Consider the following 101303-nt stretch of genomic DNA (forward strand, 5'->3'; position numbering starts at 1 on the left):
GACTTTCACTCTTAATTCTTTCCTTTTTATTTCCTTTTTCTTTCTCTTTTTCTTGCTCGCCATTCGGTCTCGTTCTTTCTGGTTCTGTCTCGCTCTTTCTCCCTCTCTACCTCTCTCTTTACATCTCTCTTTTCTTCTCTTCCACTTTCTCGTTTCTCTCTCAATTTCGTACACATCGTTATATCTCTTTTTCTTTTTTTTTTTTGACTCTCTTTTTAATTCAATATATCTCTATCTTCCTTTCTTGCTAGCCCAATCTCGGATCAAGCTGAAATTTCGCACTATTATTTCTTGTATCTGACAACACGAGAATCAATTTTAAAAAATTAACCAATTAGTTAATTAACTATTGGTAATTAATTATTTCGTTTGGTATCTTGAACAAGGGACATATATAGATAGATAGATAAGGCAAAGAAATCCTACTTGACAGATGTGGTGGTATACGTTGAATAAGTCCCTTGAGGAATCTTGAGACTTGAGTGAACATTTTTATGCATTTAAAAAACGATCATGTCAACATTCACCAAGATACCCCCCCCCCTTTCTTTCCTCACCCTTTCTGAACTGGTCCAGACAAGTGATAGGATCATAGCGCATTAGGAAAGCTAAAAGCGAAACAAAACTATTGGTCAAAATATTTCTATCGCACAGATTTGTATGTCTAGGTCAATCATTGATAGAATTACACGACTGATCCAAACTAATTGATACAATTACACAACTGATCCAAACTAATTGATATAATTACACGACTGGTCCAAACTAATTGATATAATTACACAACTGATCCAAACTAATTGATATAATTACATGACTGATCCAAACTAATTGATATAATTACACGACTGATCCAAACTAATTGATATAATTACACAACTGATCCAAACTAATTGATATAATTACATGACTGATCCAAACTAATTGATATAATTACACGACTGATCCAAACTAATTGATATAATTACACGACTGATCCAAACTAATTGATATAATTACACGACTGATCCAAACTAATTGATATAATTACACAACTGATCCAAACTAATTGATATAATTACACGACTGATCCAAACTAATTGATATAATTACACGACTGATCCAAACTAATTGATACAATTACACGACTGATCCAAACTAATTGATACAATTACATGACTGATCCAAACTAATTGATACAATTACACGACTGATCCAAACTAATTGATACAATTACATGACTGATCCAAACTAATTGATACAATTACACGACTGATCCAAACTAATTGATACAATTACATGACTGATCCAAACTAATTGATACAATTACACGACTGGTCCAAACTAATTGATACAATTACACGACTGATCCAAACTAATTGATACAATTACACGACTGGTCCAAACTAATTGATACAATTACACGACTGATCCAAACTAATTGATACAATTACATGACTGATCCAAACTAATTGATATAATTACATGACTGATCCAAACTAATTGATACAATTACACAACTGATCCAAACTAATTGATACAATTACATGACTGATCCAAACTAATTGATATAATTACACGACTGATCCAAACTAATTGATACAATTACACGACTGATCCAAACTAATTGATACAATTACATGACTGATCCAAACTAATTGATACAATTACACGACTGATCCAAACTAATTGATACAATTACATGACTGATCCAAACTAATTGATACAATTACACGACTGGTCCAAACTAATTGATACAATTACACGACTGATCCAAACTAATTGATACAATTACACGACTGGTCCAAACTAATTGATACAATTACACGACTGATCCAAACTAATTGATACAATTACATGACTGATCCAAACTAATTGATATAATTACATGACTGATCCAAACTAATTGATACAATTACACAACTGATCCAAACTAATTGATACAATTACATGACTGATCCAAACTAATTGATATAATTACACGACTGATCCAAACTAATTGATACAATTACACGACTGGTCCAAACTAATTGATAGAATTACACAACTGATCCAAACTAATTGATATAATTACACAACTGATCCAAACTAATTGATATAATTACACAACTGATCCAAACTAATTGATATAATTACACGACTGATCCAAACTAATTGATATAATTACACGACTGATCCAAACTAATTGATACAATTACACAACTGATCCAAACTAATTGATACAATTACACAACTGATCCAAACTAATTGATATAATTACACGACTGATCCAAACTAATTGATACAATTACACGACTGATCCAAACTAATTGATAGAATTACACTTAATATAAGCTTTGTTTTTACAAAAGTTAATTTTTTTAAATGTTTATAACTCTGTCTCTTGTCCTCCCTCTCTCTCTCTATTTCCTTTAGTTCTGTTTTTTTTTCTTATCCATGAGTTTGATCTACAATTAGATGTCTTACGTAACCTTGACCTTCTATTTTCCGCAGTTCACAGCTCAGACTTTGCCTTACAGAGTAATTCTAGTCTATTTTAATTGGATGACAGTCTAATATGTTTACTATTATAATTATAAATAAATAAATAATATAATTTCAATTAGATGTCATTTCTAGTTTTCTAGGTTTAACCTGAAACTTGTTTTGGCATCTATCTATCTATTTATATATCTATCTATCAATCTATCCATCTATCTATCTGTCTATCTATCTATCTATCTATCTATCTATATATATATCTATCTATCTATCTATCTATCTATCTATCTATCTATCTATCTATCTATCTATCTATCTAAAATAATGAAGAATGTAGTAAGGAATGTGTGTTTGATGTAAAATAAAATGTTTAAATAATAGTGTTACAATTGAAGCAAGTCACTTTTAACAACAGCAAAAACAACAACAATAATAATTACAATAATAATAATAATAATTTTATAATTTAATAATAATTTACTTGCTAGTTTAATCATTGTTCCTAGTAATGCCGAAAAAACAGGCGACCTTGAGACAAAGTAGCTTACGTCACCACTAATCAGTGGTTACACTATTCAACTAGCGAGAGCTTACGTCACCAACTAATCAGTGGTTACACTATTCAACCAGCGAGAGCTTACGTCACCACTAATCAGTGGTTACACTATTCAACCCTAACCCTAACCCTAACCCTAACCCTAACACTATTCAACCAGCGAGAGCTTACGTCACCAACTAATCAGTGGTTACACTATTCAACCAGCGAGAGCTTACGTCACCAACTAATCAGTGGTTACACTATTCAACCAGCGAGAGCTTACGTCACCAACTAATCAGTGGTTACACTATTCAACCAGCGAGAGCTTACGTCACCACTAATCAGTGGTTACACTTTTCAACCAGCGAGAGCACATTTAGTCAAAACGGCCTTTACCTCGAGATGTTAACGTCCATTGCAGGTTACACACAAATTAGCGATGTCATGTAACATTCGTATATCCGTTGCAACCAGGTCGACTATATTAAGACTAGGTTGTAATTCTTAAATGTCTAGCCAGCAACTTATTATATTGTCAATTATTGTTATGTCAATTAGGATAACTTTGCCTGCAATATTTAAATGTGAGAATCATGCTTCTGGTCCACTTAGAACAGTCTAGACTCTAGACCTAAGCCTAGGGCCTAGACTTATTATATTAACATTAAAACATTTTTAACAGCCACTAGCTGGGAAGGGACTGTTTTCTGTGGAGAGAGCTTGTCGCCCTGTGCCCATTTTAATCATAATGATTAGTATAGATACATTAATAAGCAAAGATCTATCTTCCCATTCGAGGGTAGCTAAATTCATGTTTACCATTGTAGTGTTAACCAAGTAGTGTTTAACTTAGTTGTTTACCTTTGTAATGTGAATCCTGGTCATGTTTAGCCCAGTGGTCTTCGCCCTAATGAAGTTAACCCTAATAATGTTCACCTTTGTAATTGCAGTGTTTACCCTAGTTCTGTTTATTTTAGAAGAGTTTGACCCAAGTAGTGCTTATATTAGAGGCGTTTAACCATAGCTGTTTTTTTACTTACCGGTGTTTACCTTAGCGGTTTTTACCTTACTGCTTTAACCTTAGCGGTATTACCTTAGCGGTGTTTACTTCAACGGCGTTTACCATAGAGCTGATTACCTTAGTGGTGTTTACCTTATTGATGTCTACCATTGTACATTAAAAGTCTACCCAGACTGGCTAAGAAGCACAAAAACCTGTTCTAACACCCCCGTTCCCCTATTTAGACTCGCCTGGTCAATGCCATTGCTTTGAATAGACTCTTCAAAAACAGCTTTCCAACTGTGACAGTGTTTTCCTATTTCCATCTTCCATTCCTGTTACTAATGACTCTCTACGTCTTGTTATTCTGTTGGAAAAATGTGTTTGAGAAATGTTAGTGTTGAATTGAAAGTGATGGATTCTTCCCGCCCAGCAAGCACTCAATAGGTCACGTGGTGTGTATTTTAAAAAACCAAACGTGTAGGCGGGAAACAAAATATGAACAAAATTTGTAAAGTTTTTTGTTCATTTCTCTTTTCCTCTATCCCAATCTCTCTCTCTCTCTATCTCTCTCTCTCTCTTTCTCTCTCTCTCTCTCTCTCTCTCTCTCTCACATCTCCTCTCCCTCTCTCTCTGTCTCTGTCCCTCTAGACATACATAAAATGTTGCCATGACGCAGACCAAATAGGTCATTTAACAGTTTGATGAACTGAACATTTCGGTGGCTATATGCTCATGACGTTAAATGTCTGAATATCCGTTTTACTAGAACGTGATTGACACAAAGCGAAAGTACTTCTTCACTCTGCCTTTATCAAGCAAGCACAAGCACGTGTCACTTTAAACAAACTGTTGTGGGTAGGGATGAGGGAGGTTTACTGTACTACACATGAATGGTCGGTATCGCATGTGTGGTGACGTGCTCGTAAAGTGATCATGGAAACTAAATTACTACGTCAAACACTTAAGGACCTTATTAGAACTACACACATCCCATGGGCATGGAGAAAATATGGAAATTTTAAGTGGAATCAATTACAGGTGGTCCTTTTAGGCAATGAAGAAATGTGGGTGTAATTTAATATGCCCTTTTTTAAATTATAGCCTAAAAATAAATCTATCTATCTATCTATATCTATATGTATATCTATATCTGTATCTCTATCTATCTATCTATCTATCTATCTATCTATCTATCTATCTATCTATCTATCAATCTATCTATCTATCTATCTATCTATCTATCTATCTATCAATCTATCTATCTATCTATCTATCTATCTATCTATCTATCTATCTATCAATCTATCTATCTATCTATCTATCTATCTATCTATCTATCTATCTATCTATCTATCTATCTATCAATCTATCTATCTATCTATCTATCTATCTATCTATCTATCTATCTATCTATCTATCAATCTATCTATCTATCTATCTATCTATCTATCTATCAATCTATCTATCTATCTATCTATCTATCTATCTATCTATCTATCTATCAATCTATCTATCTATCTATCTATCTATCTATCTATCTATCTATCTATCTATCTATCTATCAATCTATCAATCTATCTATCTATCTATCTATCTATCTATCTATCTATCTATCTATCTATCTATCTATCTATCTATCTATCTATGACTATCTTCTTTTCTCTCAGTTTCTTTTTCTCCCTTTTTTCTTTCTCTCTCGCTCTCCTCAAACACACACATACACACACATATTTTCTTCTATATCTCTGTAGCTCTTTAGGTAAATTTTTCTGTTTACGAGGAATTCCAGCGATTCTGAGATGTCTTTGTGTCTGTATGTCTTAATCATATCAGTGCCCAAACAAAACTAAAACACAAAAAAACAAGGCTACAAATACAGTTTGTAGGGAAACACAAACTCATAATCGGTCCACTTAGGCAGGTAAAAATAGGAAAGTTTCAATATTTTCAGAAAGAATATCAGAAACTATGAATACAAACTATTACTAATTACATCTCACTTACTAAATAGTCTCCATTTTTTTCACTATTAATAATAAATAATTGTAAAAATGGTGTATTTTTATGAAAAAAATGCTTGCATAGTTGATTTTAAAAATTAAAATTTTCACTTTCAGAAAAGAAAAAAAAGTAGCCGTTGTATCAGAACTTTGAAAGGTCTAAAATATCATGATTTCGGATTTTCAATATCTTTTCTAGTTTACGAAATCTAAACGGGACAGAGGGACGGATGGACAGACAGACCACACAAAACTAATAGCGTCTATTCCCCTTTCGGGGGCGCTAATAATGATAAGGTTCCCTTAATGTGCCATCGTAAGTACTACACAAAGAGCAAGCAAACTTTTTTCTGACCTAATTAATAGTGAATGAAACTGGCATGTCTTGACCCAATTAATTCATGCAAAGTAAGGTATGAATATTTTAAACTGATCCGCTCAGTGGTGTAACATGTTTCTTCCATTAAATCACGCCTGGAAAGATAAAATAAACTAATAGATATCAGACGAACAATGGCAGATGCATGAAATAAGCGACGGAATAAAAATCAGAGCATTAGGACGCTCGTGTGAGAATTGAACCTGGGCTTTGTCTCGCCGCTGGGTGTTGAAGAGTCAAAGTTCGGTAGCTGTCTTTTGAAAGGTCACTGTGTCACTGCAACAATAGACTGCTGCGTCGGAGATCACAAATTCTACAAATCTCTACGTCTAGCGAGGTGTGTCTTTAGTTCTCTTTCTTCTCTATTTCTTTTAAATGTAAAAGTCATCTGTTTCTGTGGCCCACGGTTAACGAGGGTGTCATTTGGCCAGCACAACGACCATACGTCTTTACTTTTCCCCAACTAACTTCAGGTACCCATTAGAGCTGGGTGGACTCAGAGGCGCCCTTAAGATCCCAAAATTAAAAATCTACACCAGGATTCAAGCCCGGGAGCACTTAACACTCAGCAACCGCGCCTCCATTATTTCAATACTTTTTGTTGTTGTTTTGTTGTTGTTGTTGTTTTACATCATCAGCACCATGCCCCAGTAATCCTACATTGGGGTTGAATGCAAATTAAGCACTCTGAACTGATTTTTTACAAAGCTTATATAAACTCACTATGTCTGTCTGGCAAAAAATGTGTACACGTTTTGTCTTCCACACCTAATCTCGAATGAAGCTGAAACATTGCACAATTATTTCTTTTACATGTCAACACAATAATCAATTTTAAAAAAATTAACAAATTAGTTAATTAATTATTGTCTTTGGTATCTCAAACAAGGAAAAGAATTTGTACTTGACTGAAGTGGTGGTATAAGCTGAATTAGTCCCCTTTATAGGTCGTCGTCTGAGTGTTAGTGAACACAACACGAAAATCTGGACGAGACTATAGAAACAATAGAAAACTATACAATCGTCCATGTTCAAATGCTCTCCTCTAGCAGAGTGGTTACAGGAAAGGGGGGGGGGGTACCGTGTTTGCTTGAGAAGGCTTGAGAAGGCTTGAGAAGGCTTGAGAAGGCTTGAGCAGGCTTGAGAAGGCTTGAGAAGGCTTGAGAAGGCTTGAGAAGGCTTGAGCCATGAGTTCGAAATTTCAGGTCGTTCCACTTTTCTTTTTTTAATTTTATAAATACTTTTTTTATTGTTAGACTAGATCTCTTGCAAATTTAATTGTATGACTGACCCTAACTCATGGATACATATTTGCTTAATAAAAGCTTTTTTTTTTTTTAAATTTATGTTTTCTTGTTTTTCTCCTTTTTTATCTCCTTTCGCCTTCTCCAGATACTCCGCAGGATGATTCCTCTCTCGCCTTCTCCAGATACTCCGCAGGATGATTCCTCTCTCGCCTTCTCCAGATACTCCGCAGGATGATTCCTCTCTCGCCTTCTCCAGATACTCCGCAGGATGATTCCTCTCTCGCCTTCTCCAGATACTCCGCAGGATGATTCCTCTCTCGCCTTCTCCAGATACTCCGCAGGATGATTCCTCTCTCGCCTTCTCCAGATACTCCGCAGGATGATTCCTCTCTCGCCTTCTCCAGATACTCCGCAGGATGATTCCTCTCTCGCCCCCCCCTCACGTTACGACAGGGACAAAGAATATTAGTGAATCTTTTTTTTTTTAATTTCCTTTTTATTTCTCTCTAAGAATCCCTGAAGTTACAATAACAATCTATTTTGTGGAGAAAAATTCATTTTGTTAATGTCATTTCTCTTTTCATTGTTTTCTTTGCCAACCAAAACAAAAAAGATCTTCAAGAAAACAAAGTGGAAGTGTACTGGAGGAAGGGGAATTCTTTCTACCAATATCAAAAATGTCTAAGTAAACACTAAAACTGCCGCTGTGGAGTGTGGCTTCATGCTGCCGATCTAACGCAACACTTTCCCATCTCAGACTCACAATACAGAGACTTTTATTTGAGAAAAACTTTTTCTATATTTCCTTTGAAATATTTGAAGCTGAAACTTGAAACAATTAAAACAGCCACCAGCAACAACTGCATGGCCGCCAAACCTCAAACACAGAAGAGGAATGTGCTGATTATTTGGACCAGTAACACAGACTAAAAACGCAAAATACCTAAGTGTTAGAATAAATGAAAAACTGTCATGGAATCGCCATATTGATGAAACCATTAAAAATCAAACTGAGCATTAGGGTTTATTAAAAGAAATTTCTATAAATCAAATAAGAACATAAAACTAAAATGTTATTTAACCTTGGTTAGGCCAATAATAGAATATGCATACTCAGTTTGGGACCCATCAACTCAATAAAACATTAAGAGATTGGAACAGACACAAAATAGAGCAGTGAGATTCATAACAAACGAAAATTTCACATTTGACTAGAGTAACACCTTTAGTAAAATCACTAAATTTAGAAAGCCTTCGGGATAGAAGACTCAAAAGTAAAATAACAATTATACATTAAACACTGAACTTTAATCTTCAAATAGAAAAACAAAATCTAATAAAATACTCAGAAAGACACAATGATTAAGGTACATGTTCCAAATGCTAGGACAAATTTGTACAAATACTCCTTCTTCCCTAGTGCTATTAGAGCATGGAATGGTTTGCCTGAGCTAGCCAGGAAAACCAGTGACTTAGCAGAATTTTAGTCATTGGTCAACATGCATGACTAGATGCATGACGCGTAGGATGTAATCATCTTCTTTTTAAAGTAACGTCTGTATTACATAAGATAAGATAAGACTCCAATCAACAAAGATTTTAAACTTTGGAGCTGTAGCAAGAAGAGCTCACTGTCACGTGATAAAAGGCGCCGTTGATTGCCATTCACAACGAAAGATGTTTTCTTAGACCTTTGTTACAGAAAGAGTGTACTAGATATTCTAAGTTTTTCTAAATTCTAAATTTATTGTAGATTTATTTATATGTATTTATATTAGCAATTTATTATTTTAATTCATCTATATTGTAAATTTATTGAAATTAATGTATATTATAAATTTTTTAATGCAAAGCACAATGCCGTTCCGGTACCAAAATATTCATGCAATACAATTTCTGGACACGTCATTTCTCCCACACCCAGTCTCGGATTAAGTTCAAATTTGCATAATTATTGAAATGAAAAATTACTTATTTGTAAAATAGTGGTATCTGTTTTATATAGGAAAAGGAGCTTATTCCAATGCTATGGATATATAAGGCAGGGATTTATCATTTTAGAAACATTTTTTCTTATATTTCATCATCATCTTTCCTTTGCGTTCCTCATGGAACATAGGGTCCAGTAAAAGCACGCTACCCTCCACGGTCTCTTGCTAGTTTTTAATGGCTTCCCAGCTCATTCCGGTCCTCTCGGCTTTATCTAGTATACTACGTCGCCATGTTCTTTTTGGTCTTCCTTTACATCTTGTTCCCTGGAGGTTCCACTCTAAGACCTGTCTAGCTCTGTTGTTGGTATCTTTTCTAAGTGTGTGACTAATCCATCTCCACTTTCTTTCTTATATTTAGCTAATTTTAATTCATTTATATTGTCAATTTATTATCTTAATTCTTTCTTACTGTAAAAGTAAACCTTTGAAATTCGATGTAAAAGTAAACCTTTGAAATTCGATGTAATCATTCATTCAGCGATATCATTCTGTGATTACAATTATGCAACTTTCTAAAGGAAACAAAATTCACCGAATGACGTTTCATGGAAACGCGACTACGCTTGGACGTTGTGGATAATATAATCTACGTCAAAAGTGACTAATTTGTTATAATCCCATAACACCAGTAGTCAACTTAGAATCGACCTTTTTTATTTGTCTTCCAATGTGAAGGTCGCAAGACAAGAGCGTCAGACGTATACAGATAGATTTTTTTTTAAAACAATTGACACGGACAAGTTTTTGTGACCTGTTATGACATAACAGAAGAAGTGTAGAAGACAAGCGCTAGAATCACGTGACGCACATTTCACAGATACATGCCCAAACGATTCTATGTGTGTCATCAATAAGATATCATTGTTTTAAAATGTAAGTGTGACTGTAGCAATGTAGCTGCTCATATAATGTCGAACAAGAAAATCGATGGCTATGTTTAAATAGAGAGAAATCAATTATGGCCCAAGTCAGTTAGCTTCTAGGAATATAAACAATCATTTTTTTTTTCTTGAAATATTTCCAAGAGTGTCACCCAGATTTATAATAAAAGGTTATCTAGGAATTCATAGAATTCAATTATGTCGATGTCCACAGTTTGATGGTTCAACTGTTGAACTTTGACCCACAGAGTTTTGAATGTATGGAAAGTATATCTAATTATAAAGATATTATACTATAAACATAACGTTATTCAATTAAAATTAGATTACATTATAGCTTTTATAGAGCGAAACTTTCATGCTCAGAGCGCTATGGTCCAATCTCATTGGTTGACCAGTGGGGGAGGAGTATCTGGAGAAGGTTTTCCGTGCTGCCTGTAGGCGCTCAGCTCTGCTCGAGTCGGGTGTCCAACCTCGAGCCCCCTTCACATGTAGCCAAGCCAAGTTAGCCTCTGGAGCAAGCTTCCCACTGACCCAGTTTTAAGGATAGCACATATAGATGGCACGTAATGGCATGTACATCTGTATGTGTTCAACTATAAGAATACTTCATACAATTTAAAGGACATGTACATCTGTATGTGTTCAACTATAAGAATACTTCATACAATTTAAAGGACATGTACATCTGTATGTGTTCAACTATAAGAATACTTCATACAATTTAAAGGACATGTACATCTGTATGTGTTCAACTATAAGAATACTTCATACAATTTAAAGGACATGTACATCTGTATGTGTTCAACTATAAGAATACTTCATACAATTTAAAGGACATGTACATCTGTATGTGTTCAACTATAAGAATACTTCATACAATTTAAAGGACATGTACATCTGTATGTGTTCAACTATAAGAATACTTCATACAATTTAAAGGACACGTACATCTGTATGTGTTCAACTATAAGAATACTTCATACAATTTAAAGGACACGTACATCTGTATGTGTTCAACTATAAGAATACTTCATACAATTTAAAGGACACGTACATCTGTATGTGTTCAACTATAAGAATACTTCATACAATTTAAAGGACACGTACATCTGTATGTGTTCAACTATAAGAATACTTCATACAATTTAAAGGACACGTACATCTGTATGTGTTCAACTATAAGAATACTTCATACAATTTAAAGGACACGTACATCTGTATGTGTTCAACTATAAGAATACTTCATACAATTTAAAGGACACGTACATCTGTATGTGTTCAACTATAAGAATACTTCATACAATTTAAAGGACATGTACATCTGTATGTGTTCAACTATAAGAATACTTCATACAATTTAAAGGACATGTACATCTGTATGTGTTCAACTATAAGAATACTTCATACAATTTAAAGGACATGTACATTTGTATGTGTTCAACTATAAGAATACTTCATACAATTTAAAGGACATGTACATCTGTATGTGTTCAACTATAAGAATACTTCATACAATTTAAAGGACATGTACATCTGTATGTGTTCAACTATAAGAATACTTCATACAATTTAAAGGATAGTAATATAATTATAAGGCTTTTTATATCTAATTATTAGGTTATTACATCTAATTATAAACATATTCCATCTTTTTAAAAGAATACTACATCCATGGATAAGGATGTCCCATAAATATAAAAACATCACATCTTATTATAAGAATAAACACATTTTTATAAGGATATTACATCTGAGTATAATGATATTACATCTAAGTATAAGGATATTACATCTGAGTATAAGGATATTACATCTAAGTATAAGGATATTACATCTAAGTATAAGGATATTACATCTAGTATAAGGATATTACATCTGAATATAATGATATTACATCTAAGTATAAGGATATTACATCTGAGTATAAGGATTTTACATCTAAGTATAAGGATATTACATCTAAGTATAAGGATATTACATCTAGTATAAGGATATTACATCTGAGTATAAGGATATTACATCTAAGTATAAGGATATTACATCTAAGTATAAGGATATTACATCTAAGTATAAGGATATTACATCTAAGTATAAGGATATTACATCTGAGTATAAGGATATTACATCTGAGTATAAGGATATTACATCTAAGTATAAGGATATTACATCTGAGTATAAGGATATTACATCTAAGTATAAGGATATTACATCTAAGTATAAGGATATTACATCTAAGTATAAGGATATTACATCTAAGTATAAGGATATTACATCTAAGTATAAGGATATTACATCTGAGTATAAGGATATTACATCTGAGTATAAGGATATTACATCTAAGTATAAGGATATTACATCTAAGTATAAGGATATTACATCTAAGTATAAGGATATTACATCTAAGTATAAATAACGTGAAGAACTAAAACAAGCCAAATACATATTTGTTACATATGCATATATTAAGTGTAGTTGGATCAATTCGTTTGGATCAGCCTTGTGATACAATTTGAAATAGAATCTAGACTAACAATTATTAATTTGTGCGATTAGAAATATTTTTTTTACCAATTGTTTTTGTTTAGGGCAATTTCATGCTTTTAGCTTTCTCAATACGCTATGATCCTATCACTTGTCTGGACCAGTTGGGGAAATTGGAGGGGGGGGGGGGTGATAAAGTGAGTTGTATCTGGGGAATTGATTTTTAAATGAATTTATCAATAAAAAAAAAAGGTGAACGATCTGAACTCGTGGGGTTAAGCCTTCTCAGGCTTCTCAAGCCAACACCGTAACCACTCTGCTAGTGAAAAGCTAATGAACATGTATGGTTATCAATTGTCTCGACCTATTTCATGTTTGTATTCAATAAGCCTCCGACGACGACCTATAAAGGGAACTAATTCAGCTTATACTACAATTTTAGTTATGTAAAATGTATTTAACAAACAAAATAATTAATCACCATAGTTAGTGGATTAATCTGTTCATCTTTTTTATTGATTCTTGTGTTGTCAGGTAAAAGAAATAATTGTGCGAAATTTCATCTTGATCTGAGATTGGGTGTGGGAGAAATAACTTGTACAAACGTTTTACCAAACAGTCAGACAAACAGAGGGAGTTGATAGAAGCTTTGTAAATAAAATTTGACGCAGTGACTTCAAACAGTCCCTCCATTTATTTCCAATAACCTTGTCTATAGCTCCTCCTTCGTGATCGAAGATGAGCACAGTTCTCATATCCCATGCAAAGTCCAATCCTCACTTTAAATAGCCGGCCGCATACGTGGCAAGGTTTGGTCAGTTGGAGATAGAATTGCTTCTTCTCTCAGCTTTTTGTTGGTTCGGCGCTCTTTCACGATGGCCACTCTTCTTGCTTTCATATCTAGTGACTCCGTACCTTGGGCTCCTATATCATCTATCACAATGTTAATTTTTTTTTCTTTTATTGCATTGTAGTTATTTTATATTTTAGTATTAATCAGGTAAAAACAACAGGGGATTGCCAAATGTTAAGAAATTAAAATAGATGAAATAGATATTTAATTACTCAGTAAACTTTGAAACTGATATAAAAGTATTGTATTTGTTTCAAGTGCAAGGATACATGAATTACAAGGATACATTAAGTGTAAGGATATACTAAGTGTAAGGATATAGGCTACTAAGTGCAAGTATATACTAAGTGCAAGGATATACTAGGTGTAAGGATATACTAAGTGTAAGGATATAGGCTACTAAGTGCAAGTATATACTAAGTGCAAGGATATACTAGGTGTAAGGATATACTAAGTGTAAGGATATAGGCTACTAAGTGCAAGTATATACTAAGTGCAAGGATATACTAGGTGTAAGGATATACTAAGTGTAAGGATATACTAAGTGTAAGGATATACTAGGTGTAAGGATATACTAAGTGTAAGGATATAGGCTACTAAGTGCAAGTATATACTAAGTGCAAGGATATACTAGGTGTAAGGATATACTAAGTGTAAGGATATACTAGGTGTAAGGATATACTAAGTGTAAGGATATAGGCTACTAAGTGCAAGTATATACTAAGTGCAAGTATATACTAAGTGCAAGGATATACTAGGTGTAAGGATATACTAAGTGTAAGGATATAGGCTACTAAGTGCAAGTATATACTAAGTGCAAGGATATACTAAGTGCAAGTATATACTAAGTGTAAGGATATACTAAGTGCAAGTATATACTAAGTGTAAGGATATAGGCTACTAAGTGCAAGTATATACTAAGTGTAAGGATATACTAAGTGCAAGTATATACTAAGTGCAAGGATATACTAGGTGTAAGGATATACTAAGTGTAAGGATATAGGCTACTAAGTGCAAGTATATACTAAGTGCAAGGATATACTAGGTGTAAGGATATACTAAGTGTAAGGATATACTAGGTGTAAGGATATACTAAGTGTAAGGATATAGGCTACCAAGTGCAAGTATATACTAAGTGCAAGGATATACTAAGTGTAAGGATATACTAAGTGTAAGGATATACTAGGTGTAAGGATATAGGCTACCAAGTGCAAGTATATACTAAGTGCAAGGATATACTAAGTGTAAGGATATACTAAGTACAAGGATATATTAGCAGAGCATGTGGTCTAGTCTTTAGGACTCGAGGGTGTGATCAATGTGTTAGAGACATTTGAACGTCTTACCCAGTCTTGTTTTGATGACATCTTCTGTCATGCCAGCGTTGGTCACAGCAGTAGTTCAAAGTTTTAAAATATGTCTTAAGGGTTATTTCTGCGATCCCTGAGAGTCCGCTATATTTCGGTTGGCTTATCCAAAATCTCACTCGTATGTGCAGGGGAGAAGTGGAGTGAGGCGGGAGAACGTTCTTGAAACCACGGACATATCCAGACAGAGTCTTTGATTGCTCTAGACTTGCTGATAAAGCTGACTTCTCCACCATGCCACTAGACTAGCTGATAAAGCTGGTTTCTCCACCATGCCATTAGACTAACTCATAAAGCTGACCTCTCCACCATGCCACTAGACTAGCTGATAAAGCTGGTTTCTCCACCATGCCATTAGACTAACTCATAAAGCTGACTTCTCCACCATGCCATTAGACTAGCTGATAAAGACGGCCTCTCCACCATGTCACTAGACTCGCTGATAAAGCTGACCTCACCACCACGCACTATACTAGCTGATAAAGCTGACCTCACCACCACGCACTATACTAGCTGATAAAGCTGACCTCACCACCAAGCACTATACTAGCTGATAAAGCGGACCCTCCACAATGCCACTAGACTCGCTGATTAAGCTGACCTCTCCACCATGCCACTAGACTAGCTGATAAAGCTGACCTTTCCACCATGACACTAGACTCGTTGATAAAGCTGACCTCTCCACCATGCCACTAGACTAGTTGACCTCACCACCATGCCACTAGACTCGCTGATAAAGCTGACCTCACCACCATGCCACTAGAATAGTTGACCTCACCACCATGCCACTAGACTAGTTGACCTCACCACCATGCCACTAGACTAGTTGAACTCACCACCATGCCACTAGACTAGTTGAACTCACCACCATGCCACTAGACTAGTTGAACTCACCACCATGCCACTAGACTAGTTGACCTCACCACCATGCCACTAGACTAGTTGACCTCACCACCATGCCACTAGACTAGTTGACCTCACCACCATGCCACTAGACTAGTTGACCTCACCACCATGCCACTAGACTAGTTGACCTCACCACCATGCCACTAGACTAGTTGACCGCTTCACCAACAGACAAAACAGTTTAAGTTTGTTATCTCCTTCCCCCCCATGGTGTCGCCCCACGGCCCCAGTCAAATTAACATTTTAATTCCTATTTCAAGAACACTATTACACATCTACTTTTACGAAAGTGACTTGCGCAAGACATAAATAATACTGTACTTTAAATATGATGAAATAAAGGGCAACGTAGGACTTTACATTAGTGACAGCTGCCATGACATCTATGACAAAAATTAATTATGTGGCAAAGCATCTTAGTTTAAAATAGAACGAATCTGGCTGCAATTTAGTGAAAAAAAAAATTTTTTATTTAATACAAGTTTGTAAGAAAATACAAAGTAATTAAAAATTTAAAATAATCATAATTCTAATAGAAATTATTATAGTAAATAACTGTATCTCATAATTGACTTTTTTTTTCTTGTATTTCATTAGCGAATAATTAAATAGAATTGAAGTGAATTTTTAAAGTAGATCTGTTATATTTATCATCGGCTCAGCTTACGACTCTTGTGATTTCACATCCATTTAAGTTTCATATTGCCATAATTGTTTTGTTGTTTGTTTGTTTTTTTTTGTTGTTGTTGTTGTTTTTTTTTTTGGGGGGGGGGGGGTAGGTTCGTTTTATCAGTTTTAGCGTTTTATTAGTTTGCAGTCCTCAATATCTAAATGTATGCTGTGTTCGTGTCCTATTCCCTTTGCTATGCTAGTAATGCCCTTGCTGTGACTGTGGTTGATATTAAGAAGGTGTCAGATGGTTCCGCTGAGTTGACAACTACAAACAAGAACTCCTGTAAGTTTAATATTTAGATCTAGACACCTGGGGTGGTGAAAAAATGGCTAGTGTGACTACATTTGAAACGTACACATATATAAATTTAGTTAAAAAAATGATTTATTAAAACAAATACAAAAACTTTTCTTAGTATTTAACACACGCAAGCAGAAATAAGGGGGGAGGGGGGGGGGGGAGACCAATTCTAGTGGGTATATTTAACGATGGACAAGATTGATGGAGTTGTCTCAAATAGCATTTAGGAGCAGGCGCCAAAAAATAATCTAAGTACAGACAAACGGAAATTAATTGTAAAATTTGCCCGACCTCAGAATCCGTTGAGTTCTTAGACTTTGGCTTATGAAGAGCTATTGTTAATGACCCCAGATTTTATTTCAGAAATGGCTGAGATAGTGCGACCCCAGAAAGCATAACGTTTATGGAACTGTTCAGATTTGGCAGGCGAAATTATTCCATGTAAAATATTTATATGAATCACCATGGGCCAAGTAGAAAAAAAAATTAATTTTAAAATAACAGAAAATGTTCATGAAAAATGTAGTATTTTCAGAAACAAAAAAAAAAAGAAAATATATTTGATATATGCCAGACATGTAATAAAAAAGGAAAATATGAAAGAAAGAAAGAAAGAAAGAAAGAAATGTAGGCGAAAAGAATTGAGGATAACAGACAAGAGTTGATGAACTACAGGTTGCGTGTAGGCAGACATTCTTCAGGTCGTCAAGGACTGCCTGGTCTAAATCCTGGAATAAAAGGTAAAAAAAACACATTATTTGCTATGGTAACATGCAAGAGCGGACTGGCTTAGTCTGGCTATATGGGCATTTGGGCAAATGGGCTGATTGGAAGGGTCGCTTAGAATTGAAGTATGGCCCATAATACAGTAAAAGATTGTAGAATGTTTTCTTTACAAAAGGGACCCATGAATGATCATAAAATGTCACGAGCTCACAGTGTAATACTAGCTGAACACAGTTTCACGTTGAATTGAAATTCTTTTTTCCGACGAAAGTGTTTGTCCTGAGATTTAATTCTTGACATCAACTAAGCGATAAACATAGCAACATTAGTTGTCTTATTTCATACAAGTAAAGTTCCACTTTAAGACCTTCCGATGCATAGGGCAGATAATGTAGATGTCATCTGTTTCTGAGGCCGACAGTTAACGAAGGTGTCATGTGGCCAGCATAACGACCAACCGCCTTTACTTTTCCCCAACTACTGTAGGGAACCCATTAGAGTTGGCTGGTTTCAGGTACAAATCTTGGTTACACGGAAACGCGCAAGCGAAGAAGTCCAAACACCGAAATGTCCAAATTAAGGCCTGTATTTTAAATGACCACTAAATGTGTGTAAAAGTTAGCCATACAAGGATGTTTGTAAATGATTGTCCAGCGCTCATACTGCACGACCAGGAAGTCGCTTTGTCTTTTGGTTTTTTACAATGTTATTTTGACTAAATATGAAAATCTACTGTAATTAGAAAATCAGATTTGAAAAAGTTTAATAATAGGGATCATCTTGCTACACTGTGGAGTTTCTTGAGGAGCTTTTAGAATGTTGACCCTCTATTTTATGTATATTCACTACACTGAACGAATGTGTATGGAACATATTCAATAAACAAAGAAAACGTTCAAAATACTTTTTAAAAAGACACTACCTCCTTTATGCAACTTATTGTGCGATTGTTTTTCTCTTAAAAGTTAATGAATGTTAGATTTAAAAACATTTTTTGTACCCCGCCCCCTTCTCCCCGAGAAATAATCCAGGTTAACTGAGTGTATAGATGTAATACACCTTTTAATATTCCAATGATAAGCATTTAGATCTAGACTTAGAAGACGCAAAAGTTTCCTAAACATTAATTTATTAAACTCTTAAATCAATAAAGCCTTACATTCGGAACTTACCAAACGCGATAGTGCTTTCAAGAACGCGATAGCCCTTTCAAAGCCGATGTAGGATCTAGACCTAGATTTAGTCTATAGCCAAATTTACAGTTATTTATTTTTACTTTGAAAAATTATAACGGTCAAATTAGATTTTTCCCATGTGGCAAACTAGCTAGTAACTCTGTTAAATTTATAGGAAAATAGTTAGAGCCATTTTTGAGATCAGTTCTCCGCCCACCCTCCAAGAAGGAATGACTTGAACAGAGGTATGTCATAAATAGGATTTGTGAACAAAACAAACATTATTTCAAATTCTTGTTATAAACAAACAAAATGTGTCTCAATACAAAGTCAAGTAACTCTCAACAGGGGGGCGGGAAAACAAAATTATAATACGATTAGATTGGGTTAGGGGTTAGGGTTAGGGTTAGGGTTAGGGTTTTTTTGTTTTTTGTTTTTTAATGGATTAGAAGGGAGAATGTGGTCAGTTGTGCAGGCATAAGCCAAGGTTGTGTCATCAAATAGGAACAGAAAAAACAAAGAACATCTTTCAACCAAAGCTAATAGGAATTAATCTGAAATATTGACAAAATAAGATATATAAAATAGCTGCTCATCGCTTGTTTCCTATATCACAATAATAATTTACCAAACAAGAATTTTTTTAATGCTAATATCGATCTGTTTGTTTTCTTAAGTAGGACACCATAACATTATGTTGTTATTTCTCTCTCGCTGTTACGCTGACTCCAGGACTAATTAGCTGTTACGCTGACTCCAGGACTAATTAGCTGTTATGCTGACTCCATGACTAATAAAGTATGACACTGACTCCAGGATTATTTAGAGGTAATGATGTCACTAACAAAATGATTTCTATGTCACAAAATGTAAATGAACTGTAATTATTAATTTTATGTCACAAAAAATTGCAGAAATAAAAGTATTGCTTTCATGGAGAAAAAAAGTAGCAGTAGTGATTTCATTTACCAAAACGTGTATGATTTCATGTATTTGATTAATGAAATGAAGTGAATTCATGTGAACATAACTGAGGATACTAGAAATATTTATTTCATGTAAATAAATTAAAGGTAATGATTTCATGTAACAGAATAGTAGTAATTTGATGTAACAACATTAGAATTAGTGATTTCTTGAAACAAAACTATATATAATAATTTTATTTAACAGTAGTATAAGTAAACTAGTGATTTCATGTAACGGAAGTAAAAGTAGTGATTTTATATAACAGAAGTAAAAGTATTGATTTCATGTAACAGAAGTAAAAGTATTGATTTGATGTAACAGAAGTAAAAGTGATTTGATGTAACAGAAGTAAAAGTATTGATTTCATGTAACAGAAGTAAAAGTATTGATTTGATGTAACAGAAGTAAAAGTGATTTGATGTAACAGAAGTAAAAGTATTGATTTGATGTAACAGAAGTAAAAGTGATTTGATGTAACAGAAGTAAAAGTGATTTGATGTAACAGAAGTAAAAGTGATTGATTTGATGTAACAGAAGTAAAAGTGATTTGATGTAACAGAAGTAAAAGTGATTTGATGTAACAGAAGTCAAAGTGATTTGATGTAACAGAAGTCAGGGTTAGGGTTTCGATGAAATCAAAGCGGTAGAAACACGAATCCGTTTATTTCTGTCGTTCTGTTTCATGTTCTTCCTGTCACTCCCAATCCAAGTGCTCGCCACGTCTACGCCGTGCATAGAGACAGTTCTTCCTGTCACTCCCAATCCAGTCTATGGCAGTAATGTCCCATGCAACAATTATGAACCAAAATGGCATCAAATCGAACATTATAGCCTGCTCTTTGTTCTTACTTAGTCAGTCATCATCCTCAAACTCTATTTGATTGAGGGCTTGAGAGGCTGAAATCGTCTCTTGCAAAAGCCCAGGACAGAAACACTATTGTCTTACGCAGTGCATAAATGTCACCAAACAGGTTGAAAATTTTTGGTTTCCCAGACCTGTCGAGACGGAGATCAGCAAGGCTGGGGCAGTCAAACAGAATATGAGACACGGTTTCCTCTTCTTCCCCGCAGCGGGAGCACCGTGATTCAAAATTTGGCCATAGCCTTGAGAAATATGAGCCAACAGGACAGTTAGACTGGAAGAAATCGGCATCTCGATTAAACTCTACACACACACACACACACACACACAACCGCTTTCGCAATTTTCGCCCATTTTTATTACAAATACAACCTTTAACTTTTAAGCATGCTCCGATTGATTGACCCCCTCAGCACACACTTTTCAACTTTTGAATTCTGTATATAGCAACTTTGGTTAGTTTTTTGTTTGTTTTTTTGTTTGCATCATTTAGCCTTAAAGCAACCAATATACGGTTCAATTCAAACATTTCCTTAGACCATGAGTTTCAGGCCTAAAAGAAAAAATTGCCGTTATCCAAACATTTATTTTGGTTTTGTGTCCCTCAAAATACAAAGAATAATCTATTTAGTTTTGTGTCCCTCAAAATACAAAGAATGATCCATTTAGTTTTGTGTCCCTCAAAATACAAAGAATGATCCATTTAGTTTTGTGTCCCTCAAAGTAACAAGAAATGATCCATTTAGTTTTGTGTCCCTCAAAATACAAAGAATGATCCATTTAGTTTTGTGTCCCTCAAAATACAAAGAATGATGCATTTAGTTTTGTGTCCCTCAAAATACAAAGAATGATGCATTTAGTTTTGTGTCCCTCAAAATACAAAGAATGATCCATTTAGTTTTGTGTCCCTCAAAGTAACAAGAAATGATCCATTTGGTTTTATTAATTCTAATCGTTTAGTTGACCCCTTGTGAAGGTAGCGAAACGACATTGCTACAAAATAGTATTCCTTGCTCTCTCTCTCTCTCTTTCTCTCTCTCTCTCTCTCTCTTTCTCTCTCTCTCTCTCTCTCTCTCTGTTTCTCTCTCAAAAAAAAATAGACTCTACATCTGGATGGTTTGTGATGCTATTATTATTTGTGTTTTATCTTTTTTATTTCGTCACTGTCTTAAGTCTAAAGGGAAGTGGACGTGTTAAGGAGTGTGTGTTTGTGTGTGTTTCTATGGTGACGGTGAGAAGAATTTGCGATTGGTCGGTGACTATGCAGTGTAAATGATGCCAGCTAAGCGGCACTGTCGTGTGTGATGTCTTAGGTACGTCAGACGACTCCAGGATGACAGAGTTTTTCTAGTGAGTTTGACTTTTTATAGACCAATTTATATTCTGACTAAAGTCTACTACATTGATTTCATTTTATCTCAAGTTGAATTTGTTTCTATTGTAATAAAAGTTTTTATTGAGTTTGGTTCACAAAAGAAGTTTATTTAAGTTATTTCAAGTTGTTTTAAGTTTTAAGCGGTTTAGTTGTCTACCAGCAGTTCGGTGCTATAAGTCAATGACCATCGACAGCAATGAGTCAGTGTGTGTGTGTGTACGTTTATACATAGGGCTAGAGATTACTTGGGGAGAGTTTGAAAAGACACGCATAAGCAACTAAGAACACAATGTCAAATACATGCTGAATGATGGAGTCAATATCACTTTAATTGTACACAGTTGACCCCGTGTAATATATTACTTGATCTTTTCAAATGTTTATTGTAGTTTAAATCGGCACAAGGCTGGGTATTAGTGGGTGAGTTAAGAGAGACTGAGGTACTAAAGAGTGAGTGTGAGACAGTGAGGTTAAAGATTCTAAACAGGTACTAAAGAATGAGTAATTTGAGAGTGAGGTAGGCCTACAAGAGAGTTAGATATTAGACAGTAAGGTAGACCTACTATAGAGTTAGATATTAGACAGTAAGGTAGACCTACTATAGAGTTAGATATTAGACAGTAAGGTAGACCTACTATAGAGTTAGATATTAGACAGTAAGGTAGACCTACTATAGAGTTAGATATTAGACAGTAAGGTAGACCTACTATAGAGTTAGATATTAGACAGTAAGGTAGACCTACTATAGAGTTAGATATTAGACAGTAAGGTAGACCTACTATAGAGTAAGGTTTTAGAAAGTCAGTTACTAGAAAATGAGATACTAGGGAGTACGTTATTACGGTAATAAAGGGTGAGGTACTAAAGGGTGAGGTACTAAAGAGTGAGGTGTTAGAGAGTGAGGTACTAGAAAATGTGATACTAGGGTGTATGGTACTAAAGAGTGAGGTAAAAGAGGAGGGAGATACTAAGAATTATGGTACTAAAGGGTGAGGTACTAAAGAGTGAGGTAAAAGAGGAGGGAGATACTAAGAATTACGGTACTAAAGGGTGAGGTACTAAAGAGTGAGGTACTAAAGGGTGAGGTATTAGAGAGGTGGACAGCCTACTAAAGATCCAGGGCATTCAGCTCATAACAAAATGACTAAAAGACTAAGTTTAATAATAATATTATTATAAATGTTTTTCCGTAACTGGAGGGTAGAAGCCATAAGTCTGTTGACCGCTTCCTCTGCTCTAGTTGTCCTCTTGATACACACATCTCTATATCTAAGTCTAAGTCAAACACAGAAAAACTAGTTCTCATTTTGAAGTCTCATTATTTCACATTCTGCCAAAACGTCAACTTTCTGCACTGTCACCACTTGTCTCACCCGTGAGTTCAGTGCCAAGGTCAGATGACCTATGGACTCAGACCGCTCCATCCCCAGGTCCAGTAGTGACATCACGGTGGTGCTAAGCAGACGTTTGCTCCTGCGCCAGAGTTGCCGGCCCTCTCCAGTCATGTCGAGCTCGCGGCTTTTAGAATCTATCTAGTGTTTTATCAGTTGACAGGGGAAGACAACTTTGACTTCCGTATCTGCTGGGAACTCTCAGGTTCTTTGTAGTGTCATTCTAAGATTTGCAGCTTTTGGAGTAGACGGTAAGTGGCAATTTTTCCCTTGCCGGTGGTCATTCAACAGTCATTAAGAGCACTGATTATCTCTACAGCATTGATCGACACTATGTGTGTGTGCAGTGTGCTTAATGGTTTTATTTATTTTATTTATTTCACTATCTTTTTATGTTCAACTGTTTTATTTCTTTTTTTTTTCATTTTCCATATGTGGGAGTGATTGTTGTTTGTTTTGGTAGTAAAGTCGGTACAGTACCAACACGTTTGTTTTTTTTAAAAGACAACATTGTGTTAATGGTTCCTCTTTTTAGTTTATTACCCGGGACCCGAACAATTTAAATATTTTTAGTGCATTTGTTCATCTTTTATGAAAAATTCAAAGTGGTTGGGTGTGTTTAGTATTGGGATTGATTTTTTTATATTTATGGATTAAATGTTTAATTAAAAGCTTAAATCTTTCAGTGTATCGATTTTAAACTAATTTTAAAATATATTTCCTTTTTCTGTATTCAGTTTAAAATTAATTTTTTAAAAAATTCTTGAATAATTAATTTTATTTATTATAATTTTGTAGCCCATTCGCTTTCCTTTAAAATAAAATCAAATATGTTAGATTATTTAATAAAATAAATAAAAAAGTTATTTTAGTTTTAGTAACTCTACCCCTCTTGAAAATGTGTGTTCCTCTCCCGGTTAGATCCCTTTGTCATTTGAACTCTCCTGTTTATGTTTGTTATGCTACCGTAAGCTCCTCGAGCCTGCATTATGTTTGTTGTGCTACCGTAAGCTCCTCGAGCCTGCATTATGTTTGTTATGCTACCGTAAGCTCCTCGAGCCTGCATTATGTTTGTTGTGCTACCGTAAGCTCCTCGAGCCTGCATTATGTTTGTTGTGCTACCGTAAGCTCCTCGAGCCTGCATTATGCTTGTTATGCTACCGTAAGCTCCTCGAGCCTGCATTATGTTTGTTGTGCTACCGTAAGCTCCTCGAGCCTGCATTATGTTTGTTAACAGCGCTTTACAAATTAAGTATTTTTATGAACAGGTACAGTAGTCTCTTGACTTTCGCGGGTTCGACTTTCACTTACCACGGGTTTTAAAGAAATATTAATAGAAAAAATACCCAGAGATTTTTTTTTTGATTTTTTTTTAGTTTCCCCGCGGCCGCCCCCATGTGTGTCAGTATGTGTACATATTTTGGGGGAGCAATGAAAATGTCATCGAAGCGCCGATAGCAGTAAATAGTGTTTCCTAACGTGATACATGTATTTGTCTATTCTATACGAAGTACAAATGTTCAAGTGACATCAAGTTTTAACATGTTGGCTTTTATAATTATATTATATCATTAGTTACTATTTCGTATTTATTTTGCTAACGTATTATTATAGCTTATGATTATAAAGCTTTATAAAAGTTGTTCAGATTCAGATACACTGTAAATACACATTTTATACGTAAAGTAATATTCCCCTTTCAGACCTTGTGGTCTTGAGTGCAGATGATGTAAAGGTCATCTGTTTCTGTGGCCTACGGTTAACGGTTAACAGCACAACGACCAACCGCCTTTACTTTTCCCCAACTAATGTCAGGTACCAATTTAGAGCTGGGTGGACTCAGAGGCGTCCAAAGATCCCGAAATTAAAAATCCCAGTCCTCACCAGGATTCGAACTCTGAACCCCCACATTTTATAGACCTAGTATAGTTACCTGTGGCACTGTAAATACACATTTCATAGACCAGTATTTTTACCTGGGGCACTGTAAATACACATTTCATGGATCCAGTATTTTTACCTGGGGCACTGTAAATACACATTTCATGGATCCAGTATTTTTACCTGGGGCACTGTAAATACACATTTCATGGATCCAGTATTGTTACCTGTGGCACTGTAAATACACATTTCATGGATCCAGTATTGTTACCTGGGGCACTGTAAATACACATTTCATGGATCCAGTATTGTTACCTGTGGCACTGTAAATACACATTTCATAGACCAGTATTTTTACCTGGGGCACTGTAAATACACATTTCATAGACCAGTATTTTTACCTGGGGCACTGTAAATACACATTTCATGGATCCAGTATTGTTACTTGTGTCACTGTAAATAAGCATATCATAGACCCAGTATAGTTACCTGTGGCACTGTAAATACACATTTCATGGATCCAGTATTGTTACTTGTGTCACTGTAAATACACATTTCTAGACGCAGTATTGTTATTTGGGACAATGTGAACAGTTTTGGAGTACGAATGCTTCAGTCGAAAGCGTGTCCCAGCAAACTTGGGAAACAAAAGCCATACAAGTTTAAAAGGAGTGTGAAAAAAAAAAAAGTTTTTACAAAGCGTATATTAAATCACTCTGTCTGTCTGTCTGTCTGTCTGGGTGGATTATTTCACAAGTTTTTATCCTACTTCCATTCTCCGATCAAGTTGAAACTTTGGCCTAGAAAACACATGAATCAATCAAAAACTTTATCAATAGTATTAATAAATTACGTTTGTTTTTTATAGAAAAGGAAAACAAATCATGCAGTATTGAGATAAACTCATTAATTGAGCCGTTCTTTCCCCTGTATACGCTTTCTTTTTTTTTTGAAGTTTTTTTTTTTTGTTTGCTTGTTGTTTGTATATTGTAAAGCAAGAATGATCTAAAACTCTGTGGCTACTCGACAGGATAATGTAAACAACTAATGAAATGATAAACACGCACGCATGCTCTCGTTCTCTCTCTCTCTCTCTCTCTCTCTAAAATACTATGTCTCTCATTCTTTTTCTTCTCTCTCTTTGTTAGTTTTTTTCCTTTGTCTCTTTAGTTTTCTGTCTCTCTTTCTGTCGTCCTTTTCATTCTTTTTTTGTGTTTCTCTCTCTCTTGTGTTCTCTCTGTATTTCTCTCTCTCTCTCTCTCTCTCTCTCTTGTGTTCTCTCTGTATTTCTCTCTCTCTCTCTCTCTCTCGTTTTCTCTCTAATTCTCTCTTTCTCTCTTTCTCTCCTTCTTTCGCTCTCTCTCATTCAAAATTTGTTATTCTCTCTGTCTCTAGTTCTCTAATTCTTTTGTGCTCTCTTTCTCTCAGCCATTCTCTCCCTTTCATTCTCAAGTTCTCCCCCCCCCCCCGCCCCGAGCTCTATCTTCCCGTTCTCTGGTAGGAGAGAAGGTCTAAAGGCAACCCAAGACATCGTTTGGTAAGAATGGCATTACTAGTCAATACAATACAATCATCAAGCACTGGATAGACATTCTCTCCAAACAGAACATCATACTAATACAACCAGAATGAGAACAACTCAAATCCAAATTACAACAAACAAATAGGCATTGTTGTCGTCTGCTATATCTCTGACCTCATTCTTTAATTGCACCATCACGTTCATAAAAGCATTCGTGCCGTGTTGAACCATTAAACTAAATGAAATGTTCATCAGGAGTCCAACTTGGGTGTGCAGATCATTTGTTACTTCCCACATGAATTTGTAAAAAAAATCCCATTTACAGTTTGGCTCTAACGATTAAGACTCGTTTTCATTAGGCTTTGGTTAATAAAACTACAACAGTATTACATGAAAATGCAAGCACGATTTCGGGGACATTTTGTAAACTCCGAGAACATTTTAATCGTATAAATTTTTCCAGGTATTTGACCCCTCATCTGTTCACACATGGATTATATTCCAGTGTTTCTCAAATGTTTTGGGCAGGACATGGCCTACATTAATCCAATGTGCCAAAAACCCAAAATATCAAATAGCTCAAACGTTTACTAGTGACGCTCCAGGAGTCTGGAAGCTCCCCAAACCAAGTTCAATGTAGAGACTCCGGCGCCAAGCGTTTTTCTTGCATTTTGAGCTTCAAAAATTCCTTCTTTTTGTTTTAACTAAAGCACTTTTTCTCCAAGAGCGCAGGTCAACTAACGTTTAATTCAGAAGCGCTGGGTCTGGATGATACTGACGTGTGAGAGACAAGGAAATAGAGTTTAATAGAGCATGTACGTTTGTAAGAGCATCCAGGCCGTAGGGCCCGTTTGAGTCATGTAAGAGACGTCATCAGATCATACGTCATTGTCTTCTTGAAAAGAAAGTTTTCAATGGTTCTGGTGACAGAAACAATAGGAATTGTTCTACTTAGAAATTGAAACGACGTCGATTGAATAATTTAATGTTTTCAATATGCGTAATTATGTCTTTTTTACTTAAATTAATAACTTCAATGTAAATACTAAAGATTTTCTAGTCTTAAAAAAAAGTCTTCCCGATTAACTCTTTGTCTCCTGAATGACGATACCACCAGAATGTGGTAAATAATTACGGAGAGAAAGAGTTAAGTGTGTCCGTCACCCCAAACGTAAGGGCGCCATACATTGTTTGAGAAACGCTGCATTAAATAATTACAACTTTTCAAAAATGGTTCAACCAAATTAAACCATAATTACGATTCTTTTAAGGAGAAATTTATTTTAACATTTTTTCTTTATTCAATTTTTTTTTAGGCTAAAAGCGATGCTAAAATTATTTCAAAATGAGCAAAATGTTTTTATTGAATTTTTTTTCAAAGCTAACATTTTCGATGTCAATGCAAATATTGCTTTCGAAAAGACAACATCGGATTTTGGGTGTCTTGTTTTCTAAAGAAATAAAATGTAATCAAATGAAGGGAGGTTATTCCAGGCTCAATGACCTAATCTCATCAATTAGATTTCTTGCAGTTTTTTAGCAAGCATCTCATCATTTTAAAATCTCTCGGCTATCAAATTTGTTTTGACCTTATGACCTTCAATTTTTTTTTTTAATAATTTTAAGAAATTTTTGTTGCTGCCTTTAACAGACTGAAATTAATATGGGTTTTTATTAGCAGCACCAGATATTTGTTTTGTAATTCTGTCCGTCCGTCTGTCTGTCACGTTTAGAGCTAAAAAAAAAAGGTTCTATTTAAAAACCTGATGATTTAATCATATTCTTTAGATGCTAAAAGAAGGTGCAGAGGAAAATTTTGGTCTTTTGAAAACCAGCACTTTTGTTTTTAATATATAATATGCAAAAACCTTTTTTTTTTAATACATGTACACCATTTTTAAAACAAGACTAAAACATTGTATACAATCAATACCAGAAAGGAACACGCGAAGTCCACACCAATGCTTGGTTACAAAAAGCACAGGAAATTCAGATATTTGAAATTAAAGCGGTCTAGGAAAATGCAGCTCTTCAACGTGCCAAGCTAAATAAAGCAACTTGTATAACAGAGGAAGGGAAGAACAATTGAGGGGCGATAACTTGTCATTATTTTCATTTTTATCTCACTAGTCTCAATGTGGATTAATTAATTTCAATGTTTTCATAAGTGAAAGATATTTTTGTGTCTGATCATTCTACAAATCAAGTTAATTTAATTATAATATTCAAGTCTTAATTTCGAATCGTTTTTTGTGAGCTGTTTTTTATGGACCCTCATCGCACAATGTATAAAACAAATGGTCAAGAAACTAGAATCTTTATGTAACCAGGCCACAACTACCAGAGTGACAAGACCACATCTACCACGTGTCAATGCCACGCCTACCTCGTGACAAGACCGCACCTACCACGTGTCAATGCCACTCCTACCTCGTGATAAGACCACATCTACCACTTTACAAGACCACACCTACCACGTGTCAATGCCACTCCTTTCGTGACAAGACCACACCAACCACGTGACAAGACCACACCTACCACGTGACAAGGCCACGCCTACCACATGACATAGAATCTAAATTCACCCTTTTTTTGTCATGCTAAAACAACTACCAACCTACCTGTTACACTGGTTGTGTTGTTATCCCATTGTGATGACTGGATTTGATCAATCCTTTGTTCTACTCATGTGTAATAAAAGTTGTTTTTAAATAGATAAAACATAAGGACACTATCATTGAATTAACAGGACTACTTCAGATAAATGAACTATACAGCTGTATTGCAACAGATTCATTAGGATTACGTTTATTAGGATGAATGAATGAAAGCACCTTGAATCGTCTCCCATTTGAACTTAATTTTCAATCTCCGTGATCCCAAACAGTTCTACTGGTGTCCAGACGTCATTTATTTCATGAGCTATTTTTAAATGTACTGCGAACAGCTAAACAAAAAATCCGAGTAAATTACTTCAGACTAGAGACAATATGTCATAGACTACGTCTTCCACCCTCGTCTTCTTGACTTGTGATGCTGCCCTTGACATGAATGTCTTACTTAACAATGGAACCACAGGGGCCGCCCACGAGTTTACATAAAAACACAATCCTCTTTTTTTTTTACTTAAAATCTTATTCTTTGCTTAATTTGTTTTTTGTTTTTTTTTAAATAAGTGTAGATATTGTTTCAGGCAATTCTAGTTTGTTTGTTGTTTTATTTTAGGTTTTTGTGTTTTTATGTCAAGTGTGTGTGTGTGTTCGAATTGTTCTCGTGTTTTGTTTTGTTTCTTTTTTTTTTCTTTGTTTCTCTCTCTTTTAAATCAAGTTTTTTTTTCTTGTTCAATGTTTTGTTTCGTTTTGTATTGTTCCGTTTTTCTTTTACTTTCTTTTTGTTGGACTGGATGATTTCTGATAACGTGAATATTTGAATACCTTTAAAATTCTCCCTGAACAAACAAGAACACGAGAACAGAAGAACAAGAAAAGATCACACACACAAATGTAGCTCCGTCATAATGTTGGCATGACTGTTTCGTTTCCTCGTAATGGTTTTGCAGTCAGAGATCTATGACAAAAATTTAAGAATGTCTTCTGGGGGGGGGGGACGAGAAATTAACAGAAGGAAAGAGAGGCGACTGCCTAAGACAGTCTACGGTTTGAGCATTACATTCTAACTTCTTTTGTCAACTGGCCTAACCACAAAACTCCTTGAACTATGAAGAAAGAACGTAACATAAAACATTGTGCAAATATTCTTTTAAAAAATCAACTTCATATGAAGTGTAATTGTATCAATTAGTTTCGATTAGTCAAGTCATTAAATGGTCTATTGAGCACTTCTTGAAAATATTCTTTCCATCTTTCAAGTTGTTCATTTATTGAAGAAAGTAGTTTTCCGTATTTGTCTCGGACTGGAACATTGCAATTAGCCTTTTTGGTACTTAGAAGTTTGGTGATTTTGTATAGTTGTTTTATATCTCCTAAACCACGAAATCCACCAGATCTAAATGCAGGACCAACACTAGACATAAACATGGAAGAAATAACAAAAGAAGAAATAAGGAATGCACTCAAACAAATGAAGACAGGTAAAGCTGCTGGAATTGACAACATACCACCCGAAGTCCTAAAAGAAGGAGGAAGTGAAATAGTTGACCAAATGCACAAACTATTCAACAAAATTTGGTTAACAGAAACACCTCCGGGTGAGTGGAAAAAGGGCTTGCTAATAAAAATACCAAAGAGTGGAGATCTATCACAATGTGAGAAATGGCGAGGCATCACTTTGCTGTCAGTACCAAGCAAGATTTTTAGCAGAATCCTACTAAACAGAATAAAGGGAGCATGTGATGAACACCTAAGGGAAGAACAGGCCGGATTCAGAAAAGGGAGATCTTGTGCTGACCAAATAGCTACACTCAGGATAATTGTAGAACAATGTGTCGAATGGCAATCTCCTCTCTATGAAACTTTTGTCGACTTTGAAAAAGCTTTTGATAGTGTCGACAGAGAATCTATCTGGACTGTAATGAGACATTATGGGATCCCCAATAAAATAATAACCATAATCAAGAACCTTTATGATGGTTTCACCTGCCAAGTAACCCACTGTGGCAAGCTGTCAGAGGAATTTCCAGTCACAACAGGAGTCAAACAGGGATGTCTTCTTTCACCACTCCTGTTCCTTCTAGTACTGGATTGGGTCACAAAAGAAGCCTACTCTAACGCAGGGAAAGGAATCCAATGGACTCTCACACAAAAGCTGGAAGATCTGGAATTCGCTGATGACATAGCCCTATTATCACACAGACTACAGGATATGCAAGAAAAGGTCACAGCTTTAAGCGAAGTAGGAAAAAGAGTAGGCCTCAAAATAAACCACCAAAAAACTAAAGTACTTAAAGTAAACAATAAACAAAGTGGAGACATAGTATTGGATTCTCAGACAATAGACCAAGTAGAAAATTGTATATACCTTGGGAGTGTAGTCAGTATATCAGGTGGAACAGATGAAGACATTAAACGCCGTATAAATCTAGCACGGCAGAGATTTACAAAGCTAAAACCAACCTGGAAATCTCCTTACATCTCAAACAAGACTAAACTAAGAATCTTTAACTCTAATGTCAAGGCTGTCCTACTGTATGGTTCTGAAACATGGAGAACAACTGAAGCCACAACAAAAAAAATACAGACCTTCATCAACAGATGCCTGAGAAATATCCTAAAAATACACTGGCATGACAAAGTAGAAAACACCAAACTGTGGGAGATGAGTGGACAGAAAAACATAGAAGTGCAGATCTTAGAGAGGAAGTGGAGATGGATTGGTCACACCCTTAGAAAAGATACCAGCAACAGAGCTAGGCAGGCCTTAGAGTGGAACCCCCAGGGAACAAGACGCAGAGGAAGACCAAAAAGAACATGGCGACGCAGTGTACTTGAAGAAGCAGAGAAGACCGGGAAGAGCTGGGACACCATCAAAAAGCTAGCAAGAGACCTTGGAGAGTGGCGTGTTTTTGTCGAGGCCTTATGTTCCATGAGGAACTCAAAGGAGTGATGATGATGATGAAGTCATTAAATGTGAAATAGATCTAGACCAGCGATGTCCAAACTACGGCCCGCGGGCCAGATCCGGCCCGCGTCGTGATTCTATCCAGCCCGCCAAAGCATTGGAACGAAATGTAAAAAATTAGAATGTTGAAAAAATATTCTCTTTAGGTTTAGATTCTCACTCATTCTTTGACGAAATTTTTCTATTTCTTCTGACGAGTCCACTGACATAACTGATACTGCGCAACTCTTGGTATTTATTCATGGTACAAACAGAAATTCTGATATAACAGAAGAGTTAGCAGCTATGAGGAGCATGCATGGGACTACAACTGGAGAAGACATGTTCAAAGAAGTGTCAACCATCATAGAGGACCTTATTCTTCCTTGGAATAAATTAGTTGGAGTGACTACTGATGGCGCTAGAAATATGGTTGGATGTCACAGCGGATTGACAACAAGAGTTATTTTAAAAGTTGTTCAGTCAAATGGTACTAAACCCCTCTGGTTTCACTGCATCATTCACCAACAAAATCTCTGTGGAAAGGTTTTGAATCTGGACCATGTGATGATGATTGTGCTCAACACTTTAAATTTCATCGAATCACAGAGCGTGGAATCACAGAACTTTCAAAGATTTCTTACAGAAATAGAGTCCGAATATGAAGACGTTCTATTTCACATTGAAGCGCGCTGGTTAAGCCGAGGTAAAGAATTAAAACTTTTGTTTGATTTGAGACACGAAATTGAAATATTTATGACCAAAAAATCAAAACAAGTGCCACAACTGAACGACCCCTCATGGTTGTGGGATTTGGCTATTTTATGCGACATCACATCACATCTAAAGAACTCCAAACACCAAACTACAAGGGAAAGACAAATTGATTTTGCATGTGTGTGCAGACATATGTGCTTTCCAAACAAAATTGCAACTCTTCATTTAACAGGCGGAAAAGGTGCATCTTGTCCACTTTCCAACCTGTACCACTCTACAAAATGATAAGCAGCTAAATATGTCTTACCCTAAAGAAAGAATGATTTAACTTCTGAGGCTCTTGATGAATAATTTCAGTGAAAGTTTTGTGGATTTTCAGAATTTAAAAAAATGAAATCCGTCTTTTTGAAAATCCGATTGCTGCCGATGTGTCAAGTGCCCCAACAGATCTGCAACTGGAACTGATTGAATAACAAAGCCAGACATCCCTGCTTGACACATTTCAAGTGATGCAGACCATTGACTTCTACTCTATGTTACCTGCAGAAACTTTTCCAAATCTTCGAAAACAAGCGCTAAGGATGATCACAATGTTTACAAGCACTTATTTGTGTGAACAAACTTTTTTAATGATGATACGGGCGAAAACCATGTGACGTAATGGCCTCACGGATTAAAAATAGTTTATTGTATATTTAATTTTGTTTTCTTTTTGGTGATATGGCCCGCGACACGAATGCCGAAAATTAAAATGGCCCGCAGACCAAATAAGTTTGGGCATCATTGATCTAGACTAACAATAACAAATCTGTTCCATTAGAACTATTTTTACCTATTGTTTTTGTTTAGCGCGATATCATGCTTCTTTCTTAATGCGCCATGATCCTGTCACTTCTCTGAACCAATGGATGGGTGCTGGAGAAAGAAGGGGTATCTGAGTGAATGTTACCGTGATCGCTTTATACAAAAAAAACAACACTTTGATTGCAGTTGATATAACCAAAATAAAACGTTGTACGACTTGATGGCTCAAGCCCCTCAAGAAAATACAAAAATACACTAACCACCGTGCCAGCGAAGTGCTTATGAAAATAGAAGGTTTATATAATAAATTGTTAGTTTCAAACTTTTAAGCGGCGACCTTATTCTCTATACAAAGAATAAAGGGGACAAAATTCAACTTATACTACAACATTTGTTAAGAACGATTTCTTTCCTTTATTCGATACCAAATAAAATAATTAATTACCAATATTTAAATAACTAATCGGGTTTTTTTTTTTCTTGTTTTTTTTCAGGTACAAAAAAATAATACTACAAAATTTCTACTTTATCCGAGATTGGGTGTGGGAGAAATAACGTAAACAAACTTTTTAGCAGACAGACAGACAGACTTTTTAAGAAGATTTTTAATAAAATACAAGAACGTCTATCTATAAAAAAAAAAAAAACATGACAAGGAAATAAAAGCTCCTGCCTTTGAGCTTCTTCGGTTTGAGCATTACATACAAAAAATTTTTTTCAAAAAACAAAACTTCTTAAATAGGAAGATAGAACTTTAAAAATAGAATTCTAACTCTAAATCTACTTTGATTGGGTACTAGTTTCCACTATAAATCTATTCATACTTTGGAAATCGTATTTACATTGTTATCACCCTTCCCTTTCCTAGACCATGCCACTTAATAAAGTCCAAGCCATTAATAAATAAATGTTTGTTGAGCATTCATTCAGTTTGTTAAAGCAAGTCTGGCTATGAATGGCTCTTAGTCTCAGGCCTCGTTCGGACTGCAGCACTGCTCGGAGTCTCCTGTTAGTTGAATGTCTGGATGTAGGGGAAAAAAGATTTAACTAAGCGCTAAGTGAGGGGGAGCGCGAGGTATGTCTGTCAGCAGAGCTTTGAATACAAAAGTAATTATATAAGTGATAGCATGGGCGTAGCCAGGATTTTTTTTCGGGGAGGGTTTTGGGGGGGGGGTGAATCCCCCCCGACCCCCCCCCCCCCCCCCGCTAAAAACAAATTATATGTATTTATGTGTGTGTGTGTGTGTGTGTGTGTGTACATAATCTTTATTACATTCTGACCCTTCATTCTTTCGGAAGACGTTTATTGTGCCCTAGAATAGGTTCTTCCATGAGTTAGTGAAAAAATTGTAGATTCCCCGACATTACTAGCAAAGGGGGTCTGGGGGAGCGCTAGGAGCTCCCCTAGCGCGGGGCGAAGCCCTGCCGCCAAGCACTATTTCTGATATTGAAAACCAACAAAATGCATATTCTGAGGTATCTACAGTGCATTTTCCTGCTATTAAAAAGTTCTATTTCAAAAACCTAATGTGCTATTCTTACTGACTTAGACCCTCCATCGTCGTTCGGCTCATTTGCCATCAAGCTGTTTCCATAAAATTGTAGACTCCCCGCCATTACTAGCAAGGAGGTCTGAGCTCCCCAGCGCGGGGCGAAGCACTATTTCTGGTATTGAAAGCCAACAAAATGCATATTCTGAGGTATCTACACTGCTATTTCCTGCTATTAAAAAGTTTTATTTCAAAACCTAATGTGCTATTCTTACTGACTTAGACCCTCCCACGCCGTTCGGAGCATTTAACGTCAAGCTGTTTCCATAAAAATCTGTCACTGGTAATGTCTGAAGCCTCTTCCCACCTACCATGAGGACCTCCATGAATGAGTGGCGTCAAGTTGTACTAGGATATCATTGCAACTCTTCTTATGCGTAATTCATTTTGTCGGAGCACATGTCCCGCAAACCTCATGCGTCGTTCTCTCACAATCTTACTAAGGGGTCGACTCCCAGTTCGACATAGGATTTCCTTGATTTAGACCCTATCTCTATAACTAACTCCCCGCCATTAATAGCAAGGGGGTCTGGGGGAGCGCCAGGAGCTCCCCATCGCGGGGCGAAGCCCCGCCGCCAAGCACTATTTCTGGCATTGAAAGCCAACAAAATGCATATTCTGAGGTATCTACAGTCCATTTTAATGCTATTAAAAAGTTTTATTTCAAAAACCTAATTTGCTATTCTTACTGACTTAGACCCTCCCGCGCCGTTCGGAGCATTTGACGTCAAGCTGTTTTCATAAAAATCTGTCACTGGTAATGTCTGAAGCCTCTCCCACCTACCATGAGGACCTCCATGAATGAGTGGCGTCAAGTTGTACTAGGATATCATTGAAACTCTTCTTATGCGTAATTCATTTTGTCGGAGAACATGTCCCGCAAACCTCATGCGTCGTAATCTTACTAAGGGGTCGACTCCCAGTTCGGCATAGGATTTCCTTCATTTAGATCCGATCTCTATAACTGACTCCTGAAATCTTTCTTAGCCATCTTTGTTGAGCTATATTTAATGTTTTTCGATTTCGGTAGATGACTATTCACTGCAGTTTATTAATGGAGCCCTGCCACTGGTAAAAATGTGTAACCTCTCTTGAATACGCTCTTGGAATTAAGTGACTGTAGTTTGCTTTAGATTTTATATCGAAAAGAGAAGATTTATCGTCAAAATCTTCTGTTGGGGGTTTTCCACCTCAAAATGCTCTGTAGGGGGATCTTAGACTTAAAACCATCTGGAGGGGTTTTAAACTTTAAAAAAAAAGCCATCTGTGGAAGAAACTTAAAACCCCCGATTGGCTTGGCTACGCTCAAATAATTTTAGTGTGTAATTTGCTTTTTTTTTATATTGAAGATGTATTTTTAGCACCAAACTCCTCTGAATGGGGGTTTAAACTCAAAACCCCTTTCGGCAACGCTCATAGCATTTTGAGTGCGTAATTTGCTTTTTTTCTTACACTGAAGATGGCGGGGGGTTTAAACTCAAAACCCCTTTGACTACGCTCATAGATTTTAGAGTGAGTAATTTTCTTTTATTTATATTGAAGAGGTACTTTTTAGCTTCAAACTCCACTGGAGGGGAGTTTAAACTCAAAACCCCATAGACTACACTCATAATATTTTTAGTGTATAATTTGCTTTTTTTTATTATTAAAAAGAGGTATTTTTTACCTTCAAACTGAAGTGGGGTTTAAACTCAAAACTGAGTCAAAACCCATTTAGCTACGCTCATAACATTTTGAGTGCGTAATTAGCTCTTTTTATATTAAAGAGGGGGTTTATCGTAAATTTTAGACGGGGTTTTAAAATGAAAATCTCCCTTAACTGTGCTCTTGGAATTAGGGGATTTTCGTTTGCATTTTTGTTTTGTTTTATAGAAGAGGGGGAGTTAATTGCAAAAACCCCAGGTAGGGGGTTTAAAACTCAAAACCCCTAGTAGGGGTTTTTAAACTCGAACCGCTCTGGTAGGGGTTTTAAACTCGAACCCCCCTGGTAGGGGTTTTTAAACTCGAACCCCCCTGGTAGGGGTTTTTAAACTCGAACCCCCCTGGTAGGGGGTTTTAAACTCAAAACCCCTTTGGTTGTGCTAGGGCAAGTGATGGTTTAGTATTAAAATCTCACCTAAAATAAACAAAATCAAAGCAAAAAATCAGTCACTTAATTCCGACTCCCCCCCTCCAAGGGGGGGATTTCATTTCGGGGGGGGGGTTGAACCCCCAAGAACCCCCCCCCCCCCCTGGCTACGCCCATGAGTGATAGACTGCTTACAGACATCGAATTCTAATAACATAAATAATAGTATGATAGAATATAGACAAGTAAGTGTATTTATGTAGGATATTTTAACACACATCTACTTGATAGTTACCAAACATATTCGATAGTCATTTATTTTTTTATTTATTTTATTGCTAGTCTAAATTCATATGATATACTAGACAGATATTACCCGCTGCCCGCGGGTCTTAACGTGTGTATTGCTGATGTAGACACTGATATTGTGCATTAGAAACAATTAAAGAAAATAATAATGTTATAAGTAAAGCGAATGCATGAATTCATTAATAAAAAAAAATAGTATGAATGGAGCTAAAAATAGCTAATTGACCTATATTCAATTTTTTATGAAAACATTGGCGATCGAATGTAGATCTATGTAAAAATGCTTGAGAAAAACAAATTTGAATGTTAATTTAATTAAAAAATGAAATGAATGGACTATAATTAATATGTTCATGTGTTTAATTATAAAACTATCTTTGCGAAGAGAAGTTCTATCATCTTATAGTTGAAATAGAGTTTTAGACCTAGGAATAGAGAGATGTGTAACATTTCGCGTAACCTCTAATGAAAGAATGTTCGTCAGGAATTCTAAATTTGCAGATATAAGGAACGAATTTATGTAAAAATGCATTTGAAACACAAATTTGAAGGTTAATTTTATTAAATAATGAAATCAATAGACTATATTTCGTATTTTCATGTGTCAAAGTAAAAAAAAATATCTGCGCAAAGTGTAGTTTCTAAAATTAGATCTAGATCTAGATCCTTTCGATCTTTTCATGTAAATATGGTAAACATAGCCTAGATCGATGAAGTAATAATGCTTTCATAGAGTTGGAAAACATTTTTTTGAGGGTCTTAAGTTTGTTTTAGGGCTACAATACATACACTACGGTCTAAGTTAGTACCCAAGGAACATTTATGCTAAGTTTTATCAAGATTGGTCAAACGGTTTTGATTTCTATTTGTAACATACATACACACATACATATGCTTTACTTTCTACTTTATATAATAGATAGTTTAGTGGTATATTGCATACGTACTATAGTTTAGTAAAAAAAAATATGTGTCTGCCTGAAGTGCATATAAAATATAGTTTAGTAAAAATACATAAATGATTGTCTCTTTCCATAGGTGAGGATGAACTCACATTTAGAATAGTTCTCTTCTATCCAACTGTTCATGCTGCTTTACCACTGAAATTAGGCAGACACCTATGACCTTTGACTTTGTAGGTCATGTTTGACTGATTTCAGAAAGCGGAAGTACTGGGCTGGGTCTTTCTGTAGGCTCCTAAACGTTTTAAAACTTCAATATAAATGTGTGCACTTAATAACATCATTCTATGTCAAGGTGCATAATCATCATGGGCGTAGCCAGGGGGGGGTTTTGGGGTTCAAACCCCCCCCCCCGCCCGAAATGAAATCCCGGGGGGAACGGAATTTAGTGAATGATTTTTTGCTTTGATTTTGTTTATTTTAGGAGAGATTTTAATACTAAGCCATCAATTGCCCCAGCACAACCAATGGGGTTTTGAGTTTAAAACCCCTTACCAGGGGGTTTTGAGTTTAAAACCCCCTTCCAGGGGGTTTTGAGTTTAAAACCCCCTACTAGGGGGTTTGATTTTTAAACCCCCTACTTGGGGTTTTTGCAGTTAACCCCCCCCCCCCTCTTCTATAAAACAAAACAAAACAAAAATGCAAACGAAAATCTCCTAATTCCAAGAGCACAGTTAAGGGAGATTTTGATTTTAAAACCCCCTGCAAAATTTACGATAAACCCCCTCTTCAATATAAAAAAAAGTTAATTACGCACTCAAAATGTTATGAGCGTAGCTAAATGGGTTTTGACTTAGTTTTTAGTTTAAACCCCACTTCAGCGGGGTTTGAAGGTAAAAAATACCTCTTTAATAATAAAAACAAAGCAAATTATACACTCAAAATGTTTTGTGTGTAGTCAAATTGGTTTTGAGATTAAACTCCCTCCAGTGGAGTTTGAAGCTAAAAAGTACCTCTTCAATATAAATAAAAGCAAATTACTCACACTAAAATCTATGAACGCAGCCAAAGGGGTTTTGAGTTTAAACCCACCGCCAGGGGAGTTTGAGGCTAAAAAATACATCTTCAGTGTAAGAAAAAAAGCAAATTACGCACTCAAAATGGTATGAGCGTTGCCAAAAGGGGTTTTGAGTTTAAACCCCCATTCAGAGGGGTTTAATGCTAAAAATACCTCTTCAATATAAAAAAAAAAGCAAATTACACACTAAAATTATTTGAGCGTAGCCAATCCAATCGGGGGTTTTGAGTTTAAACCCCTCTTCTACAGATGGCGTTTGTTTAAAGTTTAAAATCCCTCCAGATGGTTTTGAGTTTAAGATCCCCCTACAGAGCATTTTGAGGTTGAAAACCCCCAACAGATGATTTTGACGATAAAACTTCTCTTTTGGATATAAAATCTAAAGCAAACTACAGTCACTTAATTCCAAGAGCGTATTTAAGAGTGGTTACACATTTTTACCAGTGGCAGGGCTCCATTAATAAACTGCAGTGAATAGTCATCTGCCGAAATTGAATAATACTAAAAGTACAGTGGCTCAACAAAGATGGCTAAGACAGATTTTAGAAGTCCGTTATAGAGATCGGGTTTAAATCAAGGAAATCCTATGCCGAACTGGGAGTCGACCCTTTAGTAATATTGTGAGAGAGCGACGCATGAGGTTTGCGGGACATGTTCTCCGACAAAATGGATTACGCATAAGAAGAGTTGCAATGATATCCTAGTTCAACTTGACGCCACTCATTCATTTAGGTTCTCATGGCAGGTGGGAAGAGGCTTTAGACATTACCAGTGACAGATTTTTATGGAAACAGCTTGACGTCAAATGCTCCGAACGGCGCGGTAGGGTCTAAGTCAGTAAGAATAGCACATTAGGTTTTTGAAATAAAACTTTTTAATAGCAGGAAAATACCTCAGAATATGCATTTTGTTGGCTTTCAATACCAGAAATAGTGCTTGGCGGCGGGGCTTCGCCCCGCGCTAGCGCTCCCCAGACCCCATTGCTAGTAATGGCAGGGAATCTACAATTTTATGGAAACAGCTTGACAGCAAATGCGCCAAACGGCGCGGGAGGGTCTAAGTCAGTAAGAATAGCACATTAGGTTTTTGAAATAAAACTTTTTAATAGCAGGAAAATGCACTGTAGATACCTCAGAATATGAATTTTGTTGGCTTTCAATATCAGAAATAGTGCTTGGCGGCGGGGCTTTGCCCCGCGCTGGGGGAGCTCCTAGCGCTCCCCCACACCCCCTTGCTAGTATTTGCAGGGAATCTACAATTTTTCCACTAACTCATGGAAGAACCTATTATAGGGCACAATAAACGTCTTCCGAAAGAATGAAGAGTCAGAATGCAATAAAGATTATGTACACACACACATAAATACATATAAAAAGAAACTTTCGCTGGGGGGTGGGGCGCAGGGGGGGGAGACAAAAATTCCCCCCCCCAACCCCCCCCTCCCCGAAAAAAAATCCTGGCTACGCCCATGATAATCATAGTGTAGAAAGAGTACTTATTACTATCATCTAATTTAGCTTTATTAATTTCCCTTATTAATATGCATATTTTGTTCAAAATGATCTATTTTTGAAATGTGGAGGCAACCTTTAAGATTGAAACCATTGCGGCTGCACATTCTTGAACGGTGCAGATTTAAACGGACAGTAGAATAAGACAACAAACATATTTTTGTGATGATTTTTCACGACATCTTAAATGTTTCAGTTCTACGTTCTATTCAGACTCGATTGGAATTTACCAGCATGATTATCGCTAGCACTAACCGCGTTTTTTAGACAGAATGGTTTAATTTTTTAGACCCAATAAGTTAAGTTTTTAGACAAAATGGGTTAATTTTTTAAATATAACAGGTTACTTTTTGAAACATAATGAAGTACTTTTTGATACATAGTGTGTTATTTTTTTGTTCCGCTACAGACAGAAGTATTTCTCGAAAACGTGAAGTCAAAAACACTGAAGAAAATGTTTGCAAACAACTTCAACACTTGACTTTTGTTTAGTTGTATGTGAGTTGATTTTTATCACGTTTAAATTTTGAATAAAGTTGATCTAATAGCTGTTGTTATCGGAACTAATTTTCACCAAGATATTAGTCTAGAAGTCATCATTCGTCCACTTTGGTTTTAATTAAAAACAACAAAACCCGATCGTGCTAAAAACTAAGCAGTCAAATAAGCTGTAGTGAAAACGGCGATGTAAGGCTATACTTGACCCCAGTGACAACCAATTGACTACCTGTCGTCTTCTTCCGGAGGAGATGACCACACTGGAAGGGAAGGGGGAAGCCAAACAGTTCGGTCAGTGAGAAGAGGAACGCTTGGTCAGTTTGATTACAGTGGTTCTTTTAGCATTTCCGTTTGGTGACTCAGGCCAGGAAGTGCCTCTGCGGAATGGGCCAAAAGCAATATTTTCTCTTGGGCAGGGCGTATTCATAAATGATGAGATTGCCTAACAACATTGCCACTACTCTCCACGCCTGTACACCATGACACTACTCTCCACGCCTGTACACCATGACACTACTCTTCACGCCTGTACACCTTGACACTACTCTCCACGCCTGTACACCATGACACTACTCTCCACGCCTGTACACCTTGACACTACTCTCCACGCCTGTACACCATGACACTACTCTCCACGCCTGTACACCTTGCCACTACTCTCCACGCCTGTACACCTTGACACTACTCTCCACGCTTGTACACCTTGACACTACTCTCCACGCCTGTACACCTTGACACTACTCTCCACGCCTGTACACCATGACACTACTCTCCACGCCTGTACACCATGACACTACTCTTCACGCCTGTACACCTTGACACTACTCTCCACGCCTGTACACCATGACACTACTCTTCACGCTTGTACACCTTGACACTACTCTCCACGCCTGTACACCTTGACACTACTCTCCACGCCTGTACACCATGACACTACTCTCCACGCCTGTACACCATGACACTACTCTTCACGCCTGTACACCTTGACACTACTCTCCACGCCTGTACACCATGACACTACTCTCCACGCCTGTACACCTTGACACTACTCTCCACGCCTGTACACCTTGACACTACTCTCCACGCCTGTACACCTTGACACTACTCTCCACGCCTGTACACCATGACACTGTTTTTACTTATTTTTGACCTGAGATTGGTTATTTGTTTCAACCATTTAGTGGAAAAATAACTGTTTGTCACATACTAAAGCTTTGCAGTGTCGTGTATCACTCTGACAACAGCGCGGCTTTTACTTTACGACTGCCACTATCGCTACTAATTGGATGAAGACGTACTGTTAGCGACAGCAGCAATACTTTGCTCGTTTTTGTAGGGAACAATTGATCGCATTGTTTCTTTGTACTTTTAAGTCTCCCCCCCCCCCGACACACCCACACACAAACATTGTGATGTTTGTAAGAAATATTCAAGAAAAACAAACTTGTAGATGTACTGCTTGTGTCAGGGAAAGCTGGACCAAGGGGGGTAAATCCTATTCGGGGTGAACTTTGCGTGTGTGTAAATATATAAGAGTGTATGTGTTTATTTTTGTATACTTATGTTACGCTTTGACCTACTTTCTTTTTCTTGGAAGCCGTCAGGAAAGTTTCACTTTTAACTAGTGTTGTTGTTATGTTTTCTATATTGTTATTGTTGTTGCAATTGTTGCGTTTGTTGCCTGGCGCCTCTAAACTTGGAATCTTCAGGCAGGTGGAGCACTTCAGCTTAGTAAAGCAATTTCATCGAAGATAAGGGTATTTTCATCTCAAACCTCTTTGGCATTGGGACTATCAACTACAGTATTATCTTCGGCAAGTTTCTGTAACTTAGTTGGTGCAACGCGTATTCAGAACATCCCTTTGGATCGCATCAGCAAAATAGAAAGATGTTTCGAGATGTCTTTATCTACTGCCAAGGAATGTGCACTAATGATGAAAGCTGAGCAAGAAAAGAGTCATGCTAATATCATCTATGATGTAGGAATGTAGTGGGGATCTCATGAACAGTCTTTCATTCTCTATTGACCTATTTGTTGAATGTCTCACGATATATGCCAACTTAGCTTTTTTTTTTTGAGACTTGAATAGAATGACCTGCATGTGTGGAGGACTCTTTGCCTTGTGTTAGCGGCAGTTAGCCTGTAGATTCAAAGAGGACGACATGCATGTTTGGATGACACCTTGCCTTACGTTAGCCTATAAATTTGAATAGGATGATCTGCATGCGTGCAGGACTCCTTGCTTTATGTTAGACTGTAGATTTGAATATAATGACCTGAATGTGTGCAGGACTCTTTTTGCCTTATGTTACTCTGTAGACTTGAATAGAATGGCCTGCATGTCCTGGAAGACTCTTTTTGCCTTATGAGCTTTAGCATCATCTCGTGATATAATCGATTTTATAATGTCTCATGAGGTGAAAAAAAAAGTGAAGGGAGAGACTTTTAGAGACAAAAAAAATGAGGAAGAATTTCCACAAAATGTTTGGCCCTTGAAGGAATGACTTTTGTTTTACTTTCCTACCCATTAGATGAATTATATTTCTTCCTTCAACTATTAATGCTGGTCCCTGGTGTCAGCAATGGAAATAACAGCAAGGGGAGGGAATGAGATCAAACCAGATTAACGTTTCTTTGTAATCCATTGTTTACTAAAGGATGACCCCTCTTTGATCTAGTCATTTGTCCACCTAATATTGACCAGTCGGTTTTTTACCGAATGGGTAATATTTCCTTGATGTGATCAACCACAGGTGGTATTTTTAGATCGGTCTATTCGCCTCGGGCTTGTGACATTTGTTTCGGAATTTTCAATGTAACTTTGAAAAAAAAAATATTAGCCCTGCAGCCGAGGGTCTTTTAAATGTCTCCAATATTTTAAGACGATTGCATTCTTCGCACTCCAAACAATCAGACATTAAAAGTCAGACATTACAAGAGTTGTCGGTCGAGAAAAAAAAAAATTTGACATTCCAGAGAACTGTGACTACTTACAATTGTTGATAGAGAGCATCAAATATCAAGAGACTCCCCATCCCCGAAGATGAATGAAGTAATATTCCAAATAGTCTTCTTCTAGGCCTCACTTCATCAGAAGATATAGGAAGCAAAGACGATTATAAATATTAGAGCAAATTCGCACAGATTAAGTAGTAATCTGACTTTAATCTCTATATATATAATTCTCTTCATGGCTCAAAGTTTGGACAAGAAATAAAGGAAATATCACTCTTTTATTTCTGCAATGCGGACTAGAGTTACCCTACGAAAAAAAAAAGAGGCGGTAGAACAAGTAGTATTCACCCGTCACAAAATAGCAGGTCCGGACTTAACCGATGTGACCAAGTCATGGAAAGATCAGTCTTTTTTATTTCTACCCCACGTAGTTTAAGCGGCGAAAAAAAAAGAGGGGGGGGGGGTAGGAAAACAAATAATCTACTCTGTCTTCACCCGTCACTAAATAGCAGGGCCGGACTCAACCGCTGTGGGGCCCTATGCGAAACGGATTTTGCGGGTCCAAATTAGGGTAAGGATAGGCCTACGGATAATAAGTGAAATTTCAGAGTTTGTATTATAAAATATATTTGTCTTTGCATTTTATTCATTCTTTACTACGTACAGAACTACTTTACGAGCCTTGCATGTAGTGAAGTCATACAGTATATCATAAAACTTTTATTTCCTACATAGATCACGCTCAATAGCAAGAATTACCAAATGTTTCAATCTATCTTCGAGAATTGTTGACCTCAAGTAATTCTTCATTAGTTTGAGACGCGAGAAGCTTCTTACACCAGATTACACAATTACGGGTAATGCATAATGCCGTTTTGGCGTTTTCCATATTGAATGACAACCCGAAATAACTATTTTCGTCTATATATTTCATGAGATTTGTATGAGTTTTCAAAAGATTTATTCATTGTATTGAATCTTACTTTAAAATTGGCCTGATAAAGTTACCCCCCCCCCTTTTTTATTATTTTAAACGAAAATCAAGACGCTGATTAAATTTTATCTTAAATGCACGACCACCTCCCCCCCCCCCCTCCCTCTGTGAACTAAGGCAGAACATCAAGGCCTGCTTGAAAATTTCAAAAACCAAAAAAAATTAATTATAAGATCCGCTGGCCACTCTTTGGACCCCACCTGACCTAATCTAGGGTTAGAATTTGCAGAACTGTAGTTTTAGCATATGTTTTGTTTATGGATTAGTTTGTCATATGTTTCGTTTGACTGTATATTGAAATATTCTAGAACCACATTTGTTGTTGTTTTTTTTTAATTGCTTCATATTTATTTTTAAATCGCAATGTCTGTGAAAAAAAAATCTACCAAAATCAATAATTATAAATAAAATTTTTACAAAAAATAATGGTTAATAGAAATGCGAACAAATCTATTGAGCCAGTGTATTGAGCCAGTGTATTGAGCCAGTGTATTGAGCCAGTGTATTGAGCCAGTATATTGAGCCAGTGTATTGAGCCAGTGTATTGAGCCAGTATATTGAGCCAGTGTATTGAGCCAGTGTATTGATCCAGTACATTGAGCCAGTGTATTGAGCCAGTATATTGAGCCAGTGTATTGAGCCAGTGTATTGAGCCAGTGTATTGAGCCAGTGTATTGAGCCAGTATATTGAGCCAGTGTATTGAGCCAGTGTATTGAGCCAGTGTATTGAGCCAGTATATTGAGCCAGTGTATTGAGCCAGTGTATTGAGCCAGTGTATTGAGCCAGTATATTCAAACATAGTCAACGTACTAAGAATATTTGTACAATTTCATTTTTTTTTAAGCTCAATCAAGTGGAAATCACATTTTACCCTCAAATTTGAACAATTCTCTACCAAAAGAACTGTATATTTACTCCATTTCCCCCATTTTTTTTTCGTTATTAGGTCTACCTGTTTAATGTCATGAATTTCTAAGATTTAATTCCTCGGCCAACACCAGTGTATACGCAAGGCACACTCGGCCTATACAGTCCACTTCTGTATGACCCTTGAATACTTCATAACGTTTGGTTGGATAAATTAAAAAGTTTGTGAACTACAATATAGATCCAGCCTCGTCTTGACATTACATATCCATAGGCTAGTGCGCTATATGCATTTTCTTGTATTTCTTTATTCTTTACAAATTTAAAGTTGAATTCGATACATATATAATAATGGCAATGCTTTCGATTCCTAAGATCAAGAATGAGTGCAGTGATTAACATGACTTCACAAAGCCAGTTCCGACCTGCATACTTTTCCTCAACACGTGCAGACAAAGCCTTTGTCCGCCGCCCATTTGTCTGTGTCGTATTTCCATCTTCTGCACCTGTCTTCATTAAGGGCTATTCTTTGTGTCTTAAATGTGGAACCTGCGCTCTCTGTGAGAACTCTCCAACATTAAGTGACGTAGATGTACAGAGGGGGGGGGGGGGGGAGAAGAAACAAAAAGTGGGGCGGGGATGTGACTCTAATTGATGCTCCATGAAAATATAAACAAATCTAAATTTCTCGTGTTTCCGGAGTTTTTGTTGTATTTGCATGTTTCCCACCTTCTCAGAGATACGCATCTTGGAACATAAACACGAACAAAAACAAACATATAAACACACAAATCAGCCGGAATCAATGGCGCTGTGAAATGCTTTTCATCACGGCATCTAATCTATCAATGTGACGCTTAAAATCTCTCGGTATTTAGTTGCAACGTTTAAAACTAACGACCCAGCAAATTGTAGATGCTATCAAATGGCGAGATTTGCATTTAAAGTTAAGATTTGAAAAAAAAGGGCTTTTGCTCATTGCACACATATCTTGCTTGTCTAGTTTGCGTTTCAGGTATTGAGCTTTTGTTCAGCTTGAAGAGCCCCCTAGCCAGGTCCACACTGTGCTTTATATTTTATTTGTAAATTATCTTAATCAAATGTATCTTTATGTTCTTAATTTCGGATTGTTCATGTTGGTGTTAAAATCTGGAATTGATTTAGATTTTAGATTTATTTTACTTTTATTTGATTTGATTTGATTTTGATTTGTTTTTTATGTGATTTTGATTTTGATTTGATTTGTTTGATTTGATTTTGATTAGATTCTATTTTGATTTGATTTTTCTATGTTTCGGACACTCCTTCAGAAATGAAGATAATTATGTCTGGCAAGGAATGGCAGTTGGCAGAGTTCAAACTCGGAACCATCGTGATGGCAATCCAACGCCTACCACATGACCGACAAGGGCCTACCACATGACCAACCAGCCACTGTATACTTTTATGGACTAACCAAGTGTGGAGTTCTCCCTTGTTATCATTAAAATAAAATGTGACTATTCTAATTTTTGTTTTAAATGTCGTCGTAACATTGCTGCGCGAATAATTTTTTTGTGGTGAAGAGAAATGTCACGTGGTCTCTAGTGAACGAAAGTTTGCCTGGTCTGATTATGTCATAATTGATGGTTAGTTGGCTGTGTACACACTGGAATACTCGCCTCCATGTGCCTTTTTTTTTTTGGGGGGGGGGATGGGGGGAAGGGGGTAATGAAATAACTGCAAGACTAGATGTTTGAACAGAATACAATTAGTTGGAAGACACCCACGCATGTCTGGGACTGTTTAAAAATACTTTTTAGATCTTTCTGCACTCGTCAGCACTATTTTAGTACACATACTTTATATAGTCCTACCAGTTGGGAAAATGAGGCACTGGATATCTATGGATAGCGACCATAAAGGAAGGGTCCCGGATTGCAGATGTCATACACAATAGCAGTGGAAAGAATGGTGAAAGTACTAAAGCCCCTGGTGATTACAGATGTCATGCACAATAGCAGTAGAAAGAAAGGTGAAAGTATCACAGCCCCTGGTGATTACAGATGTCATACACAATAGCAGTAGAAAGAAAGGTGACAGTACCACAGCCCCTGGTGATTACAGATGTCATACACAATAGCAGAAGAAAGAAAGGTGAAAGTACCACAGTGATAGATAGATAGATAGATAGATAGATAGATAGATAGATAGATAGATAGATAGATAGATAGATAGATATAGATAGATAGATAGATAGATAGATAGATAGATAGATAGATAGATAGATAGATAGATAGATAGATAGATAGATAGATAGATAGATAGATAGATAGATAGATAGATAGATAGATAGACAGGCAGAAAAACTGACAGGTAGATATTATTATTATCAATAATTATACAGGTTTTTAATTAAACATGAAGGAAAAAAATTCTTAAGCTGAAATATTTACAACAAAAGAAGAAAACCATAATGAGTTCATCTTAAGATAATTAGATTTTGTCAATGAATTCCAACTGGCCATTGGTTAAAATATATTATTTTTTGAGTCAATATCAAACTTTTTAAAGTGCGACGCTTCTTTGAAATATTTTATTTGAAAAAAAAAAAAAGTTATTTTAGTTCCCAAAAAAAATGGAGAAGAAAAAAAACAACTAATGAAGCCCTAATTTAAATTGGAGAACTTTTGTTATCAGATAAAAATATATTTTGGAAAAGAGTTTCCCTTAATAATTAGCGACTTTTTCAAAAGGTTGAAGATAGAGAGAGAGAGAGAGAGAGAGAGAGAAAAGTGAAGTCAAACATCCTCGATCACCACGAGTGAGCATGTTACTTCACTAGAGATCTGGGAAACCTTCTATCAACTCACTCTGTCTGGTAAAAAGTTTGTACACGTCATTTCTCCCACACCCAATCTCGGATCAAGCGGAAATATCGCACAATTATTTCTTGTACCTGACAACACGAGAATCAATTTTTACAAAATTAACCAATTATTACTAGTTCTATTGTTTTGTTATTGTTGTTAATGTTGTATTTTTTTTGTTTTTATTGGTAATATTATTGTTAATAGTGTTGTTGTTGTTGTTGTTACTGTTTTTAATGCAGCTATTATTATTATTCGATAATGTCGTTGTTGTTGTTACTGATCTTTTCTTGGCGTGTCCCTGTGGGATGAAAATTAATTTAAAATAATTGTGTTTTCGGTCTAATAAGCTTTCTAATGAAGTGATGTCTGTCTACATACTTCCAACAAAGAGATGGATAAAGACTTTTGCTTCGTACTGATCCAAATAAAAATGTCTCTATAGCATTCATGATGTGTATGTGATTCTCAATGAAGTTCAGACGCATGTTGTTAGATGTATCGTATGCCAGGCAGGCCGGTTATAATTTAAGTCCATTCAATCACATTGTTGTTTAATGACCATGTCAAAGCTTTTGAAACCTTTCAATAGAGCTCTGATCTGTGATACATCAGTCAAACATCATTCCAACAAAATTCTTTTGGGAGGTCAGTTCTGAAGACTTTTAAAACCTTTCAATAGAGCTCTGATCTGTGATACATCAGTCAAACATCATTCCAACAAAATTCTTTTGGGAGGTCAGTTCTGAATTCTTATGAAAGCACGGACTTTTGGAATAAATTATTGACTTGTTTATGACGCGCCATTTGGTGATGTATATGTTAAGCTCTAGTCACTCCAGATAGAGCTGGAAAGAAAACTAGCCTATATATTGTATGCGAAAATGTGTACTTTTAACATATAGTGAAGCACTAAATTATAATTATGCCAATATTAACCCTAATTATGACAAATACGTTCAGAGTGTCAATTTATTCGTATCCCTCTGTCTCTCTCTCTTTTCTCTCTCTTTTTTTCTGCCTCTCTCTCTACCTTTCTTTTTCTCTCTATCTCTGACTCGTTTTTCTTTCCCCTCTGTCTCTCCCCCGTCTCTCTCTCTCTCCCTTAACTTTCTCCCATCTCTCTCTTTCTATCTCTTGCTTTCCCTCTCTCCTTTATCTCTTCATTTTTCTCTCACTTTCTGTCTCTCTCTTTCTGTCTCTTTGTCTCTCTCTCTCTCTCTCTCTCTATATATATATATATATATATATATATATATATATATCATAGGCGTAGCCAGGATTTTTTTTCGGGGGGGGGGGGGTTTGGGGGGGGGGAGAAAAAAAATCCCCCAACCGCGAAAAAAAATTATATGTATTTATGTGTGTGTGTGTACATAATTTTTATTACATTCTTTCGGAAGACGTTTATTGTGACCTAGAATAGGTTCTTCCTTGAGTTAGTGGAAAACTTGTAGATTCCCCGCCGTTACTCGCAATGGGGTCTGGGGGAGCGCTAGGAGCTCCCCCATCGCGGGGCGAAGCCCCGCCGCCAAGCACTATTTCTGATATTGAAAATGCATATTCTGAGGTATCTACAGTGCATTTTCCTGCTATTAAAAAGTTCTATATCAAAAACCTAATGTGACTTACTGACTTAGACCCTCTCGCGCAGTTCGGCGCATTTGCTGTTAAGCTGCTTCCATAAAATTGTAGAATCCCAGCCATTAATAGCAAGGGGGTCTGGGGGGAGCGCTAGGAACTCCCCCAGCGCGGGGCGAAGCCCCGCCGCCAAGCACTATTTCTGGTATTGAAAGCCAACAAAATGCATATTCTGAGGTATCTACACTGCATTTTCCTGCTATTAAAAAGTTTTATTTCAAAAACCTAATGTGCTATTCTTACTGCGCCGTTCGGAGCATTTGACGTCAAGCTGTTTCCATAAAAATCTGTCACTGGTAATGTCTGAAGCCTCTTCCCACCTGCCATGAGGACTTCCATGAATGAGTGGCGTCAAGTTGTACTAGGATATCATTGCAACTCTTCTTATGCGTAATTTATTTTGTCGAAGAACATGTCCAGCAAACCTCATGCATCTCTCTTTTACAATCTTACTAATGGGTCGACTCCCAGTTCGGCATAGGATTTCCTTGATTTAGACCCGATCTCTATAACTGACTCCTAAAATCTGTCTTAGCCATCTTTGTTGAGCCACCTTTTGTGTTTTTTAATTTCGGCAGATGACTATTCACTGCAGTTTATTAATGGAGCCCTGCCACTGGTAAAAATGTGTAACCTCTCTTGAATACGCTCTTGGAATTAAGTGACTGTAGTTTGCTTTAGATTTTATATCGAAAAGAGAAGTTTTATCGTCAAAATCATCTGTTGGGGGTTTTCCACCTCAAAATGCTCTGTAGGGGGATCTTAAACTCAAAACCATCTGGAGGGGTTTTAAACTTTAAAAAAAAGCCATCTGTAGAAGAGGGGTTTAAACTCAAAACCCCCGATTATATTGGCTACGCTCAAATAATTTTAGTGTGTAATTTGCTTTTTTTTTTTTATATTGAAGAGGTATTTTTAGTATCAAACCCCTCTGAGTGGGGGTTTAAACTCAAAACCCCTTTTGGCAACGCTCATAGCATTTTGAGTCCGTAATTTTCTTTTTTTTCTTACACTGAAGATGTATTTTTTATCCTCAAACCCCCCTGGCGGGGGGTTTAAACTCAAAACCCCTTTGGCTACGCTCGTAGATTTTAGAGTGAGTAATTTGCTTTTATTTATATTGAAGAGGTACTTTTTAGCTTCTAACTCCACTGGAGGGGAGTTTAAACTCAAAACCCCTTTGACTACACTCACAACATTTTGAATGCATAATTTGCTTTGTTTTTATTATTAAAGAGGTATTTTTTACCTTCAAACCCCGCTGAAGTGGGGTTTAAACTTAAATCTGAGTCAAAACCCATTTAGCTACGCTCATAACATTTTGAGTGTGTAAATAGCTTTTTTTTATATTGAAGAGGGGGTTTATCGTAAATTTTAGAGGGGGGTTTAAAATCAAAATCTTCCTTAACTGTGCTCTTGGAATTAGTGGATTTTCGTTTGCATTTTTTTTGTTTTGTTTTATAGAAGAGGGGGAGTTAACTGCCAAAACCCCAGGTAGAGGGTTTAAAACTCAAAACCCCTGGTAGGGGGTTTTAAACTCAAAACCCCTGGTAGGGGTTTTTAAACTCGAACCCCTCTGGTAGGGGTTATAAACTCGAACCCCCTGGTAGGGGTTTTTAAACTCGAACCCCCCTGGTATGGGGTTTTAAACTCAGAACCCCCTGTTAGGGGGTTTTAAACTCAAAACCCCTTTGGTTGTGCTGGGGCAAGTGATGGTTTAGTATTAAAAACTCACCTAAAATAAACAAAATCAAAGCAAAAAATCAGTCATTAAATTCCGACTTCCCCCCTTCGGGGGGGGGGATTTCATTTCGGGGGGGTTTGAACCCCAAACCCCCCCCCTGGCTACGCCCATGATATATATATATCAATCAGCCTATATAGTCCAATGACTTCATTCAAGTAATAATTCTTTACGGAGAATGTACATAAGTATGGACATTGACAAGAGTGAGCTATTGTAGTTTTTAATTGTAAAAATTGTGTTCATGAAAAAACAGCATATGAAAAACAAAATGTCGACAATAAAATTTGTTTGTATTGCAAAAATGACTTTCATTTCAAACATTTGTTTTCTTGTTCAGTCAATAGAACTCTAGTATCTCATCATCAATACATATTGACAAAAAATGTTGTTTTTTTTTACCTTTGCCACTGCTGTAATCTTTCCTTTCCATATTGACTTCAATGAATGGTTTTAAATGTCATCTTTCAGTTGATACATGTCTACACTGTATCTGGTAATGTTTCTAGAAACATCTTTAAACTTGTTCATGAACACGAAGGAGACATTTGTTTTGTCTGGTGAACAACTTTTTGTTCTTTTTTATTGTCTGCGTCCAATCCGACTGTTTCCTCTCCTGGTTTCAATGAAGTCACAATGACCTCATGTCTTAAAGTTCAAGGCCAGGCTTTGTCTTCGAGAAGTACATTGGAGATTGATTGTGACACTGTTGATTCTATTAGACAATGGGTTTTAATTTGAGTATAATTTATAATTATAAGATCTGCTTTTAAGTTACTGTTTTGTCTCTTATGTAATGACGATGCATTAGATTAACAGCACAGTGTTCTAGATTTGGTCATTTGGAGCAATATAACAGCACAGTGTTCTAGACTTGGTCATTTGGAGCAATATAATAGCACAGTGTTCTAGACTTGGTCATTTGGAGCAATATAACAGCACAGTGTTCTAGACTTGGTCATTTGGAGCAATATAATAGCACAGTGTTCTAGACTTGGTCATTTGGAGCAATATAACAGCACAGTGTTCTAGACTTGGTCATTTGGAGCAATATAACAGCACAGTGTTCTAGACTTGGTCATTTGGAGCAATATAACAGCACAGTGTTCTAGACTTGGTCATTTGGAGCAATATAACAGCACAGTGTTCTAAACTTGGTCATTTGGAGCAATATAACAGCACAGTGTTCTAGACTTGGTCATTTGGAGCAATATAACAGCTCAGTTTAGGTATGTGTGTGTGTGTATTTATAGAATGCGTATTTATTTGTATTTTTCTAACTTGTTTATAGCTGTGAAATATAAATGTTATGGTTAGCTTTAAAACTGTCAGAAGGAGGTTGTCAGATGGAGCTTGTCAGTTTAAAACTAACATAATTTAACCTAAAAAAACGTCAATCTTGAGTCTCAAATAGACATTAAACATAAATCATTTCCTGTTGTCTGTAAAAACAATTTTCACAATTGTGAACATTTGCAGTAAAAGGACATTCCAAATGTCTTCAGTTGATTGTTTCTTTACTTGTTGCATGTATGCTATAAAAGCCAGAAACATTTGTGTTTTCATTAAGCTGGTTTGTTTTTATTTTGGTTCTATTTTAATGGTGTTAATCTAAAGGGAGAAAGTGGCGTCACATATAAAAGTTTGAGAACCACTACCAAAGAGGATGCTTTTAGAGATTCGTTCGTTTTCTATGCGCCAAACACAGAACTAAGCTTTCGCATGCGGCCCTTGTCTGTAGGGAACAGTAGTAGTAGTATCATTTATTATTATTATTATAATGTTTTTATCTATCGCATCTTTCATGCATGCAGCTAAGTGCGCTATGGTCCTCTTTTCTAAACCAGTGTGTGTGAGTGTGTGTGTGTGTGGGGGGGGGGTTACATGAGAGAAGGTTTCCGTGCTGCCTTTAGACGCTCAGCAAATACAACTCTGCTCGAGTCGGGACTCGAACTTGAGTCCCCTTGTTAGGTAGCCAAGCGGGCTAAGCCTCTCTGCCACACATACTGGGAAGACACAGTACAAGGTATCTCATTTTTGTTTAATCTCAGCACGTAGTTTTTAAGATACGACGGAGAGACGGAGTGAGGGCTCAAGTGGAGCCAGTTCAATGTATGCTCTAGATCTGTATATGTAGTTCTAGTAGTTCACGTCTGCTGGGTGTATCCCGCGACAGAGATTGTTGTACCCCAGTTTACTCAACTCTAGAGCTTGGTTCATATCTTTAGGAATGTACGATTTAGTGAAACTAACATTACAGTTGTTTAGATAACTTCTCAGTATGTTGAGGTCTCCAGCTAAAATGTTCTTAAACTCTAAACTTCTATGTCATTGAAAAAGGGAAAGTAAAAATTCAAGAAATATGTCGTGAGTGGGCGTAGAGTTTATTTGAATTTTTGTGTCCGGTTCAAACATTTAATCAGACTGAGTATTTTTTTTTTTTTGAAGCAATGACTTTTTTTTTTTTTTATTTTGTGTCTTTTTGTTGTTGTTTTCGTTTTGCCGGACCCAATAAAGAAAGCTATTAATTTTGTCTACTCTGTCAGTCTGTCTGTCACGTTTGGATCTCGAAAACTAGAAAGGGTTTTTAAAACCCAATATCGCCCTTGTCTGTACCTTGTGAGGTTTCAATGCCGGAAAACTGGGTACACCTAAATCAGATATATATCTGAGCATATTTTTCTTATTACCAGGTGTTATGGGATATGGTTTGTATACTATTATATGACGTTAACATCCAGTGAGTAAAAAATTTTACTTGGAAGTGGATGTTACTCCACAGTTCATGACAGCACTCACGGAATACTTCGACGAGAAAACTTTGTTACCGTCAAATAAAGCCAACTAATAGTCATAATAAAGCTTGTCTTCGAGTCCGTAGATTAATGAGGAATGCAGTACTTCCCGGTGGTCTAGGCTTTCTTTGTGCCGTCTACGTCTGCCCTCGGCAGTGGATTTACTTTTGGTCTTCAATTTGTATCCTACGGCTTTTGTGAGTGATCTCCCCAGCTGTCTCGTTTCGAAGTCGCCTGCAGCCAGTTGCTCTCTTCTATGTCATTAAAGCAAGTTAGCGCTTAAGCTGGTCTTTAAAGCGTTTCCGTGGGGAACCTCTGTTACTTCGACCACATTTCAGCTCACCAAAAAAAAGCCTACTTTTGGCATACGTTCGTCCCCCATACGGGATACGTGCCCTGCCCAGCATAACTGTTGAACTATAAGAAGTCCCTCTATAGGCTCCTACTGTCCATACCGGCATTGTAGTCTTGCCAGTGTATGTCCAAGATGGAGCTCGAACATCTTAGTTGCTTTCTGTATAGTAATCCTGTCTCAGATCCATAGTGTAGGGTTGAGAGAACAGCTGTTATTACAAATGCTACAAGTGCCATGTAGACCTGAAAAAAGAAACACCTCATTCCTATTTATTCGAGAACATTTTCTTTTGTAAAGCTACACCCAGTATGTTAATGTTGTGAAGGTCTAGTAGGCCAAGTATTGAGGTTTCTCTCCACTTTGTTGAGTGTCCTAGCTCTTCTCCTGGCCCCGTCTCTGTTGATATTGTGGAATCTTATAATGACCGATTATTTTCAATTAGTAGCATGAGATAGGTACGAAAGAGGTTGTCAGTTGGAGGCTGTCAGAAAGAGGTTGTCAGAAGGAGGTTTTCAGAAGGAGGTTGTCAGAAGGAGGTTGTCAGATGGAGGTTGTCAGAAGGAGGTTGTCAGATTGAGCTTGTCAGTTGAATGATGTCAGAAGGAGGTTGTCAGATGGAGCTTGTCAGTTGGCTGTTGTCAGAAGGAGGTTGTCAGATGGAGCTTGTCAGTTGGATGTTGTCAGAAAGAGGTTGTCAGAAGGAGGTTGTCAGATGGAGCTTGTCAGATGGAGCTTGTCAGTTGGCTGTTGTCAGAAGGAGGTTGTCAGATGGAGCTTGTCAGTTGGATGTTGTCAGAAGGAGGTTGTCAGAAGGAGGTTGTCAGATGGAGGTTGTCAGATGGAGCTTGTCAGTTGGCTGTTGTCAGAAGGAGGTTGTCAGATGGAGCTTGTCAAAAGGAGGTTGTCAGATGGAGGTTGTCAGAAGGAGGTTGTCAGAAGGAGGTTGTCAGATGGAGGTTGTCAGAAGGAGTTTGTTAGATGGAGGTTGTCAGAAGGAGGTTGTCAGAAGGAGGTTGTCAGATGGAGGTTGTCAGAAAGAGGTTGTCAGATGGAGGTTGTCAGATGGAGGTTGTCAGATGGAGCTTGTCAGTTGGATGTTGTCAGAAGGAGGTTGTCAGATGGAGCTTGTCAGTTGGATGTTGTCAGAAGGAGGTTGTCAGAAGGAGGTTGTCAGATGGAGGTTGTCAGATGGAGCTTGTCAGTTGGCTGTTGTCAGAAGGAGGTTGTCAGATGGAGCTTGTCAGTTGGATGTTGTCAGAAGGAGGTTGTCAGAAGGAGGTTGTCAGATGGAGGTTGTCAGTTGGAGGTTGTCAGAAGGAGGTTGTCAGATGGAGGTTGTCAGAAGGAGGTTGTCAGATGGAGGTTGTCAGAAGGAGGTTGTCAGATGGAGGTTGTCAGAAGGAGGTTGTCAGATGGAGGTTGTCTGAAGGAGGTTGTCAGATGGAGGTTGTCAGTTGGAGGTTGTCAGAAGGAAGTTGTTAGATGGAGGTAGTAATGAAGGCCACCAACTTAAACAGAAAAAAAAGGATAAATAACATTACTGAAGTAGAAATAACAAAGGTATGTGTCTCCAGCCCTAAGATTTCTATAGACATTAATTTGCTCCTACAAATAGCCTATAACAATACTCGTTATTAATTTGTTGCATTCCCATCCAATAAATAAAAAAACTACACTCAATTGGAACTTATCAAATCAACGGAATGTAACTCTTCAACAAACACACATCCAAAACAAACAAAACACACACACACAAAATACTGTTCTCCACTATCTCATTTCCTCTTCCAATACTGAGCAGGGACGATCATCGATCTCTTCCCAGCCGTAATGAGTGATGGCCCTTTAAGCATTTTAAACCGAAACTGCCCTGCTTTAGAATGCGTTAATGTGCAAACATTCACTGTGGAATTAGACAATTTTTTTAAATAAAAAAAATGTGTATTTAAGTTAAAGTTAATTAAATTTTTAAAAACAAAAAGTTCTAAGCTAAAATGAAAAAAAAAGGATTTAAAAAAAAAAAAGATCTAGACCTTTACTTTTTGAAAACATTCTTGAACTGCACTTTATGCTATAACTAGAGCATCACGTGATGTTATGTTGAACTAGAAATGTAGGCCTCTAAAGTCTAGTCGTGTCAAAGCAGTTTTGAAGTGATCATAGGACAAGTCAGTCAATGTCCAAAGTAATGACTAACATTCATCAATGTATTATCAGAGGTGGGGCCTGGACAGTTAGTATGAAGATAACAAAGAAGAGAGTGACTTTAATATTTGGCCTAATAGGCCTAAACATGATTAAGTAACGGGTGTAACCGGTGGGTAAAGTAGTTTCACAAAAGGTCTATTTATACAGAGTTTAGTTCAACTTACTCTGTATGTCTGGTACGAATTTTGTACACGTTATTTCTCCCAAGCCCATTCTCGGATCAAGTTAAAACATATACACAATTATTTGTTGTAGCTAACAAAACATGAATCGATATAAAAAAAAATAACCAATTAGTTAATTAAGGATTGATAATTGATTATTTTGTTTGGTATCGAAAAGGGGAAATAAATGCTACTTACTGAAATTTTGGCTCAATATGTGGATTTATTTCCCTTATTACGTTTTGTACACGTTTTTTTTTTCTACCCATTCTCGGATCAAGTTGAAATTTTGCATAATTATTCATAGTCGATGACAATAAATGAATCAATAAAAAAAAACTAATTTATAAATCAATTAGTGGTAATTAATTAATTATTTTATATAGAAAGGGGAGTTTATTCCTACAGTATTGAAATACATGGCAGTGATTTGTGCGGTTCTTCCCCGTAGATACGTTTTTTTAAGATTCTTTTTTTTTTGCTCGTAGAATAATTTGATTCATGTTTGTTGTTGTTTTTTAGGCTACATGACTTCTACAATTATAGTATTGTAGTATTAAAAGTAAAAGTATATAATAATTAGTATTAGTATTTGGCAAATTAGTTATAGAATTAGTTTTGATTTTACTTGTAGTAGACCTATTACAGTATTAGTGTTTGCATAAGTATTAGTGTCAGTATAAGTATTAGTGTTTGTGTTTAAGTATTACTTTTAGTATTAACATTAGGAACCTTTTTGTTTTAGTGTTTTAGGAAACAGTTCAAAGTATTGGCCATTGTGGCATGTGTGGCTGATTTGTGAGAACCTCTTGGCTACCTCTAAAAGGGGTCAGATGTGTGTTTACTGCGTGTCTAAGACACAATATGGACACCTCCCAGATACCTCTTCCCCCACCAGTGGTCATTAAAAGAGATTGGGTCATAGCGCACTGAGCATGCTATAAGCGTAAGGAATGCTCTATACAACTTGTCCACGTTGGTTTGATCTGCTCTTTTGTGTTTGAATATTTCTTTTCTCATTAAGTCTTCAGAGTTTTAGTTTCACAGCTTTTGTTCCTTGAATAATATTTATTTAAAGACTTGTCAGTAGACCTCACTGATATTATAGACTTTCATTCAAGTGTACGTCAACTCTTTGTGAGCTGAAACAAAGACGTGTCTCGGAACTGTCTCCTGATGTCTTCAAAACTTTTTTTTGTTGTTGCTGGTTTCAGTTGAATCATAGAGAGAGAAACAAGAGACATGACTGGAAAGTGTTGAAAAAAGCAACAACATGAGCATGACGCGGAGGAAGATTCACATTTTTTGTTTTGAAATCAACCAATCAGAACTTCATCATTGCTCCACTCGAGACTTTCTTGAATAATTTATTCAATCAAGCATTGGCTAATGACAACAATGGAAGATAAACATGTCTTAATTACAACAGAATTGGCACAATGCCCCAAGGAGTCAAGGTCATTGTGCCATTCTGTCAGAAGAAAAAAAAAGTATTTATATGAACTAGCAGATGACAACATTGATTATCAAATAATAGGAATTTAATTCTCGTTTCAAATAACTTTATTATATAAAGATTATAATTTGGCGAATATCTTCCAGTATGGGGATTAAAGAAGAGTCCAGTGAAAGAATAATCTCAGAAGAAAGTTTCTTGTCAATGTTAACAAGACACTTAAAGTTGTCAACGAATGTTACATGCCTGGCATTCTTATCTAAACAAAAATTTGCATATTGAAGACACATATTAAAATAAACCTGAAGCAGGCTCTGCGATTTAGCCTCGGCTGCATCAGACTATGTGCGATTACAGGCCAATGGAGATGTTATTTTTTTTTTACAATCATATTCTCAAAATGATTGATGTTGTACAGTCTCATAGTATCATACAGTCTCATAGTATCATACAGTCTCATAGTATCATACAGTCTCATAGTATCATACAGTCTCATATAGTCTCATAGTATCATACAGTCTCATAGTATCATACAGTCTCATACAGCCTCAAACTTTCTAAACAATCAGAAATGTAAAAAAGCAACATAAAAATAACATACTTTTTATTAAAAAAATAAAAAGCTTATTTTAAGTTAAGCGTAGTTTGTATCAATTACTTTGGATCAGTCATGTGATTAAATTTGTAATAGATCTAGACTAACAATAATAGATATGTGCGATTACATATATTTTTACCATATGTTTTATTTAGAGCAATTTACATACTTTTAGAGTTTTCACTACGCTATGATCCTATCACTTGCCTGGACCAGTTGGAAAGAGGTTGGGAGAGATAGAAGGGAGTATCTGGGTGATCGCTTTTTAAATACATTTATTTTTAAAAGGGTGAAAGAACTGATCTCGAACTCGAGGGCTAAAGCCTCCTCATGGCAATACACTAACCACTGTACCAGGAAAGTGCTTATGAAAATAGAATGTTTTATAGTTATCTATTGTTAGTCTCAATCTTTTCTTTCTACAAACTATATATAATTCGTTCATCGTGGCTCGATAATGACTATTTTTGTCATCCAGCTGGCTGAGGGCTTTGCACTGGGGTTTTGTGCCTCCTCATGTGGCTGGTGAGACCTATGTGAGCCCGGAATGTTCGGCTGCACACTGGGCAGGTTATTCCAGCTGGAGCTAGCGTCATTGGCCTTGCTTTTCTTCTCTGGCGTTTTTCTTCTGCCAGTGTTGTTCTCTTTTCCTCAGCAACCTGTGCGCCAATTTTCACAGCGCGACGCCATGATTCTCTGTCATGTGCCTCTGTCTCCAAGGTGGCTGGGTTTATGCTGAACGCCTTCAGAGAAGCTTTGAGGTTGTCCCTGAAGCTCTTTCTTTGTCCGCCTTGCGAGCGCTTTCCTTCCCTTAATTGGCCATACAGGAGTCGTTTAGGGATTCTGCAGACGTGTCCTGCCCTTCGCAGCTGGGACTGCATCAGGATTGTGTGGGTGCTTTGCAGACCCGCGCTTCGAAGGTCATAACGCCCATATAGTTCTCCCCCCCCCCCCATAGTATATAGGGGACTAATTCAACTTATACCCACAAATCAGTCAAGTACAATTTCTTTCCCTTGTTCGAGATACCCAATAAAATAATTAATTTCCAATAGAACTAGTTAGTAGATTTTTAAACATTGATTCTTGTTTTATCAGTTGAAAAAAAATAATTGTGCCGAATTTCAGCTTGATCCGAGATTGAATTTGGGAGAAATGGCGTGTACAATTTTTTACCCTACAGACAGACAGTTGATATAAGCTTTGTAAACAAAAAAAAAAAACAACACTTCCTTAATAAACTTCAAAGAAGCCATCTTAGTGACCCCCAAAAGGGGAAAAGCCGCTATTAGTTGTGTGTGTGGTATAAGCGTCCGACCGTCCATCTCTCCGTCAGATGTAAATTCTAAAAACTAGAAAAGATTTTGAAAATTCAATTTCATGTTATTTTAGAGCTTACAATTTTCGGGTGCAACGCTATTTGTTATCTTCTGATAGCAAAACCGTTTTGTTTGTAAATGTAAACCGATTTTTTTTATTTAAATAAAAGATACAACGTTTTCTATAACTATTCCTAACAGTAAAAAACAAGGCAATCTATATTAAAAAAGGGAGATCACTCATTTTTCCATTCGTATCACGTGTACGCCCACAGCTTTGTTATTTCTGAAAGTTATCTCTACGCCTAGATCATAGACTTATATAGACTAGATCTAGACTGGACATGGAGACTTTTTAACACTACAAAAAATGTCGTGAAATTTTTTTTAGAAAGTTGGATCAAGGCGTTGTTTTGTAAAGTAGTTAAAACAAGTAAGGGCTATTTTTTTTTCAACCCTAACCTATGTAACATGTAATTTAAATTTTAGATCTAGATTTAGTAAAAGAACATCAAAAATTAGAGTACTCTCGTGTGAGTCTCGTCTCGTAATTACTATTTGCCAATTTTTAGATACATAATCTTCTTTATCAAAAGACTGAATGCAACACTAAATTGTGATTTTTTGTGTATTTTTGATTATCAATTACTAGATCTAGATCTAAAAAATAAAATGATAAGTTACATAGGTTAGTGTTGAAAAAACAACAACTTGACTTCTTTGAACTACTTGACAAAACAACGCCTTGATCCAACTTTCTACACAATGTTCACGATCAGTCGCGGGTAAGAATTTATTTCCGGTTTCCAGTCTAGTAGTAGATCTAAGTCTATGGCCTAGATACTTGTCAACACTGTTCATTGAGCTACTAATCATTTGCCGAATTTAATTTCTTTTTTTTTTTCTTAAATGAAAGAAAGAATGCATTTCATATATAAGTAATGGAAAGTATCATTAAAACAACATGTTAGTGTTAATATTGTTCTTTATTAGCGGTGTCTCTGCCAGTGAGGGTCCCAAGGAGCCTTCATACACCTGACCAAAGAGCCCATGAATGATAATAATAATAATAATATAATTTATAGATCGATGTTAGGAAATATGATGTAGGCTCACGTAGCCGTGGTAACATTATAAACAGAAACACGAGAGCTAAAATGACAAACTAATCTAAAAAAAAAGTTTTGAACAACTAGTTCTTACTTATTGTTCTTTTCTCGATTTCTACTCTTAGGGCACACTTTCTTTATGGTCAAAAAAAAAGTGGCCAAACATGGTAATAAGCATTAGTACTAAATTAAACTACTATTTCAAGCTAAAATTGTGAACAAAATGTGTAGTATGGCTCTAATATAACAATATGAATGTTTACCATTTTATTTCAGCATGGAACTGATTTTATTTTTAAAATGTATATTTCATGTACCTGTTTCATTGTTCATTTTAAAAGAGATCTCATGCTAGCATCACGCGCACACACACACACACACACACACATACATACACACATACATACATATAGTGTCACGGTCTTGTCAATGTGTCAAGTAAGTAAACACTAAATCGATGAAATACATTTTCCAATCTCGAGTTCGCAAAACGAGTTTTCATTTCACTGGTGTTGTTCAGTAGTTTAAATAATCACGTGATTCAAGTGACTGTTTTAGCAGACATTTAGTCTCTAGATATTGTGGTCTTTCATCACGTTCTGTCACGCTAATAAAATACAAGCGTGATTTCAACTGGATCTAGTTGCCATGTCAATAAAATACAAGCGTGATTTTAACTAGATCTAGTTGCCATGTCAATAAAATACAAGCGTGATTTTAACTAGATCAAGTTGCCATGTCAATAAAATACAAGCGTGATTTTAACTAGATCTAGTTCCCATGTTAATAAAATACAAGCGTGATTTTAACTAGATCTAGTTGCCATGTCAATAAAATACAAGCGTGAATTCAACTAGATCTAGTTGCCATGTCAATAAAATACAAGCGCGATTTTAACTAGATCTAGTTGCCATGTCAATAAAATACAAGCGTGATTTCAACTAGATCTAGTTGCCATGTCAATAAAATACAAAGACATTTATAGTCATATCTCTCAATATTGTAATATTATTTCCCTTTACTATAACAAATTAATTAATTGATTTTTTTTTTAAATTGTTTCTTGCAGTATTGCTAGGGACAATGAATGATTGTACAAAGTTTCTGCTTGATCTGAGAACTGGAAGTGGGAGACATAACGTGTACAAGATTTGTACCAGTCAGTCAGACAGACAGATAGGCGGAGTGAATTTTTTGGCTTATACCTCTTTTTTTTTGGGGGGGGGGGGGGAATTCATCTCTTTTTGGTTATTCTGACCACATACCGCTTGGTTTGGAGACTGCTAATAGTAATTATCCAATTAGGTAGGTGAAAGTGCAAGTTTTCAACTAATTAAAATGGAACTGTGTAGAACATCATTGTTGGAGGCCTCAATCAGTTCTAGAGTTAACAACACTCCTTAAAATGGTCTGGCTAGTATTTACATAAAGCAAAAGAAATACTTAACATCTGATACAATTGTTTTAAAGTGTAAACCAAATTTCTTGGAGGGCCAAATAAAACATTTCGATTTTCTTATTCCCCCTGCGGACACACTTTGCTCACTCTTGCAATGAACTATTCAAAGCCATATTCATACAATGTATACGCTTCGTCCTTGAAGAGTTAATAATTGTGTATGTCACGAATTGTCATTTTTTTCTTCAGTTTTTTTTTTCTGAGTGGGAAAGACACACGTCTGGGTGGAAAATCATTTGAAGTGATATCGCTGTTTGTGTGTATTTGAAATTTCCCCAAAGACATTGATGGGACCGCCTAGGTTTAATAACTTAGATATATGTATAAAAATTGGACAGCTATTGAGATTTATACACAAGGAATAAGTTGAAGAAGACATATTTAGAGGATCGTATTCTCGTGCTAACGGGTCATGTGACTTGTTACACTTGAAATAAAGAACATTTTCTGTTCTATACGCCAGATTGCCTAAGAAAAAAAAAGGGGGGGGGGGATAATCGGATCTGAGAGGGGGGGGGGGGGCCTATAGAGCTAAGTGTTGCTGTTAATTGTATTTTCAGTTGGGAATATGTCTGAGGTTGTGATGAGACATTCTATCAGACTTCCACATTTGGACTTTATCTAGCAAGATGACCTTTACCCTCTGCTTAGATCTACTTCCTGTTTAAAATATTGTAACCGCCTAAATATTAGTTCAGAAAAATGAATGCTTATTGAAACCCTTATTTTGGAGAAAAAAAATGGAACAAATAAAAATCTTAATTGTTACCCGTCAATTTTTTCTAACGTGTGGTTTAATTTTTTACTTGATTCATCCTGTGAGGAAAGTAGCTCGAAGGTCACGAAATATAAAAAAGACGCATCAAACTCATTTTGGTTTTTAATGATTCGTTGTATCATTATATTCTTGTTAGCTCTGAATCTCGAATGTTTGGGGCAGATAATTGTGTTAAACATCTTTGTAGTATGTTTTATTAGATCTATAGCCCGTGTGTGTGTGTGTGTGTGAAAGAGAGGGGGGGAGGAAGAGTGGCAGACTGCTAACGACATTGAGTCTTCTTCCTTGTGCAATTTATTGGATTTTATCTGTTCAGACCTTTTTTCTACCGACCTTGAGGGCGAGTCTACCAGAGTGTCACTCTGCTCGTTTCTTTGAGAGGTTTCATTTCATAACTTGAGGAACTGTAACCCGGCTCGTCCCCAATTAGTCCCAATTAGCAATTTATAGACTAATGAGATGGTTGAATGATTCTCTTCTGGAAGGACTGATGTCCTTACTTCTGACTAATGACCCTGACATAGGATCAAACTTGTGGAGACGTGGTAGCTAAGGGAAAAAGCGGATAGTTTCCGAACGAGAGGTCTCGGGTTTGAACCTCGTTGAGAACTGGGATTTTGAATGTCGGGATTTTAAAGAAGTTTCTAAGTCCAGCCAACTCTGATGGGTGATGGGTATATGACATTGGTTGACGGATTTAAATGAAATATACATATGTGCTGACCACATGACACCTTCGTATATAAATTTGCGTAGTAATAATACTACTTTTAATTATTGACATATGCCGAGCCCACTTTATATACCACTGGCGTAGCTGTAAATGTTTTCAGAAAACATTTTTGTAAACATTTCTAGAATTATTCTTTATCTATCTTACATAATACAGACGTTTCTTCAAAAATAGAAGACGATTACGTGCTACGCTTCATGCATCTAGTCATGCATGTTAACCAATGACTTAAATTCTACCAAGGTCACTGGTTTTCCTGGCTAGCTCAGGCAACCCATTCCATTCTCTAATAGCACTAGGGAAGAATGAGCATTTGTACAAATGTGTCCTTGCATATGGAACGGGAAACGAGGAATTTTTTATTTATCGTAAACACGAGCCATTATTTTATTCTCTTAAGCTGCCACTATCGAGATTCGTTAAATGCGAACAAAATGTATTGAAGTCCCCTTAACAGTGACCAAAGTCCCCTAAAGCTGTAGACTTTAAATATTTAGTTTTCTCTAAATATGTCTTTTAGTATGTTAAAGGAAAATTTCGGACTAAAATAAAACTTGCCTAAAAAGTTATTGTTTTCATATTATCTGAAACACGAGCAAAATCATAGTTAATTATTTCGTTTGATTGTGTGTTGGTTGTGTGTGTTTGTGGGATAAGACCAATACCTTGAACTAGTTGTCAACTGTTTCTGTGATTGCTTGTCTTTGTCTTGTTAGTCAAGGATCTCAATGTGTCCACCAATTGAAAAAATAAATTAAGACTATTCTCGATGAAAGAACTAAATATTTAAAATGAAAACTATTTTGTTCAATACGAGATGGACAACTCCACCATATAATTTAATCTTTCAACTTAAAATTCTCATCTTTCAGGTTTCAACTTAACATGTTCATCTCACAACAATATGTTAATTTCTCAACAAGTTCATAACTCCACTTAATGTTTCTCGTTTCTTTCTTTTCTTCAAAATTGTCCCTTCAAATTCATCAACATTCCACAAAAAATGTTCCTTCCTTGACTGGAAATAGATCTATCCCTTAGTCGTCAATGCTTCTAAAAAAACACAGACACTGATAGGATTAAAAAGTGAAAACTATAAATCAAGATAAACAAAATTGACAGCGCAAGAGAATAGAATGAAACTTGTCATTGTGACAGATTGAAACAGGACGTCAGTGTCTGTACTGTTCAATTTCATTAGCGTTTCTTTCAACAACAAAATAAAAGGATTACACGTTTTGAGTTCCAGTGTGTAGTTCAATGATAAGAAATTTGAGTATGGGATTTGTTGGGATGAGAAAATTACTGAGAGTAAAAACCATACAAACAGAAAGACAGACAGAAAGGGATCAAAGTGGGACAGGCAGAAAGACAGACAAACAGAAATGAAACAAAGAAGAACATACAGAAAGACAGACAAACAGAAATGAAACAGAAATAAAACAAATGGGACATACAGAAAGACAGAAACAGAAAAGAAACAAAGATAGGCAGACAGAAAGACAGACAAAGAGAAATGAAACAAAGATGGGCAGACAGAAAGACAGACAAATAAAAATGTAACAACGTGGGACAGACAGTAAAATATGTATTGAAGGTGAGAAGATAGTTTTTCCTACAAATATCTTATCTATACATTCGTATCTGTCTACAGACTCTGACATAAGGATGGATGGCCAGCGGTTCGAGCTATACATTGATCATACTGGAATGATGGCTGGTCAAATAGAAGCCCCCAGCGTCTAGACCGCCCCTGTGCCCTTCGAAGTTGTTCAATGTACGCGGAGCCTGCGATGAACAGCACGGCCCATTCAGCACTGACCCATGTCCACTGGACTGGACAAGAGTCCCCAGCGGCCGCTGTCCACTTCGCTGTGGGAGTGTTTATTACGATCGTGGCAATGGCATCTGTCTGTGGCAACGCTCTGGTGGTATTCATTTGTATTAGGTAAATGTGATTCTATTTGTTTTAAGTTGACAATTCCTAAGATTGTTTTAATGTTTTGTGTTTTGGTCTCAGAGATAACTGTAGTTTGAGAAAATTGGCGGGACATTAGCCTGGAGTAAAATAATATACAGAGGAGACAGAGAGAGGAGGGAGAGAGATAAAGACAGGGAGAGAGATAGAGAGAGACACAATGAGAGACACAAGGAGAGACAGGGAGAGACACAACGATAGACAGAGAGAGACAGGGAGAGACACAAGGAGAGACAGGGAGAGAGAGAGCGAAGGAGACAGAGAGATAGCTAGAAGGAAACAGAGAAGAAGAGAGAGAGAGAAAGAAAGAGACAAAGAGAGAGAGAGAAGGAGACAGAGAGAGGAGAGAGGATACAGAGTGAGGGGGGAGAAAGAGAGAAGAAGACATTTTAAAAAATGGGAGAAAGATGGAGAAGATGCACAAGCAAAAACAAACAAGCAAAAACAAATGTGTTCTAAAAGTTAATAGGTTAGTTGGTGGGTGGGTTAAATGATTTCACTTTGTTACAGTGTATTATTGGTCAAAGTGAATGAATAGCTGTTTAAGTTAGTATGTGGGTGTATTGAGGTAGTTAGACAAATTGGATACTGAGAATAAAACAAGAAGCTGATAGTTTGTCAAATAGACGGGCAGGCTTTAGTAGAAATTTCGATTGTACATTGAAGAAAATTCCTATTATTGAACTATGCCTGGCCTTCCCATATAAACTGTGACAGGTGGGGAAATGTGACGTGTGTTTGGCGCGTTTAATGTCTAGGGGATGATTATTTTTAAAGCTATCACACACCAACCTATCAGCATATGAATCGGGAGCAGACACGCAACGAGACAAAGCAATGAAAGATAGATACAAAAGTTAAAAATGAAGAATATTTATTTACATAAATATACATATAAGAATAAAAAGGGGGAGGGTTTGCATCTATCTCTAGTATATTCTATGTTTAATCATCACTCTTGCACCTAATAAGAGAGTATGTCACTTTGTCCTCTGACTTAGCTGGTATTCCTGTTGATGTCGCAGCTGGCTGTGTCCTGGCTTGAGGTTCTGCAGCTGGAGGTGGCGCTCTAGCGGATAGAGGGACGCCGGTGATATAGTTCTTGTGGAGTTTCAATCCCAAAATCTAATATCTGTAGTGGGCACAGTAGGGCGGGTGGCCGGCTACCGTGGGCACAAGTGTACTGCGGGCAGAGCGGATCTGCCTGGGCAGCGTAGTTGACAGGATATGTCCAGTGAGTTGCAGAGGGTTGGCGTAGCTATGACGTCTCACACAGATCTGGGTCTATAGGGACGTCGCGCCTAATAGCTTGACAGGTGGGCTGTCGAATAGGCGGGCAATGCCGATAGCGCCAAGTGGTAGAGTTGATTAGATCTCAGTAGGCAAGTGCAGTGCTGAATAGCACTAAGCACAGATGCAGGTAAATAGATCGTTGATCCAATAAATAAATAGGCAGGTAAGTAATCCGATAAATAGGCAGACACCTGAGGAAGGCTGCGGATAAATAAAGACCAGTTAGGACATGTCTCTCATGCATCTTATCGATGCCCTCGACTGAGGTGCATTCGTCAGATTGGTAAAATTGCTTTAGAGCACAATGGGGAGATGACGACAAATGGGATTTGGAGAATAGATGGCAGATAGTAGCAATATGGAAATGTACATAAAAGGGGAAATAATAATATAAGAATGTACATAGAAGGGGAAATAATAATCTCAAATAAACAACACAGGTGGATAGAGAAAGAGAGGGGGGGGGAGAAATGGGCGGTGGTCAGCGACCCAGACGATTGTTTACATATGACCGTGGGTCGAGAACAATGGAGCGCGCTTGAATGGAGAGGGTGTCCGTTCAAGCGGCGCAACTATCATTAGAGTAAAATGAGTAAAGGGGAGATAATTCATAACTCTTTTCTAGACGCAGTATTAGTGCGCTAGTAAAATTATCAAGGCTGTCAACCGAGATAAAGGAAATAAAATAAGGTGTACAAATATATATGGTTGCATCAACGATCAATTGAGCAACGTAGCATTAATAGATTAATGCAATTCATAAATACATACATAGGACATGTCTATGTTCTCTACTTACGCCAGTGAGAAATACACAATGCACTAATTAAATATAAATGAACTAAGCAAAATTCACATGATAATATCCAATGGAAATAGCACAAAGTAACTAAGATGGAACTTGTGATTAAGTTCGGCTTACCACCAGGTATTCCTCTAGGAGAAAGGATAAATGATATAGTCCAGACTCGATAGCTCAGCTCGAATGAGAATGAAAGAGAGTCTGGCTTGTTTTAATTTACCTTATATACAAAGGCCTGGAAAATGTGGGCGGAAACCGGAAATGTCCTAGGCTTAGAATTATCTTACACGTGGGTGAAGTCCGACAAGAGATGGGATTCACACATTGGGAGGTCAATGGTGTCAGGTGGGTTTTGTCCTCGCTCTTATCTAGGGTATGATGTACTCCGCCGGGTTCCCCACCTGAGCAGTGTTTATTACTTTATGCCGGGGTTATAATTTAGCCTTGGCTCGTCTGCCTGGGCACCCCTAACAGTCTAGTAATCAATTTATACAATAAATATCTAGGAACGAATAAACCAAATATTAACGTATACTAGTGAATAACAATATTGCATATAACAACAAAGGTTTAATGAGTTAATGATATATATGATATTATGAGGCATACATTATGAATAAATATCAATGGCAATTACAGATTACATTCAAAGGGCTATAGCACACCTTAATCTCAGTGCCATAGTCAATCAGGCTTCACAACGCCAACCCAACGCCAACGGGCAATAGTCAACTACAAAGCCTACAACTCAGACTTGACTCCAGCGGAGTCCCAAGCCTGCGTCCCTAGATAAGAAAAATACACACTCCTTTGATACCGCCATTCTCACGATTATTAAAGAAACGATTGTAAAGCTACGACATGTAGAAGATAGTAAAATAAACTAACTTACCCAATACTGGGGAATAACACCACACAGATAACTCAATCTCAAGGCACACCAAGAGAACACAAAGAGACTCATCTCAAGGCACAACAAGAGAACAATGACACCAACATAGCGCATCCTTAGAAACAGAACTAATAAGACCTTATGGTGCTCAAACGAAAATACCCTACCAGATGCGCACGACATCCCCCCTCTCCCCTTAACTGGATCTTGCGAAAACAAGTCCAGTCTTCAAAAAAAATTGAAAACTGAAGTATAGAGACAGCAAAAGAAATTAGGACACATTGCCCAACATTGAAGCCGAAGAATCACAGAATTATTCACAGAGATGATGTCGCAAAGAACAACATCCATCATAAAACATTATAACATTACATTGCATAATAAAACAAGCAATACATATTACATACATATTCATACATAGCAAGCAATAGCTATAATAAAATAGTCTTTTTGTGCGAATCACACCAGTCTTGAGCACAAGTCTGCAAGTATATTGTCCTCTCCTTTTATGTGACACACGTCGAAATTGTAGTCCTGAAGCATCAGCGCCCACCTCGTAACACGGTGGTTCGTAAAGTTCGTGCTCCGGAGGTAAGCCAAGGCCTTGTGGTCTGTCTGAAGGTGAAACGTCGTTCCCCTAAGGTATCTGTCCAGTTTTCTAATGGCAAATACAATAGCCAAGCCTTCTCTCTCGATGATGGAATACCTCTGCTCCCGAGGCAACAACTTGCGACTCACATACTTGACGGGATGCAGAACACCTTTCACGCACTGACTCAGTATACCGGAGATTCCTTTGTCCGAAGCATCGGTCTGAAGAAAAAATGGCAATGAAGGATCAGGCAAACGAAGAATGGGGTACCTACACAGATACGCCTGCACCCTGCTCAAAGCCTCCGCGCACTCATGATTCCAGTGCACCTTAACAGACCTACCCCGACACAATAGATCAGTAGCATGAAACAACTCCGCGTACCCTGGCGAACCTACTGTACAAAACCGCCAACGCGATTAATAATTACATGTATTAATTTTTTTCAGCCCTCTAGACCACTTTAAGCCTTAAACATTCGTTTAACCTAGATATCTTTAAAAGGAAAACAGTTGAACAAGATAATGCTAGTATTATACCACCCGCGGTACAATTCTGCATGTCATTAGTTATCTTCATCCTATACGACAGAAAATGCAACTAGATTCGTAACCCAGATCCAATTGCTAAATTCATTTAGGATAAGATTGTACTTTTATGCTAGTATATGCTCTATTACCTGAGCTTCATCATGTACATTTTACTCTTCTACCAATTACTCAACCAACTAGTAACGCAATACTTTCATGTGTGTGCTAACCTATCAAACCACGCCCGCAAAATTTACCGATGCGACCAAATTACTAACTTAACCATCACGTCAACCTCTTGCGCTCACACGATGAGGGACTACCACAATACTTCTACTACCAAATTTCGACCTGTCCAAATATCTAACGGCCTTAGCAACGTCTGCTAATTTCTTAAACCTTACATGTCCAACACCCATGGACTTCCCGTTTGCCTCTAAAACCTCCACAAACCCAAACAAACCAAACTCCCTAAACCTATCCTTAAGCTTTTGCCAGTTAACATTGAATGGCAAATTCCTAATAGTAACTGTATAACGATCCGGCATTAACTTATACCTACGGCGACCTTCCGAATCGCGACGACCCTCTAGTCATCTATGTCTGGATCGCTGGTCTTGGTCACTGACAATATCATTGGGATCTACATCCTCAACATCTGTCTCATTATTTTGGGCAACAAATTCATTAGGGCACTCAGCTGATTTATGACCTTGCTCACCACAACTGAAACAAACAATTACCTTTCTTTTAACCACTGGACTCTGCTTTATCACAGACTCACAACATGCTGCTGCCACATACACAGTTTCTTCTTTACTAATTGAAACATTCGAATCAGCTACCTTAAAACCTTCGATTACCTCAAGCATGTTCTCTACCGTACTATGTTTGTTTAAGACAAGCTGCCTGTACACTTCACTTGATACACTTTCAAGTATCCCGTCTTTAATCAGAAGATCTTTTATCTCATCTACTGTCTTTCCTACCTCGGCCATTTTGCACCAGTTGTCCAGCGCGGTCCTCCGCTCAGTCACATACCCACGGAAGTCATTCTGCCGTGGTTTGACCCGGTGGAACCTTTTGCGGCATGTCTCCGCATTGATGTCTGCGTGGCGGAGAAGTGCCGTTTTGACATCCTCATACTTGTCGCTGAGGAACAGACTGTCCCTCAACATAAAGTTTTTGAGAGGTGTCGTCAGTTTGTAGGACAACAGTAGGGCCCACTCTTTACTCTCAATCTTACACCTTGCTGCTACGGCCTCGAAGTGCGTCAGGTACGCCAGAAGATCGTCCTCTTCCTTCATGCCTTGGAAGTTCTTGTCTAGCCTGTCCAAGACATTCTTTTGTCGCACCTCAACTGCCTGACCTACCACTGCACCTACCTCTGGCGCCGACTTCTCTTTAAGCCTTGCCAACTCCAGTTCATCTTTTCTCTTGAGCTCCTCTCTAGCATCTCTCTCCTTCCACCTCTCGTGTTCCTCACGCCTGGCCTTCTCCTCCCGTTCATGTCTAGCGACTTCATCCGCCTTCGAGACTCATCTCAAGGCACAACAAGAGAACAATGACACCAACATAGCGCATCCTTAGAAACAGAACTAATAAGACCTTATGGTGCTCAAACGAAAATACCCTACCAGATGCGCACGACAAATGGGCGGATTTGTCCTCGTTGTCTCCTAGATCAAAGAGAGACATAGGAGAAAGGAGGGGGGGGGGAGGAGTGACTTGCATTCCACACAAGGTGGGGTCCACTGCGGCTGTCAGACATCCTGCTGATAAGATCAAAGAGTCTGGGCGTATCTTTGCCCCGGTCAAGGGAAGAAAATGAAAGACGTGGCCTAGCTATCTCCAATGTGGTCAACTAAGTCTAGCCTGGAGCGGAAAAGGTGGTGCGGGGGAAGAATTGGGGGGTAGGATGGGGAAATAATTAAAATAAAATAAATAACTAATGAAAAATAATAATTAATGCTGTGATAAATTTGAGTGACTCTGACAGCGAGTTTTTGACTTGTCATATAAACAATTCCCCCGAGAAAATGATTAAAAACTTTTGGAGTCTCCGGTGTACAGACTATAGGAAGTGATGAAAATCTATGAATTTTAAATTTAATTTTTTTTCCCGTTATTTGCAGTATAAAATCTAGAAATTTTTAAGCTCATTCTCTTGTAACCCAAATAAATTCTTATTTCTTTCGGAATGTCGTCCTTGACATTGTTAATTTTAGGCCCATGTGTTTATTAAAAATTTCTCCTTGTATTTCTCTTTATTTTCTTGTATTTTTCTAAAGTCTGTTTATATCGCCTCCACGTTTCTTCACATCGTCTTATCTTTTTTTTTTCCCTATTGCTGTTTATTTGATTGCTTTAAAAATGTAAAACCTTATCTGAAGAAATGAAATGCAAAGTGGCCAGAACTGTGTTTAGAATATATCTTGCAAATTCCCAACAGAGCTAGAAGTCTACACTCTAGCACTAGTAGGCCCTGTAATTTTCAATTTGTATAAAACGGTGTATGGCAGCTAACACCAATGGTAGATAAAATTACAAGCACAAATCTAGACAATTGAACACTAAACGAGATCCGTTGAATATCGCTTTCTTTCTTTGTTTGTAGTGTAGTTCCCCTCCCTTAAACGCTTTGCAGAGATTTAAGATTGATGGGGAAAGCTATGTGCTGTAAGCTGTTATTAGCAGCTGGGAAGAAGTTTGGGGGGGAGGGGGGTCAGCCAGGCACATCATTATATTGATTTCATAGAGCTCTTTAGATCGTTACATTCCATGGGTGCCAGCAATAAGCCCCGGCACTGACCTCTGGTCAGCTAGACCATAACTAACGCTCGCATACGTGTACACGTCTACAGCCACGAATTGGGAGTCTGGCCAAAAAGAGTCCACATCTTCTACGGAAGTTGTAGAGATTTGGTCTTGTAGTTGTGTTATTTTATCTCTTTTTGTGTAATCTGAAGGTCAGACATGTCAGATCACTTGGCTATTCTAGGGCCTGATTCTTGCTTATCTTAGTACCGATAGTTCAATTGTCGAACGGTCGGCTGAGCAATAATTATAGACTAGCACGGACTGTATGATAAGGTTTTTGTTATTCTAGTTCTAGAGAATAGTTGACTAGTCATGTATAAATATTAATATTGTGTTAATATTCATGTCTTATTGATAACTGCTAGTTAATGTCAGCAGTTCACTCTAATCATGGGCGTAGCCAGTGGGGTTGGGGGCTCAATCCCCCTCCCCCGAAACAAAATTCTGCCCATGCAGGGGAGTGGAATTTTATGACTGATTTTTTTGCTTTGATTTTTGTTTATTTTAGGTGAGATTTTAATTCTACACCATCACTTGCCCCAGCGCGGCCAAATGAGGGGGGGGGGTGGAGAGTTAAAATCCCCTCCGGGGGGGAGGTTGAGGTTAAAACCCCTCTCTTCTATAAAACAAAAAATAATACAAACGACAGTCACCAAATACCACGAGCGTAGCCAAGGGGGATTTTAAGTTTAAATTTCCCTCCGAAATTTTATTTTATGATAAAACCGCCTCTTCAATAGAAGACTAAAGCATACAAGTCACCTTCAGTGAAGTCCAGTAGGGAATCGGCGCCTACGTGGGCACCATTATCCCGTTGATTGTTAGAAAGACTTTTATCCAACAACCAGGCCTAGAATGGGATTCCCCCATCCCGTGTCCTGTCTGAGGACTCCCAGCGGTAGACAGCCATATTGGTTGAATGGCCCAAACCTTCTTCAACATTATTCTAAAGCAAACTACAGTCACCTGATTCTATGAGCGTAACTAGGGGGTTTTTGAGTTTATTTAAAAAAAAACAACTCCAGAGATTTTTTTTGTTTAAGACCCCCCCCCCCCCCAACAGATGGTTTTGACGATAAAACTTCCCTTTTCGATATAAAATCTACAGTCATCAAATTCCATGAGCGTAGCTAAGAGGGGTTACACATTTCTACCATTCGCTGGGCTCCATTAATAAAGTGCAGTGAATAACAGAATATGTATTATTTTCCTATTAGAGCAGGAAAACCAATGATTTGGCAGAATTTAAGTCATTGGTTAACATGAATGACTAGATTGACCTACGAAAACGCATAGAACATCATCTTCTTTTTTGAAGTAACGCCTGTATTTTATAAGATAAGAAGATAACATTAAGAAACTTAATGCATCTATAAATTGAGGATACTTTATACCATGGGCGTAGCCAGGATTTTATTTCGGAGGGGGTTTTGGGGGGGATTTTTTTCTTCCCCCCCCCCCCGACCCCCCAAAAAAAATTATATGTATTTATGTGTGTGTGTGTGTGTACATAATCTTTATTACATTCTGACCCTTCATTCTTTCGGAAGACGTTTATTGTGCCCTAGAATAGGTTCTTCCATGAGTTAGTGGAAAAATTGTAGATTTCCTGACACAATTAGCAATGGGGTCTGCCGCTCCCCCAGCGCGGGGCGAAGCCCCGCCACCAAGCACTATTTCTGATATTGAAAGCCAACAAAATGCATATTCTGAGGTATCTACAGTGCATTTTTCTGCTATTAAAAAGTTCTATTTCAAAAACCTAATGTGCTATTCTTACTGACGTTCGGCGCATTTGCCGTCAAGCTGTTTCCATAATAATCTGTCACTGGTATCGTCTGAAGCCTCTTCCCATGAATGAGTGGCGTCAAGTTGTACTAGAATATCATTGCAACTCTTCTTATGCGTAATTCATTTTGTCGGAGAACATGTCCCGTAAACCTCATGCGACTCCCAGTTCGTCATAGGATGTCCTTGATTTAGAGCCGATCTCTATAACTGACTCTTAAAATCTGTCTTAGCCATCTTTGTTGAGCCACATTTAGTGTTTTTCAATTTCGGCAGATGACTATTCAATGCAGTTTATTAATGGAGCCCTGCCACTGGTAAAAATGAATACGCTTTGAATACGCTCTTGGAATTAAGTGACTGTAGTTTGCGTTAGATTTTATATCGAAAAGAGAAGTTTTATGGTCAAAATCATCTGTTGGGGGTTTTCCACCTCAAAATTCTCTGTAGGGGGATTTAAACTCAAAACCATCTGGAGGGGTTATAAACTTTAAAAAAAAAGCCATCTGTAGAAGAGGGGTTTAAACTCAAAACCCCCGATTGGATTGGCTACGCTCAAATAATTTTAGTGTAGAAATTGCTTTTTTTATATTGAAGAGGTATTTTTAGCATCAAACCCCTCTGAATGGGGGTTTAAACTCAAAACCCCTTTTGGCAACGCTCATAGCATTTTCAGCGCGTAATTTGCTTTTTTCTTACACCGAAGATGTATTTTTTAGCCTCAAACCCCCCTGGCGGGGGGTTTAAACTCAAAACCCCTTTGGCTACGCTAATAGATTTTAGAGTGAGTAATTTGCTTTTATTTATATTAAAGAGGTACTTTTTAGCTTCAAACTCCACTGGAGGGGAGTTTAAACTCACAACCCCTTTGACTACACTTATAACATTTTGAGTGTATAATAAACTCAAAACTGAGTCAAAACCCATTTAGCTACGCTCATAACATTTTGAGTGCGTAATTAGCTTTTTTTTTATGTTGAAGAGGGGGTTTATCGTAAATTTTAGAGGGGGTTTTAAAATCAAAATCTTCCTTAACTGTGCTCTTGGAATTAGGGGATTTTCGTTTGCATTTTTTTGTTTTGTTTTATAGAAGAGGGGGAGTTAACTGCAAAACCCCCTGATAGGGGTTTTTAAACTCAAAACCCCTGGTAGGGGTTTTTAAATTCGAACCCCTCTGGTAGGGGTTTTAAACTCGAACCCCCTGGTAGGGGTTTTTAAACTGAAAACCCCTGGTAGGGTTTTTTTTATTCGAACCCCTCTGGTAGGGGTTTTAAAACTCGAACCCCCTGGTAGGGGGTTTTAAACTCGAACCCCCTGGTAGGGGGTTTTAAACTCGAACCCCCTGGTAGGGGGTTTTAAACTCAAAACCTCTTTGGTTGTGCTGGGGCAAGTGATGGTTTAGTATTAAAATCTCACCTAAAATAAACAAAATCAAAGAAAAAATCAGTCACTAAATTCCGATCTTTCCCCCCTTGGGGGGGGGGGTTTCATTTCGGGGGGGGTTTGAACCCCAAGAACCCCCCCCCCTGGCTACGCCCATGCTTTATACCAAGATACATTTGATCTCTTGTTGTACTATTGTTGAATGTTTTGTTTTAAAATACACAAATGCTGCACCCAAACGTTTACGTACATAAACACTGTACACAAACACTGTACATAAACACTGTACATAAACACTGTACACAAACACTGTACATAAACACTGTACACAAACACTGTACACAAACACTGTACATAAACACTGTACACAAACACTGTACACAAACACTGTACACAAACAATGTACACAAACACTGTACACAAACAATGTACACAAACACTGTACATAAACACTATACACAAACACTGTACACAATGTTCACTTACTTTTCCAAACATTTCAGATATAAGGATCTCCGTACGCGGTCCAACATTCTCATCATTAATTTGGCGGTTGGTGACTTGCTCATGTGTTCCATTGACTTCCCTTTGTTGGCGGCAGCAAGTTTTCATAACCATTGGTCATTTGGATGGAAAGGTCAGTAGTTCTAGTTTCCATTTTAAAAGATAATTTTATTTCGTTAGATCTAGATTACCGGTACCAGTTTTTATCCACCAGCTACGCCTAGCTTTTCGATCTCGAATTCTTAACGTACTTAAATGTTCGGTTGATAAATGTACACATCCACAAGAAGATTTCAATATGATACACATACACTCTCTTATCAAGCCAGTGGGAATACATTTTTTTTTCAAAACATCTTAAAGCGGAAATTTGATGACAAACTGGTCTGAATACGAAGGTTTGAGAAACACTGTGTACGAGTGTTTAGTAAGAAACATAGAATCTATTTTATTACACATTATTTTTGTGACAGACTCGAAATTAAATCTAACTTAATAACTTAATATAAGTAGGTGATTTTTTATTTATTTATTTTTTTTTTGTTAACCAACGGGATGAAGAAATGATTGTACAATGTATGTATTAGATGGCGATAAAATTCATTTTGATAACAATGTAACGTGATCACTACAAATGTCTATGTGCTTAATTTATTCTGCAAGCTCCCTAGAGATTTGAATAAACTTGATCAGCAATACGTTTCTTTTTAGCCTTAGTAAAGACACACATACATATTGTGTATCAATTTTACATCACACTTTAAATTAAATTATAACCTATTTTTTTGTAGACAGTGTAGGCCGTGTATCACATTTGTGACTGTATAATCATGGCGATATTTGTGACTGTATAATCATGGCGATATTTTTGACTGTATAATCATGGCGATACTTCAATATCTTTGTTTTGCGTAAGACGTAACAGAAGACGATTGGTGTTAGGGAAGAGGTAATAGATTGGTCAAACCATTTTTTCTCAAACCTTTTCTAGGTAAAAGATTGGTCAAACCATTGTTTCTCAAACTTTTCTGTGTCATAGTTAGACGAAAAATGTACGTTTGTTTTCCCTTTAGCCAGCTTGGGGTCTGACACGCATTCTCCTGGCATCTAGATCGCACTATTTTTATGTTAGACATGCTTTCTCCTGGCATCTAGATCGCACTATTTTTATGTTAGACATGCTTTCTCCTGGCATCTAGATCGCACTATTTTTATGTTAGACATGCTTTCTCCTGGCATCTAGATCGCACTATTTTTATGCTAGACACGCTTTCTCCAGGCATCTAGATCGCACTATTTTTTGTTAGACATGCTTTCTCCTGGCATCTAGATCGCACTATTTTTCATGTTGGGCGGGGATGAAATGACCGGACGCCCACATAGCGAACGTAGGCCTCCGTCTGTAATGGGCGTCATTGTCGTAAGACTATCTTCGTTGTTTTAAGCAAGACGTTTTGTCATGCTGAAGTCATAAAACAGAACGATGTACCCCAGTAGAGAGACATACACCATTCTGGCATGAGAAAGAGCTAAGTAGAATCGCGTTAGCGGGAACGCTCTGCAATTACTACAAACTTGTTGAAGACATCTAAGCGCCCTTCACATTTGCATAACTCTGGGTTCAACGCTAGTCTGCCGATCCGAACGTCCTAAGTATAGAGTCCTGGTGAGGATTTGTACCCGGGAATGTAGGAATAATTAAGATGACTTATCTCCAATAGGGCTGAGGAGAATAATAGCGTTAGTTCGTTAAATAAGGACGTGTGTATTTTATACAGTAATCAAACATACATAAGCACAACACTTACAAGACTTAATGCAGACTTTTCTTGTTTCCATCTTACAGTTTGCCAAATTTATGCTTTCCTGACGGCAGTGGCAGGATTGGTGACCATTAATACACTGGCAGTCATTGCGGCTGATCGTTACTGGGCAGTGGTACGTCGCCCCAACCCTGGACAACACCTTCCAAAGTGCGTCACCGCCACGGCCGTATTATTTGTGTGGGCCTATTCCATATCCTGGGCTCTCTGTCCCGTTCTCGGATGGGGCGCTTACGTCTTGGACGGTATCGGAACGACCTGCACGTTTGATTACCTCACGAGGACATGGGAGAATCGAAGCTTCGTGTTGGGGATGGTAGCAGGAAACTTCCTCCTGCCTCTATCAGTTATGGTGTTCTCCTACGCCAGGATATGGATGGCGGTCAGAGAGGTGAAAAGCGGACTTGAACGCGAGTCCTCTCACGTATCGATGGGACAGAGGAGGTTCTCCATGGACAGCATCGTCTCATTGGCCAGTGATAAAAGGGTCAAGGACAGAAAAACCTCAACAGCCAGTGTATCGCTCGGGTCGAGCGACTCCAATTATGTCGATTGCAGCAATGCCCACAGGGACCATAATGTCAACAGAGTGGTGTTTCACAGTAGACAAAGATGGACGAACCGCGATACGTCGTCCACGGACATGCAAAGAGGTGTTTACAAGCAGAATTCTCAGACGGTTGTAGGCGCTGTGCTGCTCAGCGAAGCGCAGAGCCCTTACTCTCTTAAGGCCAGAGCCGATCTCGGCGAGTATCGAACTTACAGCGCCACGTTCAGAACTAGCGGTGACAAGAAGCAGCTGGCCGCCACCAATCTGAACCTCAGTTTCATCCGACACGCTACTGACGTGTACACGGAGGGACGCCTCGCCGAGATGAATGAGAGAAACTTTGGCAATGGGGATGGAGAGTTGACCCAGTCCTACGCTTCCAAACACCGAATGACCGTCAAGTCTATGTTCTCAAACCGTCTCGAAAACGCTGCCTTCAGCAAGATACGGCTCAGGTACTACAACGCCATAGGCTCAAAGCTTCTCCTCAAGCACCACCGGTACAGACTTCACTGTGAGCATAAAACAATCAAAATCATCATGTTCCTTCTGCTGGCGTTCATGCTGTCATGGAGTCCGTACATGATCGTTAGCCTGATTGGTTTGTTCGGCGACCAGACGCAGATATCCTACGTCACATCCGCTATTCCCAGCCTCATTGCTAAGACGTCCATGGTGTTCAACCCGTTACTTTATTCTATCAGCCACCCTAAAGTCAGGAAACGAATTATCAAGTCACTGTGCTCGGCTTCTCCATTGCACAAGACTCGGCCTTTCCATTTCCGAAGCCAACGATTCTTATCTTCTCTGACTACAAACAGTCATTCTTGTTGAGGGAACAACAAACGGCAGTTGGAAGCCTGAAGGAATGTTAAACTAGGATCCACACTTTCCCCATCAAGCTAACATCGTGTGTGGTCTCCCGTGTTCTTGTGATACACATGTTACATAGTGTTTATATCAATATTTATTATTTGATGATTACATGTAAAGATATTTGCTGTTGATTAATCGATAATAAAATTGTCTAACCTACATAAACATTTTGTTCCCCGATTTTCCTCATACAAATAACGGTTACTTTTAGAACTAAAAAATGACATCCAAAGAAAAAGTTTATGCCGAGGTCACCCTCAAGAAAATAAAAAATGCTAAAAGAATCTGAGAACTATTGGGTAGACAAGATGAAGGACTGGAAGTGACTGCCTCGTCATTTCAAGCTTCAGTTCCAAATACTTTCATCTCTAAACAAGTCAAGATGAAGGACTGGAAGTGACTGCCTCGTCATTTCAAGCTTCAGTTCCAAATACTTTCATCTCTAAACAAGTCAAGATGAAGGACTGGAAGTGACTGCCTCGTCATTTCAAGCTTCAGTTCCAAATACTTTCATCTCTAAACAACAAGTCAAGATGAAGGACTGGAAGTGACTGCCTCGTCATTTCAAGCTTCAGTTCCAAATACTTTCATCTCTAAACAACAAGTCAAGATGAAGGACTGGAAGTGACTGCCTCGTCATTTCAAGCTTCAGTTCCAAATACTTTCATCTCTAAACAACAAGTCAAGATGAAGGACTGGAAGTGACTGCCTCGTCATTTCAAGCTTCAGTTCCAAATACTTTCATCTCTAAACAACAAGTCAAGATGAAGGACTGGAAGTGACTGCCTCGTCATTTCAAGCTTCAGTTCCAAATACTTTCATCTCTAAACAACAAGTCAAGATGAAGGACTGGAAGTGACTGCCTCGTCATTTCAAGCTTCAGTTCCAAATACTTTCATCTCTAAACAACAAGTCAAGATGAAGGACTGGAAGTGACTGCCTCGTCATTTCAAGCTTCAGTTCCAAATACTTTCATCTCTAAATAACAAATCAAGAAATAGTAGCCATTAGTATTTCTATTCTTGTCCATAGATGGTATTTCAAGATATTTAAACCACTGGACAGTTAGTTGTGTTGAATCACAATTAGATAGATAGGAATTCTTACTGGTAAATCTATAATAGCTGGTGAAGGCGGGGGAGCATACTTGTGGAGAGACTACAGAATTTATGTTCACTGGTGCATAATTGAAATGGCATACGCTACTTAGTGATACTATTTTATTACTTATATACCAGTTTATTTTGAAGCTAGCAGTTCTTGTAGTCTTGATCAATTCTTACTTTGGGTTGTCCATCAAAAACTTATCTATTGGAACAACAAGTCAACAACTGGGGAGGGGAAGGAGGCTGGCATTTGTTTTAGTGTTTACCCTTCAGCACTCCCTAAGTGGTCAAATTACAGGTGACTTGCAGAAATACAGGTGTTAAGCAGAAATAAGGATATTGTGCAGAAAATAAAAATTGGGATGGCAGATAATAGCCCCACCCCCCTTTTGCAGGCTTGACAACATAGAACACCACCAATATTTGTTTTATTAGCAGGTAAACAATTTTTTTACAAATTTAAAATATACAAAAGTATAATAAACTTATTCAATATTTATAAATACCAAAAATGAATTTTGCTAAATATTTTTTATATAATTTAAAATATTTTTTCCGAGTGAAAGGTATTTAGCAACAGAAACATTTATACCAAAAGTTGTTTCAACTATACACCTTAAATCCAGATAAACACTAATGTGTGTACTAGCCTATGCTCAATCAATAAAAAAAAAGTTCATTCAACAAAACAAAGATATTGCAAAACATGTCCAAGTTTGTTTGTTTTTTTATTAGAAGAATATTCCTTCAAAGTGAAGCCTGTCATTTGTTAAGATTCACTTAATTGATCATAAATTAATATGAGAATTTTTAACAATTGACACAAGGACAACATGGTTTTATTTCTTAGAGATTTCTCAAACAAGGGAATCAAAGCTTGTAATCAGTTTCTTTACTTAATTTTTAAGAGTCATATCCCCTTATAAGCATGTTTCTACAATACATAATGTTGAATTGCTTTTCTAGCTATCAGTTTATGCTATGTACCACATAGAAATGATACCAGAAACAAAGGAAACAAAACATTGGTGAGTAACTTGATTTAATGCAATGAACATTTAAAAAATAGCATCCTGAATTCCTAATACGTATAAACGAAACTAGTTGGCCTTAGTTCTGAAACAGCCATAGTGTAAATGTCTCTGGCAAAAAATTGTCCATGGAATGAAATCAAAGCAACGGTCACACTTTGACATCACCGGGAAGAAGTCTCCGCACCATGTTCTCCTTGTTGATCAAATGATTAGTCTTGTGGATTAAATGCATCAGCTCAGAGACACGAGATGACCAGCTGTTGAGCACAGAGTTGGGGTCCTTGTGCTGAGTGAAGCTGACTACGCCAGCCAGGCGGTCAATTTTAGCCTGCACTGTTTTGTTGACCACCAGGTTGGAAAGGAACTCTTCAGTTTCCTGGTAAGAAAAATACAAAACAAAGATTCAATCCAATTATTTAAGAGTTAACATAATTAAAGAAAAATACTTACAAAAAATTCAATCAAATAACTTATTCTTCAATAAGAGCATATTATTTTTATGGCCTGCATCAGACTCGCAGACCAATAACCTTTACTTTTGGCGTGTTTAATACACTTTAAATTGACTGGGCTTGGGTATGATGAGATATATACTTTAAAAACCTAATGCACCACTTTAAAAACCTAATGCACCAGACCATTGGTAAGCAACAATATCAATAAGTTTATATAGCAATTGATGAGAATCAATAAGAGATATCATTACATAATAAAAAAAAAATTAAAATATTGATGACTTTTTGTAAGAGCCATTATGCTGTTCTTAATATGGCAACATTAAAAGACAGTAGTCGTGACCAGAATACTGGATCTAGATATATCATATAGAACATTCTACTTTGGTGACAGGCTTTTAGATCCAGACTTGGAAAGTTCCTTAACGTCTATTTATTTATTTAATTCTTTAAAGAATACATGCAGCAATACCTACTGACACCTGTGTTCAGTATATGGACTGTCTAGACCTCTAGGCAAAATTTAATTATTAGATTATTGTATTTTGAAACATTATAATGGTCAACAGGGGTGCCACCCATGAGACCAAGTAAACCCTGAAACCCGAATTTCCAAGTTTTACAAACCCTGAAATAATAAACCCCAAACTTTACCAACCCTGAAACGTACTGCATATACAATTTAAGCACCAAAATTTTACGAAAGAAGAACAGTATTAAATTACTACCTAGATCTATATCATAATATGCCCCCCATGTTTTAAATATGTAATTAGTAAGCCTATCATTATAATAAATAGAGTTTGTGTGTATTTATTGATAAAGCTTGTAATACAAGTTAAGAGGATTTAGTACAATTTTATATTAACAATGTTTGTACACCCCCCCCCCCCAAACACACAGTTATTTTAAATGATGTTTCTCTCTTAACATTTTTTCCCTCATTATTCATTTGAAGCAGCCTACTTTAATCAACATTGATAAAACTGATTCCATCAATGTAAATGCATGGACCTGTAAATCTATTGCAACAAGATAAAATTGATTTGAGATTTAGTCCAGATCTACTCCAAAATGAACATTTAGATTTAGTTTCTTATATTTAAATGTAGACCTAGATGGCTAGAATAAGCTGGACTGCTTATACATAATTATAATTTATTTGTATAAATCTATTGACCAATCGATCTTTTTTTCTAGCCTCTAAAAAGTCTTCAGGCGAACGCAAACTTACTCATTTAATTCTTCAATCATTGATTCTAGTTCTGATCTAAAAACGATGTAAATATCCTAAATCTAGATCCTACTTCTATAATACTCTAGCAGACCTGCCTACCAAAAAAAGTCCAAATGCGTAATGCTGATGTTCAAAATGCGTATTTTGGCACCAGAATGCGTAGCACTTACGCGATTCACTATTTTGTCATATATATATATATATAATATTAGATCTAGATGTCATGATTAGATCTACAATCTAAATCTAGATCAATACGACAATAGAGATGATATCTAGCCTAGATCTGGATCTATGTCTATATAATGAATATAATCTACTCTAGATCTGGGCTCAAGAGTGTTACCAATGCCGGGGATCCGCTACAAACGTAGGTCTACTCCAAACTTTCGTAGGCCTACCTTCATCCTTGATCTATTCTATACTAAGAATCTAGTCTAGATCTAAACTAGATGGTAGTAGATGTTATCGATCTAGATCTAGTCAATCTAAATCATACTACAACTAAATTGGATCTAGATTGTAGAGTAATCACTAATGTAGAGACATAACGTAATGACTAGCTAGACTCTAGCTAGATCTATTCCTGTATAACAAGTTATCTAGATTCTAGATCTAGAATCCAGATCTAGATCTAGACTAGATATCTACAATGTCACTCAATGTGTTTTGAATCGATAGCACTTCGATATTTTTTTCTATACAAATGAATACGGGAATCAGGGATTCAACATAATTAATTTCTACTAATGAACTTAAAAAAAAAAAAAAAAGTCATGTTGGTGTATCAGCTAAATGACGGTACCAACCCGCCACTCACTCACTCACGCATTCTTCATTTCTATACTAAATCTAATTGCTATTGAGAACCAATCAACGTATAGATCTGGACACAATGTGTTCCCCCACCTTTCTCCCCCCCCCCCCCCAACAGGACGGCTTAGCGTGACCTCCGTGACCGCTCGTAAGGTAGTCAAGAGAGGAAAAAAAAAGGATACGAAATGCCTAACGTGACGGAAAGAAAAAAATATATAATTTCTCACTCGTGAATTTTTTTTTCTTTCTATTTCTAGATCTAGGACTAGCCGCTAGGTGCGCGAGTAGATCTAGACTATTCTAGACTATATCTATACTAAATACAAGACTTTACAGTCTAGATCAGATCTAGATTGATCATAGAAATAGATCTAGACTCTAAATCGAGCCGATTCGAGGCGCGTTCCGTAGATCTAGATCTAGAAATTCTCTATAGATCTAGAATGTTTACACTTTTTTGACACTTAAAAAAAAAAATACTGTACCGGTAATTAAAGCTTAGTGCGCATGCAAAGTGAAAGTCTCGCGAATCGCGAGATATGAGACGGGTCGATTTTGTTTAAAAATGGCAGCTCGCGCAATCGGAACTAACAAACTAAAATTAACGGGAGAAAATGACCAGAAATTTCGAAAAAATCTAAATCAACTAAAACCCTGGATTTTAACAAAATTGTAGAAGGCAAACCCGGAGGGGGGAAACCTGTCCCCTCAAAACCCAGATTTCCGGATTATTCCGGAAAAGTGGCACCCCTGATGGTCAAACCAGTGTTTCCTCTTGACAGCCAATTTGCTAATTACTTTTTCCAAAAGATATAAATAAACTGTTAAATTTGGTTGTTTTTTTTTACCCATTAAGAATTTGCAAGTTGATAAGAGGAATTGTAAAAAAAAATATTCCTTAATAATTTATTCAGTTATTACTACTTACATTTTCAGTCAGATCCAACAAATTGGCCATTCGCTGCATACGAAGCCTTGTGTAATATTTAGCCATCACACGAATATTCTGTAAAAAAAAATAATAATTTTGATATACATATATATACATACAATTTTTTATAAATTTTTTCGCATACCTCTACATGGCCTCATGATGAATATATATTTTCTTACATGTTCTACAACTCTGTTTTTTAGTTCTGCCCATCGTTTATCTCCCCCTTCCATCTTGTTGCTAGTAGTAAATACAACAGTTGCAGTGTTTCCACTTTTCAGCCCTTTCTCAAACTCTTTACACAGTTGACTCCAGTTGATGATCTCATTGGTGGTGAAGTTCTTTAGAAACTTCCTGAAGTTCAAACACAAACTTTAATTTTACTTGTAAGTGAGAGCATGTTTTTCTAGTATCTAATCATTTCAAGTACATTTGAAAAAAATATAAAATGATTACTGAATACTGAATGTGGAACTACATCATTTATGAGGAAAAACATTTAAAATGAAAAAAAAAAGACTCACTGATAAAATGGAATTTCCTCTAGGTTTTTGTCTTGAGACACTCTATGCATCAAATCAGACTGTTCATTATCAAATGGAGCTAATACTAAATACAATGCCACACAGCAAAGAGCCTAGAAAAAAATTAACACAAAATCTTTGAAGCTAACTAAAAATGTTTAAGAAATTCTAACATTGTTATCCTAAGCAGCCAAAGTCTGACCTTTGCTCAGGGTATTCTATTAGTAGAAGGAAATAGTTCTATGAACTTCTATGCTTTAAAATGAATGAAAGTAGTGGTACTCAATATCTGAACTAGTGAGGTATAAACAAGAGATACACAAAATCTGTAGTTCTCCTACTTACCAAAAAGAAAGAAATAATGGATACAGTTTTTCAAAAAATGCTGTTCATTATTATAATTTTAGCATCAAACAACTATCTAGTGTTTCTGCAGGGAAGCATGTTTTACTGATATTAAAATATATAAATGATACTAAGATTACCTCTTTCATTTTTTCTTTATCTTTTTGGATCTGTTCAGTGTTATAGATAGCCAGATAATGCTTACAGATTGCCAGATATGATCCTTCATGTTGATCCAATTCAATCATTAGTTGATAAAACTTGAGCTTTAAATCCTGATTGAAAGTTCAACTTAGTTAAAACATTAGGAAATTATTTATTCTAAGCAATCTATTGTTATGAAATCAATTGTAACTGCTTAGGTTACTATTGAATTAATTGTCTGAAAGCTAAAAATTATCTACTAAGCTAAACTTGAAGCCAGAAAACAGAATCGACCTAGACGTAAGTTTGCTGGAAGAGAAATTCTGGGGGCTCAAAAAAAAAAAAAAGGCCAAAAATTATTTAGACTGGACTTACAATCTAATCCAACAAAGAAAAGTTGTTTTTTTTTTGCTTTACAGAAGATGAGGAACTAGTTGAGTAGCTCTCACTCATTTATAAAAGCTTGCCCAAAAAATGTGAATTTTTAAAAATAATTGGTCAATGGTCAGCCAGGCAAGAAATTTTCTGATTTACTTGATTTTAAAAATTGAAAGTGCCATGGGATGAACAATATGCAGATGATTTGTACTAAACGATACCAGTAAATGTTCTGCCTACAACTACTTCTGAACTGACTATTATTAATTCTAATCAACAATAAAAAAAATAAAATGTCTTTGAAATCAATTAGGTACTTGTAATGTAATAGCAGCTAAAAATTTCAACCTTATAAAACAAAGTGTAAAAATGTAACTTTTATATGTCAACACTATTATTTTATAATTAATTTCACAACAAAAATAAAACACTTTTTACACTCTGAGTAAGTACTTACTACTGTATCAGGTTCTTCAAAAAATTTGATGCTTATCTTTTTACTAATGATTTGAGTTCGTATGTAATCTTTTTTAGCTAGACAAAGTCTCATCTGCTCCAAGATAAATTCAACTTTTTCTTTACGCTCCATAGATCCAAAAGTTTCAACCTAACAAAACAATAACAAACAATAATATTTAATACTGGTTGAATTAAGTCATTTGATTAAAGAAAGTAAAAAATTTTGTTTAAAAAAAAAACAAAAATTTGTATTCAATTTACTTTGTCTCTTCCAATAAAATCTTTTGTTTCAAGAACAATTAAAATTCAACCAATTAAACTCATCAAATTACTCTTTACAATCACAAAAGTCTTAGTTAAAATTAATTATATTAGCAATCTAAATGGAGTTGGGCTTTATTTGGAGTGAGTTTAAAAAAAGTCAATGTCATTATTTTTTAAATTACATTAATGAAATAAAAAAAGTAATATATATACAATGTACTGAACAGTTATATTTTATTTAAGTTGTCAATATATAAATCTACTAATCACTATTTAGAATTATATTTTCAGGCAATGGTGCCAATAAAGTAAAGTTCCCCTTTCAGAACTTTGTGATCTATGGTGCAGATGATGTAAAGGTCATCTGTTTCCATGGCCTACGGTTAAATAGTGTTAGAACGAAAAATAATAAATAGTCATTTAGCTTGGCTATTCATATCTGCATTATTACCACCTATGATTCCTATTGAAGCTGACTAAGATCTTTTGTTTTCCTGAATGAATAAAATCCCAATTGGTTTCAAAACATCAACTGACTGGCAGAGTGGTATTTATCAGCATGATTCGGTAACAAAGGATTTTCCATTAAAATGACAGTTATTCACAAGCATTTATCAGTCAAGTCAAACATCTCTATAATTTATATAGGGAAAGAAAATTTCTATAGATTTATTTTGTTAACATTTTCCAAGCAAGATTTTCAAACATTTTTTTTTAACAAAATATTTATTAATCATTTGGTTTCCAGGCTAAAAGAAAAGACTTTTCTAAGATTCTTGTACCTGTGAGACACCTGCATTTTTTAAATTTTGTTCATAAATTCAAGAAATTATTGCTTTTTTCTTACATTTTTTGGGATAGAGACTAAAATTTTAAAGCTATGCAAATAGTAAATAGTGAAAATTTGGCTAATTTTTGTGTGTAACTATCAACAATTAACTTAAAAAAATAGATACTCCAGTTAAAAGACAACTACTTTTTCCATAGAGATTTAAGAAAGTAATTAGCAAGAACTTGTTTTCCAACCTGTAACTCTTGTAAAACATTAGCAGCCGTGGCAATATCACCTTCATCTTCTCGTATCTTGGCCAACGTTCTAGTAAGTCTAGCTCTTTCTATCTCTACATAGATCTAACAGAACAGAACATCCAAAATTAATACAAATGAGAAACTATTCAACAATTTGATTAGTTTAGCAAAGCAGATAAAGCATCAGAGTACCTACCTTTCCTGCTGTTACAGATCTTAAGGTATCTATCAGCTTTAACTTGACCTCTTTGTTTGGTGTACTCTCAACATAGGTACAGGCTTCTTGGATCATCTTAGTTACAGACTAAACATATAAGAAAAAGCAAATAAAATGATGTTTCCCCTTCGTTCTACATGCAGCTCGATAAAAAAAATATTTTACAAAATCAAGATATTCATTATCTCAGAACAATGTATAAAAAAAACAACAAGAAGAATGTACAAATATTTTTAAAAAACAAAAAAGCTTAATAAGAAGTGTAATTGTATCAATTAATTAGGATCAGTCATGTAATTAAATTTGTAATATATCTAGACCAACAACAATAAATCTGCGCAATTAGAAATATTTTTAACACTTTTTTTTTGTTTAGAGCTATTTCATGCTTTTAGCTTTCTAAATATGATGGCTTTTTTAAAAGCATTTAAAAAAAAAAAAGACCTGAGTTTGAACTCATGGCTCAATATACTAACCACTCTGCTAGCGAGGTGTTTACTTCAAGGTTACTTTAAAGCAGCAACCTATAAAGGGGACTTATTCAGCTTATACCACCACTTCAGTCAAGTACAATTTCTTTTCCTTGTTCGAGATACCAAACAAATTAATTAATTACCAATAGTTAATTAACTAATTGGTTAATTTTTTTTTGTATCGTGGTGTTGTCGGGTAAAAGAAATAATTGTGCTAAATGTGCCATGCTCCCGCCTTGATCTAAGCTACCAATGTCCACACCCTGAGGAATTCTTTCATAGTCCTATTACATGACCACCAAATTCCATTAGGGAACTGACAATCTTTCAAAAACAAGCAGGAGTAAAAAAAAGAGTGTCTGCCAATTTAAAAAACATTTGCTCTTGTTATTTCTAATAAATATTATTTAAAAAAAAAAAACAACAATGAAATAGATCAACATAGATCTGTTCTAACTGCACAACATTTAAACATTTTAAGTGTGAACGTCTAATTGTTTCAAAAGTAATAAAAATGAGCAGCTCATTTGCAAGTACTCTTTTTATTTCTCTTTAAACAAAATAATAATAATAATAATATGGAAGTCAAATGTTTTTATATTTTTCAGAATTCACAAATAAAATATTTTACTAGAGTTTCAACTAGAGGCATTGATTAGTGTGGTTTGATGCAAACCTGTTTAATTTGTCCTCGTTTTTTGGTCAGAAGAACAATATTCTCATTGAGTGCATCCCAATTCTTGGCCTCAAAACAAATTTTGACAATAGCCACCAAAATACGACTTGTAGAATGTGTATCAGCTCCCTAAGGAATCATAAAGAAATATGCTCGAAATTAATATAAGGTTTAGAAAAAAAAAAAACTTGTCCTAGTGAGTTATTTTTGTGAATCATTTGAAATGTTATTAGTTAACAAGTTTTTCAATCTGAATTATGTTTAAAATACAATTCTTCATTTTCAATAACAAGAGACTTACAGTTCTAGTTTGTTTCTCTAAAGACATTAGGCCATCAATTGCTTCTGTAAGCTTTCCTTGCTGTAAACAGAAAAGAAATGAGGCTGACAATCATTTCATCATGATAAGATGACAAAATCGCATACATTTTTATTTTTTGTCAAATGCTTTTTTATATATATTAATTCACCTTTTTCGAAGATTTTATCATTATTGGGTCTTAATTTTTAAATAAATTTTAACGTAATACACATTAATGAAAAAGAATTTGAAGTTTCAACCCCATATCTTTAAGACTTTTTATCATGTAGTTAATTAAAGTTAAACTGTAGTTTCAACCCCATATCTTTAAGACTTTTTATAATGTAGTGAATTAAAGTTAAACTGTATTTTTTTAGGTCAGATTTTTGTTTCGCTTTACAAAGGGCCTTTGAAAGGCTTAAGAAGGCTTATTTTTTACCACTAAAATTGTAATAACTTCCCATACAATTAACTAAAAAAAAATTAATTGGTATCATTGAAAAGCATTTCTCAAGCTCTATATCTACCTAAGAAGGTTCCATTGCATTGTTATCAATATCATTTGGAAATTTTCATCGAAGTACCTATGATTCCTAGGCCTAGGGAGTAGGTATAGCTAGGTGAAAAAACATGGAAGTGCTGAAGTAAAATATGACAGATATTTTAGAGATTGCATTTTTTTTAGTTGTACTCGGAAATAGATTATACTTTATGAATGAATGAAAAAGGATTTAAAGAAGTGATATCAACTACTTTAGACAATGACCTATATCAGGGGTGGGCAAATTACGGACGGCTGGCCACATGCAGCCCGCCGGAGTGTTTTATGCGGCCCGCTGACACCTACAGAAATTAGTGTCCCACAGTATAGGCCTACACATATACAAATGTAAATATATTAAAACATTTCTAAATATTCTTTATAAATTATTGAAACTGTCTAATTATAAAAAATTTTTTCAAGTAAATGAAGTTGATTCTTATTGGCTGTACTTCAATACACACAGACTCAGGTGACAAGTGTAACAACTGATGGAGCTCGATCTTTGACTGAAAAAAAGTTTTGCTTTTTTTTTAAATAAAGAATGTACCAAACCATAAGATTTAAACAGAAAAGTTTGCACAAAGCTGAATAAAATTTCAGAGTATTATGGACTAGTGTCCGCTGGTGGTCGATATAGACTTTCTTTTTGCCCTCTACGTCTGTCCTCAGCAGCGGATCTTCCTTTGATCTCAGATGTGTATCCCAAGGCCCTTGTAAGCTAGAGAAACTATTTCTAGAGAAATGGTTAAAAGTACAATACTTATTTAGATTCCTTAATTATAGAATTTATAAAAGCAAATTATTAGAGGTCAAGAATCAGTTTTCAATACACATCAGCTCACCATTTAGCAGAAGCTGATTCAGCTCCAGAGGACATAACTCCAATCAAATTATGACCTAAAAGAGAAGTTCCAGTAATTTCTTCCGCTGGAGCTTTATGGATGCCAAAAGCTGTATTTTCACACTTAAAAACTTTGCTACTACTGCTAAACTTTCACATTATTTGCAGTAAGTAAACTTACTTATCGAACATCCCATTGTATTTTTTAAAATTCTCCTTTATTTCAATGGTTATGACAAAACTAGTCCATTCCTATTGTGCATCGTCCATTTCTTTATAGTTAAGTTATATTTAGTTTCATTTTCACCCGAGGATAATTTTTTTTACTTATATTCAAAGTGCATTGGTAATATTGGTATAAAAACGTCACTTGTTTTTTACCTCTTGGGAAGAGTGAAGTGAGTCTAGGGTTAAGGGTATTTTTTAATGCCAATGATGATTCAGCTCAACAAAACCTATATATTATGCTTCTTATTAGGCTGAGAAATATTTGCAACTATTTGTTTAAAGTGTCCCTTGCTACCCAAACATGAAAACTGAGGTTTAAATAGGGGGGTGTTCGATAGTTGTTTTTTTATAAGCAATCTCAGCTTCGTAAAATATCGAACCTCATTTTAATATTAAAAATAAACAACAAAGGGATATAACCCAAAGAAGACAAAATATTTAAATTATAATTTTTTTATTGTTATTTTTTTAAATAATGTAATGCGTACTATAGATATAAATTACTCATGTGTTACAATTTGTATCAGCTATTTGTGGTTTACCATAAATGTGCTATATTTTTTTAAGTAAATAGATTTACATCAATTTGCACTAATTGTACCCATTTTAAAAGCTTGATTTTATGACACATATAGTTTGATGCTATTAACATTATTGGGATAGCAGTAAGCCCATAAAAGCAAAATATATCCAGTTGTTGTTTTTTTTCCAGATACCCCATTCTATTAACCTCCAAATTAAGTGTTATAAACCAATACCTAGCGCATGTGCTAGATGTGAAGAGATATTAATAAAACGAAAGGGGGAGGTATAGAATGTAGATATAGAGTAAAATAAAATAAGTAAAAAAAGTAAAATAAGTTAGATATAGAGTAAAAAAAAGAAGGGGGTGGGGGAGAAACAGTTAATACACTGTATCAAGAGATCATCCATAATTGATCGACCATTAAAATGTTACGTCAGCCTCAAATACATAGAGTCAGTTGTGCTTTTCGATCTAGACGTGTGGCGCAGGGTCTATAAAATTATAAATATATATATTTTATTTTTTTGCCATAAAGTATGATAAACTCATAATGCGCTACAAAGACACTCCTTTGAAACATAACAAATACACAAAATAATAACAATAACACATTTAACAACTCTCTTATTCTGCCTTCACCCCCTTACCCGCGCTTTCTTCTTACACAATTCCACTCTCCAACATTCACACTTTTTCAGATTTATTAAGGGCCTTATATCTCAAAATAGCTTAGACCTAAATAAGTACCGGTACGGTAATGTGTCGGTAATGCATTACTGGGCTTAGCACCTTACACTTATGTGTATCGTCAATTTCTAAGCAGAGCTGATAGATTCCTTCGATGTGGAGCATGTGAAAATGACTAAAATCTGTCTGTCTTGACATGGCGTAAAAAGAAAATATTTATAAATTTAAAAAATTAAAAGATTATAACACTTTTAAAACACCATACTTCTCGTGTGTTTGATACTTGACTTAACCCTGTGCACTCCCAGGGGAGCATAGGGCAGCAACCACACCTCTCCACCGAACTCAGTTCTGAGCAGCTTTCTTCATCTGCTCCCATGTCATTCCAGTACCTTCAGCTTCACTGACAACTGACCTCTTCCAGGTTTGCTTGGGTCTGCCCACTTTCCTCTTTCCTTGTGGGTTCCAGTCAAGTGCCTGACTTGCAATATTGGTAGCTGGTTTTTGCAGGGTGTGTCCTATCAGCTCCATTTTCGTTTTGTGATGTCTTGGGCTATGGGCTTTTGTCTAGTTCTCTCCCACAAATCGATAGTAGTTATCTTTTCTGGCCACCTAATTCCTAATATTCGGCGTAGGCATCTGTTAACAAAGATCTGGAGCTTTTCCATAATTGTTGGTGACTCTCCAAGTTTCTGAACCATATAGAAGGACAGACTTAATGTTTGTATTATAGATTTGTATCTTGTTGTGTAGAGATAATGCCTTGGAGCACCAGATAGTTTGAAGAGTTGTGTTTGATAGTTTCTTAATATGTTTGATAAGATAAGATTCTTGAAGGTAGCAGTAAAACGATGTTAGAAACTTTAATCTTTTGAAAGCATCGACATGACCCACTTTTACATCAAATATAATTTTAACTATGAGTAGTAATAGAATCAAACATGTCTACTTTTTAAGAAAAATGTATGAGGAGTTCATAGATACAATCAGTTTTTTTCTAGGTCTAATTCTTAAGGAGATACACAAATTCAAACATAAAAAAATGTCGGCGACTGAGCTTAACTTGTTCGATAGATGTAAATCATACTAGAGTACTTTAAATGCTATTCGGACACCTATATGCCCAAATTTGAAAGTTTGACTTTGACAGCGCATTATTTTACAATGGTTCGACATAGAAAAGAAAATGAAGCATCAAAATCTTCTTTAGTTAAAGGAGAATAAGGATGACTATATTTGTACCCCTAACCTATATTTGTTATTATATTTATGATCAAAAAGGCCGTGTGTTTTCATTTAATTCAGACCAACTTGACTCACATTATTTGATTCCGGACAACATAATTTATTTCGGACAGTCTCTATATTTAGGCGTCAATAAACTCAGATTTTAATTCTATATTAACATTAACTATATTTTAACATCCCCAGGCATAGCCCCTCACATGAAATCATAAGGAAGTTTTCAAACTATGCATAAATATGAACATAAAAAATAAAAATATGAACACACTTATTCTACCAAAATTAGGTCACTGGGATAGTGACTTCTGCATCGAATTTTAGACTTACTCTGTTTGCATGATTAGTGTGTGTTGAATGTTTGTGTTTTTTGTTTAATTAATTTCAAATTTAATAAATTTCTAATACAGATGATCTTTTGTAGTATAGTACCGGTTAGGATAGCCATTCTTGCTTAACTGAATGCTCTATATTCTATATTCTCTCTATATAAATCTAGATCTATCAGTAGCTCTAGATCTAAGCATTTAACTTCATTCAATGTACCAAGCTCACTCCAAACATTTGCCCATTTATTCTCTATTAAAAAAACAACAACAAACAAACAAATATAAGATCATTGACATTGATGTCCAAAACTAGCTGTCCGAAACAAATTTTGGTAAGAAAATCGTAATTTAATTCGGACACCCTATTAATTTTTTTTTGTATGGAATAAAAGAACTTGGCTTATAAATCAAATAAATCAGCTCCAAAAACAGAATAAATATTGCCAGGCTCATTAGTATAGACTTAGCCAATCAAAAAATATAGTCTTAACCCTAGGAAGAGGTAAAGTCATCCGGGTAACATAGGAAAAAACAACAACCTGACTAACAAATTTGAAATTCGTTTTTCTTACATAAAAGTATTACAAAAATAAAAGACAGCTAAATCATAAATGAATGATAAATGGAAGGAAATTGGGTCAGAATCATTGGAAAATGGAAAAGCACATTATACAGCGCGCTAGTTTTATTAAAAATAATTATTTAATGACCACAAAAACAGCGAATGTCCGAATTCATGTAATGTCCGAAATAAATAAACTACAAATGACTCTGTGTCTCTGGGCACAAATTAAAAAAAAAGAAAAAGTCACCCTAACCCTAAGCCTAAGCTAAGGCAGCCTAAGGCCTAACCGCTAACCCTACTAACTCACTTAGATCTAGAAGTTAATCCTAAATTATAAATTAATCCGTTTGTATAGATTCTAGATCTTAATGTGAAGATAATAGTGTATCATAAAATACCTTAGCCAAAGCTTCGTATATTGGAAGTTTCTCTTCAACGGTCGAGCTAAAATCCACTTCCATTTTTTGGATGCGATCGCTTGATTCGGACGCCATGATGATTTAGCAAGGGTTACAAGAAAATATTTATTTCAAAAAATGGAAGAGTTAACAGAGCACAGACCTAAAGATCTATATATATGCAGATCTAGGTGGAGACATCGCTTGGCACGCATTATATAGGTCTGTAATGTACATCATCATTCATAATATCAGATTGTATATTGTATATATTACAGACATTATTTCAAAAGATTACGTCGTAAGCATTTCATTAGTCAATCTAGTCATGCATATTAATTATTGACTTAAATTCCTCTAAGTCGTTGGTTTTCCTGGCTTATTCAGGCAACTCATTCTAAATTCTATTTTCTAACAGCACCAGGGAGAAATTGGTGGGTTATGACATGGGCCAAGCGCGCAGCCCCACCCCCTACCCCCGTAAAAACAAACTTCCACCCGATATTAATAACCTTGTATCCACTGGCGGATCCAGAACTTTGGAATGGGGGGGCGATTTTTTTCCAAACCCTAACCATAACGCCCAGTAAACCCTAACCCTATGCATAAACGTGCGTACTACAGCATATATATATATATATATATATATATATATATATATATATACATATATATTCGATATATGAGAATAAAATAAGGCTGTTTCTCAATCTTCGGCGAAAAAAAACAGAAAAAAAGTCTTTCTCTTGCAAGCTTGGGGGTCTGGGAGATCGCTGTAAGCTTCTTCAGTGGGGTTTGGGTCGAAGCCCCGACGCCAAAAGCGTTTTCTTGCATTTTTCACTGCAGAAACGCATTCTCCTGACATCTACAGCTCATTATTTATCAGTGGGGATTCGGGGCGAAGCCCCGACTCCAAAAGCGTTTTCTTGCATTCTTCACTGCAGAAACGCATTCTCCTGACATCTACAGCTTATTATTCATCAGTGAGGTTCGGGGCGAAGCCTCGACGCTAAAAGCGTTTTCTGGCATTCTTCACTGCAGAAACGCATTCTCCTGACCTACAGCAAGTATTCATTCTATTATAAAGTGCCTTTTGAATAATGAGAAAAATATTCTAATATGAATTTATAGTCCCTTAATACATTTCAAATAAAACCGATTTGTTCTTTGAAAAGATTAGATACCCCACATATTTATATTAAGTTTTTGAGGATCGCCGCCGAAAAAAAAATTCGATTAATAATATTCAATAAAATTCTAGCATAAATTGTGAGTTATAGTCCTAAATTTATTTAACTAGAAAAATATGAGATAGAGTAAATGTTGGAAAAAGTCGACTAGGAAAAGATTATCTCATCTCAACCGTGACTATTATATTGAAAATTTTCGTTTGAATTATAATTTTTCCGAAGCAAAGTCTTTCTAAAAATAGTTATCATAAATTCATGTCAAATTACACAAACTCTGTCTGGAAAGGGGAAGGGAGGTAAAATGAAATTGATTAATTCTCGCTCCTTTTTATAATTTCTGCTATTGATTGCATTTTGCATTAAAGAATAGGGGTTGGGCGACTCGATATAAGAATTTACTTTATAGCATATATAAATTATATTAGTCACAATTAGTGACAGATTTTTTAAATTTTGTAATTTCTTACTATAATACAAAAAAAAAGTATTGATTTGTCCGATGGGGGGAAGGGGATCGCATGTATCGCACCTCCACCTGTTTATATTATATAGATATTCGACTAATTTTGTTCACATACTATGATTTCTCCATAAAAGTAGGACCGCCCCCCCCCCCACTCAAAGGGTTTAGATGGGAAGGACAGTGGAGGTATTCGTTCTTTCCCTTCCAATCGGCCAACAGGTGAACGAAATTGATGCCATCGCCCCCTCCCGACCCTACCAAATCGGCCAAAATACTAGAAGTGGGGGCGAAATAATCTAAAAATAGTTTGAAATATAAATAATTAGTATATATTAATAACAAAAGTAATAAATTCGCATACAAATTGCGTGAATTCTATACAATAATTCGTCCGCCCCCCCCCCCTTGAGGTGGGTCGGCCGAGTGGGGGGGGGGGGCGATCGCCCCTACCGCCCCCCCTTCCTGGATCCGCCAGTGCTTGTATCCCAGAAAGATGTCAAGCATCAGGACAAAAAAATGCGCAATCATAGTAATTTTTAATTACCAAATCTTACTACAAATTTAGCTAACTAAGGGACAGGTAGGCCTATGCCATTAATTATTGTATTCTATTGTATTATTTCTAATTTACATAAAACTAGTAAGCTGTTTTGCAACTGATTTTGACTGCGGCCCCTCAGGCCATAGAAAGTTTTTTATGCGGCCCATACACCTTAACGAGTTTGACATGCCTGTCCTTAGCTAAAATGTTTAGCCAATAGACTATATAAAACCTACCTTTATAAGTACTTGGATAGACCAGTGGCCAACAAGTCAGCCTTCCGTAGTGGAGGCTCTAGTTTGAATTTTTAAAAATACAAATTGTTTTTTATAAGTAAACAGAAACCTCCCTAATACCAAGAAAAGTGAAGGGATTTGGTCTATGCGAACTGTCACAGCATCCCCACCACGAAAGTCAAGGGACAGATGAGAGTTTGTCTAGATATACTCAAAATATTTTTTCATGAATTCAAAATGATGCAATTTCACTTAATGTATGCTTTGTTTTTTAAAAAGTATTGTTTGTTTTCCTTGTTCCATTATCTGTGTTATACCTTGAGGGTTATGTGCGGACACCATCATCTTTCTCCATGGCTTTCTCTTTTTTTTTCTCTCCCTTACTGTAGTTTATTAGATTCTTAGAATTCAAAAGATATCTCTTGAATATTGTACAATAATATATTTTATGTTCAATTTTGAATATGAAAAAGTGTTTAATGTACTGGTATTAGTTATATTGCATTTAACATTATTAATGCTCAACATATCTTATCACATTTTTACATAACCTATAACAAACATGATATATGTGGGTTACTGTTACAAAAATTATGAATTGCAATAAATAGCTTAAAAAAAATTGATTTAAGAAAGGTAGAATGTTGTGTTACCTAGATAAAGCCTTTAGATCTAGCTTTTAAACTAAGACTGATATGGTAACTAGTGCATGTTTTCTTTTTAAATTTTGTTTTATGTCTTTCTGTCTTTGTAGTGTTTAGAAGTATTCAATTATATCAACTATAATGGGTAGAAATAAAACAGTAACTGATTGTGTTGTTCCTCAATTGTTGTTCTTGTTTTTAGTGGCAGCAAAAAGGGGAAAAGCCACTATTAGTTTTGTAAGGTATGTCTGTTCATCTGGTTTAAATCATAGAAACTAGATAAGATATTGAGAATCCTATATCATTATATTTTAGATCTTGCAAACTTTCTATGCAACGGCTCCTTTAAAAAAAAATATGCAAAGCTTTTTTTTCCCAGAAAAATACACCACTTTTTTTATGTTAGTTATCTTTGTTCCCAAAAAAGTCACCATCTGTTTTTAAACAGGCCCCGTAAGATGAAAAGTTGCTATTAGTTATACGTCTTCTATCACATTTATATAAAAAAAACTACAAAAGCCATAGAAAAGCTAATTTCTTCTTTAGGGTAAAAAATAAATAAAATGTAAGAAATCTCATTATCAAATAATATGTTGTTCATTTGTTTTTAAAGTGAAAAACAATGGCAAATGATTCTTTTAAAT

At 36.3% G+C, this 101303-nt stretch overlaps 2 protein-coding genes across 2 annotated transcripts; one reads left to right on the plus strand and one right to left on the minus strand.

Moving 5' to 3' along the window:
• Nucleotides 1–23722: 23722 nt before the first annotated feature.
• Nucleotides 23723–82795, plus strand: LOC106051285 (rhodopsin-like). The gene is made up of 4 exons (XM_056020277.1): nucleotides 23723–23831; nucleotides 67657–67950; nucleotides 78584–78717; nucleotides 80431–82795. The coding sequence occupies exons 2-4, from the start codon at nucleotides 67778–67780 to the stop codon at nucleotides 81789–81791; spliced, it is 1668 nt and encodes a 555-aa protein (XP_055876252.1). The 5' UTR covers nucleotides 23723–23831; nucleotides 67657–67777; the 3' UTR covers nucleotides 81792–82795.
• A 1169-nt stretch (nucleotides 82796–83964) lies between these two features.
• LOC106051538 (26S proteasome non-ATPase regulatory subunit 12-like) lies at nucleotides 83965–97743 on the minus strand. Its single transcript, XM_013206762.2, has 11 exons — nucleotides 97586–97743; nucleotides 92226–92285; nucleotides 91925–92053; nucleotides 90755–90862; nucleotides 90556–90660; nucleotides 89264–89413; nucleotides 88425–88559; nucleotides 87940–88052; nucleotides 87595–87769; nucleotides 87410–87487; nucleotides 83965–84349 (listed from the first exon to the last, which is right to left on the minus strand). Exons 1-11 carry the CDS (start codon nucleotides 97679–97681, stop codon nucleotides 84122–84124), a joined length of 1377 nt encoding a protein of 458 aa, XP_013062216.2. The 5' UTR covers nucleotides 97682–97743; the 3' UTR covers nucleotides 83965–84121.
• Nucleotides 97744–101303: the final 3560 nt, after the last annotated feature.

The sequence above is a fragment of the Biomphalaria glabrata genome, chromosome 2 (genome assembly GCF_947242115.1).
Source record: "Biomphalaria glabrata chromosome 2, xgBioGlab47.1, whole genome shotgun sequence".
Classification (NCBI taxonomy): domain Eukaryota; kingdom Metazoa; phylum Mollusca; class Gastropoda; family Planorbidae; genus Biomphalaria; species Biomphalaria glabrata.

What these genes read in the sequence shown, in the direction of transcription:
- LOC106051285 (XM_056020277.1), top strand. Translation starts at nt 67,778, where the DNA reads ATGTACGCGGAGCCTGCGATGAACAGCACGGCCCATTCAGCACTGACC. An exon ending in GTGGTATTCATTTGTATTAG is followed by an intron (nt 67,951 to 78,583) that starts GTAAATGTGATT and finishes CAAACATTTCAG; the next exon opens with ATATAAGGATCTCCGTACGC. An exon ending in TTGGTCATTTGGATGGAAAG is followed by an intron (nt 78,718 to 80,430) that starts GTCAGTAGTTCT and finishes TCCATCTTACAG; the next exon opens with TTTGCCAAATTTATGCTTTC.
- LOC106051538 (XM_013206762.2), bottom strand. Translation starts at nt 97,681, where the DNA reads ATGGCGTCCGAATCAAGCGATCGCATCCAAAAAATGGAAGTGGATTTT. An exon ending in TATACGAAGCTTTGGCTAAG is followed by an intron (nt 92,286 to 97,585) that starts GTATTTTATGAT and finishes TTCTGTTTACAG; the next exon opens with CAAGGAAAGCTTACAGAAGC. An exon ending in ATGTTTTACAAGAGTTACAG is followed by an intron (nt 89,414 to 90,555) that starts GTTGGAAAACAA and finishes TTGTTTTGTTAG; the next exon opens with GTTGAAACTTTTGGATCTAT.